General features: G+C 36.7%; 5 protein-coding genes across 6 annotated transcripts; 3 read left to right on the top strand and 2 right to left on the bottom strand.

The window, feature by feature from the left end:
* The first annotated feature begins 7,943 nt into the window (after positions 1-7,943).
* Positions 7,944-34,397, top strand: LOC106878911 (uncharacterized). Of its 2 annotated transcripts, XM_014928263.3 has the most exons (11): positions 7,944-8,029; positions 18,140-18,211; positions 20,372-20,398; positions 22,681-22,716; positions 24,792-24,848; positions 25,152-25,199; positions 28,807-28,854; positions 30,247-30,294; positions 30,952-30,981; positions 31,476-31,523; positions 32,613-34,397. In XM_014928263.3, the coding sequence occupies exons 2-10, from the start codon at positions 18,161-18,163 to the stop codon at positions 31,521-31,523; spliced, it is 393 nt and encodes a 130-aa protein (XP_014783749.1). In that variant the 5' UTR covers positions 7,944-8,029; positions 18,140-18,160; the 3' UTR covers positions 32,613-34,397. The 2 variants fall into 2 exon arrangements, with proteins under 2 accessions (XP_014783749.1, XP_089207627.1); XM_089351501.1 differs by lacking the exon at positions 22,681-22,716.
* Positions 34,398-40,223: 5,826 nt separating this feature from the next.
* Positions 40,224-43,425, top strand: LOC106878837 (large ribosomal subunit protein uL11m). Its single transcript, XM_014928181.3, has 4 exons — positions 40,224-40,444; positions 41,462-41,557; positions 42,385-42,478; positions 43,121-43,425. The coding sequence occupies exons 1-4, from the start codon at positions 40,286-40,288 to the stop codon at positions 43,381-43,383; spliced, it is 612 nt and encodes a 203-aa protein (XP_014783667.1). The 5' UTR covers positions 40,224-40,285; the 3' UTR covers positions 43,384-43,425.
* Positions 43,426-47,629: 4,204 nt separating this feature from the next.
* On the bottom strand, positions 47,630-72,348 carry LOC106878892 (uncharacterized). Its single transcript, XM_014928241.3, has 4 exons — positions 71,439-72,348; positions 57,608-57,731; positions 55,587-55,642; positions 47,630-50,274 (listed from the first exon to the last, which is right to left on the bottom strand). Exons 1-4 carry the CDS (start codon positions 72,159-72,161, stop codon positions 50,137-50,139), a joined length of 1,041 nt encoding a protein of 346 aa, XP_014783727.1. The 5' UTR covers positions 72,162-72,348; the 3' UTR covers positions 47,630-50,136.
* Positions 72,349-72,463: 115 nt separating this feature from the next.
* LOC106878900 (cytochrome c oxidase assembly factor 6 homolog) lies at positions 72,464-81,287 on the top strand. The gene is made up of 3 exons (XM_014928251.2): positions 72,464-72,604; positions 75,164-75,322; positions 81,078-81,287. Exons 1-3 carry the CDS (start codon positions 72,590-72,592, stop codon positions 81,168-81,170), a joined length of 267 nt encoding a protein of 88 aa, XP_014783737.1. The 5' UTR covers positions 72,464-72,589; the 3' UTR covers positions 81,171-81,287.
* A 1,797-nt stretch (positions 81,288-83,084) lies between these two features.
* LOC106878882 (sialin) lies at positions 83,085-115,095 on the bottom strand. The gene is made up of 11 exons (XM_014928229.3): positions 114,579-115,095; positions 104,236-104,438; positions 102,764-103,000; positions 100,563-100,650; positions 94,607-94,702; positions 94,294-94,421; positions 91,739-91,888; positions 89,132-89,261; positions 87,310-87,465; positions 86,091-86,176; positions 83,085-83,320 (listed from the first exon to the last, which is right to left on the bottom strand). The coding sequence occupies exons 1-11, from the start codon at positions 114,727-114,729 to the stop codon at positions 83,132-83,134; spliced, it is 1,614 nt and encodes a 537-aa protein (XP_014783715.1). The 5' UTR covers positions 114,730-115,095; the 3' UTR covers positions 83,085-83,131.
* Positions 115,096-144,179: the final 29,084 nt, after the last annotated feature.

Consider the following 144,179-nt stretch of genomic DNA (forward strand, 5'->3'; position numbering starts at 1 on the left):
GAGAGGTTAAAGAGGGATAACAATGGGTATCTTTCTGTAGAGGAGACATTGCACCTTGAACAAGTATCTTTTATACTATTTGGCATTATCTACTTCAAGTACCACCATTAAAAACGATCTATTTCATGTCTCTAAACATTTCTAAATTCTTATGTAAATACAATTCTAGCTGGTAAGATTAAAGCTTCTACAATGGATGGTGAAATTTGCAGAATCTCTTTGGTACAATGGCAGAACATCTGCCATGTTCACAGGAGATGTTGACTTGTTGCCTGGGTAGCCTTTAATTTTTTTTTTTTTTCCACCTAGGCAAGGTTTCTTTTAACCCAGTATTTACATGCTATTGTTTATAGCTTGACTTCAAGTTCCACCATTAAATAAATGTATATAATCTCTGTGTACTCTTGTCTTGACATCATGTCAATCATCAACATCATTAACATTTAACATCCATTTTCCTGGCTGACATGGGCTGGATAGCTTAACAGAAGCTGGCAAGGCCAAGGGCCACACCGGGTTCTATAGTCTGCTGGATGTCCTTCCTAATGCCATCCACTTTACAGACTGTACTGGATGCTTTTTATGTGGCACCATTACCAGTGCTTTTTACATGGCACCTTGGTTTTTGGATACCAATTCTTTTGTGGTGGGCGATTGTAAATGAGCATCACTATCATAGAAGTGATGCTGTTAATTTCCACTCTTTAGTGAGATACATATCTGGTCACGGAGAAATATTATCTTGCCTGGAAACGGGTGAGGTTTGGCAACATGAAAGGCAACCTGCTGTAGTAAATCTGCCCTAACGAATTCCTTTACAAGCATGGAAAAGTGGACACTAAAATGATAATTGTCAAATACAGCCTTTAGGTGATTTAATTTGACTATGAGAGTTATTGTTTTTCTCATGGACATATTACAATGTCAGTAAGATATGAATCATCAGCCTCTTGGCTGATGATTCATGACTTTATTCATTTCATTAACCTCCTAACTAACAATGATCCTTGAAAACAAGAGATTTGTACTCAGAACCAGAATTGGGTTGGTAACGAAAGGGTTAAGTAGTAAGACATTTGATGAAATACATACATGCCAATGCTAATACATTTTGGAAAAGAGAAAGGCGTATATTTTGTACAGTAGATGCAGTCGTAGCTGCGTGGTAAGAAGCTTGCTTTCCAATCACATGGTTCCAGGTTCAGTCCCACTGCATGGCACCTTGGGCAAATGTCTTCTACTATAGCCTCAGGCCAACCAAAGCCTTGTGAGTGAATTTGGTAGACAGAAACTGAACGAAGCCTGTCATGTATATATATTTATGTGTTTGTGTTTGTCCCCCCACCGTCACTTGACAACCGATATTGGTGTGTTTATGTCCTCGAAGCTAAGCGGTTTGGCAAAAGAGACCGATAGTGCTAGGTCCTGGGGTTGATTTCTTCAACTAAAGGTGGTGTTCCAGCATGGCCACAGTCAAATGACTGAAATGTGTAAAAGACTAATTAATTACCTCTCCACTACAAGTTTGAGGTACTGCATGGCACCTTCTATAACCTTGAGGGCGACCAGTACCTTGTGAGTGGATTTGAGAGATAGAAACTGTGGAAACCTATCTATATATGTGTGCTTATCTTTGTGTTTGTATCTCCACCACCGCTTGACAACTGGAGTTGGTTTCTTTACATCCATGTAACTTAGTAGTTTAGCCAAAGGGACTGATAAAATAAGTACTGGGGGCAATTTGTTCAACTAAGACATCCAGTCTAATGACAGAAGCAAGTAAATGACAAAGCTAACATTTAATAAATATGAAGAAAATGACTTAAGACTTCAATTTTGAATAAAGCCCTAAAGAAAGCACAACAAAAGATTGACAAAACCTGTGGAAATAAATTAAAGATGAAAATAATCAACAATCTGACAATGACATTATCTTTTTAAATAGAACAGTTTGTATTCAGAAAAGGTTTCAGCTACAATCTTGGATGTATAGATGCCATTGTTAGAAAAGAACAATGGCTTATAGAGAGAGATACTAAAGTGATTGGAATAATCCTGTAAAACCAGATTAAGAAAATATGGCAAACTGCCAAAATTAAACACAAGCAACTAGATAAAAAAAAAGTGAAAATTCCATCCACTCTCCCAAGGACAAGTAGGCAGAAAATATTGAGACAAATTGTCTACAGCTAAATTATCTTCCTGTTTCCAGTCTTTGCCTATTTCCAATAAGCTGATATTTTCTTATGGCGAGACCTGTTTCCACAGAAGATTGGAAACAAAGGACATTGCTTATATGACTCTGGCTCTGAGAACAAATGTCTTGTTTTCGTAAGTTTTGAATTAAATTCTTCCACCAAACCTTAGTCACAATTTATGTTCCTAACACTAGCAGAATGATAACAAAGTTATTTTACTAAATTCTTTGTTATATTTAAAGCAAACGAAAGAAACAGAGAGGATCTCAAAATAAATACAGTAATGAAAGGGTTAACCCTTTGGTGTTTAAACCGGCCATATCCGGCCCAAATATCCTACATGATTTACATTCAGACTGGCCATATCTAGCCTCTCACACCTAACCTACATTGACATTCTAAGAATAAACTATCTCACCATCGAAACTTCAAAGCTGTAAGATAATGTATGATTAATTCAAAACAATTTGAGTGAAAAAAGTATTATATTTAACAGATTAATCTGAACACTAAAGGGTTAAAGAGGAATGGGACATCTTAGCACAGCTGTTTTGGTAGTCCTGAAATTTGTTAATATAAGCTGTTTTGTTGCTGGGACTTTTTGCAAATTTCCTTTTTATTCTTATTGACAGCTAATAATCACAACTACTAAATTACTTGAATACTAAACTTTCTACTTCCCTTTATGTATGTAATGACTGGTGAAATATTGACGAAATGTAGAAAAGAAAAATGTTCTTACCAGGATTTTTGTACTGACAATGCAGAATTAACAGCAAATTCAAATTTCGCTCAAATCTGATGTCGATGTTACTTATTTTCGTTTGAAAGAAAGCATTTGATCACTTAATAATCCTAGCTTAATCTCAGCCAACGCTGGGCTATACTGCTAGTCTATACATATACAGTTATACATATACATCTATATATATATATATATATATATATATATATATATATATATATACATGTATATATATATATGCATCTATATATATATACATCTATATATATACATTTCTGCAGATGTATACACACACCCCGGCCCATCAGGAATCACTGCAGAGATGCTCAAAATATCTGGCAGTGTTGGCTATAGCCTAGTCACCCGTATTACGAACCAGGTGATACACGAAGGAGTCATACCCAATGACTGGTGTAGCAGCATCATAGTCAACTGCTACAAAGGTAAAGGTGATGCTTTAGATACAAATAATTACAGAGGCATCAAGCTGTTAGATCAGGTTATGAAAGTTACAGAGAGGGTCATAGCCCAACTAATTAGGGAGCGAATCAATTTAGATGAGATGCAGTTTGGGTTCGTGCCAGGTAAAAGCACTACTGATGCCTTATTTCTAGTGAGACAGCTGCAGGAGAAATACCTAGCTAAGGATAAACCTCTGTACCTGGCTTTCGTTGACATGGAGAAAGCCTTTGACAGGGACCCCCGATCCCTTATCTGGTGGTCAATGAGGAAACTTGGGATAGAAGAATGGTTAGTGAGAGCTGTGCGAGCCATGTACAGAGATGCTGCCAGTAAGGTGAGGGTGGGAAATGAGTACAGCAATGAATTCCGGGTAGAGGTAGGGGCCCACCAAGGTTCCATCCTCAGCCCCCTCTTATTTATCATAGTCCTCCAGGCAATCACAGAGGAGTTCAAGACAGGTTGCCCCTGGGAGCTCCTCTATGCTGATGACCTTGCCCTAATTGCAGAGTCACTATCAGAACTAGAGGAGAAGTTTCAGGTGTGGAAGCAAGGTCTAGAATTGAAGGGCCTTAGAGTCAACCTAGCTAAAACCCAAATCCTAATAAGTAGGAAGGTAGATAAAACACAAACCCCTTCAGGTAGATGGCCCTGCTCAGTATGTAGAAAAGGAGTAGGTAGTAACTCTATAAGATGTACCCGGTGCAAGCTATGGACACATAAGAGGTGCAGCAACATCAAAGGCAGGTCAACTAGCAAGTTAGTTTTTGTTTGTGGCAGATGTTCAGGTGCAATAAAGACTGTAAACAAACAGGAAACAACTTCTATCTCATTCCAGGGTGAAAAACTAGAGGTAGTCGATAGCTTCCGCTATCTGGGCGACCAAGTTAGTAGTGGGGGTGGGTGCGCTGAAAGTGTAGCTGCTAGAATAAGAATAGCCTGGGCAAAGTTTAGAGAGCTCTTACCCCTGCTGGCGACAAAGGGACTCTCACTCAGAGTAAAAGGCAGACTGTATGACGCATGTGTACGAACAGCCATGCTACATGGCAGTGAAACATGGGCTGTAACTGCTGAGGACATACGTAAGCTCGCAAGGAATGAAGACAGTATGCTCCGTTGGATGTGTAATGTCAATGTGAATACCCGTCAGAGTGTAAGTATCTTGAGAGAAAAGCTGAACATTAGAAGCATCAGTTGTGGTGTGCAAGAGAGACGATTGCGCTGGTATGGACATGTGGTGAGAATGGATGAGGATAGCTGCGTGAAAAAGTGCCACACCCTAACAGTTGAGGGAACCCGTGGAAGAGGTAGGCCCAGGAAGACCTGGGCTGAGGTGGTGAGGCAAGACCTTCGTACATTGGGCCTCACCGAGGCGATGACTACTGACCAAGACCTTTGGAAATGTGCTGTGCGTGAGAAGACCCGGCAAGCCAAGTAAGATCGTTGCCAGTGCCCCTGGACTGGCTCTTGTGCGGGTGGCACATGAGATGCACCATTTTGAGCGTGGCCGTTGCCAGTACCGCATGACTGGCTCCCGTAGGATTTTCGAGTGAGATCGTTGCCAGTGCCCCTGGACTGGCTTGTGCGGGTGGCACATAAAAGACACCATTTCGAGCGTGGCCGTTTTCGTGCGGGTGACACGTAAAAGCACCCACTACACTCTCTGAGTGGTTGGCATTAGGAAGGGCATCCAGCTGTAGAAACTCTGCCAAATTAGATTGGAGCCTGGTGTTGCCATCCGGTTTCACCAGTCCTCAGTCAAATCGTCCAACCCATGCTAGCATGGAAAGCAGACGTTAAACGATGATGATGATGATGATGATATATCATCATCATCATTGTTTAACTTCCGCTTTCCATGCTAGCATGGGTTGGATGATTTGACTGAGGACTGGCGAACCAGATAGCTGCACCAGGCTCCAATCTGATCTGGCAGAGTTTCTACAGCTGGATGCTCTTCCTAACGCCAACCACTCCGAAAGTGTAGTGGGTGCTTTTACGTGCCACCGGCACGACGGCCAGTCAGGCGGTTCTGGCAACGGCCATGCTCAAAAGTGTTTTTTACATGCCACTTGCACAGGAGCCAGTCCAGCAGCACTGGTAACAACCTCACTCAAATGTTTTTTCATGTGCCACCGGCACAAGTGCCAGTAAAGCAACACTGGTAACGGTCACTCTCAAATGGTGCTTTTTACGTGTCACCAACATGGAAGCCAGACAGCTGCTTTGGCAATGATCCCACTCGGATGGTGCTGTGAGCGCTCCTCTGGCATGGGTGCCTGTCAGTGAATCTGGTTCAATTTCTTTTTCACTTGCCCCAACAGGTCTTTGCAAGCAAAGTTTAGTGTCCAAGGATGGAAAGGTATGCATAAGTGGGCTGGCTACACCCCTGGTAAAGGCCACGGGTTATGGTCTTACTTATTTTGCCGGGTCTTCTCACACACAGCATATTTCCAAAGGACTCGGTCACTAGTCATTGTCTTGGTGAGGCCTAATGTTCGAAGGTCTTGCTTCACTACCTCATCCCAGGTCTACCTCTTCCACAGGTTCCCTCAACCGCTAGGATGTGGCACTTTTTCACACAGCTATCCTCATCTATTCTCGCCATGTGACCATACCAGCGTAATTGTCTCTCTTGCACACCACAACTGATGCTTCTTAGGTCCAACTTTTCTCTCAAGGTACTTACACTCTGTCGAGTATGCACACTGACATCACACATCCACCAGAGCATACTGGCTTCATTCCTTGCGAGCTTACGTATGTCCTCAGCAGTCATGGCCCATGTTTCACTGCCATGTAGCATGGCTGTTCGTACACATGCGTCATACAGTCTGCCTTTTACTCTGAGCGAGAGGCCCTTTGTCACCAGCAGAGGTAAGAGCTCTCTGAACTTTTCCCAGGTTATTCTTATTCTAGCAGCTACACTTTCAGCGCCCCCTCCCCCACTACTGACTTGGTATCTAGGTAACGGAATCTATCAACTACTAGTTTTTCTCCCTGGAATGTGGCAGAAGTTGTTCTCTGCACAATTTCAGTGTTTATTGCTCCTGAGCATCTGCCACTTACAAAAATTATCTTCCCAGTTAGCCTTCCTTTGATATTACTGCACCTCTTATGTGTCTATAGCTTACACTGGGTACATCTTATAGAGTTTCTACCTATGCCTTTCCTACAGATTGAGCAGGGCCATCTACCTGAAGGGGTATATATATATATATATATATCATCATCATCATCGTTTAACGTCCGCTTTCCATGCTAGCATGGGTTGGACAATTTGACTGAGGACTGGTGAAACCGGATGGCAACACCAGGCTCCAATCTGATTTGGCAGAGTTTCTACAGCTGGATGCCCTTCCTAACGCCAACCACTCAGCGAGTGTAGTGGGTGCTTTTACGTGTCACCCGCACGAAGGCCAGTCAGGCGGTACTGGCAACGGCCACACTCAAAATGGTGTATTTTATGTGCCACCCACAGCGTCTGCTTTCCATGCTATTATGGGTTGGACGATTTGACTGAGGACTAGTTCACCAGATGGCTACACCAGGCTCCAATCTGATTTGGCAGAGTTTCTACAGCTGGATGCCCTTCCTAACGCCAACCACTCCGGGAGTGTAGTCGGTGTTTTTATGTGCCACTGGCACGAAGGCCAGTCAGGCAATACTGGCAACGGCCACGCTCAAAATGGTGTATTTTAAGTGCCACCTGCACAAGAGCCAGTACAGCGGCAGTGTCAACGATCTCGATCGAATATCTTTACACGTGCCACCAGCACAAGTGTCAGGAAGGCGACGCTATTATATTAAATATAACAATTTGTCCACGCAATCCTCCCAGCCCTTCCCTCATGAGAAATTGTTCTGAACCATATCCAAACGAATGTATTCTCATGGAAAACATTCGACAAAAAAACATGAACATCACAACACAGTTCTTCACCAGCTTTACATATATGTCAATGATTTGTATCTAGTTAAAGTAATCAGTATTTATTCAAAATATAAATAAAATTTGCCAAATAAACTAATCATTAGTTTTCTAGTAAGTCTAAGAGAGGCAAAATGGGATGTGATGGTTATATCTTTTTTGATGATGTTAACAATGTAAAATTGTTTTAAGAGACACTAATAAAGGGGTTAGGAATTTGGATGGTTGAGGTTATATTTTATGTTTTACAGTAATTTGGCAGTTTAATATGTTCACTTGAAGCTTCAGATATATGGCAAAGTGAAAATAAAACAAAAGAATTCATTGATATTTATATAGGAAGAGAAAAAGTAATATAGAAAATAGAAACTAAGTTGTGGATTCGGCATGTCGAGAACCTGTCTATGTTTCACAAATTTAATAAGAACCGCCATTTTCAATTCTTGGAATGCGGCTGTAATCACGTGACTGCCAAGGGAGGCAAGCTCGAGACTGTGCTGTATAAAGAGAGTAGATTGATTCTTTCTTTTTCTTTTTATCATCGAGAGGTCGAGGAAAGAAAGAAGAGAGAAAGAGAGTGACTGAGTGAGCGGGAAGCGAAATATAAAGAGAGAGAGAGGGTGACTGCTTTTGCCGCGTGGTTTATTCATATCACCCACCAGTGTTTCTTTCACTGAGAGCGATCTCTTCCTTGAGGTATGTGCATTGAAGTTGAAAGAAAAAAATGATAGTACATGAACGATTTATATATGTTTTTAAATTGAAATTTTATTTTAATTTCTTTTGTTCGAAAAATAATCCTCACTTAAATCCGGAATACGGCTATATATATGTATATATATATATATGTATGTTTCAATGTGCACAGTTTTGCAAGAAACGTGCTTGTTGTTTGTTAAGAATAGTTCTGTGTTGCTTTATTCTCTTAATACAGTTAACCATTTTTCTGCTATGTAGAGAATACCTTCGGCCTAAATTTCGCACTGCCCCCGAAACAGCTATGCAAAAATTAGAGAAAAAACAGCTGGTCACAAAATAGTGATCGACTTTTAACACAAAACATTGGCTAAACTGATCCCTCATTTAATATTTCAGCTCTTCATCTTTTTTTTCTTTCTCACATTTCCCCAGACTTGCTTTTCTTTTGTTTGCGTTCTTGTTTCTTTTTGTTCATTTTCTATTCCTTTGTTATTTCGATATTTAATCTTTCTTTCTTGAAACTTTTTTTTTAAAATTTAACTTTTTTAAAGTTTTATATAAAACAAATTTTATTTTTAATTTTTTTTTATCTTGGTGATTTATATTTGCCCAAAATATTTTAAAATATCTGTTATTGCAAACGTCTGATGTAGAATGAGATTTGGTTATAATTAACATTTTCAAAATATTTTAATTGTTGTCTAATCTAATTATTTACTATTAGTCTTTATCAGTTTCAGTCATGTCGTCATGAAGATGCTAAGTTTCAAACAATACAGAATCAGAAACTTGCCCAATTAGTAAAACTAACTTTACTGCAATAAACACCAACCCTCTAGCTTTCGTATTCCAAAACTTTTTCGAATACCAACAAAATAAACTTCTAAAATTGCTTTACATTGTATTGGTGTTTTCATATATAAATTTCTTAGCATTTCCAACACTTTTTCCTTGTTTTATTACAGGGATAGAGCACCTAGAAGTAATTTTTTTTTATTTTTTGATATTAATGGCGCCTTTGCAGTCATCTCGTCGCAAAATAGGTATTTAGGGTCTTCTTGTAAATCAATTAAATTTTTATTATAGATTTATATTTTGCATATTTTATTTAAGGAAATTATTCATTTTTTGTATGATTTATATTTTATAGATATTTAATTACACTTTATTTGTAAATTTGGGCGATCTTAGAGTATAACGTACCGGGGTGGAGGCAAAAAATCTGTGCGAAATATTGAGAGTTGTCTTCTCTTAATTGCGCCGAGGTTGACTTTGCATTTCATCTTAAAAGAGTTTATTCAGGTATTTGTACAATAGAGCCATGTGTACGGTTGTTTTTTCTCCGCCCCTTCTCGCGGGAGAAAACTCATTAGTAATTTATTAGTTTCCACTTTTCTGCTCTTTCCTCGACCACCAGTTATTTTTTTTATGTTAAGTTTTGTTTTCTACATCGACAGCATCTCAACTCATCAGATTTGAATCGTTTATAGCTTCAATGAATTATCTATATATATATATATATATAAAGATGAGAATGTGTGTCTGTGTGAATCCCTAAAACTTGAGAACTACACAACCAATTTCATTCAAATTTTACACATGCCTTAGGGTCCATATAGTGTCAGGCCAAAAAAAATTTGCTAATTTTTCAGATTAACACCAGCACGATCTTCACTAGGGTTTTAGGGTTACGGTTAGTGACGGAATTCCCTAACACCATAATGAAAATCGTGCGGGTGTTAATCTGAAAAAATTACCAAAATTTTTCACTTCTTGCCTAGTACGAGCCCAGATCAATATCATATCTCCTTCACTATTTCAGTATTACTTGTCAAAAGTGAATAATAGTCAGATATTTTCAAAAGTGAATAATAGTCAGATATTTTCAAAAGTGAATAATAGTCAGATATTTTCACTTTAATATTGAAACTTTTAAAGTGAAACTATTATCTCACATATATACAGGCATACATACATATATATAATATGTATATTATGTGTATATATATGTATACATCTGCACAGACCTGTTGAGGCAAGTGAAATCGAACTAAATTCGACGACTGGCACCCATGCCAACGTCGTCTCCCTCATTGGACACGAAACTCAGCTTGCGAAGACTTATTGGGGCAAGCGAAAGCGAAATTGTGATGGCACCTGTGCTCAGCGTCGCCTTTCTGGCATTTGTGCGGGTGGCACATAAAATACACCATTTTGAGCGTGGCCGTTGCCAGTACCGCCTGACTGGCCTTCGTACGGGTGACACGTAAAAGCACCCACTACACTCTCTGAGTGGTTGGCGTTAGGAAGGGCATCCAGCTGTAGAAACCATGCCAAATCAGATTGGAGCCTGGTGTAGCCATCTGGTTTCACCAGTCCTCAGTCAAATCGTCCAACCCATGCTAGCATGGAAAGCGGACGTTAAACGACGATGATGATGATATATATATAGAGAGAGAGAGATGTATATGTATACATGCATATATATAGATGTATACATCTATATATATATATATACATGCATACATATATACACCCACACACATATACATAGGTGCAGGTGTGAATGTGTGGTAAGAAACTAGGTTCCAAAACATGGTCCTGGGTTCAGTACCATTGTGTGGTAACTTGGCATGTGTCTTGACCAACCAAAGCCTTGTGAGTGGATTTTGTAGACAGAAACTGAAAGAAATCAATCGTATATATATGTAAGTGTATGTGTGTCTTTGTCTCTGTGTTTCTCCCTCATCACTACTTGACAACTGCTTTTCGTATATTTACATCCCCATAACTTACTGGTTTGACATGAAGAAACTGATAGAATAAGTACCAGGCATATCAAAATAAAAAAAAGCACTAGGCACTGTCTCATATTTTTGTTTGCCCACTCAGTTGTATCTATCTATCAATCTATCTTTGTGTGTGTATATATGTTGCCATCCGGTTTCGCCAGTCCTCAGTCAAGTCGTCCAACCCATGCTAGCATGGAAAGCGGACGTTAAACGATGATGATATATATATATATATATATATATATATATATATATATATAATACACATCATGCATATGTATATGTGCATATTCATATCTATTATATGGTGAGGAATCCTACATTGGAGAGTAGTAACGACTAGGATAGGGTAGCTGACTGCTTATTGTGATCATTCTTCTTTTGGTTTCCTGCAGCCTTGCTCTCTTTTACAAACCCAGTGAACATACATATATTTCCTGTTTCAAAGAAATTCGAACAATACATATAAGATCCAAATTAAAAAAGATTCTCAACAATTCAACTTCTCTGGTTGACATTAAGACCCCCCCCCCCCCCAATAGGAGCCTTAACTCCCACATTTTAGAGCTCCATGACCTCCATTTTTCAGGAGCAAAATCCTTTTAATAGGTTCCATAAGACTGGAATTTTGGAATCTGCACATAAAGATCAGTAGTATGGGATACATGTGTCATGATTAGAATTTTTTGCAATTGACTAGTCCTCTCCCACTAAATTTCAGGACTTGTGCCTTTAGTAAAAAGGGTTATTATTATTAAGAAGGCTGGGAACTGGCAGAACCTGTGGTATACCAAACAAAATGCTTAGCAACATTTCTTTCAACTTCTAGTCCTCTACCCCTAAATTTCAGGCATTAAGGTCACTATGTGGCAGAATTGTTGATGCATGAGACAAAATGCTTGTGGCACTTCTTTTGACTTTTTACACTGAAATTCCACTGTGTCCAACTGCTACTTAAGAATTGATGAGTTAGCAGTTGTTAGAGCATAAGAAAATAAGTGCCCTGTGGTATTTTGTGTGTGTGTGTGTGTGTAGGGGCTTTCTATTCCTTTTCATCCTTTTGTAGATGAAAAGTGTCTGTCTGTCTGTCTAGAGTGTTGCATGAGATGGTATAATATTTGCTCCAGCTCTTTCCATTCTGAGTCTGTGAGTGGCTTAATACCACCACCTGGCACTTTGGGTGCCTGTTGAAGGCATTTGGGTTAGGGCATCTGCTTGGGAATAACATCCCACCAGTCTTTAGATTCTCTGAAAATAAAAGTGGTTACAGTCACTGCCCTTCCTTCCTTGACAAAATGGTTAAAAAAAAAAAAAAGAAGAAATTCAAGGCAATTGGATATTGAACCTTAATTGATTTTATGATCACTTTGATCAGCTTATTTGGTAGTAATTTGAATAAATGTCAGATAGATGATACCTCAAGAAAAAAATCATTAAATTTTTTGAGCTAGCTGATATTTATTATTTAAATCTCAAAGCTTTGTGATAATGCATGATTAATTCAGAAGAATGTAAATAAAGAAATACTTGCATTTGACAGTAATCTGAATGTTTTTCTTGATTACTTAAAAAAATGTGCTAGAAATAGACAGTTTTTAAAAAAAATATTTATATTATTGTATGTGTGTTGTGTAGCATGGTGCTGAGATTAATCTGCATTGTTTACTGAGTTTTGTGATTCTTAACAGATCGCAGCTCAGTTGTGTGAACTAGCAAAAGAGGGTAATTTCAGTGCTGTAATAATTATACTTTCCTTCCGTCTTGACAACTTCTGTGTATGTATAGATATGTGTATACGTGTATGATATACATATTTAAGAAAGTGTGCCCACCTTCTCCCTCTTTTTATTTTGTAAATAGTTATTGATTATAGGCGCAGGAGTGGCTGTGTGGTAAGTAGCTTGCTTACCAACCACATGGTTCCGGTTCAGTCCCACTGCGTGGCACCTTGGGCAAGTGTCTTCTACTATAGCCTCGGCTGACCAAAGCCTTGTGAGTGGATTTGTTAGACGGAAACTGAAAGAAGCCCGTCGTATAAGTGTGTGTATATATATATATATATATATATATATATGTGTGTGTGTATATGTTTGTCAGTCTGTGTTTGTCCCCCCCAACATCGCTTAACGACCGATAGAATAAGTACTAGGCTTACAAAGAATAAGTTCTGGGGTCGATTTGATTCGACTAAAGGCAGTGCTCCAGCATTGCCGCAGTCAAATGACTGAAACAAGTAAAAGAGATTGCTTTGTTGCTATCACAGTGCTGAGTCTCTGTTCTTCACGTTTCTGCCTCTTCCAGTCTTCCTCTTCCTTTTATCTTCTCTCTCTCTCACTGCTTTACAACTATCACATCCTGTTGCTTTCCCCCTGCTTCTCTCTATCATTGTCTTCCTCTCTGTTACTCTTACTAATACTTCTTATGTTGATCTGCTTCTTTCCTCTTTCTCTCTTTGTACTATTAATTTCTCTTCTTATCTCTTTTACTCTCCATTTCTCTTATCTTTTTACGTCTTTCACTGCTGCTCTCTTGCCTCTTCATTCTTTGCCAATTTCTTTTGATTGTATAAGTGGGGAGTAACATTTTATGGATGTCAGTTCAAACTACAGTCATGACCAAATGTATCTTTTTTTATTAATGATTTGCAAAACATGAAGAACGGATTTGTAAGCGAAATTCAAGAAGTATGATTTTTAAACATATAAAGGCAGTTGTAAATAATTTTGCAAATGTGGGGCTCTTGGTGCATTAATTGTGAAAATGTAAATGGGAAGATGAGTGAGAGAAAAGGAAACTGAAAGAGTGGAAAGGATATTGATAGCCCATGCAAAGAAGTGCCATGTCAAGTTTCAAGTGTTAGTTTCAAATTTAGAATATTCATGCCATTAGAATGCATGTAGATGCAGTGAGGTTGCTTTGGAGAACCACATAACAAAAGCAGTGTCATTCTGAGATGCTAAGATAACTCAAAAATATGAGACGTAGATCCTGTGATACACTCGATATTCTCTTTATATCAACAAAGATAGCTCATCCTTTTGGAAAACGATAGGCCAGCTCAAATTGAAGACATGTTCTCATAGTCGGAGCTTTCCAATTAAAGCTGAAAAAGACTGTGGATTTGATTACTAAATGCAAAACATTTGGTCCTCACAATGATCACATGTATACTGTAGAGTGGCAAAAGGACGTTTGCAACATGTGCAATCAAACTAATTCCATTGTATCAGCAAAGCTTTGGGACGTTAGCAGGGACAGAATTTTCTTCAATATTGTTAAAACCCAGATAGTTCATGGTCCTTGTAGTGTGCTCAGCAGGAATTCACATTGCATGTTGCATGGAAGATAACTGGTTTCCAAGACCATTTGTGAAGGAGACTCAAACGGTTGAAGAACATCAAAGGCTGGAAGCTTCCAAACTTTGGTTGGATGGCATGAAATTGCTAAGAAATGGGATAGTTACCTACTACCTGCTCCTACTCTGGACATTTTGAGGCATATATTAATTTTGAGTTCTGCAATTCAATAGAGTCCATCAAATATGTTAGCTAATTTGTAAACAAGTGTTCTGATGAAACTAAACAGCTACATTGAAGTTAGCCACTTCTCGCAGGGATAATGCATGAGCAGTAATGTTTTCTGGGGTTTATTGTTTTTTTTTTGTTGCCTTTCCCCTTCATGAAAGATCCCTCAGGATGCAACTGCTATAGCCACTGGGTTTACATTGCACCAGCAACTACTGCACTACAAGCAGAGCATCCAAGGGACATGTTGGTATGATCCTCTTGCATTTTATTAGACATGAAACAATGTATGGTAATGAAAGCAAGTTAGATACCCAACTGAAGACCAACCTGATACGTTTTGATGATGCCATTGGAAGAGTTTATACTGTACATCCCTGAGAAGTCATAATATACAATTTCTCAGGGATACATAGTTCACACTCTTCTAGGTTCTTTTCAAGATCTCTGAACTTTCAATGGTGAAATATGCACCACTTACAGGAAGGTATGCTTTTACATACATTTCTGAAACTGGTCTGTGTGCAAAGACGTCTGGGGATTACTGGACAAGAGCCTTAGTGATGCACTTGGTTGTAACATTGCCAAGAATTTAGGAACTGGAGAGTTTTTGTTAAGGTCTTGAATGAATGCATAATAGTACACAAGAGTTTTGGAGGCTTTAAACAGGGCAACATTCCAGACTAGAATGAAAATAGATCTCAAATAAGAATAGCAGTGATGTCAGGTGATTTCTATGATATTGTTTGTGATGCTAAAAGGAGCCAAAGCTGATTAACTTTGAGAGTTCTTAAGAGTTTCAGACTGTTTACAAATAAGAAGTTTCATATTTTTGGCAGTCAGTTGTCTAGCCAGTTTGTGAAAAGTTTCTAACTAGTTGGGGAGGGAAGATTTCCTTTGGGCATTACTGACACTACGACTCAGTTCCTATAAGCACATTTGTTAATACAACAAACGAATTGTTATCCAAGCTGTTCCCGAACCAACAACATCTGTTACCTAAAGCATAAATGACAATATGTAGCAGTATCAACCAACAGCTGCTGCAGGCACTTTTTTAGAAAGTCAAACCTACAAATCAATATACACTGTTGGGGATCAAGAAGAAATAATTCACTATCATGTGGAATTTCTAGATTGTTTAGAACCCTAAGTAAGTTACATGTTAATGAAACTACTATTCTCATTGAATGCACCAAAGGAGGTGTGATTTTCCAGTTGTAACATTGCCAAGAATTTAGGAACTGGAGAGTTTTTAAGAGCTGTCAAATAATTGTCTTGAATGAATGCATAATGGTACATAAGAGTTTTGGAGGCTCTAAACAGGGCAACATTCCAGACTAGAATGAAAATGGATCTCAAATAAGAGGAGTAACAGTGATGTCAGGTGACTTCTATCAGATATTGCTTATGGTCCCAAAAGGAGCAAAAGATGTATGTTGACTGAATAAGGTGTTCAATAAAACACACACACGCATAAATGTTCTCAATACATGTGAAAAAAAAAAGTTATTAAATTTTCTAGGTCTCTTGCTGTTTTTATGTTCAAGACAATGGCTCTTTGCTGCCTTAGTGAATGTTCAAAAGGAAGTCTCAAGAATTGTGAAGGGATGAATCCACAGCTTCAAATATGCCCATACACAATCATGAGGTAGTGAGTTCGATTCCTGGACTACGCTGTGTGTTGTGATTTTGAGCAAGACACTTTGTTTCACATTGCTCCATCACTCAGCTTAGAAATGAGTTGTGACGTCATGGGTGCCAAGCTGTATTGGTCTTTGCCTTTCCCTTGAATGACATCAGTGGCATGGAGAGGGGAGGTTGGTTATGCACAGGCAAATGCTGGTCCTCCATAAAACAACCTTGTTCAAACTTGTGCTTCGGAGAGTAACTTTCTAGGTGCAATCAGAAATTATCCGCACTTTCAGCATAACATACAGATGTGTAACCCTTTGAATTTTCTGTATCTGTTTTAAAAGCTTTGTTCTTAGCAACAAGAATTTTGTACGTTTACATTACAAGAATTAAAAAAAAGTTTTTAAAAATTTAACAGAGATTTGAAATAAATTGGCTTAATGGTGGAGCTTGAAGTAGATAAAGCTATAAATAATAGCATGTAGAATATTGTTTTAAAAATACCCCACTTGGATACAGAAATGTCAAAGGCTTTTATAGTTATGTATATATCCAAGATACATACACAAACTGTTAACATCTAATGGAGGCTGATTTTCTATGGCAAGACACCTTCACCTGTTTCCAAGCAAGGTAAAATTTCCCCATGGCTGGACATTTTTATGGAAGAGTGGAAACTAGCAACATTGCTTATGTGATAGTGATGCTCATTTACAACTACCATATAATGAGACAGGGTAAACAAGCACACATGCACATATTTACACAATAGGTTTCTTTCAGTTTCGATCTACCAAATCCATTCGCAAGGCTTTAGTTTGTCTATGGCTATTGTAGAAGACATTTGCCCAATGTGCCATGTAGTGGGACTGAACCTGAGACCACATGGTTCAGAAGTAAGCTTCTTAACCACACAATCATGTTCTGGCAATCTCTCTCTCTCTCTCTCTCTCTCTATGTATATATATATATATATATATATATATATATATATATATTGCTAGAGTGGTCATCTCTCTTAGCAGTCACTTGTAAAGGGAGTGCAATTGTATATGTATGTGTGCATGTACATGAATGTTTATATTCCATCCTTGTTATTGCTTGAGTGATGGCGATGATGATAACATTATAGGCCATTGTTCTGATCTTTCAAACACCTCTGAAATTAAAAAAAAAAATCTCTTGAACAACAGGTAAAGGTTAGCAACATGGAAAAAATCTGATTATAAAAATCCAGCCTGAAACAACTATCTCCTTAATTCTTGCTAGCATGGAAAGAATGACCTAAATGAACAAACACTCCATCCATCATACATCTTGTTTCATTAGCCAGTATGTGAATCTACACGATTGCTTTACCTGTTAGAATTAGCAGCCAAATGTCACTCAAATCACAGCTGGCCTCCTTGAAAAAAGGAAGAATACATTGGACGTTGTAATCATAGATGTATAAAAAGATGGGATACTTACAGTTGGAATCTCTATGATCATAGGTCTACTATATCAAAGCTGATTTGAGCTAAACTACAACAATCACAACAACTTGTTCCTCTATATAATCTTGTGGATTATGTAGTTTTTGGTGTTTAGCTTTTGGTCATTACTGATTCTATAGAGGTATAATCAAAAACTTTGTGGCCATCCCATTTTTTGTTTTTCTAGGACGTTGCATCCAGCGCAACATTATCCATGTATTTGTTTTAAGATAATTGTGCCATTGCCAGTACCGCTGGATTGGCCCTCATGCCGGTGGCACGTAAAAAACACCCACTACACTCTTGGAGTGGTTGGCGTTAGGAAGGGCATCCAGCTGTAGAAACTCTGCCAGATCAGATTGGAGTCTGGTGTAGCCATCTGGTTCGCCAGTTCCCAGTCAAATCGTCCAACCCATGCTAGCATGGAAAGCGGGCGTTAAATGATGATGATGATATATATAATTCTTATTCCAGTAAAATTGAAAGTGCTATTAAGTATAAAAAACACTTATTCTATTATTAAAAGGAATTTTGGCTCTTAATAAAACACTGTTATTTTTATGAATGGAATAGCAGCACTGGCTGAATTTTCTTTAAACTGTACAACTTTAATTATTGCTGATATTATGACATTTTTCTCACATGGCAAAGTTATTCAGTTTTATTTCGTTTTCTTTTAAGTTTTAGTGTTTAGAATCCAGAATGTCATCCCGAAATGCCAAAAGGGGCCGGAAGGACTCACCTAATTCTGAAGTAAGAATTTTAATTTTTTTTTTTTTTTTTTTTTTGTATTTCTCATTGGACTTAGATTTTGATTTCATATCCATCATAATTATTTAACATCCGTTTTCCTGCTGGCAGGGTTTGGATGGTTTGACAGGAGCTGACCAGACTCCAATTGTCTGTTGTGGCATGGTTTCTATGGCTGGATGCCCTTCCTAATGCCAACCACTTTACAAGGTGTGCTGGGTGTTTTTTATGTTCCACTGGCATGGGTGTGTTTACACAGCACCTGCACAAGTGCATTTTACGTGGTACTGGCACCTGTAAAGGACAAGCCTGTATGTATGGATGACTGCAATTTTACTTCACTTGAGTTTGTCTTCTCAAGTACAGTAAATCAAAACTTCTGGTCCCTTGTCATTTCCTCAGTGGGGCCAGATAGGGATAATTGACCGAGTAGTTTGCTCATTCAACATTTTATGGGGTAAAGAAAAAACACAAATTTGCTCTACAATCCCTAACTGTAGTTTTAAAATATTCTTGGAAGGAATTGTAATCATTGCCAGGAATGTAACACAAGTCACTCCAAAAACTTATTGAGAAATCTGATATTTTCCAAATATCTTAAAAATTAATTTTTACAAAAATTGATATACTCATCTAACATTTACAGTAAGAGTGGTTCTTATTTCTTGTACAAATTTCCAAAAGTAGATATTTCCAGCCCTTACCAGTACATGGTGTGAAAGACCCTTAAGTTTTTATTTATTATACTGTGTTGAAAGCTTTGTGTTTCTGTTTTGCTGGATTGATTTAGTTGTTGGTTAGTTCAATGTCAGGCCTAATTCAGAAATCTGATCTATGGTCAAAAGCTTGCCTGCTATCTCCATCCATCCATCAGCCCAGAATGGTGTACTGAGGACTACTATAAAGAAAACTTTGGAGATTAACCATAGAAAAAAAACAAACTAATAACTGAACAGCAAACACAAATTGTGAAATTTTATCAAAACCAAGGAACAATAATCCTGATCCAATAAGCATATCATGGCATGAGAGTGTCTTCAAGGGAATCAATGATTAGATGTTTGATAGATTGTTTTGTGAAATGGCGTTCAATAAGCAACCTTCCACAAAGAGACAAGCCTCACTTGGTTAGGAATGAAGCCATAGTTGAGCTTGTAAAGGAAAGTTTCAAGGACATCAACTTGAGGCATTCTGGACACATTAGAGTCCTCTGGACTTTGCCCTGATGCATTTTTAAAATCATGAACATGTTTGCATTCAAGGATTAGCAAAGGGAACTCCTGAATTTATCCACAAGCTGATAATGTCAGATGAAGCACATTTTCATTTGAATGGCTTCTTTATGAAAATAAAGCTGTGATATTTGGTGGTTCTGAAAATCTTAGTGTAATCCGTCAAAGGAAATTGCACCCAATTAAGTGTACAGTTTGGTAAGGGTTGATGATGGGAGAAGTGACTGAACTCTGTTTTGAAAACCACATTAAGAATCTTGTCACTTACAGGATATGAATATTGGTCTATGATAAAAAATTTCTTATTCCCAACAGTTCCAGAATAAACATGGCATAGGATGGAGTGCCAGCTTGCCTAGTAAATCTAACTGCTCAGTTAAATTTTTGAGAGATAAAATAATTTCCTGCACTTACAATATAAGCTGGCCATTGTAGTATTCTCCAGATCTGAAGACTTCTGATTTCTTTGTAATGAGCTATCTCAGTGAAAAAATTTATGTTAACAAGCCTCAGACAGTCTAACAGCCGAAGAACAATATGTGGGCTGAAATCATCACTGGAGCCTGAAATGCTGAGAAGTATCATGGAAAGCACTTTAGAAAGAGCACATTTGTGTGATGTAGGAGAAATGGATGCCATATACAACGTGATTTTCATGCCTAGCATATATTTATTTCGTATACACTGTATATGATGCTATAATATTGTAAATTTAAAACAAATAAAGGGGGTATTAAATATTGAACCCCCTTTGTGATTTTTGACACGTGTCTGGATGGCATATATAAATCTACTGGTCTCTATTATTTACGTAGATGATGTGTATCTAATGCGTTCACTTTTCAGTTTAAAGAAAATATTTTTGTGGTTGGGTGTAGATTTAGTATTTCTCGATATTTTTTATAATTGAGCTCTTTTTGTATTTTTGCAGATTGTTGCAAAAGAAATGAAACCAGAGGTAAATATTGTGAATATACTTTTAAGAATTGGCATGGAATATTATGTTTACAGTCAGAAATAATATACATATATATATTTATTATGACTCTTTTGTGGCCCATGATGATGATAAAATATATTGACCATATATTTCACTTAGTTACTGAATTTTGTACTTGGTATTTGTAATATGTTTTTTGCAAGAAATTATGAAAGCTTTGATTTAGATATGAACACTTTAAAACAAGAAATTGTGTATCATAAAACCAAATTGCAGATTGGGATCAAAAGAGATAAATAGACTAGCAGGTTGAATGGTACTTTATTGATTTTACTGTACCATTCCTTTTGTTCATAACATTTGTATCCACACTGTTAACCATATCTGTGCTCCACTATGGGTTGTGTGTGGCATATTTTTTATTTGGTTTATGTAAACTATATGAATAATGGTGCACAAAGCAGTAGTGAATAAAATATATTTGTGTGAGGTTATATTTAATGTGTTCAAGTGTATTTGAACATAAGACCTTTCACTGCATAACTAATCCCAGGAGCAAATTATCTTCCTAGACATGTGCAAAATGGTATCTTAGGCTGTCATCAGATTGTGGGATGCATGCATATCTGCATCTTTTTGCTTCAACTACAAAAACCAAATCTGTCATTCACAGCCTGTAAAGAATGAAATTATTCTTATTAAAACAATAAAGTACATAAAGCTTGGTCAAACCAGAATTACATAATGTTTCATGAAACAGTGTTATATAAAATATAACCATGTGAAATCTTATTTAACATGTCTGGGTGTATTTGGACATGAGAAGGCCTTTTGCTGTGGAATTAGCCCTTGGATAAAATTCTCCTCTTGGACATAGAGCTTTTAATTTATGATTGGCTTAATGATCTGGGTTTTGAGTGGTGCATTAATCTAAGCCATGTTTTGAATATCTATACTTTCACTAGTATTACATTGGTACTTTTGGTATTTTATGCTGTTGTATGTGCAAATACATTGGCCCACTCCTCCACCTTGTGCATTAAGTATGTTGTGTAACAGTGCAAATATTGAGTAGTTTTTACACTCTGTGATTCCTGAATAATAATAAGAATATACCGATATTTTTATTGTCATTGACTATTCTTTCATTTACCAGTTTGATACCTAGCTGTCTGATATTTGTATTAGCTCTTGGTACCAACCTGCCTATCTGCCCCTTGGTCTATGATGCAAACTTTCTTGTTTAAAGTGATCTTAACATTTAATTTTAATGAAAATGTTAATTTATGTTCCAAACACCATCTTAATTATGGCAAAGTTATTTTATTAAATTCTTCACTATTTTCAAAATTAACTGAAACAAAGGCAGTGTATTTTAACAGGAATAAGGTAACAAAAGGGTTCATATTTCAATTAAGACATTTTGTTAAAAAATTTATTATACAAAACAAAATATATTACACTGGGTAACCTTTGTCTTTTAAGATGCTAATTGAAAAGTTAGTAATACCTTGCCTCCTTTTTGAGTTGTTTTGAAGTTAATTGAATTGTGTAACCAATTTGTTGGAAATATAGTGATGTGTGCTTTAACCCATTGCCTGTCCAAAGCATTTTCATAAGCTTCTCCTAAATGGCCATGCTTGTTTTCAAGTTTTTAGCTAGGCCTTGCTTCATACATTCTGACTAATATAAAGCTTTTCTTTCATAAGTGCCAAGTTACTCTGGTGGTTGAAAAAAATTTGGAAAATGTATCATATATGATGCCAGGGAGAAATGTCTTGTGTATTACATGTGATACATAGGACTGGGAAAGGATTAACCTTTTAAAATGTACAAATTTATCCACACAACAGTCTTACTCCTGGCAGAATGAAGGAAAATAGAACAAGGGAAGTGTCTCAACAATAATGCAAAGTTGAAAATGTGTAGCACTTAATGTGTATGAATGAAAAGCATTGGAAAATAAATGACAGAAGTGAAGATAGATTGTGACTGATGGAGCTCAAAGATTCTACACAGCACAAGTTGAACACCTTAATAATAATAATCTTGAGCAGAGAAAGCATTACAAAGTGATCTCACAACTCAACACAAGCTCAATCTGTTATTTAACTTGTGAATCTAGTATTGGCCTACATAGTTATATGTAGGTCTACAGAAGTTGAATTTGGTGGGCAGTCATCCTCAACATGCAGGTTTATCATCACCAACAACTTACTGGTATAACACGAGGGAGTGGAGTTTAACAAAATTGGTGGTGCTAGTATTCATGTGATTTAATTTCTGTTCTTCTGTTTTAGGCTGAGTCCAATGATGCTACAGATAACAATACTGAGGTATTTTCTTTCTCAACTATAACTTTTATTAATATCTCATTTAAAATTTAAGCCATAATTCTCTTGATTATAAATCAAATGATCACTGTTTCTATGGCTTCAAAAAGTCCACAGATAAAGAGGGAAATGGGTCTATATGTAAAACTGAACTTCGGGAAACAAGTTTGTTGAGTAAATTGAAATTAAGATGAAGTAGCATTATTTAGTTTTTGTAAACCACTTATGCAAGAAGAGTTTGCATTAATTAAAAGTTTTCTTGATTGCTATATGTTTACTTTCCATATGAATGTTATTATCCCTAGATAATTTTCCTCTGTCATTGTTATGTTCATGTGTTTTATTGTGCATGCACAGTGGTGGGTACAGCTAACCAAAAAGTTAGCTTTGCTAACCATTAATCTAACTAAAAAAGTTAGCCTTGCAAACGCTAAAAAAATTAACAGAAGGTAGCACTAACTTATAACTGCTAACTTTTATCATATGAATTTAGCTTCAGTCTGGTTTGCTCTAAAACTCTTAAAGACAGACCAAGAGAGCTGAAATTTTCATGTTGGAACTTAGATGTAGAGCTTTCCAAATAGGTATAGCATGCGAAGATCAAATGATGATCAAGATGTATGTAAATAATTAAATGAACAAATGAAATTAAGCATTAGTTTTTTCAGTCATCATACACTTTATTTATTGTACAAAAAGTATTAAATCAAAAAGGTATAGTATAGCATAGGTATCATGCCAAAATCAGATGACAATCAAGGTGTACTACTCTGGCTGGGTCTTCTCCATCATCTCGACATGATGCTGGTTGCCATTCATAAACATCAGCCTCTCAAAGTTACCTTTGGCCCTCAAAATATTTTTGCCTGTAGAGAACAGGTGCTCAACTGCAGCACTGGATGGGATGGCTGTGTTATACTTGGTGCAGCACTGGACGGGATGGCTATGTTATACTTGGTGAACAGGTCACTCAAGACCTGCTCACCCAAAAAGGCAACTTCAGTCAGGACTTTCCTCAAGACTGCTTCCAGCCAGGTCTTCACCAAATTCTGTGCCTTAAACTTCAGTGACCTGTGGCTCCTGTTCTCCCGAAACCAAGTGCTGTTGCTGAAGAAATCATCTTTCTCATCCTCGCTGCTCTCCTCATTGGTCTCCATTAGAGCAGTCTCCATGGCATTCATTACTTTCCTAACCTGGCTGTTATACTGCTCCAGCCAGATCAGGCGAAACTTATGGTAGAAGGTAGTGGTCAGCTGGCACTCCAGGTCTTCTAGGAGGAGTCCAAACCGTTTTGTGATGCCTGCCAGTATCGCATCTACCAGAGGAACTTGTTTGAATTTGGCCTCCTTCAGCGACCTCTGCCTCATCTACAGCCTTTGCAGACTCCTCAACAGGCTCTTCATCTTCAAGCTGAACAACGATGGCTTCACCTTCCATAACGATAAGCCAATAATGTACACTGCTATCGCTGACACTGTAAGATTGTCTGTAATGTGACAACATAAGTGAATACAACTCAACTGCAGAATTACACAACGTTGCTCAGCTAGCTGCTGTGTCAACCAATCACGTCTTGTCATGTGTACATGTAGTCAGCCAATAATGTGCCTGATGGATGCTTCAAGACACGCCCACAACAAACAGGAACAAACGTATGAATTTTGTTTGCGGAACTAAATTTAACGGGAGCTAATTGGTCTGTTAACGGTTTCTAAAGTTAGTGGAAACACTAATCTACTAAAGGAAAAGTTAGCTTTACTAATTAGCTGATTAGCAGAATCGTGCCCATTACTGTGCATGCATATAGATATTCTATTAGTACAGATCTAGCAGAGATGTTTGAAGACTATACTTTGTTGAGATCTAATTAAATTAGGAAGGCATAGAGTAATTCTTAGAGGATAACATGAAATAAGTTGAGCAAAAGTTTGACAGAAACATATAACAAATAGGTGATATAAGAAAGAAACAAAAGTCATGGAGAGGGGTGGAGGAATTTCAGTGTGAAAAAAATTCATTAATTGTATTCTGTTCAATATGTCTTTCAACAGTTTTGAATTTTTATTTATTGTTTTCAGGTGAAAGTTAAGAAAGGCCCTGGTAGACCTAGGAAACTAGAATCTGAAAAGAAGAAGGTATGTACATATATATATATATTATATAGTTACTCTTGCCATGGCAACCTATTAGTGGAACTGAACCCCAAACCACATAGTTTGCAATTATTTTAGATATTGCTTTGTTTTTTTCACAAAGCTTAGGCTATCAAGATGATGTTTAAGTATAATGTAATGAAATATACACGAGATGAATGATTGCAGAATTTGAATTTTAAAGACAGATTGATTACAAGTATTTAATGAATATATTAGTAAATATTTTGCTGTATTAACTTATATGAATACATAAATAGTAATCTTCTGTATTCTCTTTTTCAGTGGATTCCAACAGGCCGTTCAAGAGGAAGGCCAAGAGTTCATCCAGTTGTAAGTTATATTACAACTTGTAATTTCTGCTTGGGCATATCTTCCATAATATTTGTGCTAATTATTGTAGTTACTATTTTTGAAATGTGGAAAACCTATTTATTAAGCTGTATAATGCTTAACTGAGTACATTTTTATAAATTTAGTGTCTTTAGGCATATGATGTAGATATATCTGTGATGGAACTTTTTTGTTTTTAAATCTACTCTAATTACAGGTAAATACAGGTAAATTCATTGAAATGTAAGTTTATTAAAATTTTGTTTAAACATCACCTTTTAGAATGAGTTCATCATCTTCATCATTTTTACATCAGTATCCACTTTCCATGTTGGCATGGGTTAGGAAGGATATCACAACTCAAGCCAGTTCTTATTCAGAATTACTGCTGTCTTAGACAGATTGAAAGGCCACATCTTGCTTGTATGTCATTTTTGACTTGGTTTCTTTAGCTGGATGCTCCTTCTATCATCAACCACTTTACAGTGTACTTGGTGTATTTTGTCATGATGCCAAAACTAGGGTCATTGTCATCTCCTCAACTAGACTAAAGGGTTCTCTTGACTTATATTGTCTCTACTCACTGGTTACTTTACGTCATTTGGGTGCATTTTATTATGGCATCAGCCTTTGTGAAGTGGCCTTATACTCAAGTAGAGTCCTTGCTACTGTAGGATGTGTTTTGCCCAAGGTAATCTGATTGAGTAAAACAATAAACAGATCTGTGACAGAACAACTAAGATAAAGGGAGCAGGAGTATGATGGTTGGGGGAGAGAAATAAAGGTGGACAATGGTAAGAAGTGAGTGATGGATATCTGTAACAAGTGGTCTGGAGGAGAAGGAGTGATTACTGGAAGTATAGGAATGGCAGTGAGCTGGTACAATCATTACCATGCCGGGCAAAGTGCTTAGCAGTATTTCATTTGTCTTTCTGTTATGAGGTCAACTTTGCCTTTCATCCTTTTGGAGTCAATAAAATAAGTACCAGTTGAGAACTGGGGTCAATGTAATCAACTTTACTCCTGGATATGAGTACAAAAATCTGCCTCCCTTTGCCAAACCTTGTTGAGCTGTTGTGGCAGTGTAGGCTCATCAGACCAGCATGATCTCAAGCTATTCTCTGGTGGAGAGAACATGCTGAGGCCCTCGTCTTGCAGTGGACTGAACACGAGCAAATCAATCCAATCCAGTTGAAAGGGTGATGGTTAGAGTGTAACAGGTACCATAGTTCTTACACATAGGTTTGTGATGGGTGGATGAGGGGAGAGGATTTAATATATGCAAATCTAGTACCATCTCTCATTACATAAGTAACGTGAATCGAAGGTAAGTCATAGAAATGAATTAGCTAGTATTCATATAGGTTAAGTAGATGAATTGTTGCATTTTCAAGGGAGCTTGAGCGTGTAAAACAGGCTACATGTAAAGGTAAAATAACTTTTTAAAAAAGTTTGTTTTATAAAATGAAAATTGATATGATACTTTTTTATAGCAATTTGTGAACACTAGTGTTGTTGGTTTCATGTTTCCAATTGGACAATCCCTGATTTACTATGTATTTTTGATGGAGTGTGAAACCTAATGCAAGGAACTTTACCTGTAAAGTATTTTTTTTTGTTTTCTTGTTGGTGTTTATTTCCTACACCAATATAAATCTATAAAGTGTGAATATATATTTGTGTGTGTATATACCGATATACATACACATACGAGTTTTCACACAGTTTCCCTCTACCAAATTCTACTTGCAAGTTATTATTGAACATGAGGCTAAGGTAAAAGATACTTGCCCAGTACTGTGTATTGGAATTGAACTTTGAGTCCATGTAGTTACAAAGCAAGCTTTTTAATCATGCAGTCATGCCAATCAAAGTTTCATGGAAAAATGTAGAATGTCCTCCATTCATAATGCATTTCTTGCAGAATATGTACAGCAGAAAGTTGTTTCAGTTGACTGTCCATCAGGTGTTTTCTTTTTCTGCTGTAAGCATTTGCAGAATACAACTGGGAAATCATTATTCTCTGCACACAATCTTGCAATCATTGAATTTGTTTCCCTTTCCCCTCTTGTTTTATAGAGGTTGGCTGAATTTAAAGTCATATCCTTCTTTCAGACTTTTTCCTTTCTCACAACAATTGTCTCTACACCTCTCTTTATTTTTTAATTTTTCACAAATGATTTATTCTCAGTTGAACTGCAACATCAGCTTGAAACTGCAAATGGTTGTATCACTTTTGAGCTTCTCTTTATTCAGTATATGATAAATAATCATTGAAAATATTCATATTTACTTTATATTAAACCAAGTATTACCACTACTTACTATCTTTCAACCAAGTTACAGCTCCTCATCTGATTCAACCAATCTATACAGTCTATGTTACCATTATAATTGATATTTACGAATGGTGTACCATTTTCATTCATATGTCATGCACATGTAGATAGAGAATGAATTTACTTCTTATATCTGTGCAGTCAGTAGCAAATTTCCTTTCTGCTGTTAGATTAACCTTTTTATTTTTAAAACTGTGCCATGTGTATGTTGTCGCAGTTAAATCCTCTACATGCCTGACTGAACTGTGGAACTGATCAAAACTTAATATTCAGTTTCAGTTATGGTCATCATCATCATCGTTTAACGTCCGCTTTCCATGCTAGCATGGGTTGGACGATTTGACTGAGGACTGGTGAAACCGGATGGCAACACCAGGCTCCAGTCTGATTTGGCAGAGTTTCTACAGCTGGATGCCCTTCCTAACGCCAACCACTCAGTGTAGTGGGTGCTTTTACGTGTCACCCGCACGAAAACGGCCACGCTCGAAATGGTGTCTTTTATGTGCCACCCGCACAAGCCAGTCCAGGGGCACTGGCAACGATCTCGCTCGAAAATCCTACAGGAGCCAGTCAGGCGGTACTGGCAACGGCCACGCTCAAAATGGTGCATCTCATGTGCCACCCGCACAAGAACCAGTCCAGGGGCACTGGCAACGATCTTACTTGGCTTGCCGGGTCTTCTCACGCACAGCACATTTCCAAAGGTCTCGGTCAGTAGTCATCGCCTCGGTGAGGCCCAATGTACGAAGGTCTTGCCTCACCACCTCAGCCCAGGTCTTCCTGGGCCTACCTCTTCCACGGGTTCCCTCAACTGTTAGGGTGTGGCACTTTTTCACGCAGCTATCCTCCTCCATTCTCACCACATGTCCATACCAGCGCAATCGTCTCTCTTGCACGCCACAACTGATGCTTCTAATGTTCAGTTAATAATTTCAAGACCACATCATACCCTTGGTCACACTGACAACAAGCACAATTGTTTCTTTTCCCCTCTGCAGTGAAAGTTAAAACCACAGCAGCACCTAACTTTTGCATCAGAGATTTTATTCTTTTACATCCCATTTTCTAGACTCTCTTGGCATGTAGTAACCAGCCTTTATGTCTGGCATTCCTTTTGTCCCAGACTTAATTCTCCATTGTACAGAGTCCAGAAGAGTCTTGTATAATTAATGGGTTGTAACACTTTCTTTCCATACTGGGTGCACTATTTTTGAAATGATAAACTTTTTATTCATTTAGTTATTTGTCCCTTTTCTTTACTTTCTTAGGATTATAACAAGGTAAAGAAACCTAGAGGAAGACCACGTATAAAGCCTGTAAGTTGTGCTTTCTTAAAAAAATTTCAGATGTTTCAATTCTTCCAGGATTTAGGAATTATGTAGTTTTTTCTATAAAGATTTTGCTGTAGGATTATGTTTGGTATGCTAAGTATTGTAGTATAAATTGGTTCTTTTAACTCTTTCATCACTATATCTCTAATTAAAATAAATGTCTAATAGTAATTAATGAAAGTGGTTTTGCTTCAATAACTCCTGTCAGTGTTCATATTTTCAGAAGTATGCCATTAGGCACATATCCTCCTCAGGGAAATTGGATGGAAATAAAGGAAATGGTTTTAAACAAAATAGCTTTCTATTTCTAATCAAATGTTCCATATTAGAATCAGAAATATATTTTAGGAAGGAATTTGAAAATTTGTTTATAACTGGGGATGACAAAAGTAAAACAGTGTGCCGTTCTAAAATTTAATCACAAATAACACAGTACTGCTAGCACCAGATTTTAGTTCGTTATGACTACTATTGCCAAAGTATCCATATTTTGTTCTTTTGAAGTTGAGTTTGGTACAAACAATCATCATTGAATGTCCACCTTCCATGCTGGCATAGATTGGACAGTTTGACAGGATCTGATGGACCCAAGAATTGCATTATGCTCCAGTGTCTGCTTTAGCATGGTTTCCTAATGCCAACCACTTCAATGTGTGTAATTACTCTTTTACTTGTTTCAGTCATTTGACTGTGGCCATGCTGGAGCACCGCCTTTAGTCGAACAAATCGACCCCAAGACTTATTCTTTGTAAGCCTGGTACTTATTCTATCGGTCTCTTTTGCTGAACCGCTAAGTTACGGGCATGTAAACACACCAGCATCGGTTGTCAAGCAATGTTGGGGGGGACAAACACAGACACATACATATATTTATATATATATATATACGACAGGCTTCTTCCAGTTTCCGTCTGCCAAATCCACTCACAAGGCTTTGGTCAGCCCGAGGCTATAGTACAAGATGCCTTGCAGTGGGACTGAACCCGGAACCATGTGGTTGGTAAGCAAGCTACTTACCACACATCCACTCCTACGCCTGGTGCTTTTTTAAATTTTTTTTACCACTAGCACTAGTGAGGTCACCATGTAGCTTGAAAGATTATGAACCCTGGGTGGGGTGTAGGAACTTTATTCGAGAATAAGGATTAGATAGAGGTAAAGTGTGAGAAAAAGGGCCTGAGCAGAATATGTTTCTTGCTGGAGGACACATTCTGTCAGTTTTATGTTGGGTCAGAGCATATAAAATGTCATTTATATATCCAGTTTGTAGATTAAGTCTAAATAGTGTTCAAGTTGTCTTTATTATTGTATTTGTTGTTTTTTTCATTATTAGTTAATTTGTTATACATTACTTATGGGATTTATTTGTTTTTCCAGATAGTGCATAAAGAAAAAAGACCAAGGGGCAGACCACGCAAAAATCTTGTAAGTCTATTTTCTCTTTAGATTAAGATTGACTTGAATGTTAGTGTTTAGTCACACTCAACCCCCTTTTAATACAGCAAATCTATGATTAAAGGGGCACTAGCTATGACAAAACTAATTTTTTATTCAGACCTAGTGATTCTGCAATATTGTCCCCTTTTTGTGCTGTTAAAAGTAATGCTTGCCTATTCACATTGTCTTGAATTAATCATGCATTATCTCGTGGCTTTGATGAGGAAACTGTTAATTTTTAGAATGATATTGTAGGATTATTGTAAGATCCTAAATCAGGTCATCATCATCATCGTTTAATGTCTGCTTTCCATGGTAGCATGGGTTGGACGATTTGACTGAGGAAAGGGTAAGTCGATTACGTTGACCCCCCCCCCCCCCCAGTGCTCAACTGGTACTTATTTTATTGCCCCCTCTAAAGGATGAAAGGCAAAGTCAACACACAATGGCTTCTCTGTTTCCATCTACCAAATGCACACACAAGGCTTTTGTCAGCCTGGGGCTATAGAAAAAAACACACTTGCCCAAAGTGCCATGTAGTGGGTCTGAACCCAGAGTGGTTAGAAAGTAAACTTAACCATACAGCCACACCTGATCAAATACATTCATTCAAATGTTATGTAATCATTTTTCTTTCTTTTTTAGGCTGAAGATGGTGAAGAGAAGCAGAAAAAGGTATTGAAGTTTCCCTTTTAACCTCTTTCAGTTTCTTTTTGGGAAATTTTCTTTTTTATGTTGAGGGAGGTGTTACAATCACAATTTGGTGTTTGTCATTTTGCCATTACTATTGAAGGCCAGATTAGATAAGATTAATGTGAATGTATGATTTGTTTTAAACCATTCGTTACTGTATTTATTTTGAGATGCTCTCTGTTTCTTTCAATTACTTTAAATATAACAAAAAATTTAGTAAAATAACTTAGTTATCATTCAGCTATTGTTAAGCACATAAATTGTGACTAAGGTTTGGTGGAAGATTTTAATTCAAAACTTATGAAAACAAGACATTTGCACTCAGAGCCAGAGCCGGTTTCAGCCGGGTTAGTAACGAAAGGGTTAAATGTCTTTTTGGTACTTGATTACGTATAAGATAGAGCACTGAATTTCATAGTTTTGGAGAAGTGTTGTTCTAATTTATATATCCTGTGTTAACCATTTCTTTCTCTCAGGTAACTGGGCGTGGACAGAAGAAACCGGGAAGGCCCAAGAAACAATAAGTAAGACATTTCAGTAATTTTATTAAAACACTATCATACATTGAACTTTTCGGTTATTTCAAAGTGACATGTTTGGTCAATTCTCCTGTATTTCTCTCACGCTTTTTTATAATTAAAAAAAAGATATACATGTTTCAGGTTTTGTAAGAGTGACTCTGAAATGAGTTTTGAATGCAGTAAGTAAAAAAAATTAATAAATAGAAATCAAGTGTGAATCATAGTGGACTTTGAACTGGATTTTCTGTTTTCAAGTGTGTAAACAATATTTGGCAAAATATTTCCATCAATCCATCTATTTTCTCCACCCACTATTTATGGGAAGCAACCATCAATTCTTGGTTAATCCCAAAATTAAGATTTACGATTTACTGGTTTAAATCCTTTCTACAAAGACTTATTGATGGCAATTTAACCATTTAGCAATCAGATTACTCTGTTAAACACAATGCTTATTTATTCACATTGTTTTGTATTAATCATGCATTATCTCATAGCTTTGAGGTTTCAAAGAGGTGATTGTTTATTTTTAGAATGACATTGTAGGGTAGGTGAGAGAGCCTGGATCTGGCCAGTTTCAATGTCGAAACAGGTAGAATATTTGGGCCAGATATGGCTGGTTTAAATGTTAAAGGGTTAAGGAGCCATCATCTTTTAACCTCCAGCTTCCATGCTGGCAAAGACCAGATAATTTGACACGATCTGACAGGTCCAAGGGCTACTTCATGCTTCAATATCTGCTTTGGCTTATGTGACTTTTAATTTGCAGAAAATTCAAACTCTTTTTCTCATAGTGATAAAAAAACCTTCCTTCCATGAACATTTGATATACAACTTCAGTTATTAATTAGATCAGATTACTAAAGATTTATCTTCATATAATGATTTCAAAAGGTAATTAACAAGAGAACATGAGACTTTTTCCTCGTGGTGATTCTGCATGATAGAAGAATCATAAATTAGTTGCTAAAATGTAATGTTAAGAAATGGATGAGTGAGTTAAATAATAATTTGTTTATGACTATGTTGTCTCCTTCCATTGTACTGAGAATTCATAAAGTAAAATGTTTGTGTTTTTGTTTTTGTTTTCAGGATCCCTTTAAATACATCTGTCTGAATAATGCTAGGAGCAGTATGTTGGCATCAAAAGACTTCTCATCTTCATCTATATCACCTAATAGTCTTACATCACCTAAGTCGGGTCCAAGAATGGACTGAAGCCTTTTTTAAAAACTTGGCTGTGTGCAAGTGACTGTGTGTGTATGCATGCAATTTGACTGTTTTCAATTCCAGTTCATATATAAGAATCTTTTATTCAAAATATGCACTATTTTCATCCTTTTAGCTAAATTTAAAAAAAAAAAAAAATCAGATAAACTCTGCTGGCATAGCTCTGGTATAGCATCATCCTCATCATCATCAGATACACTGTTTGCTGATCAGAGTTTATGCTGCATAACTTAGAATGCAACAGATATCTGAGGTAATTAGTTTGTTAATCACTGGCATGTTATTGTTCATCTGCTTAGAACAAACAGTAACATAAAATGTGAAAACTAATGCACTGCCATCAACCCTTCCCATTAGAAAATCTAGTATTTTATTTTCCCTCTTGATTTGTTTTTATAGATAACCTGTCCATTTTGATTGATTTATATAATAAATTAATTCTTAGTGAATTGGTAAAATTTTGTCTCTTCTGTGTTATGCATTATTTTCATTATTATTGTTATTGCCAGTTATTAACGTTTCTTATTAGTTAGTTGATAGAGAAAAGGGCTTTCTATCACAAGAACATTTACTCAGAAATCAAGGACATTGTTAACGAGGGATTTTTTTTTCTATATTCTCTTAGTCTTTCTCTATTTTTGACAAATTTAAACACTAAATTGAAAGTGATAAATTTAACATGTATTAAAATATTTTTTATAAAGCTGAAATATTTTCTCAATTTCGCATCTCCCAGCTAATAATGTCTAGGATCATTGATTCAGATTTTAGAGGATTGTTTCCTGAATCTCATTGCCTTCTTATCTGTGGTCCATTGCTTTAGTAATATCTCTTCACTTTGCTTTGACATTCCTCTTTCATAGAATAATCTACAATCTAGCTTTTTTTATTATCATCACATCTTTTCTAGCCTATCACAAAATTATACAAGAAATAGCCATCTCCTTGGTGTATGTGTGTACGTTTGAGAGCTGAATGATCCTTATAATCTTTTCAGATTATTCTGAATTTACCCCATCTTTGGATTCATCAACCAAAATATTTTTATTGAAACAAAAAAAGAGAAAAGGTGTAACCTGCTGTTGTCCTCGGTTCATCACTAAATTTGTTTTTATCAAAGCTTGAGAATGAGTATTTCACCTCTTCTTCCTTTTAAAAGCCCTAACAAAGAAATTCTTTCGGTATTTTACAAAGCATGACACAATTACTTATGCATACGCTTTATTTTCACATAGTAGTGTCTCCATTTTAATTTCAAATTTGCTTGCAGTATTCCTTATTTCAATTTTTAACTTCCTCTCAATTTTGTAATGCTTAACTTTGCTGCTTTTTTTTAAAGTCAGTGCAAGCAATAGGAAGTGATTTATTGCAGTTAGACAATATTTAAGCAGTGACTCTCATTAATTTTTTTTTTAAATAATAAAGACAAAAAAATACCTTAGAACCAGTTTCTCACTGGATTTTAATTGTAAGATATAGTTTTAATTTTGTTTTGCTTTTAAAGTCCATTGCCAAACTATTTTTAATTTCAAGAATGTCTTGTTTATCAAGCTGTACAGGAAATCAATGTTATTTTTATTTGATACAAGGGTTTTTAGATTGTATTCATTTTCAAGATTTCATTAAAAAAAATTAGATTTCTACAAACAGCAGTATTTTGTTGTTGCTTGTGTTTAATTGATAATTTTTAACTAGTTAATGATACATCATTTTAATGTCTGCTTTTCCATGCTTGCATGGCTCAGACAAAATTTACTGAGGTAGATTTTCTATGGCTGGATGCTCTTCCTGTTGCCAACCTTCGACTGTTTCCAAGCAGCGTAATATTTCCCCCATACCCAGATATGTTCTTGCAGCAACACCTCATTCGCAACTACCACATAATATTAAGACAAGGATAGACGGGGTGGGTTCACATGTGTGCATGCGCACACACACACACACAAACACGTGATAGGTTTCTTTCAGTTTCTTATTTCTTTACTGCCCACAAGGGGCTAAACACAGAGGGGACAAACAAGGACAGACAAAGGGATTTAGTCGATTAAATCGTCCCAGTGTGTAACTGGTGCTTCATTTATCGACCTAACGTTTCTGCCAACTCGCCGCTTTTCTTTCAGTTTCTGTCTACCAAGTCCATTCACAAAGCTTTGGCTGGCCTTGGGCTTTGCTCAATATGCCACACAATGGGACTGAAACCAGAACCATGTAGTTGAGAAGTAAATTTCTTACCACACAGCCATGCCTGTACCTACAAGTGTGTTAATGTTGAACAAAACAAAAGGATTTCGCTTGCAAGTAAAATTGTTAAACAAAGGTATCTTTCAACATGGCAGCAAAGAGTTTATACTTCATTATCCAGTGTAATTACTGAAATCATATTGTCAATTTTTCAGATTGAACAGCAAGTTATTCACTTTGCAACTTTGTGGTTTTAGGGTCAGTCCGACCGCATGGCACCTTCAGTAAGTGTCTCCTGCTATAGTTCCAGACCAAATAATTCTTTGAGTAAATGTAGTAGATGGAAATTTCCTAGCCATATGGTTCCGGGTACAGTTTCACTGCTTGGCACTTTGGGCAAGTGTCCTGTACTATAGCTTTGGGCCTACCAGGTCCTTGTGAGTGAATTTGTTAGATAAAAACTGAAAGAAGCCTCTGTGTGTGTGTATCTATCCTCCACCACCATCCTACAACTGGTGTTGGTGAATTTGTGTCCCCATAACTTAGTGGTTCAGCAAAAGAGACTAAGTTTACAAAAATATAAGTGCTGATGTTGATTCACTCACAGTGCCACAGCATGGCCACAGTCTAATGACTGAAACAAATAAAAAGACAGAAAAAGATAGGCATTGTAAGATGTGGGTATGATTGTATGATTTCGGAGATTGCTTTGTAACCATGTTGTTAGGTGCTTCATCCTTCTGTGTAGCACCCTCAGCAAATGTCTTCAACTATAGCCTCAGGGTGACCAAATTTCTTGAGTGAAATTTGATTTGCAGAAACTGTACAAAAGCCTGTTGTTTAAACATTCATACATATATTTTGGTGTGTTTCTGCACATCTTCACTGGGTGAGTTAAAATGGTGACTGTTTACATCTATGATTATTACATCCCATAGATTGGTGGTTTCAGCATATATAAAAACCGGTGAAATAAAAGGAAAATTTTATTTTAAAAGCAAGTATTCGTTGGCAACAGGAAGAGAGCATTCATCTGTAAAATGTTACTTCATTAAACTCACATTCAAACCATTTGCCAAAATTTAACCCTTTCAAAGCCATATTGATGATGAAATACACAGGTTGTGATTTTCAATTCAATGAAGAATTTGGTATGAAGTTTATCTTAAAACTAGGGCTTGAAATTTAAAGGTAGGATATTTAACATTCGTGTACATAAACAACAGAATGCATACTGAGAAAAGGGCGAACTATAAAAAGAATCACATGTAGCATGCAAATGACTAGAGAAAACTGACATGGAGGAGGAGGGCCGTTAGATAAAAGAGTGCAAATGGAAGAATCATGTAGATTACATGAGAAGTGGTGAAAGTTAATCTCCAGAGGCTGAACTTCACTGAGATGGAGAAAGGACTACAAGTAGCATGATGTGCTAGAAGAGACCTATCAAAGTACAACATGCAATCATGGAAAGGTGGACTCGATATATATATTGATTTTAAATTTTGGCACAAGGCCAGCAATTTCAGGAGGAGCTAAGTTGATTACATCAACGCCAGTGCTCAACTGGTACTTATTTTATGGACCCCAAAAAGATGAAGGGCAAAGTTGACCTTGGTGGAATTTGAAATTAGAATGTAAAGAAGGATGAAATGCCACTGAGCTTTTTTGCTTGGTGTGCTAATGATGCTACCAGCTCACTGCTTCAGTGGACTTGAAATATTGATAATTTCTATCAAGAAGTCACACAATACACCACAGCAGTTTATAGTACATCAGTCAGCCTACTCAACCAGGATCCATGTATAATTTTGTTAAAATTTATGTGAAATAAATTGCTTATACACCTACAATACACAAAATGTTTTACTATTTTTATACAATTCCTCATAATATTAGGAATAATACAAAAGGATATTTTTTTTTATATGCATCGAATGTCTATGGATGTCCAGTAGAGTAAAATAGGAATCTAAGAGGTCCATAGGAAAAAAATGTATATATCTCTATATATATAAAACAGAGTTTGTGTATGTTCCTTATGGATTCGGAAACTGAGTTGCCAATTTTGATGTGTGAGGTATCAAAAGATTCAGTAATCGTTTGGCTGCCAATTAAAGTGTTTTTTGTACAACTTTTTTTTTTTTTTTACTACAAAAATAACCTCAAAAACAAGGTTGGGTCCCACAATTTTGAGATCTTTAGCTAAAGGAGGCAACGCTGCCTGAACAATCTTTGTCTTAGAGCATAACAAGAAAATGTTTAAAATACATGGAGTTTTACCAGGACATGAAGCTTCGAAGCTTAGTATTATTTAGTAGATAATCTTTTGATGTGAAGTATATTTGTGTTTTGTTTAGCCCAGAGTTGTCTCTGATGTAGCAGACCTATCTTTTTTTTTTTTTATTCTTGCATCGTGTTCCACTATTGGTACACAGTATAAATTTTAAAAAACTGATATTTTAATGAACTCAGTCATTATTATACATGATTTATGTTTTAGAAATGAAGGATAATAACTAGATTTTGCAAATTTATAACATATTCCTGTTTTATTATCAAAACTTATCAATAATAATAAAGTAAAATAAATAATAAGAAAAAACAACTGAACAAGATGCTGGTGAGGCTTAATGGCTAAACTCAGAGATGTGTTTAAAGTGTTAAGAACCATGTTAAAATTATTAACTTATATCATAGGAACATTAGGCAGTTATATGGGATTGCAACAGTAAACTTCCAATGCATGTAAGGATTGAACCAACAAGAATTGGCAGAATGAAGTTCTGGTGGCCAAACACTTGTTTGTAGATGAATTGCTGCCAAAACTATTCCTTTGCATCCCACTGAATGCAAGAGTACTACCTGTTTCATCAAAGCAACAAGGCCACCAGACTGGTAATGCATTCTTCATTATCTTCAAACAAACCATTCTAAAGCTTGGTCTTTAATTGCTCATTCTCATCTGACTCCACAGAGATATAACCCAATCAGTGTATTCCATTCCCTCATAGAAGAACAACTTGAGCCAGCCAATTACTGTCCTGCCACACTCTTCATATGTAAAAAGTGAGGGAAACAGCTCCAATATCTTAAAACTCTCTCTTCCTTTTTAAAGACCACCAATATGGCTTTCATAAAACCAGGTCTACTGTAGACCTCTCTTGTGTCACCAGTGACTCACTCTCAAAAAATTTGGTGAATAATGCTGTTTTGTCTTTAACATTATCAATGCTTGGCAGTGAAATTCCTGTCAGTTGTGCTTTCATGGGTTCCATCCATCTCTCAACTCTTGAATCAATGGTTTCCTGTCAGATCATACTACTGCAATGGACTGATGTAGTTCTCTCTGACCCACATTCTGTCAACTTGAGCATGCTCTAGACTCCGGTTTCTTCCTCCTGTACATTCAAGATTTACTTGCCATCACCTTCTGCAACACACACTAAACTTTCACTCAGCCTAAACCTAAAAGAATAAAATGGAGGAGAGTAGCAAGAAAAACAGCCTTATCTGTTGGTGTGTTGAGGACTCGGTAACAATATTTTGGAAAAGAAATAAAAGTAATAAAAAAAATAACTTAATTTAGTAGTTTGTCCAATTAACTATTTGAAAATAAATGCCATCCACTTGGTGGCAGTGTAATATCCCTAACGTGTATTTATCTTTTTAGCACTCCAATATGAGGATTAGCTGAAATGTTCATAGGTTGACCCAGATACTATTATAGAATGTGACCAAATGAGGTTTATTTTTCAACATTGTCCCCTTTGTGGTCCACACACTTCCATTGGATCCCATCAGCGAAGAAGCTTTTATCCTATTGGGCAAAAAAGTCATCAGCAGCCTATATGACTTCATTAGTGCGATACTAGTTCCCAGCCAAGTGTTTTTTCATGTCAGGGAACATGGGGGCCAAATCAAGAGAATAGGGAGGGTGATCAATCAGTTTAAAGCCACAATTGCAGCAACCATTGAAACCAAGGACTTGTGTGCTGGGACATTGTCCTCATGAAACCAAACCTCTTCCGTCAGTTTCCCTGCACATTTGGTCTTGAGAACCTTTCGTAACTACCTCAGAAATTTGGCATGGTACCCACCATTGATGGTGTAGCCCTTTTGAAAATAATTTTGCATCCCCAAAAAACTGAGGCCATTACCTTCTCTGTAGATAAACAACCATGGCTTTTTGGGAGCAGGTGAAGAGAGGTGTTTCCACTGAATAGATTGTCTCTGGTTCAAAGTGATGAAGCCAACACTCATCCTGGCTTAGGAAACGCTCAAAGAAACTAGCTGGATCTGCCTTAAATAATGTCAGATTTTCGTCTGATATGATCAGCCAGGTGTGCTTTTGATCAGGTGTCAGTAGAGTGACATCTACCAAGCTCATTATTCAGAGCATTCTCAACTCTCTCACAAGATATGCTAGTAGCATTGGCTATCAATCACATGTCATCCGTCACTATGAGTTAAACATGATCAATATTTTCTTTAGTGGTGGCAGTTGCAGGACGTCCAGGCTTTGGGTCAACTTCGAGACTCTCCCTTCTCCTCCCAAAATCAGCTGCCCACTTATGTACTGTTGATAAAGCTGGAGTATCATACCCTCATACAGCAACAATGTCACCATGAATGTCGTCAGCGGCTAAAACGTTTTACCACAGGTGCAGGATAACAACACAATACCAAATTTTGTCCATTTTCAAAAGTTGCTGCCAGTTACTTTTGAAGTATTCTTTGAACAGTCAGATATCATTTTACTTGGAAAGAAGCAATACAACTATTAATAAAATGTGTTGAAATTAATGCATGCGATATTCTACAGCTCTTGCATCACTTCTTTATAGTCAGCTTATGAAGTTATAAGACCACCCTCGTATTATAAAAAGTAAATGAAAGTTTAGCGTTCGTACGACTGAAGTGCAATAGTCAAATTGATTCCGAAGGAATCCAAACATTCTTCCCCCATTCTTGAATTAGTTCTAGTTCGGTTTATCGTATCCTTTAACCGTTTAGGTCATTGCGATGTCACTCAGACCTGTTTTTGCGGTGGTATAACTAAGGAAAACCAACTTTATTCCTCTACATAGAAAGATTAAAATGAAACTCTCGTCCAAATTCGGACGAGCTATTTGAATTGTATGCTTTAGTCCTCTTTCACAAGACAGTAGTGGTAATAGGAGACGAAGTGTCGATGTCTCATTTGGTTACACGATCACGCAATGTGAGACTCGTATTAATGTCATCTACTGTCATTTTGCAACCCATTACTTTTAAAAAGGTGAATTTGTAAGATAGTCAGGATTATGTCCCTTGATCAAGGTAGATAATCAACATAAACGACATTCAGCAACATGGCTTCTAAAGCTGGGAGAAAATTTGGGAAAGCTGTTTCTATGGCTGGTAAACAAGTTATGGATAAAAGTAAGCAGAAACAACCTCAGATCTTAAAACCTACTATACCATGTGGCAAAGCTGTAGCTGCTCCGCCATTAGGACCTCAACTCGGGCAGGTAAATCTCAGACTATAGTCAAGGTTGTTTAAGGGCACATGTATAAATATCGGTCGTATTTTTGTTTTCCCCTTTTATTTAGATAGCAGTTTGAATAATTCGAAAAGATACATTGAAAACAGTACACAAGTTAAAGCTATTTATGTTTAAGTGGACTTCGTTGAATATTGTTTTTGCTTTGTTTACTGTCAATAATTCGAAGTCAACTTTGCCTTTCACCCCATTCATAGTCCTGTATCGGCTAAACTAAGGGCCCTGGCACAATTTCACTTTTCGTATCAACTGCATCAACCCTTCCCTCCGAAAAAATGTCTGTGTCAGAAATGCAAATAAGTAGTGCAACTGTAGTTACACATAATTTCATACTAGCGATGCAGGTATTAGTTGAGACTAAAAGAAAAAAAACATTGCGTATTTCTAGGGTTCTGGTTCGGTTTCGATTTCCGTTTGGAATTATCTCCTTAGGACGTCACTTGATATAGTAATTTGAAACATCAATTATCTACCAGAGAATGTTTGGGAGACCGGTACTACTAAAGCAGCGCGGACCCGAACGCGCTAGCTAGTCTTGAGTGGTCGATCCTAACCCTAACCCTATCCCTAACCCTGTCCCTAACCCTAACCCTAACCCTATCCCTAACCCGCGTGTGCAAATGAATACGTGTTTAGGGTTAGGGTTAGGATCGACCACTCACGACTAGCTAGTGCGGACGCGCTGCTTTAGTAGTACCTGGGAGACCTTAATCAGAAACTGTTCATTTTTAACCTGGTGTCCCAAAGCGAACCAAAATAACAATGGATGTAAGATTTCTTTTATTTCTCTTATTGCATTTCTTTAATGTTGTATGAATGAGTATGCGTGTATGGTGGAAGTACCATTCTGTCTATAGATTTCATAACTTATTTTCTTGTAACAGAGTGTGTTTAAACTAAATTCAACAGTTTAGCAATTCCTCTGCTATTGTGATCTCTTTTGATCGTTGTATACTATAATCTTAATGTTTCTGTTTTCTACAGCTTGGTGTTGCGATAGGAACGTTTTGTAGAGATTTTAATGAAAAGACGGCTCATTTTAAACCTGGCATCCCAATGCGTACCAAAATCACTGTAAATGTAAGATTATTTTCGTTTTATTATTGTTTTGTAAAAAAGATGCAATTTACAGCTCTGTAATCTGGTACACTTCTGTTTAAACCATTTCACCACTGTTTTGCATATCTAAATAAATATTAAATGTTAACTTTTCATCTAGTTATGAATAATAACTAGTTATTAAAGAAACGTCTCCTCATAATTGAATCACTTTCAGTAGTTATTGATTATCATCATCATCACCATCATTGTTTAATATCTATTTTCCATGCATGCATAGGTAGGACGGTTGACAGGATCTGGCCAGGTAGAAGACTACCCCAGACTACTGTGTCTGTTTTGGCAGGGTTTTTATGGTTGAATGCCCTTCCTAACACCAACCACTCTGCGGAGTAGACTGAGTGTTTTTTATGTAGCACTAGCACAGGCAAGGTTAGTTTTGGCATGATTTTACAGCTGGATGCCCTTCCAAATGCCAACCACTTTCCAGTGTGGACTGGATACTTTTTATGTGGTACCAGCACTGATTAGCTTGTATAAAATAAGTCACATTGCTGGGAACTTTATCTTTGACTTTAGTTGGGCTACATTTCAAAGAATGTGAAGGCATTGCATGTGTGAGGTGTTAACTATGTTGAGCAATAAGCCTAACAAAACTACTGGGTTATGTTAAGTCTATCACTATCACCTGTTTCTCAGGTACTTTTAATGGATTTCAGTCTTTTGTATGTATATAGCCCAGGCCCTTCGTCTGATTATTTTTCTTTTCAATTTTAATTATAAACTATTTTCTTGTGTGATATGAAAATATTTCTATTAATCAACTTATCCAATGTTTCATCTGTTAGCCTGATCGCAGTTACCAACTTGAATTGATATCTCCACCAACAACATTTTTCCTCAAACAAGCAGCAGGCATAGAGAAAGCAGCTATGGTTGGAGGTAAGATATGTTTTATTTTGACTTAGTTTCTACAGTCATGTGTGTGTGTGTGTGTGTGTGTGGCTTTACCATTCAATGTCTGTTTTCCATGCTAGCATGGATTGGACGGTTTCATAGGAGTTGGCTTTCTAGAGGACTGTACAAAGCTCCTGTGTCTGTTTTGGGCATGGCTTCTATGGTTGGATGCTCTTCCTAATGCCAACCACTTTACAGAGTGTATTGGATGTTTTTTACAGGCATTGGCACCGGTGAGGTCACCAAATAACTTGCAAAACAAAATTCCTCACTTTTTTGTTGATCACACCAATAACAGAACAGTACATTTTATATATGTATATATATATTGTGTGTGTGTTTTCTTGATATCACATGATGGTTGTATACAACCATCGCCATCATGCTAGTGAGTTTCCAGTCTTCTGTAGAAAACATGTCTAGCTATGAGACAATATTATCTTGCTTGGAAACAGTTGAAAGTTGGCAACAGAAAGGACGTCTAGCTGTAAAAAGATTTACCTCAACAAATTCTGACTGAACCAGTTAAACAAAAGTGGATGTTAACTGATGATACTGGTTATTATTCAAAGACTGGTAATAAAAGATTTTATTACTTCTGAATAATTCCTTTTATTTTCATTTCAGGAGATGAAGTATCCGGGAAACTAACCTTAAAACATATTTATGAAATTGCTAAAATTAAAAGTGAAGATCCAGCTTTCTTAGGTCAAACCTTGCAGAACATTTGTAAGGGCCTTATTGGAACATGCCGGTCATGTGGCATTAAGGTTGTCCATTCACTAGATGTTGAGGAATATACTGCATTTTTGGAGGAGAGACATGCTTTTGTGAAAGCAGAAGAAGAGAGACTTGAAGAACTGAAGCAGGCAAAGATGTTACGAATATGAGACATTGAGAAGAAAATAAAGTATTTTTTAAAAAAACAGAAAGGGATATATCTTAAATCTGTAATTTTCTACTGTTTGCTGGTGCAATTATAACATTTTGGAGAAAATTGCTCTTTTGAAAGAAAGCATCCTAACATGGGTATGACATGTTTTGGTATTGCTGACTTGTTTATGTTTTAATGTTGCTGTATATGTGTGTGTGTGTGTGTGTGCATATTTGTCTTTATGTGTATGAGGAGAGGGAAAGTGTTTATGGCAAATATGTTCAATTAATATACAGGGTGTCCATAAAGTCATGGTGCAATGCTACAAAATTACTCCATTTCTAAGCTCGAACAACCAGAACTGATAGAGAATACAATTTTTCAACAAGATGGTGCACCTTGTCACTTTGCTTTGCAGGTTAGGTAGTTTCTAAATGAGAAATTCCCTAACAGATGGATTGAAAGAGGTGGACCATTATTTTGGCCTCCGTGTTCACCAGATTTGACTCCTTTGGATTTCTTTTTAAGGGGACATGTGAAAACTATTGTTTATTCAACTGAGCATCAATCTTTAGAAGACTTGAAAGCTAGGATAATTGATGTGATTGAAGGTGTTATTGAAAATCAGCTGGAAAATTTTTTGTAAGAACTACAGAATCCTATTTCTCTTTGTATTAGTAATAATGGTAGATGTTGAAAATTAACAAGATATATAAAAAAATTTAGGTCATTCTTCTTTCTTATCCTTTTTTACAGATTAATTCTATCATATACAGTTACAAAGATATAAGTATTTCATATTACACCATTTCTTTAAGGATACCCTGTATAGTAATGTCTCTGTCTCTCTCACTCTTTCTATATATATATATAAGTGTATATTTCTGCTTGTGTGTGTGTCTCCAGTGCCAAAAAGTACTGACACCAAAACAGGATGAATATCCAGTCATCCAAAGTTCTAATGATTCTGCCAGCCTATAGCCTTTAATAATAATAATAAACCCTTTCTACTATAGGCTCAAGGCCTGAAATATGTGGGGAGGGAACTAGTTGATTACACCGATCCCAGTATTTCACTGGTACTTAATTTATTGACCCCAAAAGGATGAAAGGCAAAGTTAACCTCGACGGAATTTGAACTCAGAACGTAAAGACTAGTGAAATTCTGTATATGTTAATGATTAGGAACATTATAAGCCTACTGTATTTCAATTAACTACATTAGTGGCATATTCTGATCCAATCGACTACTGATTTGTCACATTTTATTCAGATGGTACACATATTAGTATATTTGGATAGTACTCACATACCATATCTCTGAGCTGGAGTTAATGAAAACAGAAGCTTTTATATACGTTCCTTACTCCAGATTTAGTTATTTTCCTTCACAAACTTTTTCATACTCACCTCTTTGTGTGTATTGGCTGTAGTGATAAGGGCATTTGCAATACAGAGCTCAAGTTCAAAGTTTGTGGTTTTTCTATTACAATTCCTTGTAACCCAACTAAATATACATGTCACTCTCACTTCAAGTTTGTTTGCTTAGTAACAGGAAAGATAATTGTACAAATACATGCTCTAACAATGAGCATATCTCCAGATAGAAACTTGATATATGTGACAAGTAATGCAATATCAAAGGCTTTAGAGCCTTTGACTGTACTGCCTGTCAGTTTAACTAGTTTTACACCAAGGTCAACTAGTTACATTACTGAAATGGTGTCACCAGAGCCTCCTTACATCTAATGATAGCAATGAAAGGTATCTGTTGATTAGACATCATCGTTTAACGTCCGCTTTCCATGCTAGCATGGGTTGGACGATTTGACCGAGGACTGGTGAATCAGATGGCTACACCAGGCTCCAATCTGATTTGGCAGAGTTTCTACAGCTGGATGCCCTTCCTAATGCCAACCACTCCGAGCGTGTAGTGGGTGCTTTTACATGCCACCAACACGAAGGCCAATCAGGAGGTACTGGCAACTGCCACGCTCGAAATGGTGTATTTTACATGCCACCTGCACAGGAGCCAGTCCAGCAGTACTGGCAAAAATTAATTCACAAAATATGAGATAAAGTGGGTTTTTTAGAAATCCTATGAATTTACCTTCATGTATTGTAAGACAAGTGAAACTAATTACTGTCATCTTCTGGCTACACTCACCATTGTATTGCTCGTGAACCGTACCAAATAAAGTAGTGATGTTGCTTTCTAAGTTGTGCTTACACATAGTACCCATATGTAATGCAATAGATTGGTCAGTATTAAGACTGTTGATACAGAATGACTAAGCTGACATGTATCAATAGTTTTTCATCACAAGTCTTGAAACAGTTAGTTGTAGTAGCTTGCCTAGTGTTGTGAGGCCCTAGGTTGTGCTTTTATGAAATGATTATTTGTGGCACAAGCTTTGGAGATAAATTATTAAGCTACCACTTTTGGTATAAATGCAATGTTGTTACCAATTGGAACTCAAACAAACCATTCACTGTTTTGTCAAAGAGAAAATTTCTCATTGTAGACAAATATTGATTTTTTTCCTCCATCACAAAATACAGTGAATGGCTTTACAAATTCGAACTTGTCACTGGTAATAACATTGCATTTATACACATCACTGCTTAGTGCTCCTACCTCGTACTTTTGGTATGTCTTTGGCTAATACAACTGGTGTCTTTATTTCTTCTCCAATAATCTTTTAAACTCAGCAATGCAGAAATTAGCTGTACACCAAGTTATCCATTTACAATGTGAACTGAACCGGCTGGAGTTGTCTTTTTCCAGCCCTAAGATACTTACTGCTGACAATGATGGACTCTCCTATTGAAGACAACACGTGTGTGTTCAGCTTTTGCTGAATGACCTGCACAAATGATTGGTTTATAGTGATCAAATGTTTGCACCACACATCAGCTCACTCTCTCTATCAAACTGACATCTGAACAGATGCACTGTGTACCACGCACCAGGTGCTGAATTGATCACAGACTAATGCAAGATGATGTGTTTTGCTCAAATGCACAATGCCCTGCCTGGTTGAAGAACTGAAATCATGATCTAATGATTGGGGGTGCAACATCCTAACCACTAGGCCATGGGCCCTCGCTGTTCACAGTACACTCCTTAAATCTAATAACTTGTTCAACTAAATTAAGCTTTATCTTAACACATATTTCACAATATTTTAACCAGGTCTCATGGTCTTTCTCTTAGTAGACAAATCCCAAAAATACATGCTTTATTTCTTACAATACCATCAGTCTCTACAGTGTAATTCTAATATTGTTCTTTTAATGATTAGGTACAAGGTCACACCCACCACCACAAAGTCCAATCCTTGTGGCATTAAGGTTGTCCATTCACTAGATGTTGAGGAATATACTGCATTTTTGGAGGAGAGACATGCTTTTGTGAAAGCAGAAGAGAGACTTGAAGAACTGAAGCAGGCAAAGATGTTACGAATATGAGACATAGAGAAGAAAATAGAATATTTTTTTAAGAAGAAAGGGATATATCTTAACTCTGTAATGACCCTGAGTGCCACGCTAGCAGATTGCAAGCTCCTGGAAGGGCCTTTCATGCTGGACAGGTGACAGGACCGAGGCCAGACTAATATGGACCACCTATCCTCAAAGATAAAAATGGGTCTGAATAGGGCCACTGCCCCTTCCTGGGTAAAAGCAAAGTTGCAGAAGCTTCACTGACAATTCAAGACCAACAAAATCTGTGAGAAGAAGGCCTTCTTTCAGGGAAACATCTCCAGATACACAGATGGAGGTCTCCTCCGCCCTATTACTTAGGGAGTAGTTTTGACAACCCAGAGTCATAAACAGTGAAGAAAAGATGTTGATAGCCTATGCTCCAAAGGGAGAAAAGGGCGTGAGTAAGTAACAAGGCCACACATTCCAAAAGGAGGGTGGATATAGTTGATTGAAACCACCCTTGCAGTGCTTTTTTATGTGCTTTTCAAATGGCACCTTGGTTTTAGAATCTCAGTTCTACTGTGGTGGGCAAATTAAAAAAAAAAAAAAAAAATCAAAAAAAGAAGCAGTATCAAATGAAAATTGATTTTTCTCATTGATATTTTATAATGATGTGTTGTAAGACACCAGATTGTTACTAACACCAGAAGGAAGAGAAAAATCAACACTCATTCTATGTATATAATATAAACAAGCCTGTAAGAAATTAAAACGATATGTATATTAAATATACACACACACAGCCATGAAACTCAGAAGCAAAAACAACACCTTGCTACTGTCACTATTTAATGTCTCAACATCAATATATGAAATTTATTTTGGTGACAGTTTAAAAGTTGTTCAGTATTAAAACATATTTTTTTTTCTTTAGTAGTTTGAAAACAACCAAAATTGTAATTCAATGTTGAAAGATGATTCGCTTCACTCAGTGAAATTCTTGTAGTTGTCATTTTAATATATTCAGTACTTGATTTGGATTCTCACAGGGAATTACAAATCGGGCACTTTTATATTTCCTGGCACGCAATCACTTAAAGATATATAAATTTTTTTTTTGTTGTTGAAAATTCTATAGGAATAATGAAATGATAGCAACAGGGGATGGGGACTATTTCTTGGAATCAACATGGATAACACTTTGATTAACATTCTTTGACTTGATAAAATATATATTATAAATGATACAAACAGGGAAAAAAAAAAATTACAAAAAAAAAAAAAAAAAAAATGTAGTTTATTCAGTGTCAGAACAAACTAGACAGCAGTTCCTTTGATGGAAATCAAACAATACCAAGGGATGTTTTGTCAGAAATTTTTTTTTTTTTGTGACATTAAAAATGGTATTTGTAACAACAATAACAACTGTTGATATTGTGATGTAGATAAAACTGAGATTTCAGCTACTATAGAAAATAGCTTTGTATCTGAGAATAAACAAAAAAAAAATCAAAAAAAAAAAAAAAATCAGAAAGTACACAAAATTTAAATAAGAAGTACACAAAAATATAAAATAAATTACACTCATTGATTATATGGAAGATCCATCACAGACTGGGATTGAAATTTCATTATTTGTGAAACAAACTTCTTACTCTAGTCCTTTAAAAATAATCTCCTATCGACATTCCCAATTAGTTGCAGTTAAATAGCTTTAAAAGAAAGAAAAATATATTCACTGAATAAAATAACTTAGCATAAAATATCTGTTTTTATTTGCATGATAGATATTTTCCTAAAACTGTATCAGTGTTATTTAAAGAAAACTTTCCTTAAGATCACTATTTCAATTAGTTACCTTCTAAATACTTTAGAACAGCCATCCCAATCAACAACTGAGACATCGAGCCAATGAGGGAACCTTTACATGGTCACTCTACCTGCTATAAATAGCAGCTAAATTCCATCGAAGAACAATACCCTAGCATTTTAAATGTGGAAAGAACTTACTGGACAATGTAGTCCTATGCACCTCTAAAAAGACGGGGCTGATTATGGGTGGAACATCTCTGATCATAGGTCTGGGCTGATTGGGGGTGGGGTAGGCTAAACAATAACAACAACAACGATTGAGACAGTGGCAAAACAGTTATATATGTTATTCAACAGAGAAACCATTCAAAGAATTTGAAGGCTTGAATTTAGCAACGAGAAACAAAATTTAGAATGAGAAAAAATTAAATAAATTTCAAATCGAATCCAAAATAAACTGGCTGTGAAATTTGCTTTGAAGAGAGAAATTCTATTTTATGCAACTAAGCTAAAGCAAAATGCATTCTCAACATTGCAGTTTGGTTTTACCAAAGTTGTTTGAAACAAAGAGCACAAAAAGGATCAGCAAAGACCATGAATTCAACACCACAAGAAACCTGATGCATTTATTTTATTGAATTATTTTCAATTAATTTAAAAGAAAATAGGAATTCAATAGATTAGAAAAAGAATGCAAAATGTACTCCCCCCCCCCACTCCATTTTGCTCCAAAAAGTTTCTCATTTTCACAGCTGTCAAAAACTGTGATGAATGCAGCCTAATCAAACGTATCCTGGTTTATGTACATATGAACCATAGCCTAATTTTAGTACACAGCTAAGGAGAGAGGTAGGTCTACACCGTTAGAAAGATACACTGAAAATATAACCCAACTGTTAGCTAGAAGTGTGGAGTCCTAAATGGTGAGGAAGCAGTGCCAGTTACTGACGAAGTATGAAATGACTGAGACAAAATACATTTCTGAGTATTAGCAAATGAATTTTTTTTTCTTCTTTAAATAAAAACATACACATGTGAATTCTGCCCCCAAATGAGAAGACAATCTAACCAACAGGAACACCTTAAAGTAAGCTGAGTGCAGCTTCTGAAAGAATAACACCATTTGCATCTCCTACTGGGCTAGCTAGTTTTCGTATCTTCAGTTCACATCAGATAGAGCCATATTAAATGGGGGGGAAATCCAGTGTGATCAGAGCTACAGAAAACTGGGACAAATCAGTTGGTTTAAGGAAACAGAAAACTGTTTCTTATATACTTATGTCATTTTGTTTTATATTTTGAATATATTACCGTTGATGTTAATAACATATAACTGACAGCAGCTGTAACTCTTAAGCACAGCTTGGTGAACTGTAATGACAAGATTTTCATGTACTGAGCCATGATAAATTGGATCAACCTGCCAGGAGTTCTGTTCATGAAGTAGTAATAGCTATGTGGAAATACAAAATATTTTCATGCTGTCAAAGAAAAATAAAGGCCAGAGCCCGTCAAGAATAATTTATTCCTTTCATTTCAACCAGAGTTTTAACCGTAAAGCATCCACTCCATTCAAATAATATCGAAAAAGCCGTTTATCTCTTACAAATCCGAGATTTTCATATAGTTTAAGAGCAGCTTTGTTTGTGATTTCAGTCTCTAATACCACCTAGAAAAGACAAAAAAAAAAAAGAAAAAAAAAAAAAAAAAGGAAAAAATTTATATCTTGGTTTAACAAAAAAAACAAACAAAATATCAAAGTATTTTCAATTGATGCTCAACTACTAAATCTGTCAATATCTAACAATAACAATTACATACATACACAGATCCTCCCAGGGAATTAAAGGAAAAAAAAAACCCTACAAAACATTCATTTTATGTTAGTAATAAACATATTTTGCCACCAATGGTCCAACCAGAAATATTTTAATATTTATGTTAATAATAATAATTATATGATGCCTGTGTGCGAACAGCCATGCTACACAGCAGTGAAACATGGGTTGTGACTGCTAAGGACATGCATAGGTTTGTAAGAAATGAAGCTAGTATGCTTTGCTGGATGTGTAGTGTCAGTGTGCATAAGAGGCATCAGATGTGATGTGCAAGAGAGACGGTCCTGCACTGATATGGTCCTGTGATGCATGTGGATGAGGACAGCTGTGTGAAGAAGGGCTGCACTCTAATGGTGGAGGGAACTTGTTGAAGAGGTAGATCCAGGAAGACATGGGACGAAGTGGTGAAGCATAATCTTCAAATGTTGGGCCTCATGGAGGCAATGAGAAGTGACTGAGACCTTTGGCAGTATGCTATTCTTGAGAAGACCTCTCAGGCCAAGTGAATTCTAGTCATGGCTGATGCCAGTGCCGCGTGACTGGCACCTATGCTGGTGACATATAAAAAGCACCATTCGAATGTTGGGCCTCACAAATGCAGTGACAGGTGGCCAAGATCTTCGATGATATATTGTGCTTGAGAAAACATGTCAAACCAAGTGAGATCATACCCATGACCGATGCCAGTGTCATGTAACTGGCATGTAAAAAGCACCCATGACACTCTTAGAGTGGTTGGCATTAGGAAGGGCATCCAGCTGTAGAAACCATGCCATATCAGATTGGAACCTAGTGCAACTCCCTGGTTTATCAGTTCTTAGTTGAACCATTAAACCCATGCTAGCATGGAAAACAGACGTATGATCTATGATGATGATGAATATTGGTTTCAAATTTTAGCACAAAGCAAGCAATTTAGGTGGGGAGGGAAGAGTGTAAATCTATTATATTAACCCCAGTATTCAGTTGGTACTTATTTTATCAACCCTGAAAGGATAAAAAGCAAAATTGAGCTCGGCAGAATTTGAACTCAGAACACAAAGACGGTGAAATGCTTCTAAGCATTTTGCCCAGCATCTTAACAATTCTGCCAGCTTATCAATAATAATAATGATGATATTAATAAATTAATTTGACAGATAACCAGTCAAAGTGGCTGGTGAGGTAAACCGGTTGAACAATGGTTGGCAAAATACATTCAATGCTAACATGAAACCAAAGGTCCTGGCTTCTTTCAGGTCATTATTATTAATGCACACACTGACTCATACAGACAACAGACTTAGACACAGTTTCTATAAACCAAATTGAATTCTCGGGCTTTAGTCAAACTTTTATGTTGTACATAGTTTAATAAAAGTCACAATAAAATTTTAAAAAAAAGGCATGATGCAAGACTGAAGATGTAATTCACCTCTAGCAGGATTAGAGGAACAGAATTTAAATACAATGACAGTAAAAGAGACAGACATATGTGTATAAGACAATAATGAACAAAGATGTTAAAATAAGTCAATGACATGAGTGCTGTTGTTGTTTGACCTGCTTGAAATAATAGCCAATGCTCCCCATGCCTTTAAACAAAAAAAGACATATTTAATATGGTAGTTTCAGATACAATATACATAAATATAAGACTGGAAGGCCCTTGATCATAGGTGTACTCAACCAGAGGTTATCTAGAGTTAAATATCATCATTGTTGTTTAATGTCCACTTTTCCAAGCCTCCATTGATCAGACGGAATTTAATGACTTAGATTTCCCATAGCGAGATGCCTTTCCTGTTTCCAAGTAAGGCAATATTTCCCATGGCTGACATGTTCTTCACAGAAGACTAGAAGCAAATAACATTGCTTGTATGATAGTGAGGCTTGCTTATAAAACAACACATGTCAGGACAAAATTACACACACATGCACATATGCATGCGTGTATGTATGAGGCTTCTTTCAGTTTCTGACTACCAAGTCCATTCACAAGGCTTTGGGTGGCTGGGCTATGGTAGAAGACACTTGTCCAAGGTGCTGCACAGCGAGACTGAATCTAAGAACAGATGGTTTGGAAGCAAGCTTCTTGACTCACAGCCATGTTTGTTATATTTATGTGTGTGTGTGTGTATATATATATATTGTACAGAATGAAGTTAAAACTTATGTACTTTATGAACACAACTATAAGTAGGTAATTTGAAGCTTGTATCAGAATTACAAGTTTTACCAGATGTGGCTCTACTAGAAAGTTACTTTAACAATAGTATTACCAACAAAACTTGAAGTCTCTTCTAGATCTTTGCTCTGCAACCTTTCAATGTGTAAGTGAGCTATTGTCCTACTTATTTCAATGAAATCACAAGTTAAATAATGACAATTCATTACTCTAATAGCCAGCAATAGCTTAAATTATCTACTTCAAACTCAAAGTAATTGTCTCCCTTAGCCATATTTTAGTTTGATGATCTTCCATGAGACATCAAGCATTGTAATTTAAAGAATTCTTCTTCAGATTTACATCCATTTATCCATGCTTTGTATAGGTGACACATTTTATTTGTACTTGTTTGTCGAATTTCAATCAAACAAACTGGAGCAAGCAGAGTTGGACGTCTTGCTGACACAATGATAAAAGTAGAATTTTAACTTACGACCATGTTGACAGATGTCCAACACAGTAAATTGCTATATGATCTATATAATACACACATGCAATCAATCCAATATATTATACCACACACACACACGCACACATAATTTACATTAATTTAACTATTTATTTAGGTCAGATAAAGACAAACAACAGAGTGACAAACTAAACACCTTATGACACCTTATTTATTACCCTGCTTTACATAATAACCATCATCAATTAATGTCCACTTTTCCATGCTTGCATGGGTCAGACAAGTTGCTGAGGTAGATTTTCTACAGCCAGATGCCTTTCCTGTTGCCAACCCTCACCTGTTTTCAAGCAAGGTAATATTTCCCTATGGCCAGACCCGTTTTTCATGGAAAACTGGAAATGAACAACTACATTTGTATGATGATGGTGCTCATTTACATCCATCACATGATGTCTAGACAAGGACACACAAAAACATACATGTACATATATATGACAAGCTTTTTTTCCAGTTTTTGTCAACCAAATCCACTCACAAAGCTTTGGTCGACTCAGGTGCCGCACAGTAAACCTGAACCCAGCACCACATGGTTAGGATGCAATCTTCTTAACCACACAGCCATGCCTGTGTTTCAGTTTAAATTCAGCATGAATCAACTTTGCCAATTATCCACAGTGGAGTCAAAGTCCCTTCATTACCCAAACGCCTTCACAAAATTGTCTATGTACCAGAAGGGAAATATATAATCATGACAGCATTCAATTAAGGTCTTATAGTTAGTCATTATCTTAATGGAGTTGAATTTCCTCGTATATTCCAATATTGATCAAAGCTAGTTTGGTGCAGCCATAATGAAGTATACCACCATTAACATTTTTTTTTTTTTTACATATAGCAATTAAAAGGTTCAATAAATGACAAAATTTATATTTATTGTCAGAACAAATGTTTTACTTCCCCAGCTGGAAATCCGATTTTTTAAGTGGAAGAAGAGGATTTAATTGTTGTTAAACTAGACAAAGCAAAAATATGTCTTTGGCATGGCAAAAAAGCAGGCTTTTAAATGCATCACCCTTGGTCAAGTAAGCAAATCTTTAATCCAGTCAAATTGTTCAAATGCTCCACATTCTTTTAATAGATTTAATATCGAATTATTCTGTGTTAGTCAATTGTCTATAAGCCTATTAATTAGTGGTTCTTTAATTCTACTGTTATAGTTTTTAAGTGAATTTACTGTAAAACTCTTAGAATGTTGGTTTTCTTTCAGTAGGCAGAAAGTCATTTATGTAAAGAAGAGGAAAAGATTGTCTCACTCTGTCATAGTCTAGTAATGGCACTTATTTTCATCACCCTAGGAAGGTTATAAAGTATAGCTGAGCCTGGACAAATTTAATCCCCCAAATTTTAATAACTGAACCAGAGTGACAAATCTAGCTAAGCATCCAACATTCCCCATTTGTACTCTATTTTGTAAATAACATTCCATACAAGAGCTGGTATATGATGTTTAATACTGTATTAATGATATGATAGTTTCAAATTATGTATTATGTTCTATGGCTGAGTTCATATTTCAGTTAAAAGTAGAAACACAATGATAAAAGTTGTGATAAGTTGGTTGTTTAATAGTGAGCGATTTCTAATACAATGTTCAATGATTATAAATGATGTGTCATTGTTTATTTTCAAGGATCTAAAGTAATATTTGGTTGGATGATACCTATAGTCTCAGCTAGTCATGCTTGGGAATTCAACTGGAAAGTCCAATAATGATGGAGAAGGTGCCTGAGGATTCTATCACTATGACTCTCCCAGAAATAACTGGCAGAGAAAATGGATGGCTGGATAAAGTAACAATGGCACAAGACAACAAATTTTAGGGAGATATGGATCTGTTAAACCAACCCTAGTATTTATTTTATTGACCCTGGAAGGTAGTTAACCTCAGAACAGAGAGACAAATAATAATAGTGTCAAATTTTGGCACAAGGCCAGCAATTTTGGGGAAGGGGCTAAGTCAATTACATCAACCCCAGTGTGCAACTGGTACTTATTTTATCAACCCCAAGAGGATGAAAGGCAAAGTCGACCTCGGTGGAATTTGAACTCAGAACATAAAGATGGGCGAAATGTTGTTAAGCATTTTGTCCTGTATGCTAACAATTCTGCCAGCTCACTACCTTAATAATAATAATAATAATAATAATAATAATAATAATGATAATAATAATAATAATAATAATAGTGGATTCAAAATTTTGATTTTGGGGAGGGGGTAAGTTGACTACATTGACTGCAGAGCTTAAATGGTACATATTTCAGTGACCCCAAAAAATGAATGGCGAAGTCGATCTCAGGGAATTTAATGATAATATTGATAAAAACTTCACATTTCACACGATGAAATGCATAAAATAATTTTGAAGATGAAGCAAATTAAAGTTTAAAATAAAACACTTGCATAAAATCAACAGGAGGATTTCCTTAAAAGATTTGAAAAAAAAAAACAAAAAAAAAAAACTCACCTCATCACAACCATCAGCAAGCATTGCTCTAATGGCTTTTAGAACTAAATTGGAGCCTGCAAAACATAATAAAAATAAGTGAAAGTTAATATTAGGAAAATGCACAAAATTAAATACAATTAGAAAATAAGGATCTTATTACAAGAATTACTCTAGGGAAATATGTAACAAATTGTTACAGAAAATTTGTTGTTCATTTAGAAACACCATCATCATCGTTTAACGTCCACTTTCCATGCTAGCATGGGTTGGACGATTTGACTGAGAACTGGTGAACAGGATGGCTGCACCAGGCTCCAATCAGATCTGGCAGAGTTTCTACAGCTGGATGCCCTTCCTAACGCCAACCACTCCGAGAATGTAGTGGGTACTTTTATGTGCCACCAGCACGAGGGCCAGTCAGGTGGTACTGGCAACGGCCACGCTCAAAATGGCGTATTTTACGTGTCACCTGCACAGGAACCAGTCCAGTGGCACTGGTAATGACTTCACTCGAATGTTTTCTAACGTGCCCCTGGCACAAGTGCCAGTAAGGCGATGCTGGTAACGATCCCACTCAAAATGGTGCTATTTACATGCCACTGGCAGGGAAGCCAGACAGCTGCTCTGGCAATGATCACGCTCAGTTGGTGCTGTTAGTGCTCCACTGGCACAGGTGCCAGTCATCGAATATGGTTCAATTATGATTTCGATTTCACTTGCCCCAACAGGTCTTTGTAAGCAGAGTTTAGTGTTCAATGAAGTAAAGATATGAATAAGTGAGCTGGCTACACTTCTGGCAGAGGCCACGGATTATGGTCTCACTTGGCTTGCCGGGTCTTCTCACGCACTGCATATTTCCAAAGGTCCCAGTCACTAGTCATTGTCTCACAACAATATACAGTCAACAAACTGACTATATTGCTTATTTCAAGGAAGAGCAGCAACAAGGAGACTTAGCTTTACTTTTAGAACTAAGAAGTATTTCGGTTTCAAGTAGTTGCTAGCTTCTAACAGGGTCCAAATATACTCAACAATGAAATACTGTTCCCACATTTGGAACACCTTATCCTTGTTCACTACACCTCACCAATGCTGGTGCCATGTAAAGAGCACCCAGTTCACTCTGTAAAGTGGTTGGCATTAGGAAAGGCATCCAGCCATGAAACATGCCAAAACAGACAGTAGTAGTATTGTGTAGTCCTCTGGCTGACCAGCTCCTGTTGAACTGTCCAACTCGTACCAGCATAGTTGTTGGCACTCCATCGCTTACGATGTCGAGGGTTCCAGTTAATCCGATCAACGGAACAGCCTGCTCGTGAAATTAACGTGCAAGTGGCTGAGCACTCCACAGGCACGTGTACCCTTAACGTAGTTCTCGGATATTCAGCGTAACACAGTGTGACAAGGCTGACCCTTTGAAATACAGGCACAACAGAAACAGGAAGTAAGAGTGAAAGAAAGTTGTGGTGAAAGAGTACAGCAGGGTTCGCCACCATCACCTGCCGGAGCCTTGTGGAGCTTTAGGTGTTTTCGCTCAATAAACACTCACAACGCCCAGTCTGAGAATCGAAACCGTGATCCTATGACTGTGAGTCCGCTGCCCTAACCACACCAGCATAGAAAACTGACGTTAAATGACAAGGATGAGGAAGAAAGCCATTTGCTTGTTGATAAGGCCTCTCTTATTAAAAATCCTTAATCTTCGGCCCATCATCATGCTCTTTTACTGATCCTTCTATCGCTTCAAGAACAGTTTACTGTTCAGATTTCACTCGTTGCACTATTCTGTAGCCTACTTACTACTCATACAGTGTTTTTCTCACTAATCTCTACCAAACACATAAATCCTTTACTTTCAGTATGGCTACTCAATAGAACTTACTTTCCCTGTATGCCTTTCTCTAACAGCTTGACATTCACCAAATATATTCACAACATGAATTTATCCTTTCTAATCATAGTGATCTTTTCCCCAGATGTTATGAGCAATATTCCAGTCTACTTTCAACAAAATTTTAGTACAGTTTGTCTATACTTACCAATTTTCCGCCGTCTATACTCAGCATCAACAGCAAGCATAGCTATATATCCTCTTCTTATAACTCCTTGGTGGATGTCCAATTTGCAAACTATGGCACCAACACATTTACTGCCATCCATACACTGTAAGAGATAAAAAAAAAAAAATGTGAGTTTCTTTGACAAAAGCCTCATTAAATTAGGAAAATACAACAAACAATTTAAATGAGAACATTGATAAATGGTGACCAAACATTCCTTAAGTTGAAGTGACCCCATCACTTATTTTTTTATAAAGCCTGGTACTTATTTTATTGGTCTCTTTTGCTGAACTGCTATGTTACGGGGATGTAAACACACCAACACCAGTTGTCAATTGATGGTGGGGGACAAATACATACACAAAGACACACAAACACACATATATACAATATGTTTCTTTCAGTTTCCATCTACTAAAGCCACTCACAAGACTTTGGTCAGTCCAAGGCTATAGAAGATGACACTCACCCAAAGTACCATGCAGTGGGACTGAACCCGGAACCGTGTGGTTGGGAGGCAAACTTCTTACCACACAACCATGCCTATGATAATCATCATATGCATGGTGAACAGCGAGAATCAAAATAATGACTTGCACATTTATTCTTAATTCAGGCAGATTCAAATGTGAATAAGCTAATTGCTGTTGTGTTTTGTCACAAGTGAACAACAACTTTATGACGAATATGTGCTCAGAACGCATTTGATTCATACATGTACTAATGAACTGAATGTGTTAACACAGTAGCAATTAGCATTTGTCCAAATCTGCCAGAAAATGTATTAGGAGTAAATATGCAAGTCACCATTTGTGTGTGTGCGCGTGTGTGTGTGTGTGTGTGTGTGTGTGTGTGTATATATATATATATATATATATATATATACACACACACACACACACAATAATACCTTACTTAGGCTTCTTACTACACAACCACGCCTGCACCTATAAATATTATATTGCCAGAGCAGTTGTCTGGCTTCCGTGCTAGTGGCCCGTAAATAGCACCATTAGAGCATAATCGTTACCAGAGTTGCCTTCTAGCACTTGTGCTGGTGGCATGTTAGAAAATCATTCGAGCGAGATCGTTGCCAGTGCCACTGGACTGGCTCCCGTGCAGGTGGTACGTAAAAAACACCATTTTGAGCATGGCCGTTGCCAGTACCGTGTGACTGGCCTTCGTGCCGGTGGCATTTAAAAGCACCCACCACACTCTCTGAGTGGTTGGCGTTAGGAAGGGCATCCAGCTGTAGAAACTCTGCCAGATCAGATTGGAGCCTGGTGCAGCCATCTGGCTTGCCAGTCCTCAGTCAAATCGTCCAACCCATGCTAGCATAGAAAGCGGACGTTAAATGATGATGATATGATGAAGACACCATAGAGTATATGAATGAATTCATTATATATATAAAAATACATTTCTAACCTTGTTGTAAAGAGAGAAGAAACAGGCATAACATCTGAAGGTTTATAGTTTCAATTTAGTTACAGCTCATTAGCTTTAATGTAATCAGAACCACAAGTTATCTCAATCAACAGTTTATCGCTCTATATATACAGTAGGTCCCACGCATCCATGCTGGTAGCATGCTAAAAGGCACTTGTGCTGTTAGCATGTTAAAAGCACCCATGCTGGTGCCATGTAACAAGCACCTGTGTTGGTGCCATATAAAAGATACTTGTGCTGGTGCCACATGAACAGCACCCAGTACACTCTGTAAAGTGGTTGGCATTAGGAAGGGCATCCAGCCATAGAAACCATACCAAAACAGACAATGTTTCTCTATATGAGTAGAGAAGCAATTATAGTGGATACTTGCTACCACTAAGGTACAGATACATAGAAATCCCAGATCTAGCAATTCCACTACTGTAAATGGACGTTTTTTCCCCCACTACTGATACTTCTGTGCATTTTAGCCTAATACGTCAATATAAAATGCTTTCTCAAGAATACCATCATGCTGTGGCTTTCTCATAGTATAGCCATGTTAAATCAGATATACAGATTAAGATATATATATGTCAGTGCTGCCTGGCTGGCACCTGTGCCGGTGGCAAGTAAAAAGCACCGTTTGAGCGTGGCTGATGCCAGTGCTGCCTGACTGGTACCTGTGCTGGTGGCGTGTAAAAAGCACCATTTGAGCATGGCTGATGTCAGTGCCACCTGGCTGGCACCTGTGCCAGTGGCATGTAAAAAGCATTCACCACACTCTCAGAGTAGTTGGCATCCAGCTATAGAAACCTTGCTAAATCAGATTGGGGCCTGGTGCAGCTCCCAGCTTACCAGTTATCAGTCAAACAGACCAACCCATGCCAGCATGGAAAATGGACGTTAAATGACGATGATATATATATATGTTCATTTTTAGCAACAGAAGCAGTATTATATAAAAATAGTATTCTGTACATCTTGCTTAACTCTTTAGCATTTAAGTTGGCCATATTTGGCCCAAATATTCTGCATGTTTTATGTTAAAACTAACTAAACCCAACCACCCTTACCAACCATATAATGTCATTCTAAAAATATACAAACACACCATTGAAATCTTACGCTACGCTACAAGATTAAATGTGATTAATTCAAAGCAGTATGAATAAATAAGCATTACATTTGACAAAGACATCTGAATGTTAAAGGGTTAACGTAGATAAATTGTAGAAATCCATACTACTGCTGTTTTCTTCTCGAGAAAGCATCATGTATAGATGTACAGTGCTAAAAAGCACAGAAGAATATCAGTAGCACACGAGAAGCATCCAGCAGTAGAATTTCTACATATTTGCATGTCATCAACAGCAAGCATCCATTAGCAACCATATGCTTAGACAAATTTAAGTTCTATTGACATAGAAAAACAGTGAGTAATAAATCATTAGTGTTGTAAATAGCCAGCAGGCTTGCTAAAACTTACGTGACAGAAACATTTTATTATATCAAAATAGCATTCTGTATACTACAGTTGTATGGCTTCCAACAGCCTTTCTACATTAAGGAAGATATACAGAATGCTATTCGCAAGCCCTCGCCTGTCACCAATTCAGGAGATATTTCCCCATGGCCAGATATGTTTTTCCTAGAAGACGAGAAACAAACAACCTTGCTTGCATGTTCATTTTCAACCATTATGTGATGTCTAGACAAGGGTACATACAAACAGCATAAGGCTTTGATTGGCCTAGGGTTGACTAATCCATGCGAGCATGGAAAAATGGATGTTGAGTGATGACGATGATGATATCACATAATATATCAAAATGAACAGAAAAACTGAAAAGCACAAGTGTGCATTTCATTTGGATACCCCGACAAGGAGAACTCAGCAATAACATGTTGATACTGCTTGTCCTTGGCAGAAAAGAGCCATCCAACATTTTATCAATGAGTTCTCACTAATGTATGTGGCCGTGTATAGTACCATCTAAATATTTTGTCACTACAACCTTCACATGTTAATTTCGATTGGATTCAAAAGATAAACTCAAGAGCTACAAACTACAATGAAAATAATATCAATACAACAAATAAATTTTCCCTTTACCACATGCTTTTCAACTAAACATATAATAACATTAGATGAAATGTCAGGAATTCTAACTATAAATCTATTGTTATGCTTTTAAAAAAAAATTAATCTGAGAAACAGGGGCACTGTCCAAAACCTTTTCAGGCTTTGACTGGCTGAGAGATAGTGACAGCTGGGGAAGTTTAATACATTGAATGCCACATTCAACATGGAATGTAACTTCTTGTATTGTAGTCTTTATCTCTTTCTTACACATATATACATACATATTCACACATATATTACAATATACGACACACACACACACAGTAATCCCTTGACTACCGCATGTGTTACGTTCCAAAATACCCCACGATAGGTGAAAATATGCGAAGTAGAAACTACTGTATATTGTTTTATTATCATTTTTATAAATTGTATATATTTATTTTATTATCAACGCAAAACAACACCACAGAGGAATCAACGTAAGCTTAAGTAATAAACTGCGATAGGTGAACCATGATATGGCAAGGGATTACTGATATAGTTGTTGTTGGCACTCAGTCGCTTACGACGTCGAGGGTTCCAGTTGATCCGATCAATGGAACAGCCTGCTCGTGAAATTAACGTGCAAGTGGCTGAGCACTCCACACACACGTGTACCCTTAATGTAGTTCTCGGGGGATATTCAGTGTGACATGGTGTGACAAGGTTGACCCTTTGAATTACAGGTACAACAGAAACAGGAAGTAAGAGTGAGAGAAAGTTGTGGTGAAAGAGTACAGCAGGGTTCGCCACCATCCCCTGCTGGAGCCTCGTGGAGCTTTTAGGTGTTTTCGCTCAATAAACATTCATAACGTCCGGTCTGGGAATTGAAACCGTGATCCTATGACCGCGAGTCCGCTGCCCTAACCACTGGTCCATTGTATATACATATATACAGTGGAAATGCAGTTTATGATTTTGCGTCATTCCTGAAGGCCATTCATTACCCGAAATGTTTGTAAAGCTAAACTATTTTTCTCATAGGAAATTCAAGAGAAAGGATGTGCACTGTGTGAAAGTTAGACAGTAACTGACACTCCCAGCCTGTTGCCAACCACTGATGCCAGCTTGCATGTTCATTACTTGAAACACCAGTTGTCACTTGACACATTTTATGTTTGAAAAACTGTTTGTAAACCGATTTATTCACGAATCAAGGTTCCAGTGTAATATATATCATACCAGTGACACGTTAAAGGCACCCGGTACACTCTGTAGAATGGTTGGCATTATGAAGGGCATGTAGCTGTAGAAATCAAACCAAAACAGACTGGAGCCTGGTGCAGCTCTCCATCTTGCTAGTTTCAGTCAAACCGTCTGACCCATGCCAGCATGGAAAATGGATGCTAAATGATGATGATATATATAAAAAATGAAAGGAAGAGAAAGAAAATGGAATTCACGAAATTTTTTATTAATCACTACGATTGTTTCAACACATCATGCATTAGTGCCTCACGAGTGAGATGCTGTACTCAAATTGAAAACTATTATATATATATATATATATATATATATATATATATATATTAGATCAGGTTATGAAAGTTACAGAGAGGGTCATAGCCCAACTAATTAGGGAGCGAATCAATTTAGATGAGATGCAGTTTGGGTTCGTGCCAGGTAAAAGCACTACTGATGCCTTATTTCTAGTGAGACAGCTGCAGGAGAAATACCTAGCTAAGGATAAACCTCTGTACCTGGCTTTCGTTGACATGGAGAAAGCCTTTGACAGGGTCCCCCGATCCCTTATCTGGTGGTCAATGAGGAAACTTGGGATAGAAGAATGGTTAGTGAGAGCTGTGCGAGCCATGTACAGAGATGCTGCCAGTAAGGTGAGGGTTGGAAATGAGTACAGCAATGAATTCCGGGTAGAGGTAGGGGTCCACCAAGGTTCCGTCCTCAGCCCCCTCTTATTTATCATAGTCCTCCAGGCAATCACAGAGGAGTTCAAGACAGGTTGCCCCTGGGAGCTCCTCTATGCTGATGACCTTGCCCTAATTGCGGAGTCACTATCAGAACTAGAGGAGAAGCTTCAGGTGTGGAAGCAAGGTCTAGAATTGAAGGGCCTTAGAGTCAACCCAGCTAAAACCAAAATCCTAATAAGTAGGAAGGTAGATAAAACACAAACCCCTTCAGGTAGATGGCCCTGCTCAGTATGTAGAAAAGGAGTAGGTAGTAACTCTATAAGATGTACCCGGTGCAAGCTATGGACACATAAGAAGTGCAGCAACATCAAAGGCAGGTTAACTAGGAAGTTAGTTTTTGTTTGTGGCAGATGTTCAGGTGCAATAAAGACTGTAAACAAACAGGAAACAACTTCTATCTCATTCCAGGGTGAAAAACTAGAGGTAGTCGATAGCTTCCGCTATCTGGGCGACCAAGTTAGTAGTGGGGGTGGGTGCGCTGAAAGTGTAGCTGCTAGAATAAGAATAGCCTGGGCAAAGTTTAGAGAGCTCTTACCCCTGCTGGCGACAAAGGGACTCTCACTCAGAGTAAAAGGCAGACTGTATGACGCATGCATACGAACAGCCATGCTACATGGCAGTGAAACATGGGCTGTAACTGCTGAGGACATACGTAAGCTCGCAAGGAATGAAGCCAGTATGCTCCGTTGGATGTGTAATGTCAATGTGAATACCCGTCAGAGTGTAAGTATCTTGAGAGAAAAGCTGAACATTAGAAGCATCAGTTGTGGTGTGCAAGAGAGACGATTGCGCTGGTATGGACATGTGGTGAGAATGGATGAGGATAGCTGCGTGAAAAAGTGCCACACCCTAACAGTTGAGGGAACCCGTGGAAGAGGTAGGCCCAGGAAGACCTGGGCTGAGGTGGTGAGGCAAGACCTTCGTACATTGGGCCTCACCGAGGCGATGACTACTGACTGAGACCTTTGGAAATGTGCTATGCGTGAGAAGACCCGGCAAGCCAAGTAAGATCGTTGCCAGTGCCCCTGGACTGGCTCTTGTGCGGGTGGCACATGAGATGCACCACTTTGAGCGTGGCCGTTGCCAGTACCGCCTGACTGGCTCCCGTAGGATTTTCGAGTGAGATCGTTGCCAGTGCCCCTGGACTGGCTTGTGCCGGTGGCACATAAAAGACACCATTTCGAGCGTGGCCGTTTTCGTGCAGGTGACACGTAAAAGCAGCCACTACACTCTCTGAGTGGTTGGCGTTAGGAAGGGCATCCAGCTGTAGAAACTCTGCCAAATTAGATTGGAGCCTGGTGTTGCCATCCGGTTTCACCAGTCCTCAGTCAAATCGTCCAACCCATGCTAGCATGGAAAGCGGACGTTAAACGATGATGATGATGATGATGATATATATATATATATATATACACACACACACATATTTGTCAATTCTCTCAGATGTGACAAATTAAAGAACTCAATACACAAGTGTATTAAAGAATACTCTAGAAGTGTAGAGAATTCTTCAATACTTTATAATTGAAAGGTTCATAATTCCAATACTCCAAGTTTCATGTTTCTAATCATTCAGTAGGTAAAATGTCTGTTTTCTTTTGCTATTGAAATACTATAAAAAGTTAAGAAAATACTTGATTGGGTTCCTTATAAAGAAAAAAAAATCGACAACCTTGAAAGCAACATGTGCAAAAACAGCTACTTCAAGTTCAAGGTTTTCTTTTCATTTCTGGCATGTGAAAGTTGTAGTGACTAAATATTTAGAGGGTAATATACAGTGTCTCACACACATATGCACAAATATACATCTATTGCTCTACCAACCAGCCTATCAAATGTCCTTGTACATCACTGGGTTGCAATGTGCTTCTCTTCTTCCCTTGATTGTAATCCTCTCTTTTATTAAGGCTGAATTTTTTGACTATGTCATCCTTCCGTTGTTTTTGGAAATCTCTTCTAATCTTTTGGATACCATTCAACAACTGCACAGGTCTACCTGCTGTCTGAGAGCTTTGCAACATGTCTTGTTGAGCAGAACTTGTGCTTTTGGTATTCTATGATCACATTTTCCACTCCACTCTATTTTTGTGATCATGAGTGCAACACCTTAACCACTAAGCCATGTGCCTTCACACACACACACACACATACATTTCAGTAGGTTTTTTCAATCTGTCCACTAATTCCATGCACAAGATATTGGTTGATCTGTGGCTAAAGTATATTCATATATAATCAGATGTATAAATCTACTGTGTAGATTTGATAGAGAGAAACTAATAGGAGTGTCTTATGTGTGTGTGTGTGATCATCATCATCCTTTAACATCTAATTTCCATGCTACAAAGGTTGGATGGTTTGACCATAGTTAGCAAGCGGGAGAGTCACACCAGATTCCAGTCTGATTTGGCTTGGTTTCTACGGCTGGATGTCTTTCCTAACACCAAGTGTGTGAATGTGTTTGTATTCCTTTTGTCTTTGTGGGTTTGCTGCTTGTAAGCATTAGTCTAACTGTCAATGTCATTTGCTTGCAGTCACTATGAAAGCATTGAGGTTATCATTCTGTTTGAAAGCAGGTTTGCTGGTGGCACGTGTAAAGACATTTGAGCAAGATCGTTGCCAGTGCTGCTGGATTGGCTCCTGTGCAGGTGGCACGTAAAATACACCATTTTGAGCGTGGCTGTTGCCAGTACCGCCTGACTGGCCTTCGTGCTGGTGGCACGTAAAAGCACCCACTACACTCTTGGAGTGGTTGGCGTTAGGAAGGGCATCCAGCTGTAGAAACCCTGCCAGATCAGATTGGAGCCTGGTGTAGCCATCTGGTTTCACCAGTCCTCAGTCGAATTGTCCAACCCATGCTAGCATGGAAAGCGGACGTTAAACGACGAAGATGATGATGTGATGAATGACACCAGGAAGAGCATCTGGTTGTAGAAAACTTTGCCCTAACACTCTTATCTGACCCATGCAAACATGGAGAAATAAAACATTAAAATAATGATGACATGTATAGTTATACAAACGTATACCTTTAAACACACACACACATTTAAATCCTTTCTACTATAAACACAAGGACTGAAATTTTGTGAGAGCCAGTAAGTCGATTACATTGACCCCAGTACTCAACTGGTACTCATTTCATCATGACTGAAAGGATGAAAGGCAAAGTCAACCTCAGTGGAATTTAAACTCAGAACATTAAGAAGGATTGAAATGTTGCTAAGCATTTTGTCCAGCATGCTAACGATTCTGCCATCTCAACACCTAGCACATACACACAGACATAAACATAAATATATGTATATATACATATAAGTAAAAAGTAGAAAATAGTATCTTTGATATATTAAAAACTCTGTATCTATTAGCCATTTCAATAACATCAATCACCATTCACAATCCTATAATTAATAATTACATTATAATAGTTGTGTATGTGTCATCTCAAGATAGAGATATCAACCACGCCATGTTTGTTATATATAGTCCAAAATAAAGGAGTATAAAAATACAAAAAAAAAAATTATCAAATAAAACATAATAGCAATGCATTCACACAGATGTAGTGTGTAGCAGAGTGCCAAAACAATAAATCTTTGTCTCAATGGCCAGATAAACAGTCAGCATCCAGTTATGAGGCACTGATAAGGTTCTACTGTAAAACCATCTTATAAAAGGTCAGTGAGACCCAGGAAGACATGATCTCAGTGAAGGCTGGTCTCAAGACATTGAGCCTCACAGAGATGATGAAGGAATGAGCTAACTGATGATTCATTGTGCTTGGGAAGTCTAGTCTGTGACAATGCATCTAATCTTCCTAACACTCATCCTTCCATCACTCTTCTAACTATAGCATTATTCAGCTACTGTAACAATATAAGAGCAGAATCTGCACATATTTCAGTCCCTTTTGTGCTCCCAGTTATTTCCCCTCTCTATGGAAATAACGCCTTTTAAAATACACCCTTCATTCACCCCTATTTGTGCCGCCTGAGATCTCCCTTTCCTAAGAACTACCATACTTCATCTTTGACACCCTCACTTATCTGCTGTCAATAGTCCTCTACCCCCACCTGCTAACAATAGCCACTCCTATATATCTCTGACTGCCACCTGTGTCACAGTACATATCTCTCTCCCACAGCATATCAACACCCCATTTTCTGATCTCCAAGCTTATTATACTGCTGCTCTCCACCCTTCTTGTATTGCCACTTACCACCACTTCCTTCCTGAGCCACTCCCATATCTTTCACTCCACTCCATACTGGTATTTACCACTGACCACACTTCATCTCTACCCTCATCTATAACCATCTGTCACTCTTCTCTCATGCTCTTACGAAATTACCTACCCACCCACCCTTCCTGATCCTGTCCTTATTCTCTCTTATACTCACTTTCCTACACCTTGATAGTATGCTGACACCTTGTCAGCACCAACTTTCTCTTCCTTCAAGCTACTCCTACCCACCCCTATATAATGCAAGAAAGCAATGCATGTCCTCTATAGTAACACATTTGAAACTGTCCCTCTCACCACTGAGCAAAAAGCTACCTTCCTCTTTACTACAGCCCCATTCATGGGAGTGCAGGCTTTTTGTCTCACGAGTTATTTGTAGTGATAGTTTTAGTGCAACAAAAGACCCCCCCCCCAGTTCACTGTGTAAAGTGGTTGGCGTTAGGAAGGGCATCCAGCCACAGAAACCATGCCAAATCAGGCATTGGAGCTTGACACAGACTTCTGACTTGTTGGTCCTGTAAAGCTGTCCAACCCAAGCCAGTATGGAAGACAAAAAAGTGATGTGATGATGCATACATATATGTGCATGTACATATACATATTCATGCATACACATTATACATATATAAGTGCTCATATACATTTATATACAAACGCACACACAAAGGTGTGAGTATGCATACATGAGATTTGGTGTGCACACATTCAGCAATTTTTCTGTTTCACATTTCCTGGAAAAAGAGAAAGTGCAACAATGAACAATAGACTGATAAATGTAGAACCACACGAATTATGGAAGTATTGTAACAGCATGAAAATATACTTTTCCCCTTGATATCTTCGATTTGGATTTATGAAAAAATTATATAGACAACAAATGCAATTGGGTTCATCATAACACCACATGTGCAAAAGAGATTGAAAAGCTAATTTTACAATGGAATATATAATACCATTTCATAAATTTATAGATATTGTACAACCATTACTAGGTAGCAAAGATTTTGACATGCTGTATGTAACAGCTGCAGCATGGTAAATTTTATATACTCCTACAGTTTCGTTAGTGTTTAGAATATAGAAATAAAAATAAAGTTTGACCTGGTTTTCATATTGATTTATGGCATACCAACTTCCGACTGACAAACACACCAAGGAATTTATGATGCACTGTTGTTTCGAGTATCAAACATTGGCAAAAATTCGAGATCGCCAATATTTACTGTCCTTTATAATTCTAATAACAATAACATCAGAATTTGAAAGATTTTCAAAATAAGGGTCCATTATGGTAGTAACTTCGATCGGAAATATTAAGGAAAAGAACAACGAAAAAACAATTTAGCCCTAATTCTAGTGTAAACATGAAAAGAATAATTGCATTTAGGGATCTCCTTGTCTTATGAAATGGGCATTTTTGACGAATTTTAGTGATTACATTAAATATTCTTTCTTTTCGAGAACATCTAAAACTCAATGAAAGAAATTATGTGAACTGTTATTGACCTGTGAAAATAGGTACAAGGTTCAATTAGCCTTGGTACCACCAAGTCATTAAAATATCATTATATAACAATTGTTGATAAATAGGAACCCAAACTAATTTAGGTTGTGCTTATACATTCCAATCAACTTGACTAATCAATGGTTGCTAAGAAAGAAAGAACAGTTGACTCAATGATTAAGCAAGTTTCGATGGGCATCAGAAGAACAGAAAATCTTCAGCAACTAGGTCCAGCTATACTACAGTTAAAATGGATTCAAGGCCAAATATAAAAGGGCAGAGAAAACTGAATGTTAAAACGAAGATTATACGACGGTCGTTATTAGGCAAAAACTGGGAAGTACTGGACTAAAATAGCCAACAATATCTGAATTCGTCCTTCTATACCAGAGTTCAATTCCAATCAGAGTTGATTTGGCTTCTAAGTACCAATCATGTCCTAGCGTCAGTTCATCGACTACACTTCTCGATACATTTTTAGTTTTGACTAATCACCTATAACAGCAATATCATATTAATGCTACTAAATCTAGGTAAACTTGCATTTGCGTACAACGGTTTCGAATTACGATAGAAGAGCAAAACCAACACAGAAGAATCCGAAACTACTTTTTGGTACTACTACAAGCTGAAAAGAGTATTAACGTAGTTGTCTGAAACGAAGACTAATTAACAGAAAAGAGCAATAAATATATTTATTAGTAGAGTTGTTTGATTTGTAAATAGCCCAATAATTAGTGCATATAGAGCAAATGAACATTTTGGAGAACAATGAAGAAAATATATCAGGTTTAAACTTGATACAGATAATTCCAAATTTTACTTAAGGAATCTACCGAATACACTTTATGAAGAAATTCGTAAATATAAACAAGTGTTATATAAATAAGCAGCGGAGATCTTAATGTAAATTAACGTTAACTAATATTTGCATACAATATAAATTTTTAAAAAAACCCAAAATGTAACAGCATTTGATGGAATCGAACCAAGTACACTCCCGATTGCCAGGAGGCAACTGCGTTAACTATTTTCACAACCAGACAATTTAATATTCCTGCTTTTGAATGAAGCCAACATGTTTTTACTGTGTTGAAAATTTTCATCGCTGCGGCTAGATCTCACCAAGAATTTCTGTTCCACTATGTATGTAGGTCTGTGAGAGTATATTGTATGATAGAAACTCTGCAGTGAATATATATATATATATATATATATATATATATATATATATATATATATATATGTGTGTGTGTGTGTGTGCGCGCGTGTGTATGTGTGTTACACATACACACACACTTGTGTGTGTGTATATATGTGTCTGTGTAACCATAAAACAAATGCTAATAAAAATGATGTAATTTCAGGGTATATATAAAAAGTAAATGACGATAGCAACGACAAGGAATAGAAAGAAATACGAGATTCAACTATTATCATTATTACCGAATTTGAAGAGGTTTGGAAGTCGGTATTCGATGCTTCTTAGTCTGGGTTTATGCTAGTAGTGATCCAAGTGGGCTTCCGTACAAACACCACAGTTGTACACGGATACTAATGACTTTCCGAAACCACACTATTTTACTTCGCTTGCAAATTGCACTAACCTAGCCATAAAGAAACCTCCTATAAGGATTTGTAGCTTTGCTTTAGGTGTGTGTCATAGACCAGAGTTTCTATTTTTTTTAAAAAATATATTTATAGTTCCTACATGTAACCTAGAAGACATGAATAAACAAAACAAAACCAAATATTATTTGCGGTTTTACAAAGTCTGAAGAGAGGATTACATGGAAATTTTCAAATAAAAGACGAAAATAGTGGTTCATTCACAAGCAAAGAATCTGCAGTGAATAACCGAATGAAACTACTATATTCAGGGGACTGAGAATTATAGGAAGAAGACGTTAGAGTTGAGTTAGGCAAGGTTTAAATTTGCTCGGCCTCTCCGAGGGAGCGTTATTTCTTGTAGTAAAATGCCAGTTGGAGACTTGGTTTGCTATAACTGGAATGAACAAACTGAAACTAATAAAACCTTTCATATCGATGTTGTTATTACGGGGAAATAAAATATAAGCGGATCATTAAAACAATCCATGCTATATGTATATGTAGTTATGTCTATATATGATACACGACTACACAGATCTATATTTGAATGTGTAAGTCTGTGTGTGTATGAGAGAAAGAGAGATAGTAAAAATACTCTATAAGCAACCTGGTGTATACACTTATAAGGATATGCCGATAAATGGCAAGGAACAACTAGTCTACAAGTGGTTTCCAGTGACTCCAAGAGCCAATGTCTACATTTTAATGTAAATATTTAAATCAGGAAATTTGTGACGTGTTTACGGTAAACTAGATATATTTCTGTTAACCGTGTTTTAGTGAGTGGGACCGACTTGCTAAATACCAAACTATTTCAACAAAACACTGTAGAAAGGGCGACATATATGAGAGATACCAAGTAGTAGGGAGTAAAACATTACTTCTGCACAACAGTAGTTGTTTTGCAGTCAATAAAATACCTTCTTACCAAACGATACACAAGTCATACACTGTTTACTCACCAGGAAGCACAATTTTGGCCAGTTGTGAATGAAATATCGGTATGTATATATCGAATAAGGTTCAGAGAGATCCTTGGTAATCAATCGCATAATATCGGCCATCTGGAGTTCACATTCGTAAACGCGATACTCCAGTTGGCTTTCTGTAGCGACAGTATTAGCACATGCATCATCTACAACTGCCGTCTCAGGTCCCGAAGATATGGCAACAGTAGATGTGTTGTCCTTAGAAATGTTAAGGTTATTCAGTTGTTTATTTACACTGTCCATAACCTCTTGCCGATTGGAAGGGTTATCGTCATGGTCGCGTGACGATTTAATCTCTTCTACCCCGGACTGACAAGACAAAATGCCCGTGTCGCTTTCATTATGACTGCAATCAGGATTGCAACTAACACTATTTAAAGTACAACAATCATATTCCTCTTCGCCGTTAGGGCCGAGCAATCCATCAGGTAAGACATGGTTAATCAGTCCGTTTTCATCTGTTCTATGTTTTATCTTGCCATTTGGTAATGTGTTTTCTTTGATTCCGGCTCGTTCGATAATTTTGGTGGTGGTAGATACGACCTGGTGATCTTTAGTGATTGTAGACAAGTTGTTCAGTTCCGACAAGTTCGTTTGATTACTGCCCCAAGCAGTGGCTCCATGTGCCGAGTCCAGCTGGGACGCATAGATCTTCTCCTCTTCACAGCAACCTAAGCTAAGGCCACTATTTTCCATTTCATGGAGAAAATGCAAATGACGCCGATTTAGATAAAATGTTAATAACTGTATATAGACTTATAAGGCAAAATCTAATCAATGCAAACGTTTGTGATCATAACAAGTATTATGGTCAAACAGGTTAAAAAGGAGCAGACCTTGCGTTAAGACATGTTGAGAAAATACCATTTTACATTCAAGTACTAGTTGACATGCGTAGTGGACTACGTCGTTGGATTACTACGCTACTTCTAATAAATCCCATCAGGTTATAAACGAGAAAAGAAAACCACCACCATTTTATCAAAAATATGTTACCTCAATAATCAGAGGACATCAAATAAATTTCCACACGAAAATTAAAGCATTTTTCATCACGACTTTTATATTTTTTAGTGTGTAGTCATTTCCGGTGTGTAAAGTGGTTTTAACTGTATCACGCCGCCATGTCAGACGTAACTGTAAGTTGAAAAATTCTAATGTGTAATATAATATAATACATTTTACTCAATTGCTTATTTATTTTACAAATACTTTCCTTTTTATTTATGACTTATTTATTCTAAATCTTTTAGTTTCACAATAATCTAGAGTAACACTTCTGTTATGTAAGGGGACGCAGTAATTTGTTTATCAACATGGAAATGTGACACTAAATATTTTGATATAAGTTTTCGGAAAGCAAATATCTATCACGATTTCAGTGATTGATCACTGAAATTTAATTATATTTGGAGAAAAATATCAAGTTTTACTACCCTTTAATTCAGTCACCCTTTTTTCTCTTTAATATTCTAGTTAAATGTCAGCATTCTGTAATCATATACTTTGTGAAATTTCAAGTTGTCAAGCGTGACTAAATTTGATTTTTCAAATAAAGTGTGCATAGTTAACAAATGAAACTAGAAGTAAAAAGTGACATGCTCTTAAAATTCATTGAGAATTTTATTAATGATTGATTTCCTACCTAAATAAGGGATGTATATCGATACATGTTAGTTAGTGCCCCACTATCAACCTCAGAAGAAAAAGCGATAGTCGCCAGAATACCTTTAGTCCGGGCGACCTCAAGACTGCCTCTAATCTAGAAAGGCTAAACTAACGATTAAGAATAAAATAATATGAATTCAAAATTCCTCGATAAAATTAATTGTAACTGCTTCTGTACAATAGGCAGCTAAACAACCTTTTAACCTTAACGACTCATGTTACTTGTTAAACTAAAAGTTATTAATAACAACTTGCAGTATAAAATTTTGGTTTATTTTTCAAATTGTTTTGTCAAAAGAGATCCTTCATGTGTTAAGAGCAAATATAGATTTATACAAACTTGAAATTATAAAATTACCAGACTTATGATGAAATATTTCACTGAATTTAAGTCACATCGCAGTGATCTCCCCTTCTCAACCTACCTAGTTAACATCTGTTATGTAATAAAGTTGGAAAACTTCCATTATCTGAGATTATGCAAGTAATTATTCGACAAAATCACACAAGAGTGTTTTAAAATCTAAAAGCAACATTAGGGGAGATAACTTCGACAAGATCAGTTGATTGTAATTTTTGGACGATATAGGCGCAGGCAGTTCGCTTCACAGCCATGTGGTATCAGGTTCCATCACATTGCATGGTACCTTGGGAATATATATATATATATATATATATATATATATATATATTCTGTTATACTTTTTTCCTTTTATTCTCTTGTTTCAGTCAGTAATTACTTTTAAAGTCTAGTTCTTATTTTGTCGGGCTCTTTTGCTGAATGGCTCAGTTACAAGGACGTGGACGGACCAACACAGTTGTATATCAGTGGGTGGGATAAACACAGACACATACACACGCGTGCACACATATATGCGTATCTATATGTTTGTGTATGTGAATAACGACGATTGCGTGTGTGTGGGACTGGAGAGGTTAGTGGCAAGAGGTGAGTCAACAAAGCAAATGAACAGAGGGCTGAGGGAACCCTATAAGGGTTTTTAATGATATTAACGATATTATCCTTTATTGACATTGTAACAATCAATTTTAGGTTTTTTTTTTTGATCTTGATTAATTTTATCACCCAGTGGGTTTCATCTTTAACAACAACCCATGGGAAATAACTCTTTCTTCTATTTTTAATTAATTACATCTTTATCTTTTAATTTTTATTCCACTAAAATTACATTCATTTTTGACACCACTGAATGCACCTAAAATTTATTGTACCTCCTGCACTAAAGTGGTTATGTGATTCTGGTCAGCACATTTGAAGAGACGTCAATATTGTCTAGTGGCAGTATTCGATGGGAAACCAATGGTGACAGTTATATGCGATAACCATTAATACATTGGTAATAAATACACACACACATGAATATATGTATGTGTATATATACATATATGTATATATGTATACATATATGTATATATATGTATAGCCAAAGATAGACCTCTGTACCTGGCTTTCGTTGACATGGAGAAAGCCTTTGACAGGGTCCCCCACTCCCTTATATGGTGGTCAATGAGGAAACTAGGGATAGATGAATGGTTAGTGAGAGCTGTGTGAGCCATGTACAGAGATGCTGTCAGTAAGGTGAGGGTTGGTAACAAGTACAGTGAAGAATTCTGGGTAGAGGTAGGGGTCCACCAAGGTTCAGTCCTCAGCCCCCTCCTATTTATCATAGTCCTCCAGGCAATAACACAGGAATTCAAGACAGGATGCCCCTGGGAGCTCCTCTGTGCTGATGACCTTGCCCTAATTGCTGAGTCACTATCAGAACTAGAGGAGAAGTTTCAAGTGTGGAAGCAAGGACTAGAATCAAAGGGCTTTAGAGTCAACCTAACTAAAACCAAAGTCCTAATAAGTAGGAAGGTAGACAAAACACAAACCCATTCAGGTAGATGACCCTGTGTTTCTGTCAGCTCACCACAGCTATTCTCTTAATATTTGTAGATTATTATATCTAGAGTGGTTTTTTTGTTGTTGTTTGTTTTATATTTTAACTGTAATTTATATTTTTCAGGCAGACTCTTCAAATTCCAGAGCACCCACACAATCTGAACGACAAAAATGTTGGACTGCTAGGGATATGTTCTGGACCTGCTTAGATGGAAATGAAGCATCTCCTTTAAACTGTCAGGCCGTGCGTAAAACTTTTGAGGAGAGCTGTTCAAAAACTTGGGTCAGTAAATAAATATAAATTCTAAATCATTGTCATTTATTAACATTTGATGAAGTGTCTTGTGTGATTAATATTGAAAATCCAACACTTTTGTAGCTTTTCTTAACTAGGCACAGGAGTGGCTGTGTGGTAAGTAGCTTGCTTACCAACCACATGGTTCCGGGTTCAGTCCCACTGCGTGGTACTTTGGGCAAGTGCCTTCTACTATAGCCTTGGGCCGACCAAAGCCTTGTGAGTGGATTTGGTAGACGGAAATTGAAAGAAAACCGTCGTATATATGTATGTATATATATATATACATATATATATATACATATATATATATGTGTGTGTGTTTGTGTGTCTGTGTTTGTCCCCCTAACATCACTCGACAACCGATGCTGGTGTGTTTACGTCCCCATAACTTAGCGGTTCGGCAAAAGAGACCGATAGAATAAGTACTAGGCTTACAAAGAATAAGTCATGGGGGGCGATTTGCTCGACTAAAAGCGGTGCTCCAGCATGGCCGCAGTCAAATGACTGAAACAAGTAAAAGAGTATCTTATCTGAAATGTTGTTTCCTTCTTGTTGTTGTTTAGTTTCCTCATTGAGCAGACCCATAATACAAGGCATGGCTTGCCTTTCATTTTGGATATTTAGGACTAAATTAGCCAAGATGTAATTTCTTTTTTTGAGATGGTAGTGTGTGATTTGAAGGAATCTAGCTTTATTTCTAGCAACTGGAATGACTTCATGGAGATTTTCTTGTTGTGTTGATGCTTTTTGAATGTCACAGAGCGATAAGCATCTGATTGTGTTTTTTCTTCTTTCCCTTTGTATTAAAATGTTCTTAGTTTACCTCTGCTCCACTGATAAGAAATGGCTGAAGAGCATTTTTTTGATATTTGTTCTTTGCATGTCTCTGCTGTTCGATGTCATTAAACTTCTTCCCCCATCTACTTCAGTTAATCATTATCATCATTTGACGTCCACTTTCCATCCTAGCATGGGTTGGACGATTTGACTGAGGACTGGCAAGCCAGAAGGCTGCACCAGGCTCTGATCTGATCTGGCAGAGTTTCTACAGCTGGATGCCCTTCCTAACGCCAACCACTCCGAGAGTGTAGTGGGTGCTTTTATGTGCCACTGGCACGAGGGCCAGTCACATGGTACTGGCAATGGCCACACTCAAATTGGTGTTTTTTTATGTGCCACCTGCACGGAAGCCAGTCCAGTGGCACTGGCAACGACCTCGCTTGAATGATTTTCTAACGTGCCACCAGCACAAGTGCTAGAAGGTGACTCTGGTAACGATTACACTCAAATGGTGCTATTTACGGGAATCTTGCCATCATTGTTATTGTCATCATCATCATCATCATCATCATTTAACATCCATGTTCCATGCTGATGTGACAGTTTGGACAGTTCGACAGGACCTGATGGGCTCAAAGACTGCATTGTGCTCCAGTGTCTGCTTTGACATGGTTTCTATGGCCGGATGTCTAACACTAATCACTACAGCATTTACTGGATGCTTTTTCTTACATCACCAGTATCAGTGAGGTTGCCATCCAGTTTGTAAGACTACAAGCCCCAAAGGGTGGGGCTGGGAAGCAGATTTTATGCTAGGAGAATAAAGAGTAGAGAGAGGTAAAATATGAGAGAAAAGGGCCAGAGCAGAATAAGTTTCTTGCTACACAACTACTCACATTTTAGAAGAGAGGGCAGGGTGATTGGGAGAGCTAGAAAGTGATAAAAATAGATATGTTAGAGTGGATCTTCGAGGTTTGAGTGGGGTAGGAATGAGTGAGGAGTGACTTGTGAGTAAGGGATGTCCGATAGTGCAAAGTAGCAAATTTTTAAAAAGATCTACCATAAGAAGAAATTATATTGCTGAGTTGATTCAGTATTTTATTTATTTTTATCAGTGTCAGGACTACTGTTATATTAATTACCTTTCATAATTATGTTGGGGTCTATGTCAGTTTCTTATCTCACAAACCAAGAAGAATGTTTGAGATACTAATGCTTTGTCCTATATTTTACCAAGAGCTGTGCTTCAAAAAAATACTAGAAATATTGTGATATGGTTATCTGTAATGGTGGAGACGGTTGGTTATGCACCCAAAGACACACACAAACTGGTGAATCAACTCATTAATATGACCTATATTGTATACAATTAAAGAAAAGAAAACATTCTATTGATATGTAAACATTATTGTGTTCCTTAAGTCTATTGGCATATTTAGCTAGTGGTTGTAATGGAAAACTAGTGTAACACACACACATATATATATGTTTATATATATATGTGTATATATATATATATATATATATATATGTATATATATATATGTGTGTGTGTGTATATATATGTATATATACACACACAAGGTTCATGAACTCATCGATGAAAATCCACTGTCACATATAGAAAAATTAATAATTCATATTTTATACTGTGAAACTTAATTTAATTTAAATTTTTACTAAATTGATTTTAATTGAGTTTTTACCTGTAATTTTGGATTTTATCCCTAATATTATATATTATATATATATATATATATATATATATATTCATGATTTAGGTTAATAGAAATATGTTTGTCACATGTTTCAACTGCTAAAGGCAAATACACTGCAGTTACCATAGAGAAAAAAATCTCTTTTATGCTAAAAAGGTGTGAAAACACCCCGTTCGTTCAGTGTCGCCCTCTCTCGGAAATCTCAGACATCGATCGGGCGATCTACTAGTGCAAATCAGTCAATGTGTTGGCTGAATTATATATAAAGCTATAAGCTTTATCAGTTCATTCAGGGTTGCCTGTCTTAGGTACATCTCATCGACAAGAGTCAATAAACTCGAAACATCGATGTCTGAGATTGCCGAGAGAGGGCGACACTGAACGAACGGGGTGTTTTCACACCTTTTTACCATAAGAGAGATTTTTTTCTCCATGGTAACTGCAGTGTATTTGCCTTTAGCAGTTGAAATACGTGACAAACATATTTCAACTAACCTAAATTGTGATTATACATAAACACTGCTTAGCACAATTACTCTGATATATATATATATATATATATATATATATATATATATATATATATATGCACACACATAATTAAGGGATCAGCAACAGTTGCTTCACCACATACCGAAATTTAGAAATAGCAGTTAAAGTGCTAATTCTACTACTACAATAAGTTTCCAATAAATTAATAATCCTTTACCCTATCTCTCTCTCTCTCTCTCTCTCTCTCTCTCTCTCTCTCTCTCTCTCTCTCTCTATATATATATATATATATATATATATATATATATATATATATATATATGGGTCCAACCCATGCCAGTATGATGATGATGATGTATAAAACGTGTCTCAGAGATTTGAAGACATGACCGCAGCCACTTGGCTGAAGCACATAAATAAATAAATAAATATATATATATATATATATATATATATATATATATATATACATATATACACATATGTATTTGTATGCATTTATATATACATCTATGTATATATGAACTCCTGCAGAGATTTCAAGACCTAAATTAACATTTCTGTTGGCACACACATTTAGCTACCAGTTGTAATCAGCTTTTTAATTGAACAATGCCAATGAATCACAGACTTTTTAATTACATATACCAGAGTAAACAATTCCAGGCAACTCTGTATATAGACATTAGCCACAGATAAGTAGAAGTTGGCTATTTTTAACTTACTGCCTTGTTGTAAGTTTCTAAACAGTCATTTAATTAGTAATCCTGTTTAGTTTGTCATCATATTGTTTGTTGTTCAAATATAAAACTGCAAATAAATACTACGGAAAAGTGAAAACAAAATAACAAAATAAAAAACAACTTTAATCTGTGATATTTTATTACTTATCTTTTACCTTTTACTTGTCTCAGTCATTGGACTACAGCCATCATGGGGCACTGCCTTGTAGTATTTAGTTGAATAAAGTGACTCCCCCCCCCCAGTATTTACTATTTTTTAAAGTCTCTAGTTATACTATTGATCTCTTTTGCCAAAATCCTAACTTATAGAGATGTATACAAACCAACACTGGTTGCCAAGCAGTGGGGGAATAAACACAAATACCCTCACACATATACATGTACTTACATGTACATGATGGACTTGTACAGTTTCTGCCTACCATATTCACTCAGAAGGCAGTGGTTGCTATAATTGTGACTACATTGTTCCCAACCTTTACTGGTCAATGATTTAAGAATATTATTTCTTTGTTGTGGACAACCTGTTATTCTTCTACAGAATGGTAAGTGAATAATTCGGGCTCTTAGTGTTTTCGGTTGTTTCTCCAGAGATAGTTGATGGCCTGAATGTTGAACCTAGGCTGATCATGGAACTGGATAGACCAAAGTCATATTTAATTTGTTGAGAGTTGCAATGAATCCTCAGCTTGAAAAACAATAATCATGTTGGGCATATATTAGTTCAGTCTATAAGTGACCAAATCTGTGTCAAGGTTTGAACAAAAAAATCTGTAAAATCCTCTACATATCTGATGAGTTTGAGTTGCTTATTACCTTCGGCTGGTGCTTTGAATTTCTTACTATGATCTACCCCGATGTATCTATCATATCTACTGACCTACTAGAGGTCCTACTGTACTTATGTGCTATCCTTTCCTGTCCTTCAGTACGCAATATTGAGTTTCTACCTTCTCCTTCTCTAAATATTGAGTAAGGCTGTTTATTAAATGACGCTGGGATTTCATGCCCTCTCATTTCAGTTTTACCCTATTAACTTTTGGATTCTTGATTATATTAAGTTTTTGGTGCTTATTCAGCTGATCCATGACTGATTCTGATATGATCTACTTCTACACTATTTTTATTTGGGTGTGTCTTACAGTAACGTTCATCACTTCTTATTTCAGTATAGATTTAAAAAAATTTCTGTCATGCATTTTATGAACTGTAGTATCATTGATTATAGGGTGAACTTGGACATTTCTTATGTATCATATCTTCTACCAGGCAGGCACTACACTTTTAACATTGCCAGTGCCCCTGGACAGGCTCTTGTGCGAGTGGCACATAAAATACACCATTTTGAGCGTGGCCGTTGCCAGTACCGCCTGACTGGCCTTCGTGCGGGTGACACATAAAAGCACCCACTACACTCTCTGAGTGGTTGGCGTTAGGAAGGGTATCCAGCTGTAGAAACTCTGCCAAATTAGATTGGAGCCTGGTGTTGCCATCCTGTTTCACCAGTCCTCAGTCAAATCGTCCAACCCATGCTAGCATGGAAGGCAGACGTTAAACAATGATATATATATATATATATTCAGTTTGTTCATTGCTTATTGGTATCTTGTTCTGGATGGTAAGGGAAATGTTCATTAATCCTATTTCTGAAATATTTCATATAAAAGATTGATTGTGGGTAACTGATTTACATCCTGTCCAGTGGGTTCTTTTAGTGAAGTTCTCATTAATGCAAGTCTTTGAACTGGATTCTTACTTTCCTTCTCATTGACATTTCTCCTACGGATATTCAGACTGGGCATTGGCTAGAGCTATCTTACCAGTCTGGAAGAGCATACAAAGGTTGTGGTACTCTCTGTTCTTCTAATTAACTTTAAAAAAAAAATCTTTGCAACATTATTTGTTAAATTTTAATTGATTAAATTGTATTTTTTGTTTTCCATTTTTTTTTTTTTCAATATTCTAAAAATCTGCATTATATTTCTTTGAATTTCTGTCAAATTTCAGGTAAAATATTTTGATCGAAGAAGAGAATATTTGAAATTTAAAGCCAAACTTGAACAAGAACAATCAGATCCTGTTGACAATGTTAAGTTATGATATTTGTAAAATATGTTCCCATTCCAACCCCTCCAACCAGCCATTGATGAATAAATGATAATTTCACATTCAGGTGAAAGTTTGTACATATTTGTTGAAATAAAACTAAAAAATGAATAGGATTTGATTTATTTTTTGCATGTTTGTGTTGTTTTGGTATCCATTTATCTCTTCTATTCTATTCTGTCTCATCATTTTTTAATGTCCATTCTCCATGCTGGCATATGTGTATATTCTTTTATTCTTTTATTCTTTTATTCTTTTACTTGTTTCAGTCATTTGACTGCAGCCATGCAGGAGCACCACCTTAAAGGGTTTTTTTTTTAGTTAAAGAAGTCAACCCCAGGACTTATTCTTTGTAAGCCAAATACTTATTCTGTCAGTGTCTTTTGCCGAACCAGTAAGTTACAGGGACATAAACACAACAGTATCGGTTGTCAAGTAATGGCCAGGGGACAAACACACACACACAGACACACACATAAATATATACAACTCCGCCTACTAAATCCACTCACAAGGCTTTGGTCGACCTGAGGCTATAGTAGAAGGTACTTGTCCAAGGTGTCACACAATGGGACTGAACTCAGAACCATGTGGTTGGGAAGCAAGCTTCTTACCACACAACCACACTCTGGAGAAGGGCCTAGGAGTGCAGAAACAATATGGGTGATGAGCAACAAATGAGTTAGGTGGATCTGGATTGAAGTGGCATAAGACTCAACCATATCCAAGGAGCAAAGTCCACTCTAGTCGTGGTAGAAAGATAGAGTGAGGAGATAGTACATCTGTGGGTTAGAAAATGAAGTGTGTTGGTGAACAACTCCATACCAATCAGTCAGGTAACCTTATCATTCTGGATGTCATCTAAGTTGTTCATGTTTGTAGTAACAGTAGTGGCTTCATTCCAGATGTAAGAGCAGTATTTCATTGTGGGTCTTATTTGAGAGTATCAGATGAGAACTGAAATATTTCCTGGTTCTAATGCAGAAAGCTAGTATTCAGGATTCAATTTTTACTATATCAGGAATGTGAGATTACCAGAAATAATTATTAATGATTGTGAGACTTCACATTTCTTTTATCTGTTACTTGTTTCAGTTATTGGACTTCAAGCATGCTTGGGCACTGCCTTGAAGGGTTTCAGTCAAACTGATTGATCCCAGTACTTATTTTTTAAAGACTGGTATTTATTTCATTGTTTTCTTTTGCTGAACTGCTAAGTCATGGGCATGTAAAAAAGAACCAACACACACACACACATAACTCTTTAACTTGTTTCAGCTTTAAAGCTGTGATCATGTTGGGGCACCACCGTTGGTTGTGCCACACACATATAAATGACAAGCTTCCGTACAGTTTCCAAGTACCAAATTCGCTCACAAGTCATTAGATAGCCTAGGGCTATATTAGAAGACACTTGCACAAGGTGTCATACAGTGGGACTGAGTCTGCAACCACATTATTGTAAAGCAGGTTTCTTAACCAACATCCATGAAGCAATTGTTGAAGGTCAACAGGGTTATCAAGGGCTCAGTCCCTGCACACAGCACATTCAAGTGTATGATGAAAATACTTCCCTGTCCTCCCAACCCCAGCAACAGCAAGACTGCAGTGGTAGAATATAAACCATGGAAATTTGCCTGTAACACTATCAAATTAGCTATGAGCCAAAGAAGGAGTCTAGGTAGTTGCTCAACCTGCTACAAAATAACAATGAAATCTCGAAAAATTACATTCTTCTGTCTTCAAAATAAGGAAGAACATAGACAATGTAGACTTTGATATACAGACAGAATGGTCATGGCTGGAAAGACCTCTAATCATAGGTCTGTCCAATCAGAGCTGATCTGGAACTAAGCATCAATAACTGCGACATCAGCACTACCAATAAAAATGAAAGTAACGAGTCTATGAAAAAATAGTAAATGCATTTTAATGAAAATATATAAAAATGTTTGTCATGTTACAATTGCTCCATAATCTTTCTTTTTCTGTACATCACTTGGTTCACTATTTATCGCAACATCATTTACATCTTCAGCCCATGATGCCTTTTTGGCAGAGCCAAAACAGAGGAATGTTGTTACACCTAATATATTCATTCCACAACCAACCCAAAATGCCTTTTTCCATTGGTATAAAGAACTCTGCAAAGAAAAAAAAAAAATATATATATATATAAATAAATATGTTATTTAACTTTAAAAATAGTCGAGAAACAGGCATTCATACTAATACATATGTATATATATATATATATATATATATATATATATATATATATATATACTCTTTTACTTGTTTCAGCCATTTGACTGTGGCCATGCTGCAGCACCGCCTTTAGTCGAGCAAATCGACCCCAGGACTTATTCTTTGGAAGCCTAGTACTTATTCTATCGGTCTCTTTTGCCGAACCACTAAGTTACGGGGACGTAAACACACCAGCATCGGTTGTCAAGCGATGTTGGGGAGACAAACATACACACACACATACATACATATATACGACGAGCTTCTTTCAGCTTCTGTCTAGCAAATCCACTCACAAGGCTTTGGTTGGCCCGAGGCTATAGTAGAAGACACTTGCCCAAGATGCCATGCAGTGGGACTGAACCCAGAACCATGTGGTTGGTAAGCAAGCTACTTACCACATAGCCACTCCTGTGCCTATATGAATATCATTAAGAGAACATATTCGAAATGAGCTAATTTGAGAATGGAGTAGAGTGAACAATGTTATAGCAGGGTAACAGAACCACAAGTTCCACTGGGATGATATGTCACAAGGTTCACAGACAACAGGTGAATCCATGTAGTTGCTGACTGGTATCCCAAGAGATTGGAAAAGGCCTCCATAATGATGGGAAGATGATTTGGTCAAGCAATTTGGATCAAGATGGAAAGAGTGGTGCAATCAAGATGAAATTTGAAGCACATTGTGACCGGCTGTGTATAACAGCATTCAATGGCCTGGTCAATATTGTAATATATGAATATATGTGTTTGGGTGTAAAAATATTCAGTATATACAAACAGAGTTTATTTAAGTGAGTAGCCACATAGCTCCTCTACTGCAAGAAACTTATTCTAATCTAGTCCTTTCTTTCAGATTTTTAACCCCTCATTGTCTAGCATAAAGCTGCTTCCCTCTCTACTGTAACAACACTCAGTTAAAGAGAATCTTACAATTGTAAGCTACATGGTGACCTCACCAGTACTGGTACCACAAGAAGAGCACCAGTGCATACTATAAAGTGATTGGCATTAGGAAACCACACCAAAGCAGATGTAAGAGCATGATGCAGTCCTCAGGTCCATTGGATCCTGTCAAACATTCCAACCCATGCAGATGTGGATTGATGATGATGATGATGATGGTGACAATTCACTGTCACTGCTCTGAGTTTCATGCTTTTAGACATGTTGAAGCAGCAGAAAGCCAAATGAAGAATGTAAATATATGTTGGAAAAAAAACCCCCTCTAACTACAGAAAACATAGTAAACAATATCTATCAAAGTACTTTTAATCTATCCTCCAAAAGGAATATATTCAGTTGTGCAACACACACCACTACAATGCTACATTGAAAAGGAGCATGTATGAAAGAAAATTAGAATATCTGGAACAAATCCCACACAGTAGTTAGAAAAGACAGATCATCTAGTGTAGCCTCACAGAACAGAGAATGCAATATGACATGAAATGTTCTGTTAATGATTTAAAAAGAACAAAAAATTTGACACATTTCTCTGCTAGCTATAACTCTCATAAGCTCTTTAATAAGAAAAATGTGAAAGTTAGCTAAAGTTGCTTGAAAAACTCCATGGCTCAAATATTCCATTATATCTAAAGGCAATATGCTATACCACCACCATCAGGGCTGCACCAGGCTCCAGTCATCTCTTTTAGCATGGTTCCTGTGGCCGGATGCTCTTTGTAACACCAACTACTTTACAGAGTGTACTCTGTGCATTTTATGTGACACCAGCATGGTTGATTTTTACGTGGTGCCAGCATGGGCACTTCTTATGCCACACAAGCTTGGGTACTTTTCATGTAGCACCAGCATGGGTGCTTTTTACACGACACCAACTTGCAGACAGCTTTCCAAGAAGTAGTTATAACCTCTACATAGTAGTAATTTTCTTTCACATAGTACCTACGACAACATTCTGTGTGAAAGATCAGTAATTTGATCACCTCTAACTATATTTACATAACATTTCCCTCTGCAATCAACTTGTAGGCCTATATACTGTTGTGTACTCCGCCCTAAGACTTTCAAAATATATCTTACCAACAAAAGATATGAAGGACAAATCACAAATTGCAGGGGAGGGAGTATAACCCAGTACACAACTAGTGCTTATTTTATCAATCCCCAAGAGGAGTATGAGATGTTTTGGCAGAGCCATTTTGGTGCCAGATTTAATACTGACATATTTAACTTCAGATTTTAATGGGTTCCTTTTCCCTCTCTCTGAAAGTGTGTATATATTTCTGCACATGCATGCATGTGATTGCTTCTAGTCCAAAAAAGTACTATCACCAAAACAGGCTAAACGTCCAGTCAGCCATTCCAAAATCGTCAGCATCCAAACAGTGGCACCCAAGTGTCTCATTCTGCTCAAGATTGATGAAAAGTAGACTATACTGAAATTTGAACTCTATACAAAGGAGGATTACACTAATTACTGCAAGGCATTTAATTTGAAACTATATCATTCTTGCCACAATCCTGAGCTTGGTGTGGGAACGATCCATTTTTAATTTGTAGGTATTTTAATCTCTTAATAGGCAAACCAGATATATATTTTTATTAGAAAAGAAATATGTTGGAAAATATAATCTCTGAAAATAAATTAAAAACCAGAGTTGATGTTTTAAGAATGTTCTTTCTAGATATTATGCTTACCTCATCTTTGAGTATAGCTCCAGTAACATAAGGCCCCATCACACCTGATAAATTAGCAACAGAGTTTGCAATTCCATATATGAAACCTAAATAGGGAAATATAAATATATATAACTAAAACATTATACATGATAAAAAGAAAAGAATGAAAAATTTTTATAATAATAATAACAAGATCACTCAGTGCAAACCTCCACCAAGACAACACCAACGGTTAGCTGGAGATGAGTTTTAAAATTAGAATATCTGAAATAAACTTGACTGCTCTCAAAAATTAAGTGAAAAAAGAACAGGAAAAATAATCCAGAATCCTTCTCCGGATTGATCCAAAAATCTAATCAGTTCGTGCCAGTCACGAGGCCAGACATCCTTGAAAGTTTCATTTGAATCCATCCAGCAGTTCTTGAAATATCTTGTCCATGGACAAACAAACATGACTGAAAACAATACCTTTGCCTTCGTTAAGGCAGAGGTAATAACATCTATCTCTATCCAGGCAGTGGCTCTCATGGCTTCTGATCTTAACTGATTAGAAGTGTTATCATGTATATTGTTTTGTCTTGGTATAAAACATGGGCTACAGAAAATATTATGCTCAATGCCACAGATTTGTTTGTCAGTTGTTTGACCTTAGCCAATTGAGCATGTCCCTTGGTGGCTGATGATATGTGCATCTCTGATCACGAGCAGAAGTAGTTGGGGAGCATCATAGTCATGTATTGAGAGGAATTCTTTGAGGTTTGAATAATTCACCTCTGGAAACATGGGTGTTTCATTCAACATCCTTAAACAATCCTTATTCAGGAACCTTTCGAGCAGGATGGGCTACTTGACCTGAAGAAAATTCTAACTGGGTGCTACCTGCAAGATCATGCACTGTTTATATTAATATGATATCACCATGTCACGCACGTATGGTTGTGATGCATGTGCCTGGTATACCCTTATCAGATGAGTAGTTATGACAGGTATACTGGGCTTTGTATATTTGTACCCCAGTGTTACTTTGATGGCATGCACCGCTCTCTCACTCGATAATAATAATAATAATAATGGTTTCAAATTAGCACAAGGCCAGAAATTTCAGGGAATGGGGTAAGTTGATTATATTGACCACAGTATTCATCTAGTACTTATTTTATCAGCCTTGAAAAAATGAAAAGAGTTAAACAGCAACAAAAAACAACTGATGATAAATAAGCATTTTGAACATTCTTACCAGCATATTTTGGTGCAATGTCAATAATTGTTACAGATGTTCCACCATCGGAGAATGAACCAAATCCATAGGCAACAATTAACATAATTTCAACATAACTTCTCCTGCAACCCAAATATACAACTGCCAGCATACCCAAAGTCTCAAGAAGAAGACCTGCCAGAAGACAAAATAAATATTATTGGTTTCAGTTAATTTCTAAGGCTAAAGCAATCAGGGGATTGAACAACTATTGGTATTACTGGTAGAATTATTGATAGTATTATAGATAGAACTACTTTTGTATTACTGAAAGAATTAATGATAAAAATATTAATAGAAATATACTATAGATAGTATTATTAACAAAACTACTTATAGTTTTACTGATAGTAATATCAATAGAACTATATATACTATAGACAGTATTATTGATAGAATTATAGTTTTACTAATAGAACTACTTACAGTATTGCTGATAGTACTATTAAGAGAACTATACTATAGATAGCAGTACTGATAGAAGAGCTAATAGCATAAAAATGTAGAAGGCTGAATTTAGATGTGGGAAGGATCACGATGTTTGGGATATCTGCATTTGATTAGAGATATGTGTAGGTAATGAGATTAATTGTTGTAGAAAGTACAGAAATGCAAAAACATTCAACTTCTGTTTTGGTTGCATGCATGAGAGGAGTACAAGAACTAAAATGAGTTGTAAGCATAAGAGAGAGGTGGTGGTGCAGGGTGAGGCAGATGTCCTTGATAAAGGATGTGAGATGGCAGAACAGATGTTGCTGGTGTTCAGAAAGTGGAAGGCAGATGAGACCTCTGTCATTCTTGGCCCCTGGGCCATATCCCTGCTCACTGCTACCAGGGCAAAGATTGTTGTCTGCAAGTGCAGGTCCTGTGAGTCAGATTGGCTGTTCCAGTGCATCTCCCCTCGTTATCCTGTGGAGCAATGCCTTTTTCATTTTGTCGTCTGGTGCCATGAGGAATGTTTCCATATTGTGAGACCTTAGACCAACTGGCCAACCTACATACAATCTTATATACATGAATAGCTCTGGGTGAAGTAGGGAGCAGATTTAGAAAAGTGAGGAAGATCGACTCTGAGATAGAGTGAGAGGAAGTTATTGTTGCTGATAACCAAACCAAGTGAAAGACATAAGTAGTAGAGAGAGCAGAGTCCACGTATATCTAGGCATCGTCTTTCAAACAAAGTGGGATTGTAGAATATAGTCTTGATGGGTTGGAGATAAGGACTGCGGGAATTTGTTTTAGAGGAGAATAACAGGATGTGTATAAGAATGAGATAATTGGGGTGGGGGAGAGCAGTCAGGGTAGTCCAGGTTGGACCAGAGTCACAAATGTTTGTAAAGAGAAGAAAAAATTGTCCAGCATTCCTATGCAAGTGTAAATATGACTGTTTGGTTAAGAAGTTTGCTTTGCAAGTATGTAATTTTCAGTTTTATTCCACAAACCCTTGCCAGCAGGGAAAACGGTTGTTAAATGATGATGATGATGATGATGATGGTGGTGGTGGTGGTGGTTATGGTGATGTTGTTGTTGTTGTCCAATGTACAGATGCACAGGAAAAAACAGATGTAAAAATGCAATGAAAAGTTTGAAAATATGTTTCATTAAGTTTTGGTTTTGGTTTGGCTGTGAATAAGTGACAAGGGAACCATGTGACATGAGTTGCACAGCAAATGAATCTATTAACTCTTTGTTTGGACAGATAATATGCCTAAACAGCTGGTAAAGAAGAATGGTACATTTGGCATTGAGTACAATAGATATCTGATTTGAATTGAATTCAGTAAATGAATACGAAACTTACCACAAGCAGCAAAAATCTTGCGTACAACTGTGATATTCACTCCCTTGTTGAGTAACACGTCTGCTAGAATGCCACTGACGATGGACATGAATAATGCTGCTACATATGGTAAGGAGGAGAATATACCATTCTGTTGAAGAAAAGATTATACACAATATAAGATGAAACTCACTGAAATTTCAAAACCTCAATGTACTTGAGGGCTGATCCCTGATGTTATGGGATCAAATATGCATTCAGTATTATTCATGTTGAGCAGTGGTTTTCAAAACTTTTCAGGCTGATGCTCCCTTGACACCCAGTGCCCTCACCTCAACTAACCATCACAAACATAGACTTCTTTCTGAAGCAAATTCAACGCAATAGTATTTCACAAATAAAACTTAACCCAATGAACCCATTATTTTGTTGTTTTTACATGAATCATTACCCCGTTATTGCCCCTCTTTTTACATGAACTACTCCATCATTATCGTCCCACTTTCCTTAAATGTCCTCTTAGAACTTTCCACTGCAGCGAGCTGGCACAAACGTTAGCACGCCAGGTGAAATGCTTAGCGGTATTTCGTCTGCCGTTACGTTCTGAGTTCAAATTCCGCCGAGGTCGACTTTGCCTTTCATCCTTTCAGGGTCGATAAATTAAGTACCAGTTACGCACTGGGGTCGATCTAATCGACTTAATCCGTTCGTCTGTCCTTGTTTGTTCTCTCTATGTTTAGCCCCTTGTGGGCAATAAAGAAATAAGAACTTTCCACTGCTCCCAGGGAGGCAATATTGCCCACTTTGGGAACCACTGATGTTAAGGTATGTAAGAATTTTTGGGAAATTTAACACACAGTGATAGTAAATAAACAACAATGTATAACAAATGTATGAGTGCAGCTATGAGCATTAACAGCTAAGCTTAAAAGGATGACCAAAGTTATAGAAGATAAACATGAACTATATTGGTATTACTAGTTTGTTGCTTCATCGAAATTTTATAAATCGTTTCAGGCAACTTCGCTAACAGTAAGTGTTACAACCTATAGTCAACTGGTTAGGCAGAGATACAGCAGTAAAACCACTTGTAACCAGATGCAAATATCCATAGCTACACCTATGTAGTGCACCTGAGCATTATATACAATAATTTCATTATTATTATTATTATTATTATTATTATTATTATTTAAAAATCATTGAACTCATGGGAAAATGAGTTTCAAAGAAAACATTATTTGAAATAAAATGAAAAAGATTAAAAAATGCACACACACACACAGCGATAACATTGGAAATTCACATTAGTTTCCCTATTCTGCTAGTGAGAAGAAAGTGAAGGAAGGAGCCATCAAAAAATGCTGTTTAACCCTTTTGATACTAACCTGTCTGAAACTGCTTCTGGCTCTGTAGTACAAATGTCTTGTTTTCAAAAGTTCTGAATTAGAATCTTCCACCAAACCTTAGTCACAATTTATGTTCCTAACACTAGCTTAATGATAACTAAGTTATTTTACTAAATTATTTGTTATATTGAAAATTAAGAAACACAGAGTATCTCAACAGAAATCATCATCATCATCATCATCATCATCATCGTTTAACGTCCGCTTTCCATGCTAGCATGGGTTGGACGATTTGACTGAGGACTGGTGAAACCGGATGGCAACACCAGGCTCCAGTCTGATTTGGCAGAGTTTCTACAGCTGGATGCCCTTCCTAACGCCAACCACTCAGAGAGTGTAGTGGGTGCTTTTACGTGTCACCCGCACGAAAACGGCCACGCTCGAAATGGTGTCTTTTATGTGCCACCCGCACAAGCCAGTCCAGGGGCACTGGCAACGATCTCGCTCGAAAATCCTACAGGAGCCAGATGGTAACAAAAGGGTTAAAACACAAATCTCTGCTTTTTCTGTTCAACAAAACTTATTACCTTTTAGGAATTGCTAAAACAAAACGTATCATAGCTCTCGTGAAAAATATTTCTCTATCCAACTTTATTTCCTATTAATGTATTGTAACAAGCTTTATTTGAAAATATTTAAATTTAAAAATATGCGTTAACAGTTTTAATTCTCTGTTTCCTTGCAAGCTAGTATCTTTAGAGTAGTTTTACTGGGATATATTTTTCAGTGTCTTGCAGGCAACATATGCAGAAGTTTGAGGGAAGAGTAAGGCACGGTTCATAGAGTCCTCTAAATGTTGTGCAAATCAAGTATTTTTGGGGGTTTTAATCAAAAAAACCTAATAAAATTATTTCGCTAAAGCATTTATTAAACCTCAATTCAGCTTTGTTAATGTAATATTTGTGATGTAAAACTCTCTAAGAGTATTAAACAAGCTCATAAGAGCTTCAAAGTGGTAATTAGATGAGATATAAATCTTTCCTTAGATGTCTTAGAAAGACAGGCAACATTCATAGGTAACATTCGCAGAAGATTTGGTGGTTATTTACAATAGTTGGGTAAACTTAAGCACATGAAATTAAATCAAATATCTGCACTAGATTTGAATTTAGAACCCATAAGCTGATAGTGCAATGACATATCTACACAACCATTTCTCTTCTGTAATTTTATGAATAATGTATATTCTGTATAGAATTTCCCCTGCAACATATCTTACCTGATGGATATCCAAACCAAGGATATTTTTCATATATGTTGGTAAGAATGAGGCTATAGAATAGAACAGCCAGCTGCTACAAAATAGCATAATGTTTACTGACCAAAGTGGTATGTAAGTTAGGACTTTTTTCCATGGAATATCATTCTCCTGAAATGAAATACAAATACAATTTAAACATATTAGTGTATTTACACAGCACACTTCTTTTTATAAACAATATCTGAAAATATTAGTAAGGGTTAACTTTGAGAATTGCTAAAAACTACCAGCACAGATATTAACATTTGTACAGAAATAACATGGTCAGCATCTAACAAGCTAAAGAAAATTTGGAGAGCACCACAACTGTCACATGACATAAAACTATACCTGTTCTGTGTTACAGCAGAATCTCTTCTGCTCTTCAGTTCTGAATGCTGGTCTCTTACGGTAGCCCAACAGCAATCACTACACAGCACATACACCTGATTTCTGCACAAGGCTTTTAACATCTCTTATGCCAATCATATATCAAACAAGGTACTGTATAGATCTTTACCACTCATCAGCTATACAATCAAACAAAGACTGTTAAAATTCACAGGCTACCGTTTATGTTGAGCAGATCAATCTATCACTGCAATTCTTTTCTATAACCTTGTGGGGGCATTCAAACCTGGTGTTTGCCAGAGATATGTCCATGGACTTATCCAGGAAACAGGACTGAACACGATCTCAGAATTGATATGTGCAATGTTATTTCATACAGCCCGGAAAGAAATTCACTCTTGAGTTTGAGTCGACATACACGAGTGATGTGGAGTAGACTAAAGCAGAGAGAAAAAGACCCCTAGGTTTTATTAAAACTTTTTTACATGCGTTATTTAGTACATTACCACCTATCAGAAATATTTAAATTTACAGTGTTGGCCCACTTACATATTTTTGTAATTTTGTAACTTATTTTGGCCAAGTGCCTGTGCAGTGCCATGTAAAAGCACCCAACACACTCCATAAAGTGGTTGGTATTGGGAAGGGCATCCAGCTGTAGAAACTATGCCATATCAGACTGGTATCTGGTACAGCTCCCTAGCTTGTCAGCTGTGGTCAAACCATCCAACCCATGCCAGCATGGACAACAGACATTAAATTATGATGATGATGATTCTGGCCAAAAAAACTTTATAACTTTTATATTATGATATTGGAGATTGATATATGGTATGTAAATTTATACACTGTATTGGTTATACATCTATAAATTTTTCTTTTGACCAAAGACATTTCAGTCATGACCATCCCGTCTTTTATTCAGACATAGTGTGTATAGGACTGCATTACCCAACCTGTATTTCCTTTTTTAAGGTGATATAGTATGAAATGAGGGAGAATTGGTTGCTGCATCTAGCATCCCAATAGGTCTTCCCTCATTGGTTCATTGAGCATTCTACTTGGGTGACAGTCTAATAAATCTGTTGTGTTGTTGCAGTAAATAAATATCACTTCAAACCACCAGCCTGTCGTTGTTAATAATATAGAGAAAAATATTAATATATGGTTGTCTAGCATTTTATCTGATAGAGCTTCCTTCAACAAAGCAGCACCTTGATATAATGAAGTATTGAAATGCAGTGAGTTTAAGGATACTATTAATTACATAAACAATAATGATATTGATTTTTAGAGACAGAAATTAAATGATTAATGCTCCAATCAAGTACCAGTGCTCAACTGGAACCTATTTTATTGACCCTGAAAGGATGAAAGGTAAAATCAACCTTGGCAGAATTTGAACTTGGAATGTAAAGGTGGATGAAATATTGCTAAGCAATTTGCCCAGTATGCTGATGATTTTGTCAACTTACCACCCATAGTTTTGTATCATAATGTTACACATTTCAAATAAACTGAAATTTTCTTTAGCTAACATGTACTGAACACACAAAGATATAGAAATTTACTGAAATTACATTTCTGTTGAAATGTAATTTCAGTAAATTTCTATATCTTTGTGCAGCTGAGGATTGCTCTGCATTTTACATTTGATGTAATGTTCACATTGCTTAAATAAATGGAGTCGCATGAAACGATCGTACTGCATTAACTTTGGATATCCTTGTTGCTTATTTTGATATATATATATATATATATATATATATATATATATATATATATATATATATATATATATATATATAAAACCATTTGATCAATTTCTTTTATTGCTTGATTCATTTAAAAAAAAATTTCATTCAAACTCCAAATACTAAGTAGTCACAATTATTTCATACTAAGTTAGTAAGCTGGCAAAATCATTGGCATGACAGACAAGATGCTTAGTGGTTTCTTCCGCCTTTTTATGTTCTGAATTCAAATGCCATTGAGGTCAACTTTGTCTTTCATCCTTTTAGGGTTGATAAAATAAAGATATCAGTCAAGTATTGAGGTTCATGTAATTAACAAACCCCTTCCCTCAAAATTGTTGGATTTGCACCAAAATTTGTAGCAATTATTTTATAGTAACCAGTCAGTATTTACAAAGAAGTAACTAATGTTAAAATATATCAACTTACATGTAACTTAGTATTCCTCAAAGAACGTTGGATGTAGTCTACTTCTTCAGCTGAGATTCGTGGATGTTCACTTGGATCATTGAACATAAAAAAATGCCAAAATATAAACCATAAAAAAGTAACACCTCCTATTAAAAGGAAAAAAACAATGAAAGACTGATGAATATCATCGAATTATATCAGTACACAACTGCTGGCAGCTCTGTTAGGAGAGAGGGATATTTAAAGCTTTGTTTCTAGACCTCATGCTTTCAAAATAAGATTTAAAAAAACAAAAAACAAAACAAACAAAAGTTCAAAATGACGTACTTACCAAAAACATAGAATGGTGTTTCCCATCCACCGTACCAAGTGTTACTGTTAAGTAATGACGTGATATATGTAGACACGATGAGACCCACTAACCCTCCTGCAACACACAGAAGTACATTGTCAATAGTAAATGAAATCAAAACAATATTTAATATAATCATATCGTATATACTAATGTTATTATTAGTTACATATAATACTTCTGATCAAATCATACTTATACACATGCACACACAGATGAATATACATACATACATATATATATATATATATATAAATTCATAAGAGTGGTACAACAAGGTACCGATATATATATATATATATATATATATATATATATATATATATATATATATATATATATATATATATATATATATATATATATATATATATATATATATATATATATACAATATATATATATATATATATATATATGTGGAGAATGGAGCAACAAATACAAGAAGAAGCAATTCTGTTGGGCTAGTTAGCCCAACTACCCCTGAAGGATTGAGGCAAGCCTATCATTTACCTATATATATATATATATATATATATATATATATTGTATATAAATGTAAGGCAAGACTGGAGAAACTACCGCCCCAACAACCACTAAACCAACTAACCAACCAAACAAACAAACAACATTCATATTGCTACGATTATTGTTATGTTTCCCTCGGGTGACTCGTAGAGATAACATAACGAGTTATACAATTTAATTATTACATTTATTGTTCAATTACATACAAAGAACGCACTCACCCAATGTTCGTTATGAATAAACAAAAGTCATGTCCGCCATATATATATCAATGACATTTTACCACGACAGTCCCACAAGACAACAACAATGAAACAATGAACTCAGACGAACCACATGACACACGGAACGTCAGACGAATTACATATCTAACAGTCCATATAACACCTCCCCACTGAAATTGATGCTACACAAGAAGTATCAACAGCAAAGTCTCTCTTGGGTTTTACGGGTTCTCTTGGACCGTCTTGGGTTGTCTGGTCCATACTCTGGAACGGGTAACATGGTCTTGGGTCTGGTTTGTCTTTGTGTTAGTGGCACAGTTTCCGAGATCTCCATCGGGTGATCTGTTGCAAATTCAAATACAGTGTTTTCTGCATCACCAGGTTCATTGTCTTCCTCAGTTGTGTACCGCGGTCGCAGCTGTTCCCAGTGTCGTCTCCACATTGGGCCATGAGGTATGACCTTCACATTAAAGCAGCGAGTACCCAATGACTTCTTAATGATTGCTGGTACCCATCGGGGATCTTTGTCTCGGCGAGGTCCATAGTATAGTGCATACACAGGATCTCCGGCCTTGTACTGCCTGGTAACTTTAGCGACATCAGCCGAGCTTGGAGTCACCTGAGACTTATGTGCTTCCTTAGACTGTTTGCCTTGAGCAATGTGTACTGGCGATGGCAGCAGAGAATCAATCCTTGTTCGTATCTGCCGGTGATTCAAAAGTTCACTTGGAGAGAATCCACAGGATGTCGGTGTTCTCCGGTACTGCATCAAGAATTCTTGAAGTGCTCGTGTTGGCGGAAGAGAAGACTTCCTCAGAGCTTGTTTGAAGGTCTGCACCAAACGTTCCGCTGCTCCGTTGGTAGCTGGGTGGTAAGGTGCCCCTGTCAGGTGTGTGATCCCGCGTTCTTTGCACCAGGTCTGGAACTCCTCAGACATAAAAGTTGGTGCATTATCGGTGACCAGTGTGTGAGGAAATCCGAAGTGCGCAAAGTCTTCCTCAAGCAGATTTAAAGTGGCTTTGGAGGACGTGGAGGAAGTAGGATGAATGCATGGGTACTTGGAATAAGCATCTGTGATCACCAGCCAATCTCTACCCATAAAATTTATTGCATGGTCCAGATGTAAGCGGCTCCACGGCTTTTCTGGTAACATCCATGGGTGAACTGGAGGCTTAGATGGCTGCCTTTGATGTTCGTTACATGAATCACATCGTCGACTGGCTATCTCTATAGCAGCATCGATACCAGGCCAATATACAGCAGTTCTTGCTAGCTGTTTCATGCGTTCCATGCCAAAGTGTCCGAGATGCAGAAGATTGAGGATCTTTGGCTGCAAGCTATGTGGAATCACAACTCTAGATCCATGTATAAGGCATCCATGACAGATACTAAGTGAGTTAGATAACTTACGGAACTTGTTGACTTCGTCATTGATCTCCATGTTCTTTGGTGGCCAGCCTTCACGGACGTAGCGCATCACTGTAGATATCACTGGATCTTTCCCTGACTCTTGACGGAGAACGTTAGCATCCACAGGTTGGACTTGAATACTAAGAGCTTTGATGGCACACACCATGTCTATGTCTTCACCATTTTTCTTTCTGTCAAAGTCGTTGTCATCACCGAATGGCAAGCGACTGAGGGCATCAGCATTGCCATGATCTGCTGATTTCCGATATTCAATGGTGTAGTCAAACTGGTTCAGCCACAGGGCCCATCGTGCTAGTCTGTTAGCAGCGAGAAGTGGCGTCCCTTTCCTCGGACTGAATAGTGATGTCAGTGGCTTGTGGTCAGTCACGAGTACGAATTTACGACCGTACAAATATTGGTAAAACTTCTGCAAGCCAAATATGATAGCTAGGGCTTCCTTTTGAATTTGACTGTAGTTACGCTGTGCAGAAGTGAGAGTCTTGGACATATTGGATATTGGGCGCTCGCTTCCATCAGGATAGCGGTGAAACAGGACTGCTCCAATACCAACGTTTGATGCATCACAAGCCAGTCCCAAAGTTTTGTTTGGATCGGAGTGTATCAGAACTTGACTTGATGAAAGTACATTTTTCAAGTGATCAAAAACTGACTGTTCCTCATCTCCCCACTTCCAAATAGTTGACTTTTTCGTAAGGCAATAGAGTGGCTCTGCTATACTGGCTAAGTTTGGGATAAACTTTCCATAAAACTGAACTGAACCTAGGAAAGATTTCAAGCTTGATTCGTTCGTTGGAGATGGCATCTTTAAGACTGCTTCGACTTTGGATCCCTTAGTGATCCCCTCAGTCGACAAAATGTGTCCAAGGTATTCTACACTGGGTAGTGCAAACTGGCACTTTTCACGGCGACATCTGAGTCCATTGTCGCTTAGACGTGTGAGCAGACACTTTAGGTTGTTTAAGTGACTGTTTGCATCTTTCCCACTGACGAGCATGTCATCCTGGAAGACGGCCACTCCAGGTAGATCATGGGTCAGGTTTTCCATGATCTCCTGAAAGTAACCAGGTGCTGACTTGATTCCGAAAGGGAGTCGTTGTTGCAGGAGTACTCCACGGTGAGTGCTGAGTGCGAGTCTGCGTTGACTTTCTGGAGCCAGCTTGATCTGATTATAGGCATCAGCAAGGTCTATCTTTGTATATCCGAATCCACCTCCGAGTTTCTGCATCAGTTCAGCAGGGAGTGGCATTGGATGACGGTGATCAGCAAGTTGGTCATTAATTCCCACAGAGTAGTCACCACAAATCCGTAGTTTGGGCTTCAGGTTGCTTGAAGCGTGTGCTTTACGAATCGGTACCACTGGCGTTCCGTATTCATTGAATTGAACAGGCTTCCAGATTCCCTTGGCGATGCCTTCTTCGTAACCTTTGGCCAGGTCATCACGAAGAGCAAATGGGACCGGACGTGCCTTGTGAAAGACTGGTGTTGCGTCCGATTTGAACTTCACTTCCAGTTCAAAGTTCTTGAGACATCCCAATTCTTGCTTGAAAAGATCTGGAAATTCATCACACATGTTGTGACAATCTTGCTGCAGGGAAACATAGGGCTCGCTTGAGGTCTTTGGATACATCCCTTCTGCACCTTCCCTCTTAGCTTGGCTGTCTATGCTTTTCAAACCTAGAGCAGTGTCTACGGAAATTCCCAGAGTCTGGATAGCATTCCGACCCAGCAAATTAAGATCAGAGATCTTGGTGACTATGTAAGGTATAAGATCCTGCTTACCAGTTGTTGGATCCTTGGTTTGGCCCATGAAAGCTCCTAGAACAGGCAGGTTGTGCTTGCTGGCAGATTCATAGCGATGCTTGACATCTTGCAGCTTTGGTCTTCCAAGTTGTTTCCAGACTGACAAGGAAACAAAATTGCCTGTAGTAGCAGTGTCCAATTCCATTGTGAACAGTCTGTTCTGGATTGTTACTGGCACAATTAAACTGTGAGTGTCTCGGGAAACTTCACCTAGGATCGCCTTGACTAGCTCAGCTTTTGTGATTCTTTTCACGGGAGTTTGTGAATGACCACTGCGTTGCTGATGTTGTTTTTTCCTACACACCGCTTGCAAATGACCCTTTTTGTCACAAAAATGACATTTGGTTTCCCTGAAAGGACAGTCTGTTGCTTTGTGGGCCTTTCCACATCGGTAGCATTTCTCCTGGTTTGTGGAATAAGACTGCTGATGTTTCTTTTGAGGACTCTTATTCCTGTTCTGCTGGACCTTGTACACCTGCTTGGTTTTGGAACCGTATACAGTTTCTTTTGCAACCTTTGCTGCGTCTTCAGTCTCAATGGCAACCTGGACAGCACGGGCAAAATCTAGTTCTGAGTCTTTTATCTTAAAAAGCGCCTTCAGAACCGCTTCATTGTTAACCGAACATATGAATCTCTGTCTCAGAGCTTCATCCTGTGGGTTGGCGATCGCTGGAAAATCACAGGTAGCTGCATCCTGGCGTATACGTGCTGCCAGCTCCTGGAGAGTTTCGCCTGGCTTCCGCTGCATATCACTCCAAAACTTGAAACGCTCTCTCACAATGAAAAGTTTAGGGTCGAACTGTTCCTTCATGAAGTCAACGATTTCGTCCATTATCAAGTTGTTGATATCTTTAGGCGGATTTTGTTGGGTAGCCAGATAAGCAAGTTGTTTGTAAACAGTAGCAGTCTGATTGGTCAGGAACACTTGTGCCATGCGTTTTTCAGGTACAGCATTAGCAGCCACAAACGTACGGAATCTTGACCAGTAATCAGGCCATAGTTCTGTCGCTGAATCAAATGCAGTAAATGGTGGAATCGACACTGTTGTTGAAGCAGCTGAAAAATAGCCACTAGAATCGCCTTCAACTTGTCGAGCACCAAACAGTTTTAACAGAGCGTCCATATCTCTCTGATGTTGTTGCATTTGCTTGTCCATTTGTTCCCTAAACAATTTAATAAGTTCTACTGTCTGTTTTTCAGCCATTGTTATTACGATGAATAATTTTACGGTAAAGTAAGCATGTATCCTATCGATCCCATCGGCGACGCCAATAAACTCTGTTATGTTTCCCTCGGGTGACTCGTAGAGATAACATAACGAGTTATACAATTTAATTATTACATTTATTGTTCAATTACATACAAAGAACGCACTCACCCAATGTTCGTTATGAATAAACAAAAGTCATGTCCGCCATATATATATCAATGACATTTTACCACGACAGTCCCACAAGACAACAACAATGAAACAATGAACTCAGACGAACCACATGACACACGGAACGTCAGACGAATTACATATCTAACAGTCCATATAACAATTATATAGAGATCATTAAAATCATAGTTGTCATAATCCTCATCATCATCATCATTGTCATCACTACCACCATTGTCATCAACATCATCAACATCAACTCATCTACAAATAATTATTTCTAAAAGTATTGATCCAAATAAATGACAGAAAGGACATAGCAGCTACTTGTGAATATTATTGGTTTCTTACAAAGGTACATAACCATATATTTATAGAATAGAGGTGATGTGATGATGTTAATATAGGTTTTTATTCCAAAATGATTGCTGAAGTGATATAGGTGAAGTGAACTGGCTTCAACTGGTAATGGCCTACTGAGAGCTTACCTCTTGTTATATAATGCTCTGTGAATAATATTGGCATCTGTTATAAAGATCAAAAGTGATGGATGAAAGAGAAAACATATTACCTGCACCAATCACAGTGTTGAACTTGGATCTTTCACTAACAGGGACCCATTTCCCTTGTAATAAAATGAGCCCTGGAAATACACTTCCCTAGAAAGAGATGAAATATTGAAATTGAGATAGAAATATCAAACACAAAGTAGAATAGTTTTGCTTATTATGTTAATGTATTTATTTTGCAAGATTCCTGATGTGAAATTGTGTGTTGAAACAGGTATTGTTTATATTTCGGGATGACAAAACAGGAGGAGACACATGGGATGGAGAGTCGCTGAAGAGGTCACAGGATGTGTGATGAAAGACTTCCAGACAAAGGACATAAAGTAAGAACAATAATAAATCTGAAGTGAAGAATGAATATATAATACGTATGCTTATTTGGCAAAAAAAAAAAATGAAAATAACTATCCTAAAATATAATAAGAGTTTTACTTCCGTTTCTCTTATTTCTGTTTTTAGCAATTTTACAGCCATTTTCCAAAGTTTAGATCAGTGGTTCCCAAAGTGGGCAGTACTACCCCGTGGGGACAGTGGAAAGATCAAAGGGGGGGCGTTGAAGAAAAATGGGGCAATGGATGTAAAAAAGAATAAATAAAATAAAGGGTTAATTAAGTTTAAGTTTTATTTGTGAAATACTGTTATTTTGAATTTGCTGAAGAAAACAGTCTATGTCTGTAATAGTGAGTTGAGGTGGGGCACTAGGAATGTGGCCTTAGAACCACGGGAGCAGCAACCTGAAAAAGTTTGGGAGCCACTAGTTTAAATGGTTCTTGTTTTGTTCTGTTGTAGCAGGATATATTTCCTGTCACTGATTCAACAGCTGTTAGCTAGCATGGAATCTGATGTCAACTAAGTAAACCTGAGTCAAATTGAGTTATGTACCTTGATAACAAGCATAATGCAAGAATGTATTATGCACCTTAACATTTATATAACATGGGTGGTAGCACTTACTAGTGGGGGTGTTTTGAATTCGCAAGGGGGCAGCATATGTTGAGGAAGACTATAGGGCACAGTATCCCAACTTTTTCTACCTCGAGGCACTCCAGCCAAGCCTTTCAGAAATCCATGGCACCTCTATTAGAAATTCTAATATGATGGTTGTTTTTTGATTCAACATCAATATAACAAAACTTTAACCCAGGAAAATAACATTTGTGTAAGAAAACTATGTCCCTGAATTGATAATAATAAAAAATTTTCTTTATTTCACCAATGTTGATATAATAAACATAAAATAGACGACAATACTATTTATCGTGAAAATAGTATCAAAACAGACAATTGGAGACTGGACAGCTCCCTGCTAACCAGTTCCATGTCAAACCATCCAACTCATGCCAGCATGGAAAGCAGATGTTAAACAATGATGATGATGATGATGATGAATTGACCAAGCCAACCATGCTATGATGGCTATAAAAAACAAATAGAGATAATAGATCTTAAAACTGGTTATAAGAAACTGGAACAAATACATAGAAAAAAAGCAAAACATTATTGTCGTTATGATCAAAATATATTTTTTTTATCAAACTTCTCTCGAGCAGGATCACCGAATGGACAAAGCTTTGGACTGCTTACTTTTAGGGTTTGATTTTAAAGCTCAAATTGTTTTGTTTTGTTTTTGGACAGAAAACTTTATCCTACATGACATCAGTTCATGTTACCTGTCAGGAATATATGGTAAATCATCTGGGAATATTAATCTGCAACCAAAAAGCACCCACTACACTCTCGGAGTGGTTGGTGTTAGGAAGGACATCCAGCTGTAGAAACATTGCCAGATCAGATTGGAGCCTGGTGGCAGCCACTGGCTCTCCAGATCTCAGTCAAACCGTCCAACCCATGCCAGCATGGAAAACGGACGTTAAATGATGATGATGATGATGATGATGATGATGGTGGTGGTGGTGGTGATGGTGGTAATGATGATGATGATGATGATGGTGATGGTGGTGGTGATGATGATGATGATGATGATGATGATGATGATGATGATGATGAACTCACCACTATCTCATTCAAGGAGGAAATTTAACTCATATCTATATATTACCATGAAACTGAAACAAACCACCATAATAGCCTTTAAAAACATAATGCTATGGAGGATACATTTACATTACAAGCTTCTGAAAAAGACAGGAGACAAAAAAAAAAAAATAGAAAAAGGAAAAAAAAAAGAAAAGAAAGTACTTACTTGCGCAAGACCCATTAATCCCCGAATTACAGTAGCTAACGGGAAGCTGTATTTTGATGCTGATGGAAATGTAAACGTCAGGATAGCACAAGCCAGAAGACCCCAACCGACCGTTAATTTGCCTCCAATTCTTTGTGAGATGATGCCCCAAGGAACTTGTGAGAGGAAATACCCAACAAAAAATGCTGATGTTATAATTCCTTGTTGGTTAGGGGTCCAGTTAATATTGCCAGACATCTGGAAAGAACAATAACAATATAAAGGATAATAAAATTCTCAATTACAATAGTGATTTCTTACATTGGTAAACACATCCTCACATTTATAGAAGAGTAAGACTGGAATTTAATCTAGTGTATAACTGATAGTCATTTTATTGATTCCAGGAGGATTAAAAGCAAAGTCAGTATCAGGAGGATTTGAACTCAGAATGTATAGAGATGAACTCTATATCAGAATATATTTCTAGAGCTGTTCTGAAACAATTTTCAAGTTTCTGGAAAACTTCATTCTAAAAACTTCAGACTAAAAAGAGGGTAAGGCAAAGAGTGAGAGAGAAAGAGGGATTGTGCTGTATATAAAGTTGCCAGTACCGCCTGACTGGCCTTCGTAGGATTTTCGAGCGAGATCGTTGCCAGTGCCCCTGGACTGGCTCTTGTGCGGGTGGCACATAAAAGACACCATTTTGAGCGTGGCCGTTGCCAGTACCGCCTGACTGGCCTTCGTGCGGGTGACACGTAAAAGCACCCACTACACTCTCTGAGTGGTTGGCGTTAGGAAGGGCATCCAGCTGTAGAAACTCTGCCAAATTAGATTGGAGCCTGGTGTTGCCATCCGGTTTCACCAGTCCTCAGTCAAATCGTCCAACCCATGCTAGCATGGAAAGCGGATGTTAAATGATGATGATGATGATGATGATGATTAAGTCTATAAAATTGTGCATAAAATATATAAAGCGTATATATGAAGTGCATTAAGTAATCATCGTGTTCCAATTTCCTTCACTTTTCAATGATTAACAGATAAGCGACTATCTTTTGATACAGACACGACACAGACTACACACTTTCAGGTATTTTGGATAAGGTTTTCAGAAATAACCCAATAAGTTTACAATTAATTCCATGAAATATTCATGGGTCCTGCTAGTTTTTATAATTTGACAAGTGGTGGTTAACAACAACAGCTATCACCGCTGCCACTGCCACCACCACCACCACCACCACCACCACCACCACCACCACAATCATTGCTACCTGCACCACTAACATTACCACCAAAACTGCTGCCGTTACCGCCATTGTTATTATCATTAAGGTGAGAAGGTGGCAGGAAAGAGGTTGGAAAATGAAGAGATACAGAAGAAGGTTTTAGAGGGGGGAAAAACACATGCTACCCTCGAAGCTGAAGCATGAAAACCAGGAAGACAGTGGGAGAGAAAAAAAACCCAAAGGAATGCATAACAAACTTACCAATGTTGCATTTTTTGTAAATGTGTCATTTAAACGCCCAGTACAATAACTGGTGTGTGATTTATTCCATTCATGGCTATTATGTGCACTTGTTTGGTTTACCATTAACACCAGGGCAATGCTAAGATCAAATCGCAGACAATAAGCTAGTAGACTAGCCAGCCAGCCTAATATCATTAAATTGAAACGCACTGGTGGGAAACCTGCAAGTAGCAAAAGGTAGAGTCAATTATATATATGATATAAAAAAAAAAAAACAACATAAAAAACAACATAGGCAGAGGTGTGGTTGTGTGGTAAGAAGTTTACTTCTCAGCCACATGGTTCCAGGTTAAATCCCACTGGGTGGCATATTGGGCAAGTGTCTTTTGTCTATAGCCTTGGCTGACCAAAGTCTTGTGAATGGATTTGGCAGATAGAAACTGAAAGGATATATATATCCATGTGTATGTATCTTTGTGTCTGTGTTTATTTCCTGACTCCACTTAACGACTGGTGTTGGTGTGTTTACATCCCAGTAACTTAGTGGTTTGGTGAAAGAGACTGATAGAGTAAGTACCAGGTTTAAAAAGATAAAAAAATTAGTACTGGGGTTAATTCATTCAACTAAAATGTTTTCAAGGTGGGGCCCCAGCATGGCCACAGTCTAATGACTGAAACAAGTAAAAGATACAAGGAAATATATAAATTATAAAAAATTGTATATATATATAATAAAAAAAAAACCCCAAAGAAGTAAGAGTTATTGTTGTTGTTGCTGTTGAGGTTGTTGTTTTGCTTAGGTGAGCTCTGCTCTAGTAGATCTGTGACCAAAGATGTTCCAATCATGACCTTTGGGTCTTTTATTCAAATAGAGTATGCAAAATAATATTAACATAAGTGTAGACATGGTTGTGTGGTTAAGAAACTTGCTTAAGAAGCCAAGTGGCTTTGATTTCAGTCCCACTGCATTGGCACCTTAGGTCAATCAATGGTTTGGTGTTGTGGGTAAATCTGACAGACAGAAACTGTGCAAAAGCTTGTTGTGTATATATATATAAAATTGAAAACCAAATGGAAAGTGGAGATTTTCCCTAAAACTATATATATATATATATACATACATACATTTATCATCATCATTGTTTAACGTCTGCTTTTCATGCTAGCATGGGTTGGACAGTTTGACTGAGGACTGGCGAGCCAAATGGCAGCACCAGGCTCCAATCTGATCTGGCAGAGTTTCTACAGCTGGACGCCCTTATTTTTCTTCCCTTATTCTGGTTCGATTTCAATTTCACTTGCGTCAACAGATCTTCGCAAGCAGAGTTTAGTGTCCAATGAAGGAAAGGTACGCATAAGTGGGCTGGTTACACCCCTGGCAGAGGCTTCGGATTATGGTCTCACTTGGCTAGCCGGGTCTTCTCACGCACAGCATATTTCCAAAGGTCTCGGTCACAAGTCATTGCCTCGGTGAGGCCTAATGTTTAAAGGTCGTACTGAATTTGAACTTAAACTCTGAATTCTACATTCAGGACAATCCAAGAGAAATCCAAGACAAGCCTAAGGAGCTAGATTCATGTAATGAGCCTATAAAACTTCAAGTTGCACAGAACTGAATGAAACTGTTATTGAATACTAATATATGTGCTCCTATCAAATGTGTTGAGTACCTCTTCCTTTTGTTTGTCGACTCATGCATGCTTTTATATATATATATACATACACACACACACACATACATACACACACACATATTTTTATATGTGTTTATATGTGTATGTATGTGTGTACAAGGGTACACACATACCTTTATCTTGACAAGGGTACACATACATACCTTTATCTTGACATTCATCAAGATAATTAGTGGACAATAAGAGCTAGAAGTATTATTTAAATTTCTTATTTAACCTTTCAGCTTACTTTATTAAATGTAAAGTCTATTCATTAACATTGTTTTGAATTAATCATGCATTATCTCCATAGCTTTGAGATTACAGTGATGTGATTGTTTATTTTCAGAATCATGTTCTAGGGTAAGTGTGAGAGGCAAGATCTGGTCAGTTTGAACATAAAACAGGTAGAATGTTTTGGCCAGATATAGCCAAAACATTCTACCTGCTAAAAAGGTTAGGGAAAAGCCATCCCCATTTCCCACCTTTGTTACTGTGGTGTGCAGTAAAATTGAACTGCAATGCTAAAAGACAAAAAAATTATAACTGTGAAACAGAAATGGATTGTGGACTTAATTCGTTTGAAATACTGACACAAGTCTTTGGATTTATGTTACAATTTTTGTGCCCCTCTTAAAACATTATCAGTGTGAGGTGAAAGAATGAAAACTTGTTGTTTAGCTCCAGTTTGGCCCTGATCAACCAAACATAAAACCAAATGCATTCTACAGGGTGTCCCAAAAGTCACCTATGGAGTTAAAAGTAGTATAATTTCTAAACCCCTAGGCGACTTTTGGGACCATCCTGTCTTTTTATACAAGCACTCTGTATCTAGGATTATATTATTCAATACGTTTTTCTAGTCTTTAGATAGATGTGACTTGTGGGAAGGATATTTGGCTGTTATTTCTAGTAAGTAGGGTGACCTTATAAAGGCGTTCTTGTTGAAAATTAACTTGAGCTTTTCACTCACCATCTACCAATTGATATTAGTTTAATCCTTTCACAACAGAAATCAGATATATCCACACAAAATTTCATTGCCCTTAACTGTGGAAAGCAGTTTTATATATCAATCTATCTTTTGTTGAGGAATGTAACATTTGAAATTATTTTTTGTTGAGAGATGTCAAATTTAATGAGGCAATATGACTTGTGGAAAATACTAATTATATTTTTTGGTAGATACTTAATGTCATTACTAGAATAACCATGTAACTAATTTCATAGTATAAGAGTTAATCAGAAACAAAGCCTTAAATTTATAGGGAAAAGGTGTAGTTAATTGAATTGAATCCAGTTAGAGGGATTGAAAAGGTGAAGCTGACCTTGGTAAAATGTGAACTCAATCAGAGGGACAAAACTACATCCCTTAGATCATTTAGTCCAGCTCTCTACCTTTTCCACTCCTAAAATAAATATTAACAATACTGAACTTATCTGAAGACATTAGTAAGGTCTTTGACCCTCATTTCACAAGAGTATAATTCAATTTATAAGAGTTGATAATGCAAGTGTTTTGCCACACACTTTAATAATTGAGACAATTATATTAATCTAATACATAATATAATGGTCCAACAAATCCAAACAATTCTTTCCAAGTTTCTTAAAAAGTGCTTTGCTTATCAATAGCTTCAAAATGTTTCCTGCTTCAGAAGTACAATAACTTTCTGATGAACATTTAACGTGCAGTAACATTTACATACAGGCACTTACACACACACACAAAAAACGCAAACATATACAAATATACAAAAGCAGACAAGAAGATACACATATACATGCGTACATGTATATATGAATGCATACATGCATACATACAAGCAAACATGCATATATATATATATATATATATATATATATATATATATATATATATATAAAGAGAGAGAGAGAGAGAGATTCAGATGAATAGGGTACTTAAGTTGAGAGAGAGAGAGAGAGAGAGACATAGGAGATGGGGGAGAATAATCTTTTCAATACAATTTTTGGGACCAATTTGAATAATTAGCAGTGAGTGTTAAATTCTTACTGAAATACAGCACTATATCTAGGGCAAATCAACAGGCATTGTTGTTGTCAGGTACCATCTACTCTCAACAGGTTCAATATAAAGGATCTCCATTCGGGTCTTTCCTCTATCATACCTACACATTCACAATATGATAGTTTAGTCCAGTCCTTGAGGTTATCAAACCAGTTTGTTCTAGGTTTCCTTGTTGAGCATTCGCCATCATTTATCTTTCCTTCTAGTAACAGTCTATGTATACCTTGTACTCTTACTATGAGACCAAAGTACTTAAGCTTTCCTCTTCTTTAAATAATGATCCCTTTGTATTTGCTTCTTGTAACACTTTTTCATTGATTTTATCTTTTATCAAAGACACTCTTAATGATCTTCTTTATTTGGAACTCTTGCTCATTATATTCCAGTTATGCTTCCATCTATGGCTTTTTTGTCTATTACTCACCCTCTCTCCTATTCTGGGTAATGAGGGACAGCATTGAATCTCTTTCTATTCAACCATCCTCCATACCATGACATTTTATTTCTATTCTACTCCTCCATCATGACCTTTATTGCTCAATTTCATTTCCATCATAATGCCAAATCTCAGTATTCACTAATCTTTACTGTTAACCAGCTTCCCCACCCCACCTCTCTCTCTTGTATCATTCTTCACTGACACCCACCATTCTCACTCTTACTCATCACTCCATTACCATCAATCACTCATTCTCGTTTATGTTCTATTCTTATTGTTATCCCACAAGGCTTTGTTCAGCCTGGGGGCTATAGTATAAAACACTTGTTCAAGGGCTTTTTATTTTTTTACTAGAAAGTCCAAGAGAAATTAAGATGAAAGAAATGAAATTACTTTAGACTAGAAAGAGTCCAGGTCATAAGAAGTGGCGGGGGGAGAACAATGTGATGGAAGAGAGTTCCAAAGCCTGTTAGTTTGACAGAAAAAGCTACAACCATAGAAAGATTTCCTTATTCATGGAAAGTACCTTGCAGTGAAACTGAACCCCAAACCATGTGGCTGGGAAGCAAACTCCTTAACCATACAACACCTACACACACAGGCACACACACAGGCACACAGGCACACACACACACACACACACACACACACACACACATACACACACACACATACACACAAATATATTTCTCAAAACTTCTTTTGATACATCCTTATGTAATAGACAAAAAGTGCTTGATATTCTAAAGTAAGAATTAACAAAATCTGAAAATATGTGCATTCATGTATAAGTATATAGATGTTTATATATTTACAGGACAGATTCACATGGAGTACAAAAAATACAGAAAATTAAGGGGAGAGGGTATGGTATTTCAGGTCCACAGCTGTATCTTGGGACTCTAAATTATTTTATAGTTGGCAGATGGAATGTACAAAAGGTCAAAGGTATGCAATCAGCAGTGGATGTATAAAAGCATTGCAGTAAATCAGGCCTCCATCTTCAGGGTGGAGAGATTGGCACCTAGCTTTTCAGATCATAATGCAGAGAATTTAAGGGCAGAATGGGTGAAGAAGGCAAATAAAAGTAGGTGGAAGGAGGAAGTAGGTGGTTCAGAGGTGGAGAGGAGTGTTGAAGCAGAGGAAGGGCAAGAAAAGGCAGTGAGCTGGCAGAAACGTTAGCAAGCTGGGCGAAATGCTTAGTATTTCGTCTGCCACTACGTTCTGAGTTCAAATTCCACCAAGGTCGACTTTGCCTTTTATCCTTTCGGGGTCGATAAATTAAGTACCAGTTACGCACTGGGGGTCGATGTAATCGACTTAATCCCTTTGTCTGTCCTTGTTTGTCCCCTCTATGTTTAGCCCCTTGTGGGCTGTAAAGAAATAAGAAAAGATAAGAGAAGTAGAGGAGCAAGATGGAATGTTGAGTGATCAGAGAATTAAGAGAAATAGAAGTTGAGAGATGAGTGGAAGGGGTGGGATGGATAGAATTGTTAAGGGTGTTGTTGGATGTATTGACAACAGATGTTATTAATCAGGGGTGGCTGAGGCTATAGAACTGAGAAAGGGAACTAGGTAGAATGGGAGAAGGGAAAGGCAAGTATTGAAACGAAGGGAAGAGATCTAGTTATAGGTGCTGGCAGGGAGGTGCTGGTAGGATTGTGAGTGTCATTGTCATACAGTTTTATCCTTTGTTTCCAGTCTTTCTTGTAAACATGTCTGCCTTGGGGAAATTCTACTTCACTTGGAAACAGGTGAGGGTTGGTGACAGGAAGGGCATTTCACCATAAAAAATCTGCCCCAACATATTCTGTTTGAGCATGTAAAAGTAAATATTAAAATACTGATGCTGATTTGCAGGTATTCTGGTACGATTTGCAGGTATTCTGATTTACTGGTATTCTCTTTTAATTGATAATCATAATATAGTTTAAGTCACCCCTGTGCTTCCTCTTTCTGGTTATCACCCATATACCATTATCTTGCTAGCATCTCTGAGGCATGTTCTTTTATGTAGACATGGCGAATTTATAGCCACAGTAAAATAAGGATAAGGAAGAGTATCTGACATTAATCAATTTATCATCAGCAGCAACTGTCAATTCCCAATGGTTTTTAATTCTAAGGAGACGTAGAATACTTGCTGCATTGGATCTTTTGATTGTGATAAGGATTAAGATGAATGGAGCTATATCACCACTACTCTTCCTTCACCCCCCACTGTTACTCTCTTCTGCCACTCTGAATTATAGTAGGCTTTAAGTATTTTCTCACTAAGTTCATTCTGCTACAACAATAGCAGTAAGCATAGTAATTCTTTTATTCTCTAGTTCTAATGAAAAAGTTTGCTAAAAGATTATAATGGAGCATCCTGTATGTTGAAAACCTATATGGTTTTATGCTTCAGTGGAGCACTGTTTACTTCAAACTGATGTAAGGCTTGCATTGATTGATTAAATGGAGCAACTTGAAACGGCCGTAACGCACTAATACCTGGACATCCTTGTTACTTTATATATATCCTTGTTGCTTTATATATATACATATATAATATATATATACACACACACACACGCGTATTTAAACGTATATATGTATATAGATATGTATGCATATATGAATGTATTATAAATTTTACCAAAGGGCACTGTCATGGTATTAGCTGTCAAAAGTGAAAGTAGAAAAATCTGACAAGGAGCGTTACTGCTGGTTTGAGTTGATTCTTTGGCTACAGGTTACATGAAAATACAGGTTACATATTAATCATATTTGTATGGTGTTGCGTAGAGCTTCGGAAGTGAAATAATCTTTGTTGTCCAGATCTTCGCTCTGTCTGTCCTACCAACTGGCATCTCTTTCGATCGGATGCTCTGCTTAACGCAATTCTGAGCGATAAACAAATGTCTTCATGAACTTGAGAGCTATTTTATGGTCCTCTTATTACAGAGCCGAACCATCTCAGTCCCTTCTTATTAACTTGGTTATGGTGTATGTCATATAAAGAGCTTCTGGTGGAGGTTTGCGAACATGCATCTCACCCCTTTTCGTTTTAGAAAATAAAGATACCCCCCCCCGTGTTGTGTTCGATATCTCCGACGAGTTTTTCTTATAAAACTATTCTTCGCCCGTAATGAGGATATCTTTATTATAGCCTGTAAACACCACTCCTTAAAACTCTATATGTATACTTAGACTAAATGATTCGCGATTCCAAGGAGTAAGTCACGAAGGGGAAAATAAGAACGTTGTCTGTCGAATGGTTGTTGTTTCAAATTACAGTTTGTAAACCATCTTTGATATTTGATATTTTCATTAAAGTTAGGCGAAACAGGTAGGAAAAATGTACGTGAAATGCAATAACCTATTACCAAGTAAGAAAACGTTCGCGCAGGGTGGTTCTGAAGTAAAACATAGCAGTCATACTTGAAGCCACAGTAGTATATTATATATAGCATATAATACATATTATATGTAGTACATTATATAAAGTATATTATATATTTGTACGTGCGTGTGTGTCTGTGTGTATCAAGTTATATATAAAAACTATCTTATGTATACGTGTGTGTATGTGTGAGGGTGTGAATGTGTGTAGCAGCTAAATGTGTGAATGTGCATTAAAAATGGGCAAGGCCGGTCTATGGGATTATCTTATTAAGAGGTTTTGGGATCTGACGATACACCATAAAGCTAAACTTTTTTATGGACAGGAAACCTAAGGTAATCCTATAAACCGGTCTTCCCCATTTTTAATATATTCTGCTCTCTCTCTCTCTCTCTCTCTCTCTCCCTCTCTCTGTATATACACATATATATATATATGGGAGAATTCACGAAAAAACAACAGACGAAGACAGGTGGTGTAAACAACAAATGGATGTATTAGTATAACGCTCGGGAATAGAGAAAGTGTTTAACGTTTCGAGCCTACGCTCTTCAACAGAAAGGAACATAGAAAGAAACAAGGATATATATATATATATATATATATATATATATATATATATATATATATATATATATATATATATATATATATATATATATATGTATATATACATACACGTGGATGTATGTATGTATATGTAAAGTGGTAGTTTGTTGCGAATTTTAATGTGGCAGTCCCAGGAAAGGGAAGAATGCTACCGCTATTTAGCCCCAGGAAACATCGTTTCCAGTTGGCTATGTGACACAAGTGTTCTGTGTCTTTAAGTTTCCCACTTTATCGTGCTGCTACTGTATAAGTCTCTGAGAGATTTAGAAACGCAATATTTCTAATTATATACATACATACATACATACATACATACATAGACACACACACACACACACATAATATATATATATATATATATATATATATATATATATATATATATATATATATATATATATATATATATATATATATATATATATATATATATATATATATATATGTATATATATATATATATGTATATATATATATATATATATATATAGACATACACACATGCATCAATGTTTATTTTGATGTTATAACAAACAATTTTACAATAAATTGAAGGATCACATAATACTTTTGGTAGCGTAAAATTTAGCATTCTTTAACAAGAATAGTATTAACAAGAATAGTATTTAACAAGAATAGTATTAACAGTGACTTCGAAGTTTCGCGGCACGAAGCCACCAACGGACTATATTTATATAATTGAACTTGTTGCTCATAATTTATGCTGTTAGACAGTACTTGTACTTTTAGACATCGCTTTACATACATACATACATACATACATACATATTTGTGGTCTAGATTTGATGGGGGAAAATATGTTCTAGTACGTTTTATATTCACATTTAAAATTCGCACTTATATATTCATATCTATCTATCTATCTATCTATCTATCTATCTATCTATCTATCTACCTGTCTGTCTGTCTGTTGTCTGTCTATCTATCTATCTATCTATCTATCTATCTATCTATCTATCTATCTATCTATCTGTATGTGTTTGTGCGCGCGTGCGTGTGTATACACACATATAAATATATATAGATATAAATATATAAACAATCAATTTGTGTATGGCTTATGTGTGTTGCTATCGTGGAGATTTATTTTCATTAGTTTTTTTGTTTTGCTTTTCGTTTTGTTTTTGGTAAACCAAGTTCTAGTTTCGGTTCCAAGGTGAAAAAGAAATGACTAATTTACTACTCTTCGATCGGAATTCAATCGCAAATGATGCTGGAAAGACATGACGATCACTAAGTCTCACTCTCTTCGATTTTAAGTCTTGACGTCACGATTTCATAAAGGAAAAGGATATAAAGATATTAGTTCACTTAGGTAATAGCCTTTATTTATTTACACGTAAAGAAAATTTGTACATGGTCTATTATATAAACTAATTCTTTATATACAAGTGTGTGTGTATTTATATATAAATTCTCTCTCTCCCTCTCTCTCTCTATATATATATTCTCTCTCTCTCTCTATATATATATATTCTCTCTCTCTCTATATATATATATTCTCTCTCTCTCTCTCTCTCTCTCTCTCTCTATATATATATATATATATATATATATATATATGTATATATATTGGGAGATAGATAGATAAATAATAGATAGATAGATAGATAGATAGATAGATAGATAGATAGATAGATAGATAGATAGATAGATAGATAGATAGATAGATATGGCATACTTACACAAGAATGCCCCTTTAACATTGTTTTCTCAGGGATTTCAGAAAAATGAATATTTTTAAATGACATTTTCATTAAATACCATTCAGATTGTGTAGATTACGATTATACCGGAATTTAATTTTGGGGAAAAAAATGGTGTGTGCGCTGTGTATTTATATAAAGAAATATAAGAGTACATGTACAAATGTATGTATGGATATAGTGCTATTATGTTACTAAAATTGTTATTTTTTCTTCCGCCCTTAAAATAGAAGCATCAAACTTAGAATTAAGAGTCAAAAGAACGGGACTTCGTGATGTTCATGCCTTTCTAAGATCATTCGTAACTAAATTCTAATCAACGAGTCGGTAAGTTGCTTTGAGTCTCCCCAGAATTGGATCACAGAAAAGTTAATCAAAATCCATCTCCCTGATAAACAACACATGATAATAATACACAGTCTGATTAAGAAAGAAACGATGTGAAGTTAAAAGAAAGGAAAAAATCAAAGCAACATACATTTAGTACATTTGGAATGAGGCAATGTTCTCGTGTTGGGATATAATAGACTCGTCTCCTCTTTATCTAGATCTGGACACGGATTTATGGCATCAATATCGTCTGCACTCTGGTTGCTGGCTGGTGAATGGGAATGCAGATTTTCAACCATTTTCGACGATCGAGGTGAGTTATGACTGTAAAAACAGAAAGATACTTCTTCGAAGAGAAGGCACAGAGAAATCGCTTTCTTTTGCGATAAGGGTGATAATATTTCTTATATGATATTCTGGCTGGTATCGTAGTATCTTTAGTTTGTTGTTATTATAAACAACGATAACTGTGTTGCCTGTTGTAACCGTTTCATCGATGTAATCATGGATTGAGCTTGTTTGTTGGTAGTTAAGTTATATGGTCTCAAGTCGTCCATGTCACGAAATTAGAACTTGACAACCAGTGATGTATTTAAAGTGTTTCACTTATATTCTCTCTTGCTTTCTGTCTCTGACTTCGTCTGGCTGTTTCTGTTTGTCTGACTGACTCTCTCTCTACCCACTTCAGCCTGTCTCTCTCTGTCTCCCCCTCTCTTTCTATCAGTCTGTCTGTCTGCCTCTGTCTGTCTGTCTGTCTGTCTGTCTGTCTGTCTGTCTGTCTGTCTGTCTGTCTGTCTCTCTGTCTCTCTCTCTCTCTCTCTCTCTCTCTCTCTCTCTCTCTCTCTCCCTCTCTCTCGTGTATTGTAATACGGCTTGTTACGATGGTTTGTTGGCAAATTAAATCGACTTCACGAATCCAAGGAGACGAAAAACAAGTGCTTGTCTGTTTCTGCGAGCGCGCGCGATATAACTTGCCATTCTGAGTCTGTATTTTACTACTACTACTACTACTACTACTACTACTACACACACACACACGCACACACACATGTATACATACATACACACACACACACACACATACATACATACATACATACATACATACATGCATACATACATACAAACATACATGTAGCGCTGGATCAACCATTAAGCAAACTAAGCACGTGCTTAGGGCATCAAGGGAAGGAGGGGGCACCACAGAAATAGTAAATGGTTTACGGCACAAAAGAAATCACTTTCAAGTTGCTAAAATAATATTCGGGATGCCTTTATCTCTACTAAGATTAATTTTGAGGATCTGATCAAAGACTCCACAATTCAAAAAATGTAGGAGGAAACTTTTCAAATATAAATTAAGTGAAAGTATACAAAAATAAACTTACTGTTTTGTTTCGTTTTGAAAAATGAGAATTATTTTATGGTTTGTTATTGTCTATATTTTGAATTACGTAATCTTTTATGGGGGGCACCATAAAGATTAGGGCCTCGATGGGTCTTAATCCGGCCCTGCATGCATATATGTATATATATACGTATATGCACACATAGACACACACACACGCACATACATACATACATACATACATACATACATACATACACACACACACACACACACACACACACATATATATATATATATATATATTGCTGCTATTGTGTTGAACTGTTGTATGTCCAAATTTGTCCAAATGCGTTTTTTTTTTCTTTTAAATATTTATTCATGCTTGCAATAGCAGGTTCTTTTGGTCAAACTATCGTATCTCCAGCTGCTTCAGATGCCAAGACATCAAAAATTGGAAAAGAGTAGTACAATGATTTTGCTATGGAATGGTGAAACTATTTTTTCGTTTTCTCACAAACATTTTGAACTTACGACACTTTTGCATAATAACAACAATATATATATAATTAAATGAGGCAGCTACTTAGCAGAGTTTTACCAGAAGGAAAACAATAATTGTCATTTAATGTGACAATTATTATTATTATTATTATTATTATTATTATTATTATTATTATTATTATTATTAGGTTGTTTTTTTTATTCTTTCTTCAAATTTTCTTCCATTTCTCGCCGAGTGTTGTCCGTACACCTAGGGCAGAGAAGCTCATTGTATGCATTCCCAGTTTACACACGCAAATTCACAAGTAAAATATGTATTTAAAAAAAATTAATAAATAAATAAATTCATGAATGGATGTTGTTTTCACAGCGATAATGCTCTTCTCAGTACATTAGTCATTCCAGTTAACACGATTTTTTGCACCTCCTGTAGGGATGGCATCATTTTCAAATAGGTTTCAGTACCTTTTTTTTATTATCATTCTTAGAAATCCTACAATCACTGGTACAGTAGTCGCCTTGAGGTGCCACATTTTTTTCAATTTCTATTAGCAAGTCTTTATATTTATTGATCTTGTCAAATTCTTTCGCCGCTATATATGATCGCAAGGAATACTCATGTCAATTAATAAACACGTCTTCTTTGTCTGATCTTTTATAATAATATCCAGTTTATTAGCTTTTATAGTTATAATAATAATAATAATAATTATAATTATTATTATTATTATTGTTATTATTATATATACATATATATACATACAGGTATGTCATATTTTCTGTTGTCTTTTTATTTAATCCTGAAAATATTTATGTAACGCACGCACTCATTCATTTTTTACCCATTTGTAGAAATATTCCTGGAATATTTTTGTGCCACTTTGTCACTTTCCTTTACTTTACTTCTCTTATTTCCTCTCTCTCTCTCTCTCTCTCTCTCTCTCTCTTTCTCTCTCTTGCTTACTCTGTTACCCTCCTCCCACTATTACGTGATCCATGACACCCTAATGCGGCGTCATTCATTTTCACATTGCCCTTCACTGGACTGGTCACTATTTTCTGAGCTCTTGCTTCTCTTAATCTCCTTTCTTTCTCCCCCCTCTCTCTCTCTCTTGCTGTCTGTTTTTCTCTGTTACCCTCCTCCCACTATCACGTGATCTGCGATGGCCTAAGGCGATGTCATTCTTTTTTGGTGTTGCCTTCGACTGAGCTGGTCTCAATTTTCTGAACCCCTTGCTCTACCCCTCCCATGTTTATAGTCCTTTAGGACAGTTTTTCATTTCTCCTCTGCATTATCCATATTTGTCTAGTCCTGCAGCCCTAAGGCTTTTTTTTGCTGTATATCTCTTTTACTTTTATTTATTTCAACCATTTGCCTTTGACAACGCTGGAGCACCACCTTTAGTCAAGCAAATCAACCCCAGAACTTATTCTTTGTAATCCTAGTACTTATTCTATTGGGCTCTCATGCCAAACCACTAAGTTATAGGGACGTAGACACACCAACATTGATTGTCAAGCAATGGTGGGAGGACAAACACAGACACACAAATGTATACGTACATACATACATATATATATATATATATATATATATATATATATATATATATATATATATATATATATATATATATATATATATATGTATGTATACGACTGGCTTCTTTCAGTTTCTGTCTACCAAATCCACTCACGAGGCTTTGGTCAGCCTGTGGCTATAGCAGAAGACACTTGTCCAAGATGCTATGCAGTGGAACTGAACCTAGAACTGAAATCGTTGCAGGTGGTACAACCTGTGAGTGTGTTTGTGCATTAGAAGCCACAGCATGCCTAATCCACCATACTCAGAGGGTGCTGGTAGCAGATGACCACCTGACTATTGGAATGTGTCCTTTCCACAAGACACTAAATTAGAGATGCTCCAGCCTGGTCAAGTAGTAATCAGAGCAAAGTGCAACAGTCAAAAACATAAATGAAAATGGTGGTAGTATAGGTATTCACCACCTCAGGACTAAATGTAACCCTAAGCAGTTTAACTGATCTGTCAGTCCAGCATCTATCACTGCCATCCAACAGCATTGACCTGCCTCTCTGGATGCCCAACAGCAAGCCCACTGACTTGTTGGCATTGATTTCAGCCCATGCAATGATTCATTGTAGATAGTAGTAGCTCTCATCAGTCCATGATGAAACTCCTGACCTGACTGAGATCTAACATTTTGTATACACATTAATTTCTGGTGCATGCTCTAAACATATATTCTGTGTGTTAGTTCACACAGGTTAGAAGAAACTGTGTCAAAAAGGTGCGACAGCTTTAATCAACTATAAAAACAACATTCATTGGTTTGTTTCATTTTTATGCATTGTTTTTATATCCTGCTTATCAGTAAACTGTAAATGGTGGCCATTCAGTTTATTTATTTCTCTTTTTATTTATTAATTTTTTTTTTAATAAATATATCTGTTTTGCTCTCTGGAGGAAACTGCTCTAAGCTGTGAGAAAATAATCACATGTTAATGTCTCATGACAAAAGATCTTGTCTCTGATCAGAAATTTTTAAAGCGAAACCATTTGTGTGATAAACTATTCTCTACATACAAAATATTTTGTACAATGTGACATTCGTTTTCCCAAATGTAAACGAAGCTTAAGGGAAGAAAATTAAATGACATTCCAACACTTCATAACAACATAAGGGCAGAACTTGATTGTATAATACTCTTTTACTCGATGATAATGATGTAAATAGATTTTTGGGTATCGTCATAATTTCTGTAAATTATCTCCCCTTTCTCTGAGGTTTGCTATCGCTTACCATAAAATTTTTGTTTTCATTCTCTGACTAAGAGGCAAATTTCAGTTAATTAAGTATTATGTAGACATGGCTGTGTTAAGAAGTTCAAAGCCATGCGGTTGCAAGTTCAGTCCTATTGTATGGCACCTTGGACAAGTGTCTTCTACTAAAGCAATGGGCCTACCAGTGCCTTGTGATTATGTTTATGTTTCCTTGTCTCCATTTGTGTCTCCATTTGCGTCTCCATTTGCAAACTGATTGTAAACAAAGTTACAGTTCATACAAAAACGATGTCTGTCATCAGCAATCTTCCATGAAAACATGTCTGGCCAGTGAGATGCACATGGTCAAAAGACAAGTGGAAATATTACTTTGCCTAGAATTAAGTGAAGGTTAGTGACAGGAAGAGTATCTGGTTGCAGAAAACTTGCCTCAGTGAGAGTTTTGTTTGACCTATACAAGCATGGAAAAGTGGTTAAGACGATGATGACGACAACAATGACAACAGTGATGATGATGATGACGACGATGACGATGACGACGATGACGATGACGACGATGACAATTATGATGATTACTCAGTGCATCATCACTTAACTTTTTTAATGCATAAATACATGTATATGTTTCCTTTTTAACCTTTTAGCATTTAAGCCAGCCATATCCAGCCAAAATATTCCATTTGTTTTATGTTAAAACTGGCCAGATCTGACCTCTCACACCTACCCTAAAATGTCATTCTAAAAATATACAATATACAAATATACAATAGGCGCAGGAGTGGTTGTGTGGTAAGTAGCTTGCTTACCAACCACATGGTTCCGGGTTCAGTCCCACTGCGTGGCATCTTGGGCAAGTGTCTTCTACTATAGCCTCGGGCCGACCAAAGCCTTGTGAGTGGATTTGGTAGACAGAAACTGAAAGAAGCCCATCGTATATATGTATATATATATATATATATATATGTATGTGTGTGTGTGTTTGTGTGTCTGTGTTTGTTCCCTCTAGCATTGCTTGACAACCGATGCTGGTGTGTTTACGTCCCTGTCACTTAGCGATTCGGCAAAAGATACCGATAGAATAAGTACTAGGCTTACAAAGAATAAGTTCCAGGGTCGATTTGTTCGACTAAAGGTGGTGCTCCAGCATGGCCGCAGTCAAATGACTGAAACAAGTAAAAGAGTAAAGAGTAATCACATCATTGAAATCTCAAAGCACAAGATAATACATGAGTACTTCAAAACAATGTGAACAAAAAAGTATTATATTTGACAGAGTAATTTGATTGCGAAAGATTAATGGTTGGAATTTTTCCTGTAAAGGTGGGTCTGGTTTCTAAGAAACAAAACTTCATTTCTAGAATTTAGATAATAACCATAAGGAATCACTGAATTTAAAAAAAGAAGGATTGGACATTTTCACCGTTCTACCTAGATATCAAAGCTGGAACTTTGATTTAAACATTGAAGACCCAGCAAAGTGCACAGAATTCTTATGTCTTCTTTGTTAGCTCACAAATTTGATAATACTGCAGGTGTTAGTAGGACTGTTGTTGTTGTTGTTTTTGCTACTGCTGCTGCTGTTGTTGTTCCTGTTGTTGTTGTTATTGTTATTGTTATCAGTGTCAGCCATAACAGTTAAAATGAAATTCCCCATGATGAAATGTATTTTATAGAATCCAACCTAAATAATACCAATTTGTTGAGTGAAAGGTGATCTTCTTACACATATATATGAATGTATGTATGTATGAGTGTGTGTGTGTGTATATTATGTGAAGGCGCGTGGCTTAGTGGTTAGGGCATTTGGCTCACAATCGTAAAGTCGTGAGTTCGATTCTCATCGACGCATTGTGTCCTTGAGCAAGACACTTTATTTCACATTGCTCCAGTCCACTCAGCTGGCAAAAATGAGTAGTACCTGTATTTCAAAGGGCCGGCCTTGTCACGCTCTGTGTCATGCTGAGTCTCCCCGAGAACTACATTAGGGGTACACGTGTCTGTGGATTGCTCAGCCACTTGCACGTTAATTTCACGAGCAGGCTGTTCCGTTGATTGCATCAGCCGGGACCCTCGTCATTGTAACCAACAGAGTGTTCCTTTTTTATATTTATATATATATAAAGAATATGAAGGGTTTAGTTCACTGATGATCTAAACCAATTGGTACGCTGCATAAGTGCTATAGTTGGTCATTCGTTAGGTTCCAAACTAACAGCCAAGGCTGGAGCTAGGGATCTGTAGTAGGATTCCAAGTCAGCTGATATATATTAAAGAATAAGGAAAACAAGACCAAGGCAGAACGAGTATCTCAGATCATTTAGAATATTTAATTAGAGTAAGTTGAATCAAAAATGGAGAAGTAGAAGTAATCTTTGATTCTCCTAACTCCAATTAAATATTCTAAATGACCTGGAATACTTGTCTTACCTTGGTTTTGTTTTCCTTTTCCTTTAATATACATATACAGTGAAGCTTTGCTATACCATCGTATATTATCGACTGCTATTTCCAATAAATATTGGTGCATTGTTGTACCACTATTCTATATTTGTACTTTAACCTTATGGTGCTTTATTTTACTGGATAGCGATACTATTGTATTGCACTACTTAATAATATTTTGTTTGAAAATTTTATCATTGTTCTCGGTTCTGTTAATGGCTAGATGTTCAGGCAAGTATACTGGCACTGATGTGGCAACATTTGAAATTTTGTCTTGGTGAATCTTGCTGAGGAGAACTAATCAAATTTATGTTAACATACATATTTTGAAGAGTTTGAAATCTTGGTCCTAGATTATCCATGTCTGGGCTGTACATTTATCTAATGCTCTTTCTACAGTTAAGATGAAATTTTTTATGTTCACCACCTACACACATCTTTGCCAGTATATATACAGAGAAGCTTTACTATAGCATCGTATATTATCAATTGCTATTTCCAGTAAATATTAGTACATTGTTGTACCACTATTCTATATTTATATATATACATATATAATATTATATATATATATATATATATATATATATATATATATATATATATATATATTATATATATATATATATATATATATATATATATATATATATATATATATATATATATATATATATATATATATATGTATATATATATATATATATATATATATATATATATATATATATATATATGAAGGTGGCTAGGATGTTGCACTCATAGCTTTAAGGTTGTAGTTTTGATTCCTGGACAGAGTGCTGTGATGTGTTCTTGAGCAAAACATTTCATTTTGTATTGCCCCCGTCCACTCAGCTAAAATGAATAACTCTACGAAAGACTGGCATACTTGGCCACGCACATGTTAACTAAATGAGCAGGTAATTCAGTCAATTAAACAACTGAATCCTCATAATCAAACTTGACTGAGAACCATCCCTTCATTCATACTTACAGAGTTTGGAGGAAGGAGTAGTGAACATGGCCATCTGAGGCTCTCCAACATCAGTGAGAGGGACATCATTAATGTCTACTTCAGCTTATTGTGGTGTGTTATACCATCTGCAATGTCTACTTGCAGCTAGATATCTTCCTCTACTGCCTGCTTACTGCAGCGAATTATAACTCTCATCGGAAATTTACTGTGAGGTGGAATATAGCTCATTCTAGTATTAGCTTAAAATAATGAATTATACCGACCTGTGATACTAATATTATTGAGTTACATCATCGTTGTTGTTGTTGTCATCATCATCACCATCAACCCACCTGAGACTGCTCCCGATTCTTTGACTCAAGCTTCTTGTTTTTGAATGATTTGAATTGAAATCTTCCATCAAAATTTCAAGTTAGTTTATGCCCCAAATACCAAACTAGTAATGACAAAACCTTTTCTGTTTTTCTACTGAATTCTTCATTGTTTTAAAAACTAAATGAAACAAAGGCTGTGTGCTTCAACAGAAATATAAGAAAAAGGTTAGCAGGACTCACAAGGAAGAAAAAAACAACAACCACAATAACAGCATCATCACTATTATCTTCATATATATATATATATATATATATATATATATATATATATATATATATATATATATATATATGTATATATAAATACAGTGTACATTTAAACACATAAGAGGTATCCATAATAGGATTTCTTGCACGGAATATATATATATATATATATATAATATATAATGTATTTTTACAACATCATGTGTCTTACATCCTGTTCTCATATACTTTTACTTATGAGGTCTATAATATCTAATTACATTAATCTAAATTCTTCCCACCTAATTTTCAAGTTTGTTAACATACAAGAGAGGGCTCTTGTATGACTTTATAATTTTCTAATAGTTTCCAATTCTTTCTCTCCGGCTTCTGATTATACTCTGTCAGAGAATCCTGTTTCGAAGTTTATCACTCAATCTCAGCCTTCATTTACATGTAATTCAGTCCATTTCACAAGTATATCATTGAAGTATCACTTATGCAAATCAAATGCTCTTTGTTTGTCTCTTAAATCTATCAAAGTGTGAGAAGTTTCTTCTCTTTTGATTCTGAGTTTAAATCCTGTCGAGGTTAACTTTACTTCCGTCTATCAAGGTTCAACAGAATTTACACTAGTGAAGTACTAGGGCTGGTTTAACAGTCTGTTCGTCTTTCAAATGTGGTCTGGTCCCTCCCCACCACTTCCTCCTCTTTTAAAGTCCATTTTCCATGCTGGGATGGTTCAGATAGTTTCACCAGAGCTGGCAAACAGGTTCCAGTCTGATTTGGCTTGATTTCTATGGCTGGATGCAATTCCTAATGCCAACTACTTTACAGTGCATACTGGGTGCTTTTAACATCACACCAGCACAAACACTACATGTGGCACTGGCATGAGTGCTTTTTATGTGGCACTGGCACAGGGTTCTTCATCAGTGGGAGCAGCATTAACACTTCTGCAGTGTACAGCAAGTCACCAGATATCTCAGTCCCTTGTCGTCTCATCAGTTTTTCACTTATATTTTCTCTTATATCTCACGTGGTCTAAATCTGTCATCCAATTTTACACTCATGCTCAGTTTTGTTTTACTCAGCATGTCATTTTCCCTTTTCTCTGCTCACTGAATCTGGAGGAAGAAGCAGCATCCATGGACTTTGTAGGATCACCAAGACTGGTGAGTTAGATGCCATTAATATTCTCTTTAAACTGTTTCAGGTCAAAACTACTTGCAGGCGAGACATGTGTGAGAAGGATATCGCAGAGAGTCAGTTTTCTGGGAAGGAAGTATGAATATTGGTTGTATGATTATTTGTGGGTTGAAATTAAGCTTAGCTGTGCATGTTGTCTCATAATAAACCAATCACAAACATAATTGGAGTAACATCTTATTTTATTGAGATAATTACAATGTTTACACAATTACATCCCCATTTATCAGTATCATAATGTAGTATGCTTGAACATAGTAATAATTTTAACTGCTAACAATAGAGGTTAGCTTTACATGAGAAGCAGGTATAATGCTTATCCATCCAAGTTGAAGAATTTCTTTTAACTTCAGGCTGGACTGTGGTCAAGGAAAACTTGTCGAAGTAAGTGCTTGTTGTTTGTGCTTTTGAAGTATGTCAGTCTCTTGCTTTTAGCAAGAGACGAGGATATGTGTTGTCTGGTGTACACACAAATACATATATTAACATATATATGTATATATGTATATATATATATATATATACACATACATATACATATTATACGTATATATCTATATTTATATCTATATCTATATCTATATCTATATCTATATCTATATATATATATATATATATATGGGGTATGATCAATAAGTATCCGGGCTGTTGCTATAGTAACGAAGCCAAAGCATGCAGAGTAAAGCTGCTTGGCACTTATTGACCTTGACCTCTGTCGTGCATGTGCACTAAGTTTTAATGTTCCAACTCACTTCTGCTGTTTACAGAAGTCCTTCAAAGTAACGTGTGTAACATGCAATTGTTGCATTGACCATGACAGAGGAAGTTGTCACGGTAATACCTGGTCAGAGGCCTATGCAAGGTTGCAGAAAGTGTAAGGAGAGGAGTGTATGAGCTACATACAAGTGTATGAGTGGTTTAGATGTTTCCAAGATGGCCGAAAAAATGTCGATAATGACAAATGTTCTGGGAGAGCTGCAACCAGCAGAACTGAGAAAAACATTGCAGATGTGAGTGCAGCTGTGAGAAGAAATCGGCGAGTCACCATCCATGAGTAATCAGAGGATGTGCAGATTAGCTACTGTTCAGTTCAGTCTATTATCACTGAAGATTTGGGTATGAGATGTGTATCTGTCAAGTTTGTGCCAAAACTGCTTTCAGCTGACCAAAAAGACACTCGGGTTACAGTCACACAAAATCTCCTTGATTGTGTCGAGAATGATGAAATGTTTTTTGAAAACTTTGCATAGTTTTCTGAGCAGGTGTTGCCAAGCTTTTGGCAGAATTTGATGCAGATTCTCTGCTCAACTGTCTGTTATGGTCAATGCGATGAACACACGCTACACACGTTACTTCGAAGCACTGCTGTAATCAGTGGAAGTAAGCTAGAATGTTAAAACTTAGTGCACATGCACAGCAAAGTTCAAGATCAATCTATGAGTAATTTTATCTCCTAAAAATTCTGAGTGTCTTGCAATAAATGAAAAAGTTCTTAATATTATACCAGAAGCACTTTAAACATACTTAAGCACAGATTCAGTGTCCTGCAATAATGAAGAGGAGGTTCAGAACTATCCATTTAAATTCATAAACTCACTCACTCCATCCGGTATGCCTCCTCATCGCCTCAACTTGCAAATATTCCATTCACACTAAACAGACTTCTGCTTCCACTTCGACTTGCATATTCAATGACAATTAATAAGGCTCGAGGGCAAACATTTGAAAAAGTTGGAATACATTTGCCTCAACCGGTATTTTCTCATGACCAATTATATGTCGCACTTTCAAGAGCATGAGCTATGAACAATATCAAAGTAAGAGTTATGACAGTCAATTGGGATAACAAAACACCAAAAATGTGGTGTGACATACACACAAAATATTGTCTACCATGAAGTTCTGTGAGGAAGACCATCACACCAGCTAGCATCACCACCACACCATCCGCTCCATCATTACACCTTTAAGATCGGGGGAACCAGTTAGGGGCCTGCTGGATCTCTCTCGGCATACCAGCAAATCACAAAGTCACACCAGCCAGCATCACCACTACCTCCAAGCTCATCACATGTATATATGTATGCACGTATGCATGTACGTATGTATGTATGTGTGTGTGTGTGTGTGTGTGTGTGTGTGTCCGTGTTTGTCCCACCACTACCATTGCTTGATAACCAATGTTGGTGCGTTTGCGTCTCTGTAATTTAGCTGTTCAGCAGAAGAGACTGATAGAATAAGCACCAGGCTTACAGGGAATAAGTCCAGGGGTCAATTTCTTCAACTAAAGGGTGGTGCTCCAGCATGGCCACCGTCAAATGACTGAAACAAGTAAAAGAATAAAAGAATACCAGAAAAACGTTCCGTACCACTAAATCAAGAAGGTTCTTTGAATATGTTCGATGTATTTTAAGGTTAAATAGTGATTCCATATACGTTTGTGTAACTGAGATATTTTGGTTGGATTATATAGTCATTGGTGTTACATTACTTTCTATATTCTGTAACTGTCACAATATACTTTTCTAGGTCTGAAATTTTTGTGTGTGTGTGTGTGTGGGGGGGGGGGGGCAATTGATTAGATTGAACTCATGACACAACTGGTTCTTAATTTATTGACTCCGAAAGGACGAAAGGTAAAGTCGACCTTGGCAGAATTTGAACTCAGAATGTAAAGACAGACAGTCATAATATGCAAACATTTCTCATGGCTCCAGTACACTGTTTACAGATGCTTACATTTTTTATGCTTTCCATGAATTTTTCACGGCTCCAGCTATTTATTATTATTATTATTATTATTATTATTATTATTATTATTATTATTATTAGGAGAGTATTGTAGTTCGCTTGAAGCATTGTGTATTGTTTGTAAAGAATAAAAAGTTTTGAATGGTACAACAATGCACTATAATACAAAAAATGGACTTTATATACCTGTTGTAATTTAGTTATCTATAGTCCGATGATATTTCAGAATACAATTCCTTCCTCAGATATTCTTAGATGGAGTCGCAGCTATAATCTGTTTTCCACTGAGTTCAAATTCTACCAAGGTCAGCTTTGCTTTTCATCCTTTCAGGATCAATGAAATAAGTACTAGATGCACCCTGGAGTGTGATGTAACTCACTAGGCCCCTCCCCACAAAATATCAAGCCAGGTGCTCAGAGTAGAAAGGATCAGCATCAGGTGCATCGTGTTCTTGAGCAAAACTCTTCCTCTTCTGCTGCTCTGTGATCTCTTTGACATCTGACCTATGACCTACCGTGCACTTGTATGTGAAATGGCGATTTGATGGAGGGCGTGAGCTAACGTGCAGCACAGACATTTGATCTTTGCGCAGGCTGTTCAGCAAAATGTTGCAGAGCCTTCATCTCTTGTGTGTGACAGGAGCGTTTGTGATATATGTCTGCGTGTGTGTGTGTGTGTGTGTGCATGCGTACATGCTTGCATGTGTATGTGTGTGTGCATGCATGCGTGTGTATGCATGCATGCTTGTTGTATGTGTGTGTGTATATTTTGTGTGTGCATGAACACGCACATATGTGTGTGCATGCATTACTTTTGTGTATGTGTGTGTATACTGCATGTGTGTGTGCACACGTGTCTGTGTGTGTATGCATGCATGTGTGTGTGCATGTGCATGCACATGTGTATGTATGTGTATGTGTGCATGCATGCGTGTACATGTGTGTGTGTGCATGCATGCGTGTACATGTGTGTGTTGTGTATGTGTATGTGCATGTGCACACATGTGTTTGTGTGTGCATACATGCGTCTGTGTGTGTATGTTTCTCTGTGTGTGTATGCATGCATGTGCATAGACGTGTGTGTATGCATGTGTCTGTGTGTGTATGTTGTATGTGTGTGCATGCATGTGTGCATGTCTGTGTCTTTGTGTTTGTCCCTCCCCATCACTCGACAACGAGTGTTGGTTTATTTCACAATCTCTAAAAATTTCTAAAACCTCGAAGGTACATGGCTCAGTGGTTAGAGCATCAGGTTCACAATCATGCAGTAGTGAGTTCAATTCCCAGACTGGGCTGTGTGTTGTGTTCTTGAGCCAGACACTTTATTTCACGTTGCTCCAGTTCACTCAGCTGTAGAAATTAGTTGCGACGTCACAGGTGCCAAGCTGTATCAGCCTTTGCCTTTGCCTTGGATAACATCGGTGGTGTGGAAAGGGGAGGTGGTATGCACGGGTGACTGCTGGTCTTCCACAAATAACCTTGCCTGGACTTGTGCCTCAGAGTAACTTTCTACATGTAATTCCATGGTCATCTGTGACTGATGGGGGTCTTTACCTAACTAACAGATCTGTTAGTTAGGTACAATGACCGAAACAAAGATAAACAATAAAAAAAGACAATACATTGAGTGGGTTATTATTGAATGTCATAGCAACCATTTGCCAGGTTTTGTGGCATATGATTAATTATAAGAAAACCAAGGGATGTCATTAACTTTAAATACAATTGAATGACAACAGAGGAATCTATGAATGCTTTCAAAAATGAATTATTAGCACAAAAATTGGAAGATAGTACTATGAAGCAAAAAATATATTGACAAAGTATATGAAACATCTGTAAAATTATTTAAATTGTTTTGTGACAAAAAAACTGACTGATGAAAACAATACATTCCTCCTCTTCCTCCTCCTGACTTGTCCGAGAAAATAACATTCTTCTACTGCTCTAGGGACCAATCCTGTAGGTTTTTACTCCACTCTAAATCCTTTGCAACATTTGTTTTTGAAAGTAGTGATTTTCTGATTGCAGCCTTCCTGTAAAATCTGGCTTTGTGCAGCTCCCGGTGAACAGTTTTTGTGGAAACTGGGTTCTCGAGGTGGTCATTAAGCCCTGCAGTAATTTTGAGAGCTGTACTTTTGTGATCCTTTCTAACAATTCGTGTAGGAGTCCGACGGTCCTTATCTGAAAGCTTTAGTTTTCTTCCGGAGTTTTGTTTCGACGAGGAGGTTTCTTCCTTCTTTCTCAAAGACTGTCATTACTTTCGAGACAACTTCTTGATACACCAAACATTTCGGCTGTTTTCGTTACGCTTGCGCCTCCCATACGAGCTCCAACAATTTGACCTCTTTGAAAGTCCGATAGATCTGTCATTTTAATGAATTTTAATTACCTTTTTCTGATGATATATGAAAAGAAACAGCAATTTTAGCAAAACCTATTAAGCAACACTAATAATAAATCAAAAAACATAAAAATAAACAAGCTTTTGACGGTTTTATAGATATTTCAAAATTATGATGCTAGGTGTTTCCATTATTTTGTCAAACCCCTGTATATATATATATATGCAAATATGGGGAAAAATGGAAAACTGAACAAGTAAACACAGAGTTTTAGCTGTCTATTCACTCTCCATCTCGAGCAATCAACGACAATATGAGTCTTCAAAGACAGTTGCGCCCATAAATTCTAAAATAAAATTTAGGATTTATGGAGGGTCAAAGTTGGGAACAAAAACATGACAGTGGAGACATACAAGGGAACCGAACGAAAACAAACATGGAGGGTTGTTAGACCAGAACAAAAGGAAAATAGTGAACGGTGTGAGAAACATTTTTTGGAAAAGAGAAAAGATAGAAGAGAGAGAGAGAGAGAGAGAATATATATCCATATATATACATACATACACACGTATGTGTGTTTGTGTCTGTGTTTGTCTCCCATCACCACTCGACAACTGGTGTCTGTGTGTTTACATCCCTGTAATCTAGTGGTTTAGCAAAAGAGACCAATAGAATAAGTACCAGATTTTAAAGGACAAAAGAATGTACTGGACTTAATTCATTTGGCTAAAATCCTTCAAGGCGGTGCCCCAGCATTGCCACAGAAGATGCCAGAGAGTGGAGTTATAATTTGAGAAGTAAGTTTAACCTTAAGAAACTTTGTGTTCGTACAACTACAAAGTGTATGTGTATTTCAATTTGTGGAGTGAGTATGGGGAATAGCCTAGATGTGGAAGTACAAAGTACAAACGTTATTAAGACCAAGAAAATATAACCCCAAAATTGTTTTAAGATGTATGGGGGTGGGGTGAAGAAAGGCTGTGAAAGCTGCTTAAGTTTTATTTTATTGATACTTAGTGGATATTTTGTTCGTACATGGAGTTGAAATAGTCGTGTTTATAAATTGTAGTGTTGAACATAAAATTGAGATAATTGTTTATAAACTTGCACAAAGAATCTTGCAAACCAAATCCAAAAACGAAATGTTTATAAATTGTTTATATTAATGAATGAATAATTGAAAAAGGGGTAGAAATAAATAAATTTTTACTCCTTTGTACTCCTTTGCAAACCACACAATATTTAAATTGTGTTGTTTATCAAAATTAGCTTATCAAATTTGTAGCATAAGTTTTATTGATCATTTCATTTTATTGTTATTCATATTTCGCTTTTAGATTAAACATTTAAAAAAAAAATTATTTTAACATGCTTGAAATAAACTTTCCATATTCCAAAATAATTCATCATCACTTGAATGTATTCGTTTTATATTAAATTTGTTCATTGTATTTTAATTGATATCAGTTCAAGGTTTAAACGTACTCTAAGGGAAATTCTGCAAAAATAAGCAATTTCTATGTCACCAACTTAATAAATTACCTTAACAATAAATGTGTCTCTAATTAATTTACTCTTTTACTTGTTTCAGTCATTTGACTGTGGCCATGCTGGAGCACCGCCATTTAGTCGAGCAAATCGACCCCAGGACTTAATCTTTGTAAGCCTAGTACTTATTCTATCGGTCTCTTTTGTCGAATCGCTAAGTTACAGGGACGTAAACACACCAACATACATACATACGACGGGCTTCTTTCAGTTTCCGTCTACCAAATCCACTCACAAGGCTTTGGTCGGCCCGAGGCTATTTTAGAAGACACTTGCCCAAGGTACCACGCAGTGGGACTGAACCCGGAACCATGTGGTTCGTAAGCAAACTACTTACCACACAGCCACTCCTATGCCTATGTTAAATAATTGTCTAAAACTGCATGCACAAAGGGTAATTGTTGATGAACAAGCAGGATCCCTAGAAGAATTTTGACAGCACAACGATGATTAGAGGAAAAATGATCACCAACGTATTACTTTGTCACCCTTCCTACTAATTGAGTCTACAGTTTTTTAATGCCTTGGATTTTATTTCTACTCTCACGGCCATCTATAATGATCCACCTATTTAACATGCTGATTGAATAAGTAGATTGTTTTTTTTCAGTTGCCTTGTTGAGAATTTCTGAATTTTCAACAATCATCCCTTGTTGCAATTCAATCGGTTTTTTCTTTTTTTTAACTTTTATTTGTTTTAGTCATAAGACTGCGACCATGCTGGGGCACCACCTGTTAATGTTTATAACTTGACCCGGAAACGAAAATCAGAAAAATAAAAATAAGTGCAATGGGTGTAAGAAAATGTGTAGGAGACAAATATAGAAAAAAAAAAAAAAAAAATGCACGCAAAGCAACGGGAGGGTGGAGAGAGGACATTGGAAAATTCACAAGATTCGAGTGTTTCCCTCATAACTTTTAGGAAAATGGTTTTTTTTTTCAATGAAATTTTATAGACATACCTTTCAAATGGCATACATTATGATTATAAGAAATTTGTGGTCAAAATCTTTTCCAAGGGGGGTCAGGAGAGGACTTTGGAAAATTCACAAGGTCCGAGTTTTTTCCTCATCACTGTATATATATATATATATATATATATATATATATATATATATATATATATATACACATATACATACATATATATATGTGTGTGTGTGTATATGTGTATGTATATATATGTGTATATATACGTGTGTGTATATATGTGTATATATATGTGTGTGTGTATATATATGTGTGTATATATATATGTGTGTATATATATATGTATGTATATAAATGTATGTGTATATATATATATATATATATATATATATATAATATATGTATGTCTCTTTCTTTATATTTATATATATATCAGGTCATCCCATAAGTTCTGTCCGAATTTTGAATAAAGAAAACAAGTGATCAAATGTTATGTTTAATTGAAATTTAATCATCAATGTACTTTCCCTGATTATCTATGACTTCCTTCCATCTATTTACAAGCTTTTTAATCCCATCAATGTAAAACTCTTTTGGTTTCAAAGCGAAGAACTCTGAAATGTCAGTTTTGACCTCCTCCTGGCTTGTGAAAGTTATGTCCCCCAAATGATTCTGTAGACTACGAAACAAATGATAGTCTGAAGGAGCAAGGTCGAGAGAATAAGGTCGATGAGGAATTTTTTCTCAACCAAGCTCTTCGATCTTCTGTGATGTGATCTTTGCAGTGTGGGCTTGCGCATTGTCCTGATGAAACATCACTCCATTTCGATTCACTAAAGTAGGTTTTTTTTTCTTCAAAGCTTGGTTCAAATGCTCTAATTGCTGGCAGTAGACTTGAGCATTGATTGTTGCATTAGGTAGTAACAATTCAAAGTGAATTACTCCTTTGCAATCCCACCAGATAGAGAAAAGAACCTTTTTTCCCATGAAGTTCCCTTCTCGGTTGTGGTTGGGGGCGTAAAAAATGGGGAAGTAAACACACCAACGCCAGTTGTCAAGTGGTGGAGTGGGGGACAAACATAGACACAATGACACACACACACACATAGATATATACATATACATACATACATACATACATACATACATATATATATATATATATATATATATATATATATATATATATATATATATACAATGGGCTTCTTTCCATTTCTGTGTACCAAATCCACTCACAAGGTCTGAGGCTACAATAGAAGACACTTGCCCAAGGTGCCATGCAGTGGGACTGAACCCGGAACAATGTGGTTGGAAAGCAAACTTCTTACCACACAGCCATGCCTTTGCCTATATATATATATATATGTGTATGTATTTGGATCATCATTATCATTTAATGTCCATTTTCTATGCTGGCATGGGTTGGATGGTTTGATTAGAACTAGCAAACTGGAGAGCTGTACAAGGTTCCAGTTTGATCTGGCTTGGTTTCTATGGCTGTATGCCTTTCCTAATGCCAACCACTTCACAATGTGGGGTGGAAGCATCCTACGTGGACTGGCACAGATGCTTTTTATGTGGAGTGGCATGAGGGCACTTGCAAGGCAATACTCCCTTCAACTGAGGGAGGGAGAAGCCTTATCAATCCTGTTGTTGTGGACAGGTCTTCTTGAGTACAGCAAGGTGCTAGATATCTCAGTCTTTTGTCATCTCCTTTGTAAGGCTCAATTTGACAGTTTGTATAAAAGGAAAAGAAAACACAATATCACATCCAAAATAAAAGTATTTTTAAAAAACCAAAAAGATATCAACTAGATTATGGTCAGGAGATATCAGTTTACTCAAAGTAGCCACCCTCAGCTGCCACCACGGTCTTAAGATGACTCCAGAACCTGGCACATGCATTCCTCACTGTATACCTGGGAAGATCTTCAAATGCCTCCTTTAGCATAGTCCCCAGTGTTGTAGGCAGAGTGGTTGGTGTCTTTCTCAACCATGCCCCACACAGTAATCCATGGGATTACAATTGAGGGAATTAATAAAATAAATAAATGCACCCTTTTAAAGCCTAGCCAGGCTCATGGGCCCAGTTTCCCAGTTTTGATGGTGTATGCATTCCCCAGGTAGACGGGACGCCAGTCCATCACAGCGTTACTCATTTTTGCCAGCTGAGTGGATGGGAGCAACGTGAAATGAAGTGTTTTGCTCAAGAACACAATGCATCGCCCGGTCCAGGAATTGAAACCACAATCTTACGATCATGGTGCTGACAACCTAACCACTAAGTCATGCGCCTCCACAATTGAGGGAATTAAGTAACCAGAAATTGGGGATGGTGGAGTCATAGAAATTCTATGACAACCACTTCTGACTCTTCCAGGATGTATGACAAAGCACCAGATCCTGCTGCCTTCCAGTTGCAACCCATTCTAGCCAGAGTTTGACCACAGTCTCCAGTAGCTTCCCATGGCTGTCTGAATTGAGCCTAAGGCCCTGTTCAGAGATATGAGGGTGGCATGTCATTACCCTCATTCGAGATACACCCAAAGACCATCACAGTTTGGGGGAACTTGGTTTTCCTGATACATGGGACATTACATGAATTGTAAGTAAATCATCCGTTGTTCTGAGTAGCAGTAGTGGTACACACTCGCACTGAACCTAGAACCAAATAGTTAGGGACCACTTAACCACACCTGCTCATATAAGTGTGTGTGAATATGTTCGTGCAAATGTTTCAATTGATACTAAGCATGTTTATCAGCAATAGTGAAGTACCACTTCTATATCTAATTCAGCAAAACCAATTACAGTACTGTTGATGCCAGAGTATTTTCAGCAAAAACAATAACCCACTTAAGAGTTAACCATACACAATAACAACTGTTTACTTGAATTTGCTATTGTTTTATTTATTAAGGAATCTATCTCTATGCTTTTCTGTATGCGACTGTTTCTATGTGTTTGAATATAACCAGAATTATATGAAATAATCTGTGCTTGTCCCTGCTTTCTCTTTCCCCTTTTCTCTCTTTGATGAGGAAATCAACTGTGAATAATCCATGTATCATGTTTTTACCTAAATTTCCTGTCCGTTAAGTTTATGTCTAGTTTTCCGTTTGTAATGCTTTCATCTAATTTTTCTCTTTGTTGCGTTCTTTCTGTTCCACCCTTGACACACATACACACACACACACACCCACGCACGCATGCACACACATACCCACGCACGCATGCACACACACACACACACACAATCGCACACACGTGCACACACGTGCACACACATAGGGTGTCCCTGCAAAATGTATACATATGGAATGATTATAAAGTCAGTGTCTATTAAAATATATTATTTCATTTTCAAAATTTAATAGAATCTACTGATCTTCTGTGAGAATTCAATTTTTTTATGGCTGCTTTCAAACTGATGGCTATTCTGGTTCAGGTTCTGCTGATAACATGAAGCAATAGAGTTGCAAGCCTTAAGAAATATTCTGTTTAGTATTTGTATGTATTCTCCTTCAATGGCTGCCCTCAATTCATTGCCTGTTTTGTACCACAAACTTTATCTTTTAAGTATATAAAAAAAGTCTAGTAGTGTGAGATTTGATGAATGTGGAGGGTATTCTACTGAACTGCTTCATCTGCCAAAATTTCATCAAAGTTGGCCATTTCAATGCTACAAGACACATCTTGCAGGAAATAAAACTCCATGTCTTCAAAGACCTCTCAAATTTTTATCATGACAGATTCCACAAACATCATTCATCATCATCAACATATAACGTCCGTTTTCCATGCTGGCATGGGTTGGACAGCTCGACATGAATAATGTGGTTTTTTTATATTTTGGTTATCTGTATTTTTGTTACATTAGAGCTTTTTTACAACACACTCATGCATGACCTACTGCTGATAAGCAAAAACCCCTTTATCTGTTGGTCTGTTGTAAATGAGCTGCGCATCTTCTCTGGGTCTGTATTCTTAGTTCATCAATCAGGGAACAGATTCTCTTTCCCTACTCTCATAATGTATATTGTCTGATATATACTTTCTTGGCGTGGAGGCGCAATGGCCCAGTGGTTAGGGCAGTGGACTTGCGGTCATAGGATCGCGGTTTCGATTCCCAGACCGGGCGTTGTGAGTGTTTATTGAGCGAAAACACCTAAAAGCTCAACGAGGCTCCGGCAGGGGATGGTGGCGAACCCTGCTGTACTCTTTCACCACAACTTTCTCTCACTCTTTCTTCCTCTTTCTGTTGTACCTGTATTTCAAAGGGTCAGCCTTGTCACACACTGTGTCACGCTGAATATCCCCGAGAACTACGTTAAGGGTACACATGTCTGTGGAGTGCTCAGCCACTTGCACGTTAATTCCATGAGCAGGCTGTTCCGTTGATCCGATCAACTGGAACCCTCGACGTCGTAAGCGACGGAGTGCCAACAACAACAACTTTCTTGGCAATGACATTCATATACTTAGCAAATACAAGGATGCTATGTGTTAAGATGGTGTTTCTTTTATTGTCTGAATCATTTATATACTCTGTAAATTTCATCAATAATACAGACAAGGAGTTCTGCAGAACTATAAACGACACAAGGGACTGCCTTTTTGAAATATTCTTTGATGTTACTGTGTCCTGTTAGTGACAAATTGTCACTTCAGAATGGTAGCCTAGGCTGGAGTCAGGTTGTCTATAACACATATTAGAGCTTCTGTAACTGTAACAAGTCAAAAGGCCTCTAGTATCTATGAGTGGGGAACAAAAGTAAGTGTGTTGTAATCCAGTCAATTGTAACCAAATCCCTTTTATGCTGTTGCTCCTCTAACTTCATAGCTTTATTGATTAGAAGTAAACATCTCCAAATGTTTGTTCAACTATGATGTTATTAGTGCTATTACTGCAGGAATATGTTCAGACAAGTTGTATATAATTTATACATTAAACGCTGGTATATAATTAGTATTCACCATGTGAATGGCTCTCTTTATTTAGTATTAGTCTGGTTTTTGCCAATACCATCCTGTTTGGTATATCTAAAAATCATTCTCTCTCTCTCTTGACTAGCAATCATCTTTTGGTTTGAGTCATGACAGAACGACTTGTTCCAGTTTATAGACATTTATGTTATCTATATGTCTTCTGTTTATAGCTGGCAATTATCTAATTCAGTCCATTTGTCTCATCAGCAATTAGGCCATTGAAACCAAAGCATGACAATATCTAAACAGCATATTTCAACAATGCAAATTATCTGACTGATTTAAAACGATGTACATTTCTGCAAACACATTAATGTAAACATTGTCTTGATGTAAACTAGAGGTCTGAAGTTTATCATATTTGAATTCTGTGTTATTTTAACCTTTATTCTCAAACCACATGCTGTGTTGGTAATTATTGCATAATTTTACAAACAAGGTCCTATGATATTGTGAGTCATTTGCAGAGGTGAACAAAAAGGGGCAGCTAAGGAACCTGACCAGAAGCAAAAGTGGAAGTGGTATCAGGTGAAAGAGAGGAAGATTTGAGAGGGCACTTTTGGACTAAAGGGATCAGCTACAACAGTTGTGATGTTGGAGTCTTTGAGTACTCTAGCTTCTGGCCAGTGGCTGGGGTAAGAGAGAGTCCCTGAGTTGCACAGCATCTTCAAGTAGTAACTGGGGACTTCCCTTTGAAGTCGTTCCTAGAGGTTAAACTAAGAGAATCTCTGTTCTTTATATAATAAGCTATTTTGGTGTCAGCTTTTCTTTTGTCAATATTCGATATGGCAATGTAAATAAAGGTTGACAGTAATGTTCTGAAGCACTTTCCCTATGAAGGTGATGTTGTGACCTGGACTAAAATAGTAAGGTTTGTTGCTAAGTTGCAGGGGATACAGGGAATAATGAAAAATGTATGAAGGTTCCAAAATTATCCTTAAGGACTATCTGACAAAGGCTTAACTCAAGAAGAGTACTTATGAAATCAGGTGTTTCATAAAAACAGGAGTTGATCTGTGGTTAATTGTCTCAATGATTGTACATTGTTTTACTTTTGTTATCTTTGTCCTCTGGACAATAGTCAGCTGAAAAGATCATATTTTCTAGGGATTCCACTTCCAATCCCTGTGCAGCAGCCACAGCCAGAATACTATCACCAACCTCTGGGATAAAAGTAGGGACATGCAAATCTTTCAAGGGTTCCACTTCAGGAGTAGTCAAAACAGCCTAAGCACTGTCTTTTGCACTTGTCAATGATAAATGCAATGCATGAATTCTTGGCCTTTGAACCAAGTTAAAAATATATATATACTGTATTTCAAGCACTTTTTTAAAAAAAGGTATAAAAAAATTACCCTGGGCCCTATTTGTGAAGTTGGGCCTCCCATAAGCTTTAATGCACTAAAAACATTTTTTTCCCCTAAATACATATGGCTGAAATTAGGGTGCATCTAATATGCCCATGTTCCTTTTATGCCATCAAATACAGTACTTTCATGTATTGAGTTCTATTCCTCCTGTTTGTTACTAGCAAGAATGTATATATGTGTGTACCTGTGTATAGTTATAAGTATATGTATAATATAAATATGATGTAACAGATGAAAACATCAGTGAATATAAACACCATCTGTTGATGCTTGCATAATGTTTTGTAAACAGGAAAGTTCAGTGAATAAAATGATGCCATCATATAAAACAATAACAATATAAGTCCAATGAAATGGAAATATAAAAAAAGAATAAACATGACAGCTGAGATGTCTTATGGATGTATATATTCTAGTAGTATAAACTTTTGTTTCAAGACTCAGAACAGTATGAAGGTTGCAGGCAATTAGATTTGTAAGGAATAAAGCTTGTTCATTGCCATCTCATAAGGTTCAGTGATCAGAAATGCATTAAGACTGAAGTTGTGGCATGAAACATGGATTGTTATTTGATGGCTTTTTTGTGGCTCACAAACAGAAATCAGCAGAATTGATCCAGTTTATGACTTTTATTCAAATTTTCAACTCTTTATTTTATTGATTTGAATCAGTTGAAGGGCTAGCTCAACATTGATAACATTTTACTTAGTACTTATACAAGTTCCTTTGTATCCTCTTTTTTTTTTTTAGGAGTGGCTGTGTGGTAAGTAGCTTGCTTACCAACCACATGGTCCCGGGTTCAGTCCCACTGCGTAGCACCTTGGACAAGTGTCCTTCTACTATAGCCTCGGGCCGACCAAAGTCTTGTGAGTGGATTTGGTTGACGGAAACTGGAAGAAGCCCGTCGTATATATGTATATATATATATGTATGTGTGTGTGTTAGTGTGTCTGTTTGTTCCCCCAGCATTGCTTGACAACCGATGCTGGTATGTTTACGTCCCCGTAACTTAGCGGTTTGGCAAAAGAGACTGATAGAATAAGTACTAGGCTTACAAAGAATAAGCTCTGGAGTCAATTTGCTCAACTATAAAGGCGGTGCTCCAGCATGGCCTCAGTCATATGACTGAAACAAGTAAAAGAGTAAAAGAAGAAAAGAGTAAATGTTAGATAATATCTATAGCATCCCATGGAAATCGAATATTCTTTACATATTCTAAGGTGTATAGCAAAAATTAGATTACTTCTGAAAAAGTAGAAAATATGCCTGCCTTGAACTCGGATTAACCTGTTACTATATATAAATATATTCAATTCTGTATTATTAAGTGCAATGCATTAAGCTCTTTGCCTTTGAGCCGCTTATGTAACTTTACAGCCTCTTATGAGTTGAATTCTCTCACTCCTGTTTGTACTAACAAATTTATTGATATGTGCGTGTAGGCATGTAATATAAATATAATAAAATTGTCATTTAATATGAAAATCTCTATGCAGTCACTATAAATAGAAACTTAAAATCACTGTAGCATAAGTAAATTGAAAGAAAGGGTCCTGTTTTTTTAATAATTAAGCACATATCTAGGCTAAGGCACCGAATATAGACCAAAATTGCCAGACTGCTACCTGAAAACTCAGCATTCACCTTTTTAATGCTAATCTGCCTGAGACCAATCCTAGTTCTGATACAAACTTCCTGTTTTAAGGCGATCTAAATTAAAACCTTCCGTCAAGATTTCGAATTCTTTTACGTTTACAAACCCCAGCTTAACAAAATCATTTTACTGAATTATAAATTATTTTCAAACTTACATGAAACGAAGCTTGTGTATTTCAAGAGGAATATTGTAACGAAAGGGTTAAAACCAAAGTATTTTACTTTGTGATAAACATAAGGTTCTGTTTGTGAATCTATGTACACTGCTTTTTGATAACATTCTAACCCAGATGTTAAACTTTCACATGATTTTATTGGTATAATTGCTAAAACAATAAGCACAACTATGTTAAATGATATATATATTTATTTATTTATTTATTACACACACAAACATCTTTTATCTTTTACTTGTTTCAGTCATTTGACCGCAGCTGTACTGGGGCTCTGCCTAGAAATTTTAGTCAAATGTATCAACCCCAGCATGCATGTGTGTGTTTGTGTGCATGCATGCATGCATGTATGTGTGTGTATGCGTGCGTGCGTGTGCGTGTGTGTCAGGCTGGTTTCAGTTTCTGCTTAGCAAATTCACTCATAAGGCTTTGGTTGGCCCAAGGTGCCATGCATTGGGCCTGAGTCCTGAACCATGCGCTTGGGAGCCAAACTTCATGCCACACAGCTACGCCTGCACATACACGTGTGTGTGTGTGTGTGTGTGTGTGTGTGCGTGCGCGCGTGCGTGCGTGCACGCTTGCTTTTATTTTATAATAAAACAATTTTACATCAAATTGAAGTATTTTTCAATACATTTGGGAGAGTAAAATTTATTATTCTTTAACAAGAATAGTACTGACAATGATTTTAAAGTTTCAGCCAGCTGAGCCATCATACATTTTTATTTATTTAAATATATATATATATATACATACATATATTTTGTTTTATATTCACACACACACACACACACACATAAGTTTAGAGCTATTGGGTGGGTTTTTAAAATTTGTGTAATTTTAATGTTTATGAATCAAACAGATGAATTAAAACTTGTATTTAATCCACTTTTAAATATACTTTTTTATTCCAAGCACAAGGCCTGAAATTTTTGGGGAGGGGGCCAGTCAATTAAGATCGACCCTGAAAGGAATTTGAACTCAGAACGTAAAGACAAACGAAATACTGCTAAGCATTTCGCTTGCTAGTTGCCTTCCACCTTTAAATATTCTATGAAACAACTATAAATTATTATTAAAATATATATTTTTAAAAAAGATTTCAGTGTGCTTTAATGTTCATCTTGTGTATAGAATTGAAGATATCATGTATTTAGGATAACAGGGAAGCAAAAATATCTCTGTACTCTCCGAAGTAGTGATGAGAGAATTGCTGAGTAGATATCAGGCTTGTGATTGTAATGTGGTGGATTTGATTGCTGGGCCTGGAGGCATGCTGTGTTCTTGAGCAAGACACTTCACTTCATACTACTTCAGTCCATTTAGCTAAAAAACTGAATATCAGTCTAGTACCGGGACATACTTCTCTCATCCCAGCTGTCATGTTTTGGGTGTTCTGCAAGATCAAGGTGCCTGTTTGCCTGTTCATAACTATGTATGTATCAAAAATAATTATTGAAAGCATGGTACATCCTCACCATTATTGTCAATGTTTAACGTCAACTTTCCCATGCTGGCATGGGTTAGACAGAATTTGTTGAGGCAGATTTTCTCTGGCCAGATGCCCTTCCTGTTGCCAACCCTCACCTGTTTCCAAGCAAGGTCATGTTTCCTTATGGCTGAACCCGTTTTTCATGGAAGACGAGAAACAAACAACCTTGCTTGTATGATGATGATAATGTTCATTTACAACCATCATGTTTTAGCTAGAAAAGGGTACACACACATACACATGATTGGCTTCTTTTCAGTGCCTGTCTACTGAATCCATTCACAAGGCTTTGGTCAGCCTGGGGCCATAGTAGAAGACACTTGCTCATACACACATGCATTATAACAAAAAAGGAATGAAAATTTAAAAACCAAATAAAACAGTTGAACTTTTTATTCAGTACAAGACATACAATATAATTAGATAAATATCCACATATAAGTTTTCTTTTAAATTTAGAGGAAAAAACAAACAAACAAAATGAAAACAAAAACATAACAACACTTTTACAAAAAAAGTGAAAAATGCATTGTTTTTTTTCTTCTTTTTACAACAAGAAACATTGCATACATAGCAATGTATGCAAAGAATGTTCCAGATATTTTATAATTGACAATGTAAAAACGATGTAAGAATATATCAAGTCCATTTAATTTACATTATGGTTTATGTTTTTTTTGTAAAGTAGCTTGATAATAAATTAGGTACATCGGATTTCTTTATATTGAAACTATCAACAACTATATAACAATAATAACATTTAATAACTCAACTAAAACAAATCTGAGTGTCTGAGGATAGGGGTAGAAGCAAACTCAAAATGGCAGGCAAAAGCAGGAGACAAAATTAATTGAAAAATTTTCCTAATATTCAGGAAGAGAAGGAAGTGACGGAATAAATGCAATATTTAGGGAAAAAGGAGAGGAAAGGGATTGAGATGATTTTCTAAATTATAAGAGATTGGGAATTAAATTTTGGCGACATTGCAAGAGATGTTACTAATTCCCAGAAGTCGTTTTCTGAGTTATGCCATCAATTAACTTTGCTAAACACCATAAAATCCTTTTATGAACAAATTTCCAAAGGAAATCAATTTATGCTATTGGAATCCAGTAAAAATGTTGACAGATCATTTTTGTTATCTATTCACCAGATTAAGGTATCTATATATATGGTTAGATCCCAAATGTAATTAATAATTGTGTATGCCTGCTGTTGGTAAGCAATGCGAACTCTTAACATTTTGGGACAGAGCTCTCCACCAGAGGAGGAAAGTGAAATACTTTCTGATAACGTTGAATAAGCTTGGAGGGAGAGAGAAAAAAAATTATATATATATATATATATATATATATATATATATATGTATACACATATACGAGTTTACTGTCCCATTAAAGTAGGATCAACGAAAAAAGCACTCCATTCAGTGAGAGATAAACATCATTTAATGCACACTGTATTAAAATAAGAGCTAATAGTTTCTTTCCATCACGACATGTGGTTAGATAGGTTTCTATAATGTACCTTGTGTCTCCAAGCAATCTTCAAGCTCTGAACACAAGGTTTTTCAAATAGAACAAACCATGTACGCAGAGCCCAAAGACTGCTTAGAGACACAAGGCACATTATACAAATCAGCCTAACCACATATTGCAATGGCAAGAAACTATTTGTAGCCCTTATTTTAATAAAGTTTACATTATATATATATATATCTATATATATATGTATGAATGAGAGAAAGAGAGAGAGAGAGGAATAGTTTCCTTGGACTGTAGTTTTTATTCTTTTTAATCAATTGTATTTTACTATCAACTTATGATTACTGAAAAAAGGAAATTGTCTGTCAACAAAATGGATCAAGTTGGTAATGTGCTAATACTTAAGAAAAAAACAAAACAAAAAAACCTGTTTGAAAAAGGAATTCTACTAAATTATACTAAACCATGCAAGACAACAAAAGATGGAATATATAGTAATTTTGAGACTGTAACTCTTGCATGTCTGTCTAATGTAGATGTTGCCATAAAGTACTAAGTTCCTAAAGGGTTTTTAGCAGGCAAAAGTAAAAGTAGATTGGTGCTGCAGTTTAGGACATAACAGAAAAATTTGGGTGAGAGGGAGGGAGAAAGAAAGAAAGAAAGGAGAGAGAGGGAGAGAAAGTGAGAAAAATCTGAAAATTCCTAGTGGGGTGCTAGGTAGAATAAAAACTATAAAACACAAACTAATACTATCACTATTACCACCACTACTACTACTACTACTACTACTACCAGGGAGAAACAGTTTTGCAAAATGGAAGAATATATATGATATTGGCAGGGGGGGGGGGCGGACTAAATCTTTAAACAAACACAAGCTTGGATAAAAATAAATAAGAAAGTAGAATCTGTTAGATTTTCCATTCTTGATTAATCTACATACTCAATTAACACAACACTAAAAACATATAGAGGAAAAAAAGTTAATTTCTAAGATAGGCACAAGGCCACAAAATTTTGGGGCAGGGTTCAGCCAATAGATACGTATGTATATATATATATATATATATATATATATATATATATATATATATATATTGGCTGCAATACCCGACTGGATGTAAGTTTTGGATCGATCCTGCAAGGATGAAAGGCAAAGCCAACTT

The sequence above is a fragment of the Octopus bimaculoides genome, chromosome 4, assembly GCF_046866305.1.
Source record: "Octopus bimaculoides isolate indiv1 chromosome 4, ASM4686630v1, whole genome shotgun sequence".
Classification (NCBI taxonomy): Eukaryota; Metazoa; Mollusca; class Cephalopoda; order Octopoda; family Octopodidae; genus Octopus; species Octopus bimaculoides.

Bases quoted from the DNA above. Each gene is read 5' to 3' on its own strand.
- LOC106878892 (XM_014928241.3), bottom strand. From the start codon at position 72,161: ATGGAAAATAGTGGCCTTAGCTTAGGTTGCTGTGAAGAGGAGAAGATC. The intron at 57,732-71,438 runs GTGAGTAAACAG...TATCTCTTACAG, and splicing joins GGCCAAAATTGTGCTTCCTG to TGTATGGATGGCAGTAAATG. The intron at 50,275-55,586 runs GTGAGTTTTTTT...TGTCTTTTCTAG, and splicing joins TTGCTGATGGTTGTGATGAG to GTGGTATTAGAGACTGAAAT.
- LOC106878911 (XM_014928263.3), top strand. From the start codon at position 18,161: ATGTCATCCCGAAATGCCAAAAGGGGCCGGAAGGACTCACCTAATTCT. The intron at 18,212-20,371 runs GTAAGAATTTTA...GTATTTTTGCAG, and splicing joins AGGACTCACCTAATTCTGAA to ATTGTTGCAAAAGAAATGAA. The intron at 28,855-30,246 runs GTAAGTTGTGCT...TTGTTTTTCCAG, and splicing joins GAAGACCACGTATAAAGCCT to ATAGTGCATAAAGAAAAAAG.
- LOC106878882 (XM_014928229.3), bottom strand. From the start codon at position 114,729: ATGGTTGAAAATCTGCATTCCCATTCACCAGCCAGCAACCAGAGTGCA. The intron at 89,262-91,738 runs GTAAGATATGTT...TTTCTTCAACAG, and splicing joins TTGGTTTGGATATCCATCAG to AATGGTATATTCTCCTCCTT. The intron at 83,321-86,090 runs GTAAGCATAATA...TTTTCTTTGCAG, and splicing joins GAGCTATACTCAAAGATGAG to AGTTCTTTATACCAATGGAA.
- LOC106878837 (XM_014928181.3), top strand. From the start codon at position 40,286: ATGGCTTCTAAAGCTGGGAGAAAATTTGGGAAAGCTGTTTCTATGGCT. The intron at 40,445-41,461 runs GTAAATCTCAGA...TGTTTTCTACAG, and splicing joins TAGGACCTCAACTCGGGCAG to CTTGGTGTTGCGATAGGAAC. The intron at 42,479-43,120 runs GTAAGATATGTT...TTTTCATTTCAG, and splicing joins GAAAGCAGCTATGGTTGGAG to GAGATGAAGTATCCGGGAAA.
- LOC106878900 (XM_014928251.2), top strand. The intron at 75,323-81,077 runs GTCAGTAAATAA...GTCAAATTTCAG, and splicing joins AGAGCTGTTCAAAAACTTGG to GTAAAATATTTTGATCGAAG.